Consider the following 144179-nt stretch of genomic DNA (forward strand, 5'->3'; position numbering starts at 1 on the left):
TTAATCATGGCTAAAAAAAGAGCTTTTTCAGCTTTAGTAATAAATTTGAGTAAAATTTCTACAAAATGAAGAGTTTTGAGCTATTTAAAAGAACAATTCACACCGATTTCTCACAAAATATGTAGGTAGGTAATTTATTTAAAACAATCTAAATCAATAAATCGCTAATAGTAATATTCAAAAATATGTATTTCCTGTTGATACGTAGAAATATTTTTCATTGAATAATAAAGTAGGTATATTCCGTTTTAGTTATGCAAGGGATTTTCTCTCTTACCTTATAAAAATATCTACTAATATGATTTTAATTGCAGTTTCTATTGCGGATTTGATGCATAAATTGCATGTTTGCCACAAAATGCGTGTATAAAACACATATGCAGTAGTGTTCAGTTTTGCATGGCAACTGAAGTGGTACTGCAGCCCTTTAAATATCCACGCAATAGTGAAACCCTACTTGTACCTATGTAACCAACACCAAGCGGTGAAAGTAATTTATTGCCACTGCATCGAATCATATTTTAGTAGACCCAATAGATACCAAAACTCACCCTTATTGCATGCTTTATTACAACAGCTTACGGTAGTGCCAAAAATGTTAAATGACACCAGTTATGAAATATCGTGATTTTTTTTGGAAGAATACTTACGACATTTAAAAACATTATTTCACTTTGTAAACTTTTTGTTACGACTTATTTTATTTTATTTATTCCAGCAGACACGTGAATATTCACTCTACGGATATAAAATCAATATATATATATATATATATATATATATATATATATATATATATATATATATATATATATCATAGGTGCCTCAACATACGACGAAGCTTTTATCGTTTTTCATACGAATGAAGGTGGATGTCACAGCATTCCTGGGCTTACGACCTAGCATTTGGCTGGCTTAATAAATCAATTTATACACTTGTGTAAGTTTCACCACTTTGCTCATTTTTGAACATCCATACTGCTTAATTTTTTTAAAGATATTTCCACGTAAAAACACTGCTAATGAATTTTTTTTCTTTTGTAAGTTTTACTATAATAGATATAGAATTTAGAAATGAGAACCACAATTCTACAAATAAAACGAAAGATTGGGACGCCTGTTGTAGTGTTGTAGTCTTGTAGTGTAGTCGGGTAGATGCTCGACCGTGAAACTGGCGTTGTGGGTTCGATTCCCGCCAATCAAAAAATGAATTTAATAAATACTCATTTTCTATTGTTCGGGTTGATAATAATGTATTTTTCATAAATACATCCCTTTTCCTAACTATCCTTTCTGCGGACAGGCCTCCTAAACCCGCAAAGCCTCTAGAAGAGGCATTGCGGTTATTCTTAAAAAAAAAAATATACAAAATATATATTGGATATATAAACATTTTCAAATCGAAAAGCTTTATGATTAAATGAAAATCCTCTTTTGTTTTTTGAAGAAATAAAAACTTTAACGAAATGTGTAAGACCAATTTGCAATGAAAAGGGTTATTTCGACAAGAAAATTAGAAATAATAAAGTCGACATAGAAATCTGTTGCCTCTTCGCGAATGTTTACGCTTAATTTGTGTTATTACCAATTCCGATCACAATTTTGTTCCGTTAAGCCTACGAAATCGGAAAGTTGTAAAAATAACGAGAAAAGTCTGAACTTTGCAAATTCCCCGAGAGCCGATAGGCCTTGCCTACGCACGACCTACACATAAAATCACGCTGTAGAGAAATCGTAGACCGTAGAACGAAGCGTAGACGTTTTGCGAAAGCCATTATAAGGAAAACCAAGCACGTGTGAAATTGAAATTGTTTTCTTCTTGTTGTCCCTTTTTTATAAGTCGAACTCGTCTTTTGTGAATGCAAAATTACCTACATTTAATAAATGCATTTACATTATTTTCTATGGACATTGGAATAACGTGAAATGCATACCTACAATCTCAGGTTTCATAATGCAACACGTATAGCTTTTATTTTGTAATTTAAAGAAAACATTCATATTTTTATTTTATTTTGAAAGAAATAACCTGCAAAGTGTCTATTTTAGATGCTTTTCTGCAGGTAGGATAGTAGGGATAGGGAAAGTAATTGTTAAAAATACATCACAAACACCCAGAACAATTGAAAATAAATCTTTCTTGAATTCATTTTGCAATTGGCGGGAATCGAACCCGCGACGCCAGTTTCGCAGTCGAACGTCTACCCAACTAGCCACGGCGCCTGTCCCCCTCTTGTGTGGAGCATATGAAGTCCACAAACTGCGTCCAGAATCTTCTATCGGCTGCCAGCTCCCTTACATCCTTCCAAGTCAAATCCACATCCTGAAGTTCACACGAAAACTGCTGACAAATTGTCAGCAGTGGACATCCTGGGCGGCGGGAATCTTGTAAAAAGATAACCCTACTTAGGTTGTCGGGAGTCATGGAAAGTACATAGCTTAGTCAATCAAATCGCATTTTCTTGACAAAAAACTCACTCATGATATTATTGGTAAAAGATTTTATTGTTTTGAATTACTAATTTGATTGGAATACAATAAAGTTGACCTCAAGGGAATCGTTTACAATTGTTGTGTTAATAAGCTTAATAAACTAGTACGAGTAAGAGCATACAACCCTGAGGACCTCTTAGCTTTTACTGCATTTATCTACTTGTTATTCACTATTCATTTACTAACCTATATAGCTGTAACATCCTTCACTCTATGCTTTTTCTCTTTTATCTCCTGTATCGCCTCAAATACGAGAATACTTCACTTCTAAATCCGAAAATCGGAAGCCCATGATTGATCACTTTCCATCCATAAAATTAAAGATCAAGTTAATGCAGTGTACATCTTTTGTAGTGCCCTATGCACCATTTGGGTGCAGATAAGGTCAAAAGAAAACATTAGCAATGCCGATTGGATATTTTTTGTAACTTTTTTTTTCGGTTTTCTAATTTTTCGCTTTTAAAATATGTGTATCGTCTAAAATGTTACTTGTGTATTTTTTCATGTTGTAAAAGTGTATTGTTTTTGGATTTTAATTTAACTTGATTTTGATTTGTCAATTATTATTTTTAATTTTTTTATTTTGTCCGGGTATAATATATTGATTAGTGCGTTTAACTATCGTGCTAGAGGTACCAGATTTGATTTCCAGGGGGGCAACATAATTGATTTTTCACCCTTTATTTCATGTTACCATGTACTAGTAACTGAAACGAAAGGCTGGATAACCTCTCTTCAATGTATTTAACAATCAAGAATATATTGCTTAAAAACAATGCCCTATGCACCATCGGGAGGAGATAAGGGTTAGAAGTAGAAGTACATATTTTTTTGTGTTCTTCAAATGAACGATTATGGTGCGTTATGTTGTGTTGATACATCGCTATATTGACAGTAAACTGATTGAAGGCAAATAAAATTCTTTAAAATATTTGCATTGCTAACTGTATGAGAACAAACATTTGTTAGCTGTCCAAATGAGGAATCTAACTTGGGACATCATTAAACATGTCATCAAAGGTTTGATTTAGTTTTTTTATGAAGCTAATTGTAATCAATTTAAACCAGAAATATAAAAAAAATAAACAAGATAAAAAGCGAAAATATAGGGGAAAATTTGAAAACCCAGAAAAAGTGAAATAAGTGTTAGTGTTTTATTGAATTCAGAATATGAATCATTTTTAATTACGAATTGAAATTTCATGAACTAATAAAACTAATTTTTTATTTAAGTTTTACTTGGTAAATACCACTATTCAAAGGCAAGGGTTTCGATCCATTCAGCATTTTCAAACAAAACGATGCAGAATACATCAAAACACGTATCAAAATAATTTTAAAGAAAAAGTATAACTTTGATTAAAAATTATTGATAAACCACAAAGTGGCTGCCGAAACAATAAATGAAATTTAGAAAATAAATTAGAATGTTTATTTCTTGAATGCTTTTCGCAGATACTTTGTAGCACAATTAATATACTTCATAATTTCAAACAACTTTGTTTTAACCACTTCTTTTTTAAATTTTAATTTAAATATATTTTTTAAATTTAAAAAAATTGTTAAGACAAAGTTGTTTTATTTTATAAAGTTGAGAATGATTTTTTTCATTACTTCAAAAGGTCTCTACAATGCATTTATTACAGTACAAAGGTGTAATATATATGATAATATCATAAAATAATACTTACTTTGAGTACGTTTAATTACTTTTAAACTCAATTTAGAAAAGAATATATTTTCTTAAGTAAAATAATAAGGAAAAATACACAAAGCCAGCAAAATTCTTCTTCGCTCCAGGTCTTTTGATAGTATTTTTTAGTGCCTTGACGTTTATAGCTCCCAAGTTGTCCGTTTGAAATAGCAAAGTTAAAAAGCTAATTATCCAGGACACCAAATAGTATTTTGAATGCTCTATTCTGAGGTTTTTGTACGGGAAAGATAAATTTAGCTCACTTTGGAGAAGCTTCCGCGTTCTGCAACGATGCACTGAAAGAAAATTATGAAAAAAGAAAATCCCGAAAAGAAATCCCGTGATTTAAGTGTAAATAATTAAACATATATACTGTTTATATATGTTTAATTATTTATAAATGTTAAAAAACACGTTTAAAATATGGGATTTTTTTAAATGAATGTTCTTTGATTTATTGACAATATAGATAGTTAATTACTATATGAAGGCAAGAATGATATTGTATTTAATAAACATTTGGGTGGAAAAAGTTGTTCCGTGTGAATCTAGCGATTCAAAAACATTCTTTCCCTTATTTTTCTTAATTTTGTACTCACTAAATGGTGCATAAGGCATTGCATTGCATTAGTGCAGTGTTACATTGATTTTAGATAACCTAAAAGCAAGATGATTGATGTCCTGCACTTTGGGTACCACAAGTCCGGGGTGAAATTTTAGAAATTTATCAGTGAAAAATCATTTATATTTATTTTTACTCCCTCTCGGTATTGAACTAGGAACTTTCAGAGTTAAAATCAAACGCGTTAAGCCCTACACTACATAGGCGCATTTTTAAAACATTATTTTGGAGCTTACCACATTTACAGTGAACAAACGCCGTAACTGTATAGTGAGGCAGATACAATAGACAGACGTTTGTAGTAACAGAGATAGCAGTGACGAATAATTATATTCACAACATTTTGAGTGTGTCCAAATCCTTGTTCACAAAATCTGGAATATCTCCAATTATAGGAGTTAAATTCATATTATTTTTTGACATCTCATCAAAGATGAAGAAGAATATGGAAGTCTGGGCATTTACGGGGCTGAAGACCGTCATAGGCTGGTTTAAGTGATCACTTTACACACGTGTAACATTCACCAATTCTACCCATTATTGACAACCACACTACTCAAATTCTTGGAAGTTCTACATATATATATATATATATATATATATATATATATATATATATATATATATATATATATATATATATATATATATATATATATGAACCAATTAAGAAACCTTGTTCTTGAATCACTAGAACTTCACTGGAGACATCTATTGGTGAGACAGCCTATGACAGTCGTCAGCCCCGTAAATGGCCAGACTTCCATATTCTTCTTCATCATTGATAAGATGTCAAAAAATAATTATATTTACAACATATTGAGTGTGTTCAAATCTTTGTTCCCAAATTTAGATTTCTCCACATCAGAGTTATTTTTATATTTTGTGGAGACTAAAGTGGAGATTGGTGAACAAGAATTTGGACACACCCAAATGTTAAGAATAAAATAACTGGTCAAAATACTGAAAATCATGTTTTCAGGCGTCTCCCAGTATAAAAAAGATTCGCTTAGGATCTTGCATATATTTAAAATAAATGGGTGTCTGCTATACAAAAGATTACTCAAATCAACCATAGACTCTACCATGGACTCAAACAAGAAGCGACGTAAAATTTATGACATATGTATGAGTTCCAAAAATTGAGTAGTGTGGTTGTTATCATGGGTAGAATGGTAAATGATTTACCTGCATAAGCTGATCACTTAAACCAGCCAATGACATTTTATAAGCCCTTGTTAATACCCTGACTTCCATAATTCTTCATCTAAGTTGTAATGTCAAAATGATCAATTATGCATAAAAAAGATTTTTATTTATATACTTATGTACAAATATAATATTTTATTTATTGTTTCGGCATTAACTTTCTCGTAAGACATGTTACAATAATTAACACTTAATTTTATATCGCTTAGTTATACCTTTTTTATACCAACTCAAGTGAATAGAAACAAGTGTTTCCTTAATCATTGTTACAAATATAATTATTATGTAATAATTAAGTAATTTGCAAAATAAAATGAATAAAATAGAATAAAATAAAATAAAGTCTTATAAATTGGCTTAAAACTCTTTGTTGGGCCGTCATCCAGAGAGGGAGGCGAAAATTACATTTTCATCTTTAAGTTTAATCTGTTACAAGACTTGGAAATGATCGCTGTACTCGGTAGACATTTTTTCCCGTAATCAAGCTGGCGAAATAAGCCTTCTTGAGTTCTGTACTTAATTTCTTAATTAAAATGCATAGCCCCTCATTTAATTTCTGGAATAAATTTAAGTCAAAGTCCCCTCATTTCGAATTGAAACGAAACTACTTTTAAATGATCATTGCCATCGCGAAACGTGACGGCACATGAATAATATAATTAAATTTTTAAAATTTATATTTTTTTTCTTACTTAAATATTAATAAATTACTTGCCTGTTTTTAAAACTAGTAAAGGAATCAAGTTCAAGTAGATTATTAAATGAATATCAGTAAAAAATAAATTCATACTTTATCTTCGGTCTTTTGTAAATTTAAACTAACTAACTAACTAACCATCACGCCGCTTCCCCGCAGGGGTAGGCAGAGAGAACAGAACGCCACATTACTCTGTCCTTGCAAACATTATTCGCCTCTTCCACGTTCATGCATCTCCTCATACATACCCGCCGATTGTTTCGACTCCTAACCTGAGCACTTTCAATTATTTAGCATACTTGATCGTGTCAAGTTTTTCTTGGTATTCTTCTGCTCCTTTTTCCAATTACATTGGCCTCATAAATTTGTTTTACCGTTCTTACCTCACTCATTTGTTCTACATGTCCAAACCATCTCAACACACCTTTCTTAATTTTATCGATAATGCTTGTCTCAGCTTTGCATTCCTTCCTTATTTCACTACTCGAACATCTATCATACATCGTTTTGTCCCACATCCATCTGAAAGATCGCATTTCGACTACTTTCATCCTTCTTTTGACAACTCCATGTTTCACTTTTTTGTTTTGTAAATTTTTATGAAAGAAATAAAAATTTGTAAAAAATCTTTAATCTCGTGAAGGTGCTCACCGATTGCTTTGAAATTTTGACACAACGTTGTATTTGAATACGCGCTTGTTTAAACTACGAGTATATCTCCCCTTATTTTATCTTTTTAAATAATAAGACAGAATAATTAGTCACAGCAAGTTGTGACTAATTAGTGGTTGGGTACAGCTAATATTATATATACATAAAAAAATAGAACAATAAACATGAGTTTCCTTCGAATAATACATATATCAACACACAAATAAATATATATATTTTTTAACATCCTCAACATAGATGAAGAAGAATATGAAAGTCTGGAAATACGGGGCTTACGACCGTCATCTTCACCTGTTACTTTCTTAACCTGCATCTTATTTTGTATATTAAATTTAGTCTAGCCTCTCGCTAGCTTGAAAATTTGGGTAAAATTAAAAATCGGTCACTAGTTAAATAAAATAAGAGAAACTGCATCTTTCTTTATAATTATTATTTTTATTATTATTCAAGTATATCAGAAGTTAACAGTAGTGCGGTGTATAGTACATACATACATACATAAAAACTCTCTTTATCATTCATCGTTCACTTTCTGTTATATTACTTTAACAAAGTGAACGATGAATGATAAGGAGAGTTTTATATTACCGTACCACAAAATTAACAATCCTTTTAATAAACAAAGTACATACTGTAGTGTACATTGTCCGCCTCCGTAGTGTAATAGTCAGCACGCCTGGCTACCGTTCTGGAGGTCCCGACTTCGATTCCCAGGGGAGGTCGAATATAAATTACTGATTCTCTGTAATATTTATTCAATTATACCCTGGACTGGTACCTGAAGCGGAGGGCTGATCACCTTTCCTTTATGTGTTAACGCTCAAGATAAAACTGCATTTATATGATACAGTGCCCTATGCACCAGTGGAATGCGAATAAGGGTTTGCAGAAGTTGAAGAATATCACAAAGTTAACAATGCTTTTAATATACAAATTACATACATAGTTTAATATTTATATATGAATTATTTTGTTGTTTAATTCAACAAGTTTCAAACAACTTTTGGAAACTTAACACAAGGAAGAGTAAATTATAAAAAAGGAAAGCAAAAAATTATTTACTTGCTATAAAATTTAACGGAAGTTTCGCCATCTGCGCGCAACGTGCTTTCGGGACAACTGGAAATGCCTTTGAGTAAAAGAAAATCGTCATATAAAATCACGTATCCGGTTAGCGTAATAAAATTCAAGTTTTTGGTATTGGCCTCATAAACAGCGGGAGAAGAATAGTATACCTATAAAATTTATTATCACCGAACAAAGAAAACATCTGGTGCCTTGGGGTTGTCTCGAAGGGAGCAGAGATATGGAAGATTACATACCGCGCTGTATTGCCATAACTCCAGCCAGCCAACCCCATTAGAACGTCATACGTTTCTGGCGCTCTCCTTAATATCAGATTTACGTGACGTCATCAGCGAGATAATAAACAAATTAGTATTACACGAACGCTTGCTATTAAAATAATTATTTAAAAAAACGTTTTGGATTAATTTGTTCATTAATTTTAAGATTTTATTATTTATCAGGCATTAGATTACTTGCCCTTAAGAAGATATATTAATTAATATTATAGATTTTTCAACTGACGAAATATCTATAGTTTGAAAACGAAAGAAATTGGAAGTCTGAGGATTCTAGAGCTTGAGATCTGACTATATTTATAAATATATATATATATATATATATATATATATATATATATATATATATATATATATATATATATATATATATATATATATATATATATATATATATATATATATATATATATATATATATATATATATATATATATATATATATATATATATATATATATATATATATATATATATATATATATATATATATATATATATATATATATATATATATATATAGAACCTCCTCAGTAAGATATTTATAAAATATTACCCTGGACTGGTACCTGAAGTGGTGGAATAATCACCTTTCCTTTATGTGTTAACGATCAAGATAACACTGCGTTTATATGATGCAGTGCCCTATGCACCGTCGGGTATTTTCTCATTAAACTTGTATCTAATTTTCACACTAGTATTTAACGTGTATTTTTTGGTTAAGTATTTAAAACAATGTACGAAGGAAAGTTGGCAAAAGTAGGGTTGCTCTGTTATTGTTTTTCTTTCTAATATGAGCGTTGATGTTTCCACCTGCTACCTTATTACTCATATCCCCGGCTTCCCCATTCGGCACGTCTCCCATGTAGAATGTCTCCTCGCAGAACGCGCAGAATATGAAACTTTAAGGATATCCACACAAGAATATAATAAGTTTTATTTCGTTAGAAAATAAAATTATTACAGTAATAACTCGCTCTCAACTCGCGCGTGAAGTTTATGAAAGTTTTATGGGCATAGTGGCGTTCTATTAAAAAGGATAAAAGTGTATTTTTACACAACTCCATTACTGCAATTCTCTCTGCTAACTCAACAGTTCGAAAATATTGCTCAAAACGAAATCTAGCTGCATCCCATATTTTTTTTAGTCCAATTAAGTATTTCTTTTTATAAATATGGAGGATATTCCAAAATTGCGAATGAAATTAATAAAAAACAGATAAGCTGTCATAAAGCTAGATCATACATACACACGTATACATAAATACACTTTTTTTATACGTTGTATTATATTTTAAAATATTAATCGTAAGTAGCTACCATTATGAAGATAAAAGTAAAATAAATGTTATTATAATGATATTATTTGAATTATAGTATTTTTGTTCTCCATATTTATTCTAAGGGAAATATGTACATACTTGTCTGTTCTACCGGAGGTGGAACCTGCCTCTTCTCCGAATTCATCCCACATCCTTTTTTTCCCAAAATATTATTCATTGTGTGTACAAAATTAAAATTAGCATCAGTTTTCATTTTTGTGTTACGGTATTTATCTTTTCATACTGATTTTGTTTGATGTAAAAAACGATGTCTATGTAGAATGGGCTACCTATTTTTAAAAAACTTTTTTTTTTAAATGTATCATACTGTGCTGTGAAATTCTTGTTAAAGTTTTACTCTTTTTTTATAATTTTGTATTTTGTACTTTTTGTTATTCAATTTTATTTGTTTAAAACTGTTTTCTTATTTATATTATAATGTTAATAAGAGAAAAGTTTTTAAAAGAAAAATATTCTATTTTAATTAATATTATGTCCAAATATCAACATGACGTTGGCACAAACATATCGATTCTTCGTAAATAAATATTGGTCTTATATTTGTGATCTTTGATAGTATCGGCAAAGCTTCAGAGAAAGGCCGAGCTCGACTCTCGAGGCGAGAAGTTTTTTCGGGTAGAAAGATTTTCCAACAATCCATCTAGCTCAGAGATTTACTCGTCGCATTAGGGAGGCTGCGTTTATCCCGCGCTTTTAGGAAATGCTCCCACCAACACCTGTGCCAAGGACATTTTCCGCTCAAAGAAGTCAAGATTAGTGACCCGCAATTTTTTAACGCCGAAGGATTATCCGCGGAGGCGAAAGTAATTTGTAACCAATATAAGCCAATTCGTCTGCGGCTATCTGATTCAAAGATTTTTTCGCGTACCTTGGATTATTACTCATTTTATGTGCAACAAAGTCGCATTTTTAGGTAAAAATTATTGAAATATGAAATGATCTATGTTCCATGATCTACGGCCTTCATATATATCCAAAAATAATTTGTTCTTTTGTATAAGCTAGTACAGAAGCATCAAATTTCTTTCATACAGTTTAAAATTGCAGTTTTTCAAAGATCGCGAATAGAATGAAATTGCAAAAGGCATGTGAAACCGATTACAATTTTGGTCTTTTTTATAATAATATAAGAAAAAATCATTTGGAAAAAAAAGATAAAGTTTGTGTAAACCTGACATAAAGCCAATTTATAATAATGTTTTTTTGTTTTACAAACTACACTGAAAGCCATAAGCATTTTCTGCGCGAGATAGAATCCCGAAAAAAGATATTTATGTTTCTATTTCAATGGCAATTCCTTTAAGTTGTTTTACACGTGAAAAGAAAACAAATTCTTACCAAAGTACCGTCATTATTGCAAAATTCGATATCTTTTGTTTTTTCGCGGAAGGGAAGTTTCCTTTGCAACTTGATATTCATGGGACGTCGCGCGGCGCGCGGCGCGCCGTGCGACAAGGTGCGCGCGACTCCTTGTACACAGTATAAAGGATGTAGGTATAATGTAAGCGGCGTCTGAGGTAATTTCCACAAGACTTACTTTTGTTGCGGCCGACGGATGAGCGGAATATAAAACGTATTCGGTTAATGCGAAAATCCGCGGGAAGCCCTTACTCATTATGGGGATGAAGAATCCCGAGGGCACAGTCTATGTGATCTCCAAATAACTTACTATGTAGGTATGGCAAAAGTTGTGTTAAGTGTATTTCTTTTACTAAATTTAATAACGAGGATTTTTTCAATAATTTGACTCATTATCTATACATTTCTACCTTACATCATAAAATATCATAACATTAATTACGCTGTTGTCTCCGAAAAAAATACCAAGTTTATCTATTAATATGTATGTATTTTAATGTCTCCAATATTTTTGTTTGTTTAAGTTTTCTTAAAATTGTTTGGTATTTTTAAGTCATTTTGGTATCTCGAAGATAAACTTTTCTTTTTATTTAAGTATTTTTCACCCTTATAAAGTTGATGATTTTTTTTTGAAAATGGGAAAATGGGAAATACATATAAACGATAATGTTTTAAAATGTTTATTTAATGATTTATTTGACAAATACATACATGATTTAATACGATTCGCTTATTGATACACAAAATTAAATATTTAACGCTACTTTTATATCCAAACGATAGCCTAAATATTCCTTATTAGAATTTCATACACATATTTAAATAGCGTAAAATTTCTCTACAACGAAACAATATAAATTAAATTTATATAAAATATACAAGAAAATTAATAAAGAATTCAATAAATTTATCCCTTATAAAATATTTACAATAGCGGTGATACAGTAATTTTACACATATACATAATTTCACATAACAATTACATATAATATGATTTATACACTTTTTTAAAATGTTGCATGGCAATGATAAATATTTGGATAATTGGCTAAAACAAATATATTACTTCAATCATTATAACATCGCGTTATGTAAGATCAAAGTGTAAGGAACATCTAAGTAACGATACATCGTTACAAAGTGTATGTAAACAATAATAATTGTTGGAAATACTGGGCAAAAACGTTGAGACGTCTCTCCTATGGTGCAAGACAAATTGTTTTTTTTTTTTTTAATTTGTTGAAAAAAAACTTGAAAAGCTTTATAAACCTCCCTAAAGTTTGATATGGGAAACAGATATGTGTTATAATGACTATTATTTTGAAACTGTTGTACAAATACTATATTAAAAATTAATGAAGGTTTTATGATATTGTAGTTTATAGAAATTGAATAAAAACAACACATTTACAAAATTCAGCAGAGTAAAAAGTAGGTACGTAAATATGTAAGCACATTCAAGTACATACATTTGTAGTTACATACGAGTACTTACATTCTAAATATACTTGAAAAATTATAAAATTTGCATTTGACCAAGAAAAAAATAGATTATTTTGATATTTTTTCATGTTTATAGTATGTCTTAAACCATTATTAAATTGTGGCCCATTAATTGATAAAAATAGGTATTTAGAAAAAGTTAGAAGGTAGAAAAGCTACACAATTAAAAAATACTACACTTATTTTACAAGAACAGCTTATTCTTATTTGAATACACTAGTATCAAAAGCAGTCTCCCATTGTAAATTCGGTTAATCGGTAGTTTCTGCAGGCAGGTCTTAAAACTAGTATGCTATTGGGTCGATAGTTTTCTACAATGCTTGATAGATGTTTTTGTGTTTTTGAGTATGTTCTATTCGAGATAATATTGATCATTGAAATATATATCACATTCTGATCTAGTTAACGAATTAAAAAAAAAGCTTTTTAAAATACAATGAAGTTGGTTCTCTCCTCGTCGTCCAAATTCTGAAGCTTAGATTTCATTAAAGAAGATGTTCCATTCACTGGGTTGAATCTTGATATCATTGCTGCTGGCAAAAATACAATATTGTTTTAAATATTGATTTTTCACAATTCAAGTTTGTTAAGAACATTTTGGACACGAGTTTGTTATTTTTGACATCTCAATACACAAGCATAGTTATAAACAGTTATCATGCTGTAATTACCTTTGGAAACTTTTGTTAAAAACACGTACGTATCATTAATATTCCTTACAGTCATGGATAGATAGGGTCATGCATAAAGTGAGATCGAGTAGAGAACTTAGATATCCAATTTAGAAATCACTTATTTCCGCATCAGTTTCAGAATTTTTACAGGTAAAGGGGTTTCTTAGCCACGAACAGAAAGATCGGTCATGCTGATGCTGTTTATACTTAGCGGTTGTATGGGCTCTATTACCTCCATGTCCGTGTGACCGATGAGCTCGACGGATTGAATAGGAATCAATACTGGAACTCTCACTGTCTCTCACAACACTATCGTACCCAGATTCAGCCCTTCGAGATATTGCTGCTGGGCTATGCTTAGAAGTTCTTGGTGTAGAATCGTGCCCACTGTCGTATCCATCTGGCTTGCAAGCTATTTTAGTTGACCCCATCACCGAGTTCACATTGATGAGACGATGATTTGCGCCGTCAGATACCGGTTCAGTAGTGATTGGAAGCATACTCATCGATTTGTGCCTCTCAACATCAATGGGTTCACTCGATAATGGCCGTACTTCTAAGTGAAGCGAAGCCTTTTTTGAATCATCGAAGATCATGTCATTCTCAAAACCAGACTCCCCGTTTCCCATTGATCGCTTTTCTTCTCGCAGGTTAGGATTAGACGCCCCATCGGGATGCCTAAGAGCAGCAATATTCAAATGCTGCTCGTGTGTTAATTTTGATGAATATTTTTGAAACCTCCCGGCAAGAGGTTTTTCAGGAAAAAATGGTTGATTATCCACTGAAAAATTTAGTTCGTTCCAATCTAGAGCTGATCCAGGACGAGATATATTTTGCTTACAATTTTCGCAAAAGTTTTCTTGAGGCTTATATGCTGGTTCACTATAAATAGAACTGTTTCCATGAAATTCTTCGGTTCCATATAACATATCTGATAAAGATAGTGATTGACAATAAGTTTGGGGTAAATGCATATTTTGTTGAATCATTCCTCTGTATGTAGGTGAGTTTTCAACATTAGCCATTGCTAGTCGTGATTGGTACAATTCATGAAGCTTAGCAAGCTCATTAAATTTACTTTGGTGTGAATCTTTGTCGTGTGATTTTTTAATAACGGAATAATCAGTATCATCGTAATCATTGTTGCTGTATAAATTATAAGGTTTTTTCATATACGGATTGGAATGAATATGCCTATCCATGTCACTTAAAACTGACATGGAGTCAGTAAACGTAGACACCACCGTTAAATTTTCTTGACTAAGTATTCTTAATGGATGCTCTTCTATGTTACTTTGGTCTACTTCTGGTAACGGATTTTCTCTTACACCCATACAATATGCTATATCTTCTTCAGTTACTTGCAAGCACGAGTCTTGTGTGGGTACTGGTTCGAAGGGTTCTTCAACTTCAATTATTTCTAGGATTTCGTCATCGTCTTCTGCAGGACCTTTACTCATACCATTAGCATCTATATCACGACTGTGTACTGAAATTATTTCATCGTTCATTCGTAATCTTTCTTTAAGTCTTACGTCTAAGCTTTCCATTGAAACTTCTCTACTACTGAGTGGTTGGATCAAAGGTAAAGCTGGAGGTATTTCAGCCATTTCTTCACTGTCTTCATCGTCTTCAACTTCGGGAACTGGAATTTTAAGGTGAATATCTGATAATCGATCGCAAAAACTATTTTCATTTTTGTCTGCATCAATATCTTCTTCACTTATTGTGTTAGGATTACACATATTTTTTAAACCCGTTCTCACAAACGATTCTTCTATTGAGTTATTTTTTATAATATCTTTACAAATTGGCATAACTTTTTCAAAATGATCCGAATCATCACATGTTTTAAATTGTGTAAGTTCTTTGTACACTGGTTGCTTGTTTTCTACTCTTGGTGCGACGCATTTAGTTTTTTGAATTTGTGTCGTTTGGTTTTCAACCCACTTACGGATCATTATTTTTTTATGGTTGTCCATATAACCGTAACCAATATTTTCTCCACCATGATTTCCTAATAGTTCTGCGTGTAGTGTTGTGACTTTAGGTGCCTGCATAGGACCATCAACCCAAGTTTCCCGTTTCTTTACATGATTCACTTCTTTCATGAAGTGTCTAGCTTCTGCTACTTTAGACTTTAGTATTCGTGGTCCGTCAATCCATTGTTCATCACTACTCGATGCCGGTATTATTGGGGTTCCTTTGTTTGTTATATCTTCCGCCGTCCCGTGTTTTAGAGGATTCTTCTTCAGTGGTGATGATTTTGGTATTAAACCGTGTGATGGAGAAGATTTAAGAGAACCAGAGTTTTGAAGCAATGTTTTGATTGGAGAACCTTTAGGTGTTAAAATTTTATGCGTCGGACTTCTTTCTTCAACGACTCTCTGTAACGTTGGAACTTTGCTAAACTTTTGTTCAGCATTTGAGCCTTTCAATAATTTAACCATTGAGCAGCGATTGTCTCCAGTATTTAGATTCGGAATGTAAACAGGAGGATGTTCGCCATCAGTTGCATCATCTGAATGACCAACATATATTACTGTATCTGCCGAAAGATCGCTACTTGATGGATCAGGTTCACTACTACTGGCAGCTTTCGGAGCTTCCTCTCCTGAACTACCTCCCGAACCCGCATTCGCAGTAGGTGTAAACTTAATTTTACGTCTTCGCATCCTATGAATTCTTGCAGCTAGTTGTACAGTGGTAAGCGTATCTGTATAATGCTGTTCGTTAGGTGATACGTGAACTATCATCGCTGCGTGACACGTTAGAGACCCAAGGCATTCTTTGAGTACATGAGTTACATTGTGATCCCTATACGGTAAATGTTTTTGACCATTGAATATTGCCAACAAAATATTTCCTAAACCAGAAAGAGGAATTCCTCCACTTGATTTTCCCCGTTCCGAATTTCCCAAATCTATAAGGTGAAGACGGCTTCTTCCTCCGGCAACTATAACAAATATATATTATGAGACAAACCAATTAAAATAAAGGTGACCTTTTCTAGTAAGATATTAAATATGATATATTTACCTGCTCCTTTACTGCCAACACTGTATTGATAAACGTGAAGAGTGTAAAGCAAGTGACTATCTCTTCCTTCATCTTTCCCTGGTCCTCTGTTTGCTAATGCAGCATCCAGATAAAATGCTGCTTTCTCGGGGGTTTGCACGCGAAGTTCTGATTGATTTTGGAGTTGTGTACCAAAGAGTGGATCATCTCGGAGGTAAACTCCTGGAGATTGCTCTGAATCTGAAAAAAAATATATTCGGTTATTTCAAAGACTTCTTAGCAAGTCAAGATATTTATTTTAAAAACCCTCTTCAAAGCACTGATAATTTACCTGTAGCGTGAGCAGTTAGGAGATCCCGTAATTGGTTTGTATGACCGCAAAGCTCCACAGCCGAAGCTCGTACTGAAAAGCGCGTACCATGACGCGCACGGCGTTCTGCTATTCCACGAAACAACCAGGAAATAGCACTGGGCATTGCACCTAATCCATCCTTAGTTGCACTTCCGACCATAGTATATGATTTACCTGGAGACAAGATAATAAAAATATGTAATAATATGAATTAAATATGCATATACTAGTACATAAATGATTCATAAGTTTTTTTTAAATAAATTTTTCATATTCAACACTTTGCGAAACCCAGATTTGTGAACAAGATTTTTTTTAATAAAACTTTTTTATAAAGAGCTGAATTATAAAAATAAGCACATATTCCTCATATACTCGTTATGATCGTTATTACGCTTTAGGAACTAGTCCAGGGGAACATTAATTAAATATTTCAGTGTATAATCACTAATATTTGTTTTATAAAATTTTAAAAAATTATTCATTACTAATTTTAAAATTAATGATACTGGCGTATACAAATGACAGAACTGTCATTTTGACGTAAAAAATTCACGTATTTCCACACCTTGATGTTAAGATAAAGCAAGAAAACCCATTTTGTATTACAGGCAGTATAAAACAATATGAAACAGCGAGCACGCAATAGCGTAACCTTTTGTTTCATGACACTTTTACGATAATTTTGATTGCATGTATACTCAAGATGCTTAACATGCATACCTGAATAGCCATTTTGTGGCTCAGTGCTGGCGTACATCTTGCGGGGTGCAGTTCCCTACATCGCTAACGGGCTACTACTTTAACCTGGTTTCAAATTAAACAGGGAACTTCACCCTACAATGAAGGTTCGAGATTGAGTCGTTTGGCTCGCGTACATGCAGCACAGGAGGTTAAATATAAGTAAAAGTTTATTTGAATTTCTGATCATAAAAGCATTGCTTAAAATTAAATAAAAATTCACAAATTTGAAAAATAGAGTTGATTTTAATTTTTTAAGTTCTTTTAACCGCATCTACTAAACACGCTAAATGCTAGATGAAGGTGGCTCAAAAATATTTGCAAAATACAAATTTAAAGAATTTTTTATTTTTACACCCTTCTTCTTTTTTTAACCTTCTTCACTCAAAGTATCTAAAAATTACACATACTCCGAAGGGGGGGGGGGGGTATTTGATAGACCTTGTCGCATTATATAAATATCGTATGTAGTAATTATATGAATTTTACGACAAAAGTTGTGTATATTTATAAATTAACATCATCAATCGTGGCGTGAATGATTTATTCAACTGTATTGAATCCGTCTCGCTTCAATACGGTTGTGACGCGCAGTAGTTAGAGCGAAATATACAAAACCTAACGAGTAAATATAAATAATATACGGTGACATGAACTATTGAATCACGTATCGATCATAAAGCTTTGATCGTAGATGTTGTGAATATTTCAAATCAATAATTTTAAGATTAAAATATATTTTTGATGTATATTTTGAAATAAAAAAATGACGAACATCAATTTGTTAAAATTATCAATAAGTTATCGAGTGAAACATTATTTTAGGGGGATTTTGAGTTCTCCTTTTAGGTCAGAGTAGGTTAAAATAAAAAAATATTTTTTTTTGTATAATTTATTAGAATTTTTATGATAGGTATTCAGGATGCGCTATTTTGAAATAATGCTGAATCTGCACTTAAGTTTAAACCGTGAATTTCCTGGGATAGGATTTATGATTAAACGAATTACGAAGATTGTCACGACACCAATTTATTGAAAAACTTTAGCAATCTGACCCCCGAGCGCACTGTGACGCTGGCCCGAGCATTCGCGATTTACATCGCGTAATCATCAATTTACATGCAAACTCGGTTTGGCGAAACTCAAAATGGTAGACTGGAGAACATCTCGACAGGCGACCAGCGAGACTTCAATATTAGCGGTGACAGAACTGTTCAGCGAGACTCGGATCTACTTTGGTTAACGAACGGAAGTGTAAAGAAAGACTTCGGGGTAGCGGAAGGCCCGCGGACGGAGGGTGAAGTTTGAAAACGCTACGAGACAAATATTTACGGGATTTTAGTAGTTGCCATCCAAGTAATGCACTTTTCTTTAAGAGATAAATTTGTTTAAGAAAATAACTTTGAAAGCAAGTTTTCATCTTTATTTCGACATTTTAAAGGATTCAATATATTAAACACACACAATTTTGTACGTTAATATTATCGACGAAGAAGTATGAAGATGCTTGTGTTACGATTCAAAGTGTCTTTTTTTTAAGGCTTTATGTAAGAACAAAAGAAAAAAAAAGGAAAATAGGTTTTCTTAGATTTGAAAACTAAGATCCATGTGTTTGATTTACTGCGATACAAGCGAATATAAACAAAAAATCGTGTGTGACTCGAACGTGAGAAAAATATGGTATGCTGGGCGAACAAAAGTAAAAAAATCTATCTTCTCTAAAAATATATGTTTTGTTGTATATGTAATATAATTATTACTACTACTAATACCACTATCATGCCATTTGGGGGGTAGGCAGAGAAGATAGAACGCCCCACTCTTCTGTCCTGACATATACTCCTAGCTTCTTTCACGTCCAAACATGTAGTAAATTTTTATATATCTTTTTATGAAAACAATTGGAATTTTTTGAAGTCCTCTGGTTACTGAATCCAAAGGTTTCAAAGATGACTCACCTAATGTTGAGTAAACAATGAGTTTTAACATATGTTGATTTGCATGTGCTGTTTATTTACTTTTAATATATATTTTCCATTTTTTTGTAACTTGGAGTAAATTTGTTGAACTTTGTAGTTTCACCGTGCCAAAAAGTCACTTAAACATCACAATTTATGCTGTAAATAATCAAAGCCTTCACTATCCTAACTATTCTTCTTATTAACACATCTCTAAAACAGAGGCTTTGGATGCTTTTTTTAACGGAAATTGAAATAATTTAGAAAGACAGTCTACACATATATAATTATTACTAAAGATCTCATGTCCAAAAGCATCTTCAAATTTTCAAGTAAAATACTTTAAAATTATGTTACAATTAGCAATATTCACCTGAATGACACTAAAAAGTATGTAAATTTAATTTTAAAATACTTATAATAGTGCGGAATATTTCTAGCTTTTCGGAACTAATAATTGAATAGCCATTTTAATATCTTAATTTAAAAATAGCTTAATGTCTTTACTAAGAGATTTAAACACCTTATTCGGTAATTTGTGTAAAGAATTGTTGCGGAGAGGAATACAAAATGCAAATTCCCATCTTTATTCGTCCAGGGGAAGGAATGAAAAATAAATTAAGTGGCTTAGCAGGTGGCTTAATCCACCCCCAGTTGTGTAAGAGTCGCAGGTTCCAGCTCGCTGTTCTGCGGCCTCCTTCCTTTCTTCAATAATAAAGGGACTTTGGTTAAGGCTCTGCACAACTATTAAAGCTCGTCTGCAGCGCTTCAGATATTCAATGTGGTGGGGAGTAAAGTAATCAAACTGAGATACTGTTTTGTTCCTTACAACGAGTACTAGAGAACTTTTGGTAGAAAAAAGTGTACTGAAATATTATATTCAACTGTTTACTTATAAATGTTAATGATTGCAAATGGAAAAATAGATCTTATAATGCATATAATATTAATAAAATATGTATAAAAAAAGAAAATAATATGTTAGAGAATTTGATGGAAGGTAAATATGTATAATGTTTGAATACGTTCTAAGACAAACAATAAGATGTCGGAAATCCCTGTTTTAATATGGTTGGTTAAAAAAGCAGATACATAAAATATTCAATAATTTTTTACATTGAAAAAATGTGTTTTTGATCATTCTCAAGTTATCATATGTGTTTTCTTATATAAATATAAAAGTTACTTTAATTTTCAATTTTACAATATTTTGAATGTGATAAAATTATTGTACTCAAATGCTGGAATTCACTCCACAAACGTCTTATTATCATAGCATAAAGGAAGAAGTTATACAGACAAGTATTTTCAGGGTTGTCATTGTAAATGTCCAGTTTTCCACATTCCCTTCTCAATCGTTTTAATATAAATACATGTAGAATTATCAATAAAACTATTCATGGAGTAAAGTTTATTTAGTTCGCGTTAATTTCCTATATTTGATAATTGCATTGTACACACACGTGTAATGAGTATTTAATTTACATATCTCTCCTTTTACAAAGTACACAATAATTATTCCTGTTTATAACTACGACTCTGGATGCGTCATCTCCTAGAATACTTGTAGAAGTACTTGCTTGCATCTCGTCCCGCTTTAAGATGAGACGAAAATCCTTAGTTACTCGGGCTTATAAGGGGATTAAAACGGAAAACAATTACATCAATGGGGTTTCTACTCGGTATAAATGCATGTTCCATATACCTACATAGTCTAATTGGCGAAAAAGCTTAGATGTGGAGAGATTTGGGCTTGTACTCTTTGTAATCTCAGTAATTGGAAAATACACGGTTTATTATGATAGCATAATGAAAATTAATATACTTATCAATTCTACTGCTGTGCATTATCTTATGATGCGATTTTTTTTATTATTATTCCCGATCAACTTGATATTTTGATTCGTTTCGATGACACGTCAATTTATTCATATTTTTGTCCTTTTAATTAATTTAATAGATACGAGGTAAAGAATTGTTGATCAAAAACATTAAATGTTCAGTAGAGCTTAGTTTTTTACAAAGCATAAAATTTTGAACATAAAAGTATTATGTTAATGTACTTTTTGTTTACTTTCTTAAAACAAGCAGGCAGTTTATTTTTTTTTTATCGTTTCATGTTTTTTTCGACATTTCTAAATATTTAACGAATTTGAGTGAACGATCATCGGCATAACATCTTTCATTTTGAACAATGAAAATACATGATATTTTTCTTCTTCTTTTAACTTATATTCGCTTCCAATTATGTATAGGAGACTGTATCGTCTTGACGCAGTATTATATTGATCGTTCTATCCATGAAGGCTAGGTTATCAGTACTTTACCTCAGGTAACAGTTCAGGGTGATATTAAATAATTCAGAAGGTAATAAATTTCTTTGATTAATTTAGACCTTTTTGGGAATTAAACCTGGGCCTTCCAGATTGGTAGCCAATTGCGCTCACCACTATACAACAGTGGCAGATTCTTACTTGGCAATCCCGCTATATTGTTTAATAATAATATGGCACAACATTCAACAATATTATTAGTTGAATAAATTTTGCATTATCAACCTCTTACGGCAACTTTTTGTGGATAATTATTTTATTTAATAAGGAAAAGATAAACAATATGATAATACATCACTGAATTTTTTATTTGTATGAATATAAGAATGTTTTAATGTATCTAAGATTGGCACCTTTTTATAAATTTAATCTACATAAATATTTTACAAAAACATATAAAAAAAATTACAAAATATTTTCTTACCAAGTCCAGCATGTCCGAAACAGAATAAACATCCATCAGAACCATTTATTACAGCATGAATAACGTCCGTCAATGCACTTGCTGAAATCTCCGCCTGAAACAATGAAAATTTGAAACAAAATTAAACATTACTTCAAATGTTGCAAGTGCTCTCCAGCTCATTCTCAGGATTATAATTTTAAAACTACTGATTTTATCTGAAAATTCATTAAAATAATAACTACAACGACTACAAAGCTTTTACTATTTCTATTTTCGTGGCTGGGTTTGATCTTTACCAACAAATTCGATAATGATAATAGTGCGTCTGATTACCATGTTCAATATTTTTTTTAAATGTTGGAAAGACTTTCTTTAAACATTAAAAGCTTAATAACTTTACTTTAAAGCTCTAACGGTAGGTATTAGGTTATTTGAAAATTTGAAATTATTATTTTCTTTTAATTTTTTTTATTTTTTGACATCTCATCGAAGATGAAAAATCATCTTTGATGAGATGTCAAAAAATAATATGAAAAATACTCCTACAGTTGAAGATAATCCAGATTTGTGAACAAGTATTTGGACACACTCAAAATGTTGTAAACGTATTTTTTCAGTAAGAATAAAATCTTAAATTTTAAACAAAATACTCATAGTTATATGTTGTTACATACGTGTAGTAGATGTAAGGAAGTTGATCTTATGAATCAGACAAAAAACCAAGTAGAATGGTAACTTCATGATATTATAAACTTAGTTTGTAGGCAAAGTAACCCATAAGTAAAGTACATTAAGATTGCGCTGGCATTTGATTAAGAAAGACCCTTCAACGCAACACACTAGGCACTGCGCGATGGAGCATATCCAGCCCGATATCTGTCGGCAGGTAGACTGCTCCTTACTACACCTTCCTACCAGCTATCAGCCCTAGCGATACCATCCACTGAAGGGCACTGGGGGTTGATTTAAAGGTTGCATTGTAGGGGTGCGAGGGTTGGACGGACACGGTTGATTTGTGATTCAGTGTCGACGAAAATTGTCTAGGGTGCAAATTATGAACTGTCATGGTGTGTGAAGCGTTTCTCGAAGGTTTTATTATTGGAAAACGATTGGGAAAGTTTAAATCACTTAAGTTATGTGATTAAATTTTGTGAAGCAATAACATGCAGTTTAACATACATTATACTTTATAATCTCGTATAAATGTGCATGTAACATTTTATTGAGGGATTTATAGAAGTACGTATTTACAGCCTCGATTTTCTTAGCCATTACTGCTTTTATTCTTTTCTTCTTCTTAAGTAATACTGATTTTATAATATAACTAAACGAAGATCACTTTTTCATACTATTTCCTTTAAAACACTAATGTCTTACAATTCCTGACTGTCCTACCCTGAATGTAACGCCTTTGAAATTGTTATGAAGTAAAAAACATGATAAATATTTTTAAAAAAAACTGATTTTAATAGAAAAAAATACATTGAATACGATTTTTTTTTCTTTCATAATGATAGAATAATATGTTTGGAAAATAGGTAAGGTAAACTTTAATTTTAAAGTAGAAAAAAGGTACCGAAAAATAATAATAAATAATATTTTTACTCCAGTTTAATTAAGGGATTGATGCAATACTTTATCAGCCATCTTTGGATTTTGTCTACATTTTTTTGATAAAAGTGCTGGCGGTATATTTTACAAATTCGGCATGTAATTTACTCGATTTAAATTGGTGACAATCTAGACAATCGCTTATCGTATTCTCCTTCCAGAGAACTGTCGGTTCGCGCAGATTTATGGCCGAGACCGATGCAAGTGTTAACAAGACCGGCTTTGATTAATATACTAGTACTGCAGGGTGCATTTAATCAGAGTTTATCGGTTCAATTTGGCGGAGGTGGTGTTCTGGATGGTACATGGTGTAGTACTTAATATGTTATGCTGAGAATATACACGTATCTCACGACCAAATCATGAATGCCAAATTCAAATTTTAATGCTAGCACTTTTGATTTTAGTATCGAGGATAACTTTGATGAATTTATTGATGAGTGAATTATAAAAATAATCTTTACTTGCGTTTCTCAAGTATGTGAATAAAATTCAGGATTATATTCACATACTTGAGAGACGCTAGAAAAATCATTTAAATATTTTTTAGATTTATTTAAGCTTAGGATTTGGACCTTGCATAAAAATAAAAGAGTTTCTGCTTCATAAAAGCTTTTCTTACCCCACCATAGATGTCCCTAGTTACTCTCGCACACTGTTTTTGAGTTTGATCAATATATCTAGAAGTTTCAAGAATTTGAGTGGTATGGTTGTCAATCATAGGTGGAATTGGTAAAAGTTACACATGTGTACATAAAGTGATTACTTAAACTAGGTTATGACGGTCGTAAACCCTGTAAATGCACAAACATCTATATTCTTCTTTATCTATGTTGAGATGTTATTTTTTTTTGTACTAAATAACTCCTAGTAGGAAATAGTCTAGATTTGTAAAGAAGTATTTGAATACATTCAAAATATCAATATTTTTTTTCTTCTATCTGAACATTTCCTAGTTTTTGTTTAAAAAAGAATTATGAAATTTGAAGTAATATAACTTTCATCTGATAATGTATAATTTGAAGAAATATACGTAGTAGGTGTGAGAGAAAATATGTTAATGAAAAGATTCACTAATTGGTTTAATTAAAATTAAATATTGAGCTCTCCGTTATGTCAGCGATCTTAATCAAGGCGTCTAGAAAGGATCTGTACTTCCGGTCTCAAAATACTAAGCGGTCTGGGCTAAGGGTGGCCAGGTCTTTCAGTTCGGGGAAACCTTTGTAGGGAGGTTTTAATTTAACGGGCAGGACTACGGTGGACGAAATGCCGATTCAACTATCTAGGAAGTGAATAAATTGGAAAGCTCAGCGGACGGACATAGGGCAGGTGAGGGGTGCAGGGGCGGCGGGGGAAAAGGACATTAAAATACTAAAGCTCTAGGATTAATTTGAACTAATCCCAGCGATATTCTAAAATCTAAATGCAAATCCATAGGCGGCTCGTGGACGGTGAACAAAACAACGCTAATCTATGGTCAACCCTTTATATTACCTTTCATACATTTTTAATCGCATCCACCCAAAATAAACATTATTGTAAACATAGAGTTCTAAAAATAATTTTTAGGAATTTGAACTTTAGAAAAAAGTTTTTTTAAGCTTCAGTGACATCTTTATTAAAATACAAGACTTATTTTTTATAATTTCTATGAATTCTTTTATTTCAAATGTATTGTTTTCTTTAAATAAATATTTTTTAAACTAACATACGTACGGAATCCAATAATAGGGCATATATGGTATATGGTGCATATTTCGAAAATTAATTCATTATAGGTTTGCAATAATGGTCAGAATGGTGAACGTTATACAAGTGTATAAAGTGATTACTTAGCTCTGGGATTCTTAAACTTTTAAATATTTTTTTTTGAAAGCGGCAAATGATTCGTTTCAAGAATATAAAATAATAGAACATTAAACGGAAATAATTTAATGAGGGAATTTTTATGAGAGAATAACTTATTACAAATAAATGTTGTTCTGGAATTCTCTGCTGAGCTAAGCTCTGTTGTTTTTTGAATAATTTGTTTGTTGGAATTTATTCGTTCTTCTGTAAACATTTTCAGCTTTATAGCGGTATTATACAGAAATAAATAGGAACAAAGATATTTACGTCAGATTATAGACACTAAAATCTTAAGCTAGGTTGGGATGGCAATCAAACAGAGTAGAACTTCATTGGTTATATGAACCGTTATTTTAACTTGCAGTAAAACTAAACTGGGAGTCGTGAATAAAGTTACAATTTCTTCCCAATTCTCAGGAACCAGAGACTCTAGACTGGCTACCTGTGTGAGAAGAGGAAAATAATTAAGAGGGCTTTCAGTTCACTCCTTGCGGATTAGTATTGTATGGAACGCTGCGTCCCACCTTAAGCCTCCAGATTTAAAGGTTTATGAAGGGTTTACAATTTTCTCTGACAATAATGTATTTTAAAACTTCTTTTAAAGCACGTTCTGAACGATACACAGATACACACATTTTCAATATATACCAATATTTTGATAATACGTATTTTGTTTGGTCTTAAAATTATATTAAAAAATTTGGTTACATTATTTATCATTTTTTATTGTTATAAATTTGAAAAGGTGCTATTCTATGGATAATAAATCTTTATTAAAGGTGTCTCTTGAGATGATGGAAGAAAGATGGAAGTCTAAGCATCACAGGGTTTACCTGGCATTTATATACTTAGTATTTGGATACATATTTGTATTAACAACATTGCAAATACACGTTGAAAAAAATTTAAGCAATATAAAAGTTCAATAATGGGTAGATTGTTGAATATTACACAAGTGTGTATAGGGTGTATAAAGTGGTGAAGTCAGTAAAAATCATAACTTATAAATATGTCAACCAGGTCATCGGTATCGGTTTTAAAACTATATGATCGTCATCTCAAGTTAGACATTAATTATGCCTATTTATATGTTATTTCTTTGTTTTATGTAATAAAATTTATTTATTAGGCTTTTAATTTCAAATTATTTTCAATTAATGTATGATGAATATTGTACGACTATAAAAATAAGGGGTAAAAGGTAGTTAATCAATTTTAATTATAATCAAATAAAACAAGCAAATCCATTCAAAGTACAGTATAGAGAAACTCTAAAACATTTGCATCCTCGTTTTTCCTGTCTACGTTCCTGGCTTTCCCGATTGTTAAGTAAACAAACCTGTCGAACGATTGACTGGCTTAGTGCACCAATACGGGCTCGAAAAAGAATACTGAAATCCCGTTTACGACTCTTTCAGGGGCTGAAAACTTTCACTGATTCCGCGAGGAACTGGCAGAATCACGTGCGTACACAGGAAGTAGTATCCGGATCCTTCCACCCGCCCCATTCTCCTGGCCAGTAAAACCCCGTGGATCAACGGAGATAATTTAATTCTAACACCAGAGGTTGTTTGCAAACTCCTATAGGTAGTGTCCTTTAGGGCTGCCGATAATAATTGTATGGTTTTGTGATAACTTTATGGACTAGCTACGTTAAACTTTGAAGGTAATTTTAAATGAAATCATTGAAACGGAAAAATCGACGCCTAAGAAAATTAAATCTATAAACCGGAATAATAACATATTTTATTGGATTATTTTATTTAAGTAATATGTTGTATTCGAATTTGAATTTCGGAGTTTGAAATCTAATTATTTACCACAGTAAATTCTGATCAAAGTTTGTTAAAAACCTACAATTTTTTTTATAATTGTCCGTTAAAACATTTCTACACCACATTAAATGTTTAAACAATCTCCGTATCATTCATGGTTCAGTTTGTGTAATATAAATACCTGTTGACTTATTAAAAACTTAACTTGACGACTACCGGTATCAGAAGAATCATTTTCTGATAAGATCAAGTATAGACTACGGTTGACATGATGAGGGAATGTTTATTCTAACACTGGTAGTCGTGAAGTTGAGTTTTTAAATGGTATCACACAAAGTGAACGATAAATGATAAGGAGAATGTTAAATTATCATACCACTAAGTTAATAATGCTTTTAAGATGCAAAAAAACTATGTTGTGTATATAAATACGTTCTGTTTTTGCATTTTTTTAGTGATAATAAGAATTGACCCTATTTTAAAATAATCGTAAATCACTAAATGTAATTTCCAGAATATGTTGATGCTTTAAAAGCGTTAAATAATCTAGGAAATCGTTAAAACAGGTATTTAAATTGATTTAACAACAATATTTTGACAATTTAGAAACTCTTAAATAAATTTCCTACGAGTGTTGCACTTTTTCATGGCACATTAAAAAGCTGTAACTTGCCAAAGTAGCTTTAATGCCCCTCCCGTCATCCACTTGATGGGGTCTTTATGATCGCTGAAAGGGTAATAAATTTAAACAGCACTAAAAACAAAGCATAATCAGCAACGAACGTTAAAACTAACAAATTTATACGGCCCTGCCACCTTAAACAAACGTCAGTTGAAACCCTTCGCATTGGAACGTTCCGTGAATTGATTGTCAACAAATCTATGCTTATACGAGCTTGCAGACTAAAGGACATTCAACTCAACAGAGCTCAAAATTTTTTGAATAAATCTATAAATAAAATAATACTTTTTTATTTAATTTTCGATGAGATTTATGCAATTATTTCTTGGGGCAGAATATGCTTCGGAAAACTTTTGTGAAAATGATTCTCACATAAAAATAAAACAACTAAATCTTTTTTACACTTATATTTTATTTGAGCACTGAACGAGTTTTGCCATCAAGAGTTTGACGATGACGTCAAACACCAAATCGCTTCTTCTTCTTCTTCTTTTTGGTGTAGGTCTTGTGGCTTGTTTTTAAGAGAGATTAGCCCTTTGCGATCTCGATTTATGGCCGACAATCGAGTGCTCTAGATATTCTTTCTTTTCTACTAGCTATACTATAATTTTTTTTTTTATGAAAAAAAAGAGATCTTAATGACAAATTATAGGTCTTTAAAAGTCTTCCACCCCAAGCTATTTACTTCGTCACGTGTATCCCAAAAAAAATGTTTCTCGCATCCCAAAATTAAAAGTGTTATTCAGAATACCTTGTTTTTTTTACCTTATACACTATTTAGCTACGGATGGGAGTTTACAAAAAAAATTAAATAAAATTTTTATAGTTTAAAGTTTGCTTTAAGTTATACTTTGATTTTCAAATCACGTAAATGTGAGTTCTTAGTTGTATAACTATAAAAAAAAATAAAAGTACACAAATGTTTTAGATTCCTTTTCTCAATTTTCACCTGTTCACTCCCCACGTCGAGTTAGAATTTCCCATCCGTCGCACGATGTGTTTCGGAAACGGATGTAAAAGCATCTCGTAGTTTTCAGTTTTCAGCACACAGCAACGTGACCACTACCCTTTCGTGAATCTCCCGAAGACTAGACAGAAGTGCTCGCTTCGCAAATTTCTCTATCAAATTTTTACTTTCTAATTTCATTCACTTCGTAAAAGTTTGCTGGTTTCGGAGGATAACGTGCACAGGTATAAAAAAATTATTTGAAGAAACTTAAGCAAATGTAGTTGTAAAATATTCACATATTATCAAAAAAGCAAAGAATTTACATGGGTTCCTACACAATTAATAAATATATTTAAAAAAATAATAATTACAATGATTAAAGAAAACACTTCGTTTTTTACCACTTGAGTTTTATTATAGACTACATGTTTCAGAAGTTAAACTTCCATCATTCAGGTCTGTATAATAACTAAAATATAAAATATAAAATTGTTCTATAAATAAGGAGAGGGGAAAGTAAGGGGAAGGGGTTAGTCAAGGAACGGAGTTTGAAAACAAAAACAAAAAAATGTTTGATAAAAAATATACTGGCCAAACTGCGAGAAATTTAAAGATTAGAATTAAACAACATCATAGCGGTCTTGTTAGTAATTATTTTGTGGAATTTGCAAATCATATAATAGATACTAAACACTCATTTCACTCTCATAAATTAAAATTATTACACCTTGTTCCATATAAAGGCCAAATTATGAATTATCTTGAAAACTTAGAAATACAAAAAAACCTGAATTCTAATAATAATTTATTAAATAATATATTGTTTCAAAATTCTTCGCCATTGCTTTCCATTTTTCCTTTGTTTTCAAACTCCGTTCCTTGACTAACCCCTTCCCCTTACTTTCCCCTCTCCTTATTTATAGAAAAATTTTATATTTTATATTTTAGTTATTATACAGACCTGAATAATGGAAGTTTAACTTCTGAAACATGTAGTCTATAATAAAACTCAAGTGGTAAAAAACGAAGTGTTTTCTTTAATCATTGTAACATGTCTTACCACAAAGTTAATGCCGAAACAATAAATAAAATAATAATTTATTGAAAGTCAGATCAAAATTCTAGAACCATTAATTAATTTAAAGACATTTTATAAATCAAATCTAATAAAAGTTATATAAACTAAGAGTTTTTTTAAACAGTTTATGTCAAGCTGTAAAAATTATACATTTTTTAAATTTTGTTTTAATTACACCTTTTTGTCTCAATTCTTAATCATTGACAGGCGTCGTGGCGTAGTTGAATAGACGCTTTACTGCGAAACTGGCGTCGCAGGTCCGATTAAATAAATCCAAGAAATATTTATTTTCAATTGGCCTGGTTGTTTGTGATGAATTTTTCACATTAACCTTCCCTTCCCTTACTATTCTACCTGCAGATAAGCCTCTACTAAAGTAGAAGCTTTGCTGGCTATTCCTTTTTAAAAAATTGTTACACGTGACATCATTAAACAAGAGTTTTAACTTTTGTTTATTATTGCAATATACTATATTAAGAACAAAATGTTCAAATAAATAATTAAATGTTTTATTAAAATTTAATTAAAAATTTTGATTGACAAATAAATATACCATTTCTCAAATTATTTGATTACATATTGTAGTTTTTTTTCAAATCCAATGCTTGATTACTAATAGATTGGATAACTATTTGTCATTCTCTAAACTTCAACGTAACTTTTCCAATTCGATTCATCAACTGATGAAGTTTGACAAAGTTATTGCGCCTTGTTGATCCAATTGTAATTCAAATCCATACCTCTTAAGGAAACTTATCCAAGTCAATAGAGAAGTTCGATATAGTTTTGTTGCGGATTTAATACCATTGGTTTTAAGTTCTAAAGCTTAATAATTAATTTTTTATACTAAATACTCTTCAGTAATCCATTTTTTTTTACTATTGAAGTAGGTAATTTAATATTTAGTTGGGCGACAATATTATTAAAATATTTGAGCACACTATTTTAAGTGAGCAGTTATTAATTAAAAAAAAAAATCTATATTAATTTATTGTTTCGGCATTAACTTTGTGGTAAGACATGTTACAATGATTAAAAAAAATAATTTAGTTATTATACAGACCTGAATGATGGAAGTTTAACTTCTGAAACATGTAGTCTTTAATAAAACTCAAGTGGTATAAAACAAGTGTTCTTTAATCATTCGACTATATTGAGTTATTTTGTGGCAATATCTATCCATTTTTAATTCAAGTTTTACTTGGTAAATACCTCTATTTCTTAAAATCCATTATGATACGTGTTTTAAAGTATTCCACATCATTTATGTTTTTGAAAATGATACAAAATGCATAGAAACACACGTCACAGTAGAATTTATGAAAAAGTGGTATTTACTAAGCAAAACATAAATTAAAACTAATTGGAGAGCCTGTAAACTATGGTAAAATATGTGAGTTCGGTGTACTCATAATTTAATTACGGATTGATAGATTTAATCTTCGTGGTTTTTAGAGTAATTACAAACCCTTGGCTACGTGTAAAAGTGCATAGCACTACATCATACCAATATTTTGATCGCTAAACCAATGAATATAAGGTGATGTGATTTTAACTATCAAATCTATGTCGTAGATGACCCTCTTTAAACACTTTTGACAGCTTGTTTAAGAACCTGAAGAAATTAATAAAGGCTGTTCTTGTTCCTCTGTATGACATTTCTAAGAAACCATTCTGTCTAGAACCCAACAAAACGAGAATGAAAAAAAGAAAAATCACTCATTTTGTCGAAATTTTAGAACTGTCTTACCTGTGGGTCATCGTGAGAGAAGATCGCATCAAAAGCAAACATTTTGGGAGCGGCGACTCCGACTTTTCTGTCTTCAGGGGCTGTGCTGCCAGCTTCCCCACAAATGGAAGGGTCGTACAAGGTCACCTGCTTCTTTCGCTTGTCGAGGCTGAAGAACTGCGTGGCTCCAGGCTGAGGCTCGGCGATAGGTGAAGCTACCTTCAGCATCACTTTCACCTAGAATAAAATGAAAATCTCTTAAAATGCATATTACAAATATACGAGCATACTCGTATTATATAAACCGACAGTAATAATACTTCGATGTTTTTAAATATGTTTGTTTGTGCAAATGAATGCCTTTTAACATCTCAACATAGATGAAGAAAAATATGGACGGCTGGGTATTGTACCTAATCCATCCTTAGTTGTACTTTCAACCATAGTGTAGGATTATCCTAGAAAAAATATTTAATAAAATGATAAAATAATATTTTTATTTTTTGCATATCCTTGTATATTGATGATTCTTAAGTTTTTAAACATTTTTTCATAGGCAAGATAGCTGGGGACCTCGTTCAAAACCAAGATTTTTTACATGTTTGACATCTCAACATAGATGATGAAGAATATGAAAGCCTGGGTCTTTACGCAGCTTGTGACCTGTCATAGACTGTTTATGTGATCACTTTACACACATGCAACATTCACTATCCGTGATTGACAATCATACTACTCAATTTTTTGAAACTCCTAGATATATGGAATAAAATTACAAATACAAAGTTTTCCAAAAGAATTTTGTTTATGTGGAAAAACTGTATGGTTTTTATTTTATTCTTTAAAATTCAGTTCTTCAAAGAAATTTCGTACAAAACATAAATCTTAGATTTGAGATCAATCTCATTACGTATGACTTCACAACAGGCTATGAAAGGTCATAAGCCCTGTAAATACCTAGACCTGCATTTAAAAAAATAAATCTATATTGACATGTAAAAAAGTAGATAAAAACAACTCTTATTAAGAGAAAACCCAGATTTGTGAATAAGTATTTGGACACACTTAAAATGTTGTGAGATGCCTTTCGACTTATTTAACGTAAATCAAAATTATACACCATATCAATCTTTTACGTTTAATTTTTTTGGACGAAAAACCTAAAAGATTACAAAAAATTTCAATAATGAAATTCTTTAAGAATGATGGCTCTATGAAATTCTCCAATAAAATCAGAATTTTTGGTGGCCGATCGTTGATTCATCCAATAAATTAAACTTCCTCTAAACAGCCGTAAAACCACATCAAATAATTCGCTATGCAAAATTGCATATTTTAATTACAGTGCAATAACACAAAAATAAATGAACATATTTTGTCAACATTAAAAAATGTGTCGATCGGCATGTTAAAATTTTACGTACGCTCTAATTGAAAGTTAAACAAAAATATGCAAATATTTAATTTTACAGTGAGCCATTTAGCAAATGAAGTTGGAATTGAAATAAATTGCTTAATTACGGTGAGTCAGTTATGTCTGATAATTTGCGATTTAATTTGCAGCTCGCATAATTAAGACCAAACTGCTAACTAATATTTCAAATTAGCAAGTAAATCCAATTGCGGGAATATAATTATTATAATCGAACGGAGTTTTCTATTGTTCGTCGGAAAACTCTGTTTCAAAGCTAATTTCATATATGTATTACCAAATAAATTTATGAATATAATCGAAGTACAATATTTTGTGTGTGTCCAAATACTATTAATTTGGATTATCTCCAATTATAGGAGTTAATTTTCATATTATTTTTTGACATCTCATCAATAGATGTCTCTAGTGAAATTCTGGTGATTCAAGAACAATGTTTCTGAATTGGTTCATATATATATATATATATATATATATATGTAGAACTTCAAAGAAATTGAGTAGTGTGGTTGTCAATAATGGGTAGAATTGGTAAATGTTACACGTGTGTAAAGTTATCACTTAAACCAGCCTATGACGGTCGTCTGCCCCGTAAATGCCCAGACTTCCATATTCTTCTTCATCTTTGATGAGATGTAAGAAAATAATATGATAATCGATATAAGACATTACATTGAGATATTTAACAATAAATTGCGTCCTCGATTTTATGATTTCAGCTAACTGGAGGAGGTTGAAAATTGTTTAACTATTTAAAGACAGAAGAATGTATTATTAATAAAATATATTTAAGTTACAAGATATAATATTTGAAATGTTTTCATGTTGTACACTTTCATTTTTTAATGCTTATCCGAAATTTGAGCAATGAATCCCATTGACACGTGATGAGTTATATTGATCGTTATATACATGAATATATGTATCTGTCCTGCGTTTCTTGTACCAGTCTAGGGTGATAGAATGAAATATTTCAAATAAGAGCATTGTTAATATATTTATTCTAACCATCCTATGAAACGGACCCGGGACCTCCAGCACGGTAGGCAAACACATAAGCACTGCACTCCAGAGGTGGACAATGAAATATACAATCGAGTCTTATATTAAAAATGAAATAAAATGAACGTTTACTAAATATCCACATTTTACTATTGAATTGGTATAACTTAGTATAGATATTGAAATTGTAATGGGTAATACACATGTTTACAAATATATACACACATATATATATACATATATATATATATATATATATATATATATATATATATATATATATATATATATATATATATATATATATATATATATATATATATATATATATATATATATATATATATATATATATATATATATATATATATATATATATATATATATATATATATATATATATATATATACATATTTACCTAAATATGTACTCCATGCTCTGATAAAGAGTTGCACAGAAGGAAACATACTACAAGTAAATATTCAATATAGAATAAGAATTTTTAATATTTTAATAAATGGTTCTATTATCTAGCAAGAACGTATAAAAAGAAATATACCAAATGGAAACTATGAAATGTTACAAAGTAGCCCGCGTGATATTTAATTTCAAACCGATACGATATCCCCATTAAGTTTGCGCAGTTTCTCTGTCTGTACGTGTCGGCAGTTGAGGAATGCAAGGTGTGTCGTTCATTAGCTGATTGGCCAATGGTGCTAATTGACCGTAGCACCACGTGGGGTGGCCAGTGACACTCGGGGTAGGCGGCGACCACTGGAGGGTGTATATGTAGAAATACCGACCAGTCACACAGGGATGCATTGAACCAATGCAGAGAGCATCGTTGAAAAGGATAGTTTGTTAGGATTCAATATATGCAACGGTGTGCTGTTTACACAACTGATTTTAAAAGCTTTGAAGTTAAATACCTTTATAAATTGAACGTAAAAAATATTTTGATACGCAAATGAATGCTTTGTAACAGGTAGTTTTAAATATACACATATAATTGATTTTGAAAAATGAAATTGCTTGCAGATAGGATCATTGCAGAAAAATCCAAATTTTTGTATGATAGAAATACGTATATCGTGGAAAGAAATAAATACAAAAAAAAATTGTAGCCAGTTATGGAAAATGGATTTATTTGCAATATTTTGAGAGTAATCTTTATCCTACAATGCTAATATATTTACATTCAAGCATAAATCAACTTTATTACGTTTGAAATGCTTTTTCCTCATTTTTGAAGAAATATGAGTGAAAACGAGATATTTAAAATACAAATGTGGATTAAATACAAATAAAATATTTGAAAAAAGACAAATAAACACAGTTATCCCTGATGAATTCATGAATGAACCCTGACGAATTCTTAAAATAAATCATCAGAGTATCTATGTTTATAAAATGATTTCCAAAAGCTTTAATCAATACCTCAGAATTTGTAAAGAAGACCAACACCATGGTTATAAAGCTTATATAAAATTTAACGTAATTATTCTATAAGAATCATAACTTATCATGACATCTATATGGACCATTGCAAACGTCGCCCTACGAATTTATATACTTTTATTACCTATCAGACAATTTTAAGTGAGGTAAAATAGTATGATCTGAATAATTCATGGCCGTTAAAATCAAAATGTCACCTATCGACTTGGCTTCCTCGGCAATAAAAAGGCTATTGGGGTTTCTTGCGGTTTTCCCAGAAATGCTTACGGCAGCGGCGGACGTTTAAGGTAGATAAAGGATGTGTAATATAGGAAGTGGGGAACGGGATCTGGGAACTCTAACCGCTGTCTGGGATGACCACATTAAGGAACTGCCAACCTAAATACACTCTCATCAGCTGAACCTTGCACCGCGTGATCACAATTTGTGATAGAACTTTGGACGTGTGACCAGGCTATGAAAAATCGCATGTTGCACTAATTTTTTTATTTAAAAATAGTACTGATATATTTATTTATGTGTGTATATAAAATTAATAAAACACTTGTTTATAGCATTTTAGTATTATCTTTTGTAACGACTAGTTTGAGAAGCTGTAAAAGCTTCCATCTGCACGTATAAATATAAACATCTTTAGGCATAAATATACTTTTTATTTATACCTGTAGATGAGAGCATCTGAAGCTTCCAAAACAAGTAGTAACAAAATATAACACTGAGTTGTTAGAAAACAAGTATTCCATTTGTGATTTGATCATATCATACCAGAATGTGAATGTCGAACCAATAAATTACGAACCAATATTTTCTTAATTAAGTAGGTATGGTCAATTTTTAATACGAAAAATATACCGACAGTGAAATGTATTTCTTTAAAGTTCATTAATCGCCTCGGAATCTTACCGAAATTTGAATCTCCGATCTTTCGTCCAGGCAGCATCCGGAATCCCAAGGAAGGGGTCGATAAATACTCTATATAGGAGAGATTCCCTCCGAAATGGGGTTGTCATCCCGACTCCATTCAAACTCGGGAGCATTCTTGCATAAAATTAAATCCCGCCCAATGTTTTATGATATTATCTCCGCGGAATGGAGCCGGCAGCGTGACGCAGAGCAGGTGAACGAAATTATCACGTTTCGTTAGCAGTATAAATATCGGAAAAATCTCACCCGCCCGTCGAATGTCAGGCCCTTAATCGGATATCTAACATTATTCTTTTCGAGCGTATGAATATTCTTCGGGTATAAATTCGTCAAAATTTTTGAGGATGCGGAAATAAATTTTGAAGGTAAAGGATCATTTCAATGAGAGGTATTCTTGCATTAAACATTTTATTACTTTCACTTTTAAAATACTTAATAGTGAAAATAATTGTTAAAATAAATTGAATTAAAATCAATTGAATTTTTTGTAAATTATAAGCATTGTTAACTTTGTGGTATGTTGATATAACGCTCTCCTTAAAATAATAACTTAATTTTAATAATCTGATAATGGAATGATAATTCCAAAACCAGTAGTCACGAATATAAATGTATATAATATGTTTTTATTAAAGTTGTATTACACAAAGTGAATGATGAATGATAAGGAAAGTGTTAAAAATATAATGTTAAAAATATTTTTTATATGAGATATTTTGTAATAATGAAAATAATTGCTATGATGAATTTTTAGTTGAAAATATTAATAAACGTTTTTATATGAGATACACAATATTATTTTTATTTAATTTCTATCTAATAGTATCAAAAGCAGTTGGCATGTTGGTCATACATTCATTTCGCTTTATACAAGCTCATATTTTATTTATGAAGCTTACAAAGCACAGATTTTTTTAAAAACATTTTTTATCGTTAGTAATAAACACTTAAATTTATAGAACTCCAACCCTATTGCGTTGGCCGCCATCTTACAAAATGTACATATATTTTTGACTTGAATCTGTAAATGGTCAAAACTAGTCTTGTGGAAACCTTAAAATGACTGTTACTTTCGTGTTCTTAGACTCCAAAAATATTTAAACCTAAAATAAGCATGATAAACAACATCCAATTCAATTTTATCGTCCTTTTTTCTTCAATAGCTAGTCCATAATGTAATTTTTACCTATGTCATAAAAATGTTTGTGGGGGTTGTCTTACTCAAGCACGTTTAATATACTTGCATTTTATGGGAAAATTATTTGTATACAAAAAATGTGTGTGACGGAAGGTATTAAATTTAGATTAGAATTTTTTATCAAGCTCATATTTTTGACGTTGACAACGTGTCGTAGCATAATGCTGACTTCGGTGGTTGACATGAAATAGAAAAGAAAATCTGGAATACAATATAATTCTTTCTTCACATTCGCTTTAAATGAATTTTAAATATATAAAGAATGTTCTTTTTAAAAAATGTTTTATTAAAATATTTATAAAATTTTGATTCTTGATATCTCAATAAAGATGAAGAAGAAAATGGAAGTCTAGTTATTGACAGGACTTATGACCTTTCATAGACTGGTTAAGTGATCACTTTACACACGTGCGACAAATAATAATTCTACCCATGTTTGACAACCACACTATTAAATTTTTTGAACCTCTACATATATGTTTTGAATATTGAAAGCATTTACTTTGTGGATCATATTTATATATTATTTATTTTTATATTACTAAACCCTCTTCAGGGTTTAATATATGACTAAATAAATAAAAAATAAAAAAATGTGAGTGGATCAAAACACAAAGTCTTTTTATTTCTCGAAATAATATACTCTACATATATCATTAATCTCATGACACTATGTATGTGAGTTTACTATCTAGCCATCAATGATTAGATTTTATTTAGCAGAGATCCTTTTATATGGATGTATGCAAGATCCTAACTGGATTATAATACTTACTGGAAAACATCTGAAATCATTATTTAAAATTCTTGAGATAAATGATATATGGAGGAGTTAAAATTCGAATAATGTGATTGTCAATCATGGGTAGGATGGTGGATATTGCACGTGTGTAAAGTGATGTCTTAACCAGCCTATAACAGGTCATAAGCCATGTTAATACATAGACTTCCATATTTTTTTTCATCTATGTAATGGTGTCAAAAATGTGGAAATAACCCCCAAGTGGAGAAACCCAGGTTTTTGAACAAGTATTTCGAAACACTCAAAATGCTGTGTTTAAAATTTAAGTTTGAAGCTTCTTTGTTGATTCATTGTTTTCAGTTAAGGAAAAAGCTATTTCGGCACTTTTAACAGAGTCTACTAAATATAACATGTTATGTTCGGCATAACGTATTTACGGCCAACCATCAATCACGCGTTAATATTCAAATCAATCATTCTTTTGAGAGTGCGAAGGGCGCGAGTATGAAGAAAAGTCATCTCCTGCAAACAGCGTACTCCTGGAGCATGCCGACATTGCCTGTACTCTACAGACTCTACGCCAGTGGTTCCCAAACTCTTTCGGCTGAGGGATTCTGAGTAGAAAACAACTAACTTTACTGTACCTACTACAAAAAGTCGGTATACAATGCTCACTAACTATGGCTTCAATGAATGTCTCTTAGTGCCGAAAATGGAAAATAGTCATTAATACGTGTTTCGAAAGGCCTTTTTTCAATTTATGCCCATTCGGTGTCTTTTTCAAACTCTTATCCGCACCCGATGGTGCATAGGGCTCTTTATATATAACAATAGTGTTATCTTCATCGTTCACACATGAAGGAAGGGTGACCAGCCCTCCGCTTCAGATACCAGGTCTAGGGTATTATTGAATAAATATTAGAGTTAAATTAATTTATATTTAACCCCTCTGGGAATCGATCATGGGACATCCAGTACGGTAGCCGAGTACGAGGTAGCTACGGAGGCGAACACATAGGTACATGTCTTACTCCAGATTAAAAATAATTTGAAAATTGAGGTGGATGGGATTATAACCGTTCACGAAATTCGTTTTCAAATTAGCAAACAATTTATTATTGTTATTTATTAGAACTTCCATTCAAATAAAAAAAGTCACAATTTATTTTATTTTATATTAAACCTTACGCGGATCCCCTGATAATTTTCAAAAAACCCCAAATCAATTTTAATCTTCCATAGACCCCCAAATGATCTCTGGGGTCCCTGGGATCATTCGGGGGTCCGCATGGACCACTTTAGCAACCACTGCTCTACACAAGCCCGCCAAGTATCATAGATCGCATTAACTTTCTGGAATACAACGCATAAATCATTGGCGCATTTTCACCCTTCTGAGATGGCACGTGGTACGCACACTGTTCTAAATAAAGGCTTCACACAATATTAGAAACTTTGATTTTACGTAAAACGTAATAAATTGTACTAATCATGTTTTTACTACTCATCGTTAAAGAAAAAGCAAGCTTTATCCTCTAGGATATCTACATCTATAATTTTTTTTATAGTTCCAAATCAATTACCAAACAAAATTTTATTTCATATAACTTAAACACAAAATGATCTTAAAAATTATAAGGTAAATATTCAATCATTCTTTAATTTGTTTAAATCAATACACTACTAACGTCATTCATTTAATATGAACCGATATTTGTAAGATTTAATAACTTGTTTTAATTTTTTTATTTTTTTTTATTCATTTAATATATTTACATTTTTATTTATAACATAATACATTTGAATCATTTATACATATGGAGAACTTTTATATTTCAATTCGCTGTGCCTCTCCATAAAAGAGTCTGTACTCTTGTGCTTGGAAAGGGACTTACACTTGTGGTTTAATGTTATATAATAAAATATATAATAGTTTTTTTTTATATATTTTTTTTAAGATTTAAATGTATAGAGCTTTAATTTTTTTCTTAAGGATTTTTATATCATCTATTGTTTTAAATTTCTTTAGGGAGTTTATTGAAATGTTTGATTGCCAAATATTTGAAGTTTATTTGAAATGCTAAGATACAAACGGTTGAAAAATACGTATATGTACTACAATGTACATATTTCAAGAAATATTAACATAGTAACATATAGTTACATAGTAATACAATATCTATTTTCCATCTAACAGTACAAAAATGTCAAATAAAATAATTTTTTGCAAGTGCAAGTATTAAGTGGAAGGGAAATATAAGATATACGAATTTCAAATAGGGATTATTTTCAAATTAAAATACAAATAATGAAAAATAATGGAAATACTCTTATTACAAATTTTAACTAACATATTATTATAATGCTCAGCAGGGTACAACTTTCAATTTGATTTTTAACAATTTTGTTGCTGGCATGCGAGCAATATTTATTAAAACTATTATCTGTGCAATTCACAGTACTGCGTCGTAACAGTGGAAATTGTGTGAAGCTATGAAAATCAACTGGGGAAAACAATGGTGCATAGTATGTAATATATGTAGGCCCTTGTTCTAACATGATATTACTCATCTTCGCAGCAGGTAAATTACAACACGTGGAGTCATATCTCGGCTGTTACTGCACGTGCCGGATTCATGGGTAGTTAAATCTAATAACATGATATTATATCTTTTGTTTTTGTAATCATTTGTTGATGAAAACCTCTGTAGTTTTCGAAACTAGTCGTGTGTAATGAAAAAAAAACCCAATAAGTGGTACTATACAATTGTTTAAATTGTATAATAATCTACATGCCATTTTACAAAGTTAAAATCAAATCAGTTAATAAAACGTTTTTTAAATTTATTTCATTACATATTTAAATAATGTAAGGTTGCGGGCTTTATCATAGGAAAATCCCCAGACTTCCACATTCATTTCATACAAAAATTATCCCATCTTGTGTGACATTAAATTTTAAGAAATAGTGGTATGATTCAAATAGCATTAAACATTTCTTCGTTTGACTAGATTTATCTTGCACGATAAAAAAGCATAATCTCAAACATTCCACCAAAACCTGAACGACCGTGAAAATCCATGAAGTTTAACAGCCCAAACTTTATCAAATTATAAGCAGCGGTATCTTAACGCAATAAACCTTTATATGACAAAGTAATGTCAACCTTATGGAATAATAACAACCATAAATCCGGAGGGGAGAGCGGTGTGAATAAAATAATAATAACCTTAAATCTGGAACGCTTTGCCGGAATTTAGCTCGCAACAATGTTTATTAAGAAGCTCTTAATTTAAATATCAAAACATCCATAAAAACTCCGCCTTTCCTTCGCGCCGTTTCCACGTCGAGGGAGTTCCTTCCAGCACAACCCTAAACCCAGTTTCCACCCCGCGCCACCCCACGAGTCGTATTTTAAAACGAAGGCTATAAAAACAGGATCGTAATAATATTAAGTAGATACCGTCGCATTCTCATACTGCCAGTTGTTCATATTGATGCTTTTGAACAAAAATACGAAAGAAATTAAATACTATCCGCAGGAGCTTCCAAAACTTTTCCACAACTGTTTTAAAGTTCAACAATTAGCAATATGCTCAAATCTTTGCAAATAAAAACTTGACTCAACCCCCGAGAGATCATTTAAAAAATTTAAAAAATATTTTTCAACGGTAAAAAAGAAACATTTAACGAAAATTGAATGATAATGATAGTTAAATTATTGAAAGTAATTCTTTCGCTTCATTAAAAGGTTAAGGCTATTTATTTTAAAAAAGTTTTTTAAATATTTTTTTTCTAGCATACAATGTTGCTGATATAAATGAAACATAGATACATCTCCCAAAAGTAAAAAAAAAAACAGAAAAAATTATGAATATTACATTGAAAGTTAATATATAAAACGCATTCAAACAGATGGGTGTAATTTTAACGTATAGGTTTCAAATTGAGGCGTTACCGTTTTCGTTACCTTACGAGACGTTAAAAAGGTATTCTAGGGGATACTAGAGCTTCTAGTAGTCAAAAAAGGGTGAGAAATTAATGAAAAAAATTGTAAATATAGCCACACCTTCTCTACAATAAGATAGTTTAATAATTTCCTTCTTGTTGAAGAAAATTTTTGCCAGGTGGCGCTAGATCAAAAAAGTTTGGGAATCCTTATTCCAAAGTCATAAGAATATTAATGAATGAGCATGTTCTTTTTTTAATTTACAATGTTGGGGAGACCCATAAGATGTTTGTATCATTTTCCAACGACACTTTACCTGAGGTGACTTTTTTCAGTTGGTATTAAGATTTTGAGAAAGTTTTTATGTTGAATTTTAAAGCCCAATGTGAACAAAAAAAGTGAAATCAAAAGCAGCTTTAACTAGCAAATGAGGTACTTATCACGCCGTTTCCCAGCCGGGGTAGGCAGTGAGACGAGAACGCCACACCAATCTGTCTTACACACATTCTTCGCTTCTTGCACATTGATACATCTTCTCATCCATACACTCCGTTATTCCGAATCCTGACCTGACCACTTTCAAGTACGAAAAAAGGATATAATTCATCTTAATTGTAATTCAGATCAAAAACAATAAATGAATATTTTCTAAGGAACGAGATTGAGTTTGCGACCCCTGAAATATAGCTTAAGGCTGCTGCCAGATATTACGACTCGTGTGTCCCGCGTCATAATGGTGCCGGGCCTCAAGGCGGGGCCCGGGGACCGTATGGGGCCGTGCTGCTGTGCCATCCACCCCAGAGATAAAAACACCTGGGGAGGGGGCGGAGTGGCACGCCCTTGCGACAAACTGTATTAAATTACCAAAACAACCTGAACAATTTTATGACGAAGGAATGCGTTCTTCTAAGCGGCCAAAGTGGTGTATTCATTGGAATACATTTGTTTATACGGTTGTCATTTTGTTACTTATATATAAATATATATATATATATATATATATATATATATATATATATATATATATATATATATATATATATATATAAATATATTTATATATATATATATATATATATAAATATATTTATATATATATACATATATATATATATATATATATATATATATATATATATATATATATATATATATATATATATATATATATATATATATATATATATATATATATATATATATAAATATGTATATATATATATATATATATATATATATATATATATATATATATATATTTATATATATATATATATATATATATATATATATATATATATAAATATATTTATATATATAAATATATTTATATATATATATATATATATATATATATATATATATATATATATATATATATATACATATAAATATATATATATATATATATATATATATATATATATATATATATATATATATATATATATATATATATATATATATATATATATATATATATAATTGGATTGGACTTAAGGAAGTAAGTATTTTGGATTTGCTACACAGGTCATGCCTAATGAACCAAAATACAGATAATTAAGTAGTACATGTTTATTTAGTAAATAACTGAAAAATCTTACAACTCCTAATCTAGTACAATACAGTTTAAATTGACCTAATGAGGGAATTGTTATTTTGTATCTGGTAGTCGTGAGGTGGAGTTCTGAAATAGAATAACACAAAGTAAACGATGAATTATTAGGAGAGTGGTATTACCAAACCACAAAAAATATGAAACTTTGTGAATAAGCACAGTGATAATTTTTTAAATGTTTTAACAGAAAGTTAACAAGTTTACTTATTAATATGTTGCTAAAATTACAAGTTATGGTACATAGGTTATATGGTACTTAGTATTATTCATTAAATGTATTTAAATAAATGCAATTATTTATGCAAACAATCAAACAAAACGAAATCGATTTTGTTCTCAATTTTTTATGCGTGTTTTATCTTGGTTAAAAAATAATACGATGTTACTCGAGAAATGTGAAACGTTTCATTTGGAATGAAGAGTAAGCCTCGCATCTGCGATAAAAAATCCGAAAAGAAATATCATAAACTCACGTTTTATGGAGTCGTAAAGCACGCATATGATTTCTTTGCGCATCGCTCATCTACGGGCAAGAATGTACGGCGTACGTTTATATTATGGGTACTATACATGTACACTTTGCTGAACATCAGATTTCTCTCGTATCCGATAAAAGTCTATTGTATAAATATTTTCAAGAGGAGATTTGCAGAAACGTTCAGAAAACCGAAAGAATTTCGATGTTATGAATCTTTGTGATGTCGACGCTTGAAAGTTTAGAGTTTATTATATTCAGTATGAGGTTTAGAGCTGAGTTATAGTTTAAATAAGCAAAACATGTAGCAAAAATTGTAACAGAAATTTGAATTACATTTTCGATATCTCAACATAAATGGAGAAGAATGTTATTTATTGTTTCGGCATTCACCTTGTGGTAAGACGTGATCAAATTATAAATAAAACACTTATTTTTTCCAACTTATAATATTTGAATTGGTTAATATTTTAACTAAATATTAATAAGATATTAGTTAAAATGCAGGTGGAAAAAAACAAGTTTTATGTTTATAATTTCATGAAGAAGAATATGGAAGTCTAGGAATACTTTATGAACTCTCATAGGCACATGTCATGAGATAAATGACAAATATAGGAGCTTCGAAAATTGAGTAGTGTGGTTGTCAATCGTAGGTAGAATGGTGGATATTGCACGTGTGTAAAATGATCACTTCACCAGCCTATGACAGACCATTAGTCCTGTAAATACCCATATTCTTCATCTTTGTTGAGATTTTTATAAATTTTATGTTTTTTGTTGTTGTATTTATTTATAAAATAATAATTTTGTTTCAGTGATTTAAAACTTCAATATTTATTTAATATTACCCAATAGTGGTCTCTGAAACGCAGGAGTGATCACCTAGCCTTCACGTAAATAACAATCAAGATAACACTGGGTCAATACGATGTAGTACCCTATGCACCATTGGGTGCGGATAAGGGTCATAAGAAGAATAATGTTTTTGTTGTTGTATTTATGTTTTATCCAACTAACTAAGGGTTTAGTCTCGGAAATAGTGTCGCCGTACCAACGCCCCCCGCATAGCAATTTGCTTAGACACTTGGCATTTTATTTCAGCGCTCGGGGCGGCAAATTTCTCCGCCCGGCTCTGGGGATGAATCTGGAATTCATGTTATGCACTACCCTATCGGAATGAACACGATCCTCGGCCGTAAAGTTGGTCACACGCGATCTCCTGTGCTTAGGCGGGAAATGGCCTCCTTGGCCGCCTAACAGCCGTAAAGTGAGACCTTTTTACCGCCCGCTATTGCGACACAATTGGCCAGACATGACAAGATGAATGGACCCGTAGTTGACTCTGGTGCCTATCTCTTTTCGTGGTTTTTACTCCGGAGATGAATCGAGATAGACGACGCACGATACGCAAGGGTAAATAATCATTCATGGCAGAAATTAGACTGCCCCCTTTTTATTGTCATACAAAATATCTTATATTTCAACCCTTCGAATGTCACTTGTGTGATTCGATTAAATAAAAATATTTTTTTGTAATTTCATCAATTTATTTGTCACTGCGAAAATATCTATCCATTTTAATTTTAATTTAACTCGGTGATTACCACTATTTTCTAAAATCGTGTTTCGAAACATTTCGCCTCATTTATGGTACGTTTATGCGGTGTTTAAAAATGATGCGGAATGCATCGTACCACAATAGATTTTGAAGTAAAACAAGTACTGACCAAGTAAAATATTAATTTAAAAAATATATTTTCCTTGATTTTGTATTTATTAATATTTTTTACGAATAAAAAAAAAGTCATACATGTCAATTTATTAAAATATAAAAGAAAATAATATTATTTATGTTATAAATTATTTCATTTAACGAATCCATCTGTAATATAAGTAGACAAAACCACTGCACTATGGAGGCGGATAATATATTAAGTTAATTTAATAAAATGATATTTTTATTTGCTTATTAGTAATATTATGAAGAAGGCATAATATGTGGTTAATATAATCAATACGTTATTAAAAATAATTAAAGTAATACCTGCATTTTTGCAGCAATATTTGTGAAACACGCTGTAGTTTAAAACGTTTCATCAAAACCAGGTGTTGTGTCGGTAGATTAATCCCCTAATATCTATCAAAATTTGTGATTGATTACATAGCTAGATTTGTATCCTGAGGAGATTTGTATCAATAAACATATTGTGCATCAGTAATAATCTCCAAGCATAACATTTAATAACATACAATAAAATACATATAATAAAACAAGAACTGTGTAGTTTTTCTACTTTTATTTTATTTGACTAGTGATCAAACCAGTCTGATGTCACTGGTCAAATAAAATAAAAACGAGAAAAAACTATTAAGTTTTTTTTTACTATACAAAATTCACTATAGTGCATGTCAGACCTAAGTCCTTAGTGCATGTTTGTTCTGCAATCCCTAGTGCATGTTGGTCCTCGGGTTGACAAAATCGCATGTGATCAACATTTGATGTAGTTATAAATGTGTAAACAGTGCTTTGGTAGTGACGTGTAGTATTGTTTGAATGATTAAAGAAAACACTTCGTTTTTTACCACTTGAGTTTTATTAGACTACATGTTTCAGAAGTTAAACTTCCATCATTCAGGTCTGTATAATAACAGAATTATTATACAGACCTGAATGATGGAAGTTTAACTTCTGAAACATGTAGTCTAATAAAACTCAAGTGGTAAAAAACGAAGTGTTTTCTTTAATCATTGTAACATGTCTTACCACAAAGTTAATGCCGAAACAATAAATAAAATACAGTATTGTTTGCATGCTATTGTATGCTACTACATATTGACAATAATATAAAATTCAGTTCTGACAAGAAATATCAAAACAAAATTGAAATCTAAGACGAATAAGCCTAAAAAATATATTCTTTTGATTGATTGTAAATACAAATTTGAGCTTATGATTTGTAAAGCTCAGTATTGGATACAATTTATTTTAGCATAATCAAAATATTTAAAAAAGAAATTTGAGTTATCTTTGATCGTTTGAAATGAATATTGAATAATAATAATTATATTTTATAACACTTTTGTGTAGTATCGTACTACGTGGTTTTAAACAATTCATTTACATACATATTTTATATGTATGGAGAATCCTCTATGTACATATTTTACGTTACGGCCTAGTCATAAATACAAAGGATTACTGCTAGAAGGGAAATGCAATGGAAAAGTGCTCTTCGTAGTTCATGTGGTTGGTTTCGCAGGGCCAGGGGTAAAAGAAAGGGCGGGGAGGGTATGTTAATCGGGGGTGGAGGATATGTGTACACGAACTTAGAACAGTGCGAAAGATGCACTTGAAGCACCGAAATTGCGATTCTTGCATTATTTAGCGATGTGGTAAATAGGACTAGGAATACATTGAAATAAAATATCGAATAATACCTAAATACGTACGAGTACTTAGCGTACGTCATAGCGTAAATAATAGAATGTTTTTTAAAATAAATATAATGCATCACAAAAAAATATGCTATTATTTATTGATTCGGCATTAACTTTGTGGAATGACATGATTAATAATTAATTTGATTTTAATAAAATAAAATAATATGCTATTAAATAATTGCAAGTAATTTTCGATTTACGAGCAAGTTTTATTCGTAAAAGTCGTATGTAATGTGGTTTTAATAAATATGGTTCAGGCTTCTAAAATGACACTTTTTTGTATGTGTGATATAATCCTACGTGCTAGCGGTCAAATTACACCGAATTTACCTACACATATAACATTTGGGTTTATTTTTGTTTTTATAGAGTTCGATTGTTAATATATGTATATATTTTCTAATTAAAAAATATGTATTTAAATAAGATCTTCACAAAAATATTGATTTTATTAATGAAAATTCACATTTGTTAAAGCATAAAGCAAATCGGTATTTTATATGCTACGAATATAAAATACCGATTCTATGTGGCTGAATGTGTTTGTATCTTATTTTCCGCCTCCGCAAAGTAGTGGTCAGCATGTTTAGCTGTGGCGATGGAATCCCGGGTTCTATTACCAGGAGGGCTCAAAATAAATGTTCGTGATTTTTCACCATTATATATATGAAATGTTTCCGTAGACTGGTACTTAAACCGCAAAGCTGATCATTTTTCCTTTGTGTACGAGTATTAAAAAATTCAAATAATATTAATTTCATACGTTTTTAGTGCTACATGCACCATTGGGTCTAGATAAGTGTTAGAAGATTGACTGTTAAATAAATTTTAACACTAATGTTTTTTTGTCCTTAAATTTAACATACAAAATAATGATTGTTATTATTAATGCTTATTTTTTGTGTTTTTTTTTAAAGATACAATCATGGTGTTTTTCGGGGATAAATCTTTCATTGATCCATGTCTTTGATAGAATGGGAGCGGTGATAGCAAAAATGCGTACCGTACACTGTCGGGCAGAAAAGCTGCCCTAATCTCATTTAAGCCCTACTAACAATAAGGAGAACGGTTGAAGGTTCTGTTACGATCGATGGGACGAGAGGAATAGGATGAACGCAAGTGGCAACCTTCACGAACCAGATTACGCACATCGTTTACGATCGACAACGCCTTCGGAATGGAGTAGCCGAGATTTTACGATGTTCCGTTTTAAGTAAACCTTAGGATTTATCGTCCCCAATGCACTTGCAAAAATTAAACGCAAAATCTACTCAGAGGAAAAAAAGCTCTCTTAAAAACTAAATCTTTTGAGAGTCCTGTCAAACCATCGCTCATTTAGAATGCTGAAAAAGTATGAAAAACTTATTTGTTATCTTAAAGACCAAATGGTTGCTGTCAAATTATCGCTGATCAAGAATGCCGTAAAAATATGAAAAACATAATCGCTAAGACCGAATGGTTCCTGTCAAATCGTCGCTCATAAAGTGTGCTGGAGAAATATGTAAAACTTATTTACTAAGACCTAGTAGTTCTTGCTAAATCATTGCTCATAAAAAAATGCTAGAAAAGTGTGGAAAATTTATTTTTTAATACCGAACGGTTCCTGTCAAATCATCGCTCATTAAGAGTAAAATCTCAATTAAAAATCCAAAATAATAGAGCTGAAAAAATACTTTATGGAAAGATATTTGTGTAAGTGATTAGTTATATTTTCTCAGTTGTTTCCTTTAAACATGCTTTATGTTTTTTAAATCTCTATATACTATATCCGTTTATTGATTTATATTTAAAAATTTGCCCTGTGTCAGTTTTCTTTAATTTTTTGTCTTTTTTCAAACTTTTTTACTCGTTTTTCAGTCTTTTTAACCCTAATCCCATGTCCAAAGATGAGAAATGGAAATTACTTATCGGGAATATTATAAACATGACTTATGTATGAAATTCATATTAAAATTTAAAATTAAATTTAAAAGAATGCTTGAAAAGTATGTAAAATTTATTTGCTAAGACCGAATGGTTCCTGTCAAATCATCGCTCATTACGAATGCCGGAAAAGTATGTAAAACTTATTTGTTAAGACAGAATGGTTTTAATTAACAAATCCTTAACCCCGATTTCTTCCAGTGTCTCCGTCGCTGATTTATTCATTTATGCAAAATGGTGTTCTCAGTTCTCGATCCGAGGGGTAAATTTGGGAGTAAGAACTGGATAGAGGCTGCGGGATATACAGGTGATTTGGATCTTAAGTAACGGTGGAATTTAATTGCTAAAATCAGGGTGAAACGGGGGTATTTATTTAAGTTGGCGCGGGAAAGTTCCACTTCCCATCGAATCCTAACGAAGCCTTTCCCGTTTGAAAAGTTTCCGCGATACCTACCCTCGCACATAGCCAGGTAGATTCTAGGAACCACATTAGTCGCAGGCCAGGGTCCTTTCCCCCCCGGAACTGCGTCACCGCACTCTTTGAACTTTCCTTATTTATTATTGTACTTCTATATAAAGCAAATATTTAATAAAGACCTCAAAACACTAAAGGTAATTTGCAGGTGATTTATTAAAAATGTTTCAAACTGTCGTTCAGTTAAACGGAGAAGTTTTAATGTGGAATAATTTGCATTTTTCTTTTAACTTTTTACATCGTAATATTTTGAACTTCGCTCTGCGGACTTCGATGGCTTTTTTAATGAAAATAATTAAAAGTTTCATAAAAAGTCACGGTTAAATTATTTTTTTGATATACTCGTTTATTCAATTTGTAAAAAGAATCATAAACATTTTTATCCAGATCTCCAAAAAATCCTGGTTTTTTGGTCTAAATAACTCATATAGGATATATATTGATTTTGTAGAATTTTGTCATTTGACTGTGAATTCACGGAAGCTTTATTTATATTTATCAATCGGAATTTTACTGTGCAGTAAGTAAAAAAAAATGGATATTTGAGAGGTTCGATTTCAGTATTTTTGGAGAAAATACTATTTTTACTAATAGAAGGAATATCAATTTGAGCATACTCTACATATAAAGGATATTTTAAAACTCATATTATGTTTATAATAGCCCATTAAGAAATGATTTCTCTCGTCATTTTTATTTTGCAAAATCAGCTTTCTCAAAACCGTTTTGTATGACGGCAATAAATTTCATCACAGGAGTGATGCACTTATATCAATATTGTTAATACCACAGATTGAAATATAAAGATGCGTGCCTAAAATATACTTTAAATGTACAAACTTACTCCATCTCCCCTCTACCCTCAATATTAGAAGGCCTTTATTACAACTTTTTTTAATTAACTGCTAATGCAAATGAAATAAACTTACATTACAATCAATATTTTTAAATCAGAAAGAAGAGAGAATTAGATTCCAACAGGAATGATACTAGTAATTTAACCAGCCTACTAGATAAAAAAAATTGTATCCCCCTTTTCTCAATAAATGGTGAACACTGATCTTACGAAACGTAAATATAAAACTTGGTACTAATATTTATCTCGTTAACGACAACAAACATGACGCTTTGTAGTCTTTCGTTACGAAAACTTATTCCGTGTAGCAAACGCTGAACCACATCTCGAAGTAAGTACGAGTACATACTGTATATTAATCCCGGTAAACGTAAGTTTAACCGCAAACCCGTACGAATACCATACAAATTTTCATGCACCAGTTAAAATAAATCCGGCGTTGAACAACAGAATACGAGAGGTGTACTCGTATTAATATTGTACCACTGGAAATGAGGTAAAAGTAGATATGTTTGCATATTGTACGAAGATAGTTCTTCCTTCCGATAATCCTGGATAGGGTAGTTAGATTTGCGGCAAGGAATGTATGTTTGAATGCTGAATTAATGTTTTGCGCTTAGTCACGTAATTGCACTTGTAACTTTTACACCGTATTCGGCACGGAAGCTAACGAAAGGGGTCTTAAACAAGCGACTCTTCAAGTGTTGGATAAACGCTCGTTATGGGACACCTTCTGTAGTGCAATATTTATTAATTTGTTGATAAAGCGTCCCATTTTAATTGATTTGATAAAACGTATACATGTCTCACAAAACTTTTCTTACCAAAATTGTCGGCTTCATGCTTTCAATGAGTAAAAATATGAAAATAAATTAGCGTTTTAAAATAACGCCTTGGCACTAAAAAGTAAAAATTTTAAACAATAATTTAAATTTTCAATAAGAAATTTATTCATTGATTCGGTAGTCATATTGTGGTATATCAATCAATTTTTACTTGGTAAGTATCAATATTTCTTAAAATCTATTGTGACACGTCATTTTCAATCCGTATTTAAAATGATGCAGAATGCATCGAAATACGTGTCACATTAGATATGTGAAAAATACATCACAAACACTCAGACCAATTGAAAATAAAACTTTAAAAAAATATATTTTCACTTAGCGGGAATCGAATCCGCGATGCCAGTTTCGCAGTCAAGCGTCTACCCAACTATGCCACGGCACCTGTTGTGTTAATTTATAAAATTAACAAAATATATCTTAACTTTCATAAATTTTTGTTGTTGTTGAATTTTTCGATAAACACGAATGTATTTTGCGTTTCCAGAACTCGCTGATAAATTGGGATATACCTACATATTTAGCTTTACTACTTAAATGTTAACATTATTGGTGTTGGTGGTTGTTGAATATACGTATATTTCAAGGAATTCGATAGGAACCTACAAGCTGCTATTGGTTAGAGGTATCTATTTATGAATGGGGCGCAAAGCCCGGTGTGCCCTAAGGCGTTTGGTTATGCAGCCTCACTAGAGAAACTTTCAGCAAAGATAGTGGTAAAAGCTAATAGCAGTAACAGGACGTTTTCATATATGAAATAACGAATACATTGGACTTATATTGATATAAAGACATAAAACAAAATAGAGTTTTGGTAGGATGGGCGATTTTCAATTCATTTATCGTAGTCATACAGGAGAAAGTGACCAAGTGCATTTTTTGCATAAACGTGATCATAGACTATTTGACATCTCACTAGCTTAATATTGCCCTAAAAAAATTTCAAATGACTTTAAACTTGAAAGTATAATATATTGAGTCGGTAAAAATGACTGACTACATTGATGTTTATTTTCTTGACAAGCAAAAGTGACTTAAATGAACATTTTACGTTTTGTTAGTTGGTCACTTTCTCCTGTACGACTACGATATACATAATAAACATAGAATATTTGTACTATATATGTATGCTTTCTCTTTTATTTTTTTCTGTTTCACCAATCTGAGCCACAGCAACGGGTGACTAGGTACAGGTAGTGTAATATAAAATAAATTTGTTTCCCGTAAATTATTACAGCATATGTTAAAACTGTCAGAATAAGGATCATCAATCTATTTAATCTTCACATTCGTTTGAAAATGCCATAACAAGGCGAAACAATTGTAACAAAACTTATTTTACGTGTTTTTTAACAATAACAAATAATTCAGTAGACTAAAAAATGAGTGTTTGATTGTAATAATTCATATATCAATAATAAAAAGTTCTACAAATTAAACGTCTAATCTATGAAAAATAAAAAAATGTAATTAAAACTTTCTCTATTTAAAGCACTCTACATTTTCAACTTTTTTAATGTCATAAAATGAACAGAAAATATATCTTTAGTTCAATAAATAGTTGTATGTTGCTATTAGCCCTTTAAAAAAATGGTTTATATGGGAAAACGGGTGTTCATTTTTTTCAAGAAATAATGAATTTTATTTGTGACCTTTTTATTAGTGACCTGAGCTGTATTTCTTTGTTTCATTTAATGGAATGTAATTTTAGTGGTATTATTTTAGCAGGGCGATGGTTTACACAGCCACTGCACGTGAGATGTTTTATTCGCGGTTAAACAGTGGGTAGGAAATTAATTAAACTTCGTTTATGTACCGTGTAACTTGAATTTATTTTACAGCTCCAGAAATTAAAAACACACGAATGATCCTTATTTAATATTTTGGAAAACATGTTTTATTTATTTCATCCGCTTCGTCAGATATTACTTACTGTATTTACAACATTTTGAGTATGTCTAAGTACTTGTTCACAAATCTGGATTAACTCCAATTATAGGAGTTATTATTCATATTATTGTTTGACATCTCATTAAAGATAAAGAAAGATAATCAGTTTACACACGTGTGGGTGTCATTAAAATTTGGACACATATACCCCTTTGCCATTAAACTACCTGTATATATATATATATATATATATATATATATATATATATATATATATATATATATATATATATATATATGTATATATATATTGTATATATATATATATATATATAAATATATTTATATATATATATATATATATATATATATATATATATATATATATATATATATGTATATATATATATATATATATATATATATATATATATATATATATATATATATATATATATATATATATATATATATATATATATATATATATATATTAAAACTAAACTTGTGCTCTCAAGGCATTAAAAAATGTTATATGTAATACCTACTAATGATCGAATACGCCTTTGTTCATTCTACAATTATGCTGACTCGCAACGTGTAGCGTACCTGCCTATATCGGCGTAGCTCGGGTACCGGACATCCTTTACAGTGCAGCTGACTGTGAGCCTTCATATAAAATTCATCATGTTTAGTCTGCCGAACAGGCTTACAAATAAAATAGCTGTGCCAAAAATAAGAGTATTAAAATTAGCTTTGGATGATTTTGTCTGATTCTAAGCTGCAGGTAGATATTTTTTATCATTTGCAAAATATGTTTATAGTACTTACATATTTGAATTGATAATAAGCCCAAGCGTGATTCGTAAACAATACAGAGAGATCAAAATGCTACACCACTACTAATGCAAACATTCTCCACCTCTTCCACATTTATGCATTCCTTCATATGTTTTATACCCGCCTGTTATGTTAACAATAACATATCAAATTGCCAAAGTATTATTTATTTATGTCTCTTTTAAAAATTTACGGATATGTGGATTTCTACAGTTTTTCGTTATACAACATTCAAATGAATAAACATGTTGATAATTTTACTTTTCACTTGTAGATGAAAACATCTGTAGTTTTCAAAAGAAGTCATGCTTAATGAAATAAAACGCATTAAGTGGTATAAAACAAGCATTTTATTTAAAAAAAACTTATGAATGGGCAAGTTATAACTTTTCTTGTGAAATTTATTTTGTGGTTTCATGATTGTCCGGACGAAGAGACGAGTATGTCTCGAAACCGGTAGACTGAAATCTCGATAAGATAATATAGACAAATATTAGTAACATTTTGAAAAAAAAACCAAAAAAAGTCTTTTCGTTTCTCATACTAATATAAAGTAAAAACGACTAATTACGAAGTAAATGCAATAAATATAGAAATTACTAGTATATATTTTTCTTATTGTCTTTAGAATTTTTAATTCGATTGGATTTATGCATTTCACCACAGTAAATGTAACCATAGTCTATCTACTAGGGTATTAAATGCAATAAACATGTTCAAAATCTAGAATTTTCTCTTGAAATATTTGCCTCGCGAAAAAATTCCTTCCTGGATTAAAAGTCGGCATATGAAAAATTAATGTTTGAAAACAGTTGAACCCGTATACATTTCCGTTATTTCAGCACTCGAACATGAAATTCGCAAAGCGAAATTTTATCTTTCCGAGCTACAAACATCTAATGATTTCACAAAAAGTGTACCTCCTAGGTATGACTAATAAAAATGGAACTGAAAATTGAGATTACCAAAATTTTTAATCGTTCTACAAATTGCGAGATTTTTTTGAGGGGGCATAATATGAAAAATTATGCACGCGAATAATAATTTTCCTCAGAGCAACTTAAGTTATTGGTCTTTTTTATTGTGAGCACTTTCTTTCTCGTTCGTTTGTAGGCGGAATTACGTGGAGCCGTTTCCAAGTTACATGAAACAAAACTGTAAAGGCGGCAATTAACTTAGACTTCATTAGAAGGTATAATAAAAAGTTTCCACCGTAACTTAGAGTAAATCCTACGAGAAGACTGCCTTCGAACTTTCCCTTTGGTTAAACAGGGAAACTTGGGGGTGCGTGGCAGAGGATTATTTTTGCAAATAATTACCTAGTTCACAAGAGTAAGCTGTTACTAACATCGTGTTGAAGTTTTAATTTATTTAACTGCAATATATTTAAAAAAATATAATTTAAATAACAGATATTTCATCAAAGATTTATCTTTTTTATTAATGATATATGAAAGTCTAGAAATTTTACAGGGCATACGACCAATTATCGACTGGATTTCGGATCACTTTATAATTTAGTGTGAGATATATTTTGCTCTGCTCTGTATTTCTTGGCATGCTGTTCAGATTTTTGGAAGTTGTATACATATGTAAATAATATTTACAACCGTCACTTCTCATACTACTAAGATCATCATATGTTGAGAGCTTTGTGAAGTATAGAGCTTTTACTTTTTTGAAATAGATATTTTTTTAGTATTTTACTTTACGACAAGTTATTTCTTGTCAATTAAATTTCCAGTGAATCCAGATCCTTGCTCTCAAATATTAAAATTTACCCTCGAGAGTCTGTTTTCAATAAACATATTTCATAAATATCTCAACGTGACGAGATAGTTTGTCTTTATAAGCTTAAACTTATATATTCCCTATCCATTAAAAGTTACTTTGTGTCTGTTAAGATATCTTGAATTTATCAACAATAAAAAAACAGTCCTTCGGGGGTTAGCTCAAGAATTTGTGAACAAAGATCGGGACAGACTTATGTACAATATTGATAATATTTAAAAGATACTATTGATTGGTGTCGAAAGAAGTAAAATTGAAATTCGGGTATTTTTTAAAACAGTTTATGTTAAAGTGCTATGACGTGCAATATGAAGGTGCAACAAACTTCATAAATATTGTTGAATGACAAGTATAATAAACATGCAATATATACATTGAAACCATTCCATGAAGTGTGAGAACATGTTAAGCTCTACCTATAATAAGGCCGCTGTTACAATAGTTCTCCCTTTAAAATGTGAAGTTATTTCTTATATTGAGCACTTCTCTTATCGCTTCATCATGGGCGGACGGGTATTTGCCCGTTTCATAAATATTATCGGGTAATTAAGCATAATAACAGCATTGTTCACAATAAATTTATTGTTATTACGTCTCTATAAAAGTATAACTGTGGGAGTGGCAGCGGAAATCTGGCCTATAACTCTGATAATTTTCAAGTAGTCCATACATTTTCCTATTTACTTAATGGCGTTATGTATTGCTCCCAGCGGGGATAATACATCCCCTATTAAATAATAGGGACTTAAGGGTGGAGGAGTGGTTGGGAATCCACAATGCGTGACAGAAAAATATAACATTTATTCTCTTTCTCATAAAGGAAGTTTATGCTCTTCAAATGGGCGCGTTATAAATAAATTGGGCTGTTTGATTTCATATCGCGCGTTTTGTATTCATTCATTTCTGTTTTTATATTTGTGTAAACGACGCCTCAAAATTACGATCATGCCAAATGAAACGGCACGACGGTTACTGAGACGGGCCATGCCATCATTCCCATGTTAATGCGGTCTTAATAAAATATTTGGTAATTAATTTTTATTTTATACTCCAGGAACGTGCCTATAGATAATATTTTCTACGGTTCATAGTTTGAAGGCTTTCGTGCCTTAAAGGTCGTTAGGAGACCGCAGTATTATGGTTAAAGGAATTTGGTCATTGGGTTAATATAAACGAGACCTATATTTCGAACATTATTATATAAAGCTGAAAGTTGCGGTCTACAACAAACTTCCCGAAGGATACAATTCACTACCAAGAACGAAATCAGAAACCATAAAAAGGGCAGAATTACCTACCGAGAAAATATTGCTATGTTTGACCTCAAAGTGGATGATTTATTAATTGAAGATGTAATAAGCTAAGTAAAAATTTAATAATCTAAAAACAAATCTTACGTTTAAGTTTATTTTTCAAGTAAACAAATTAATTTTAAAATATATATTCTTTTAATCTTTATACATACATAGATCTACATTTAATTCTATCGCCAAGCATGAGTAATCATTTGCTGTATATTTACATTAAAATATCTAATTTTAATCGTTTTCCATAGTTCATTGGTAAGAACATTTGGCGACCATGATGAAGGACCCGGGTTTGATTCCTAGGAGGGTTAAAATATGTAAAAGTGTTTATTTACTACAATATTTATTTTACATTACTCTGGACTGGTACCTAAAGCGCAGGACTGATTGCATTGCGTTCTCATAATTAAGAATCATCTTAATATTGAATCAATATGCTAGTTAGGTGTGGATAATGATAGTTAGTAATATATACATAAAACTTATATAGCGTATAGCCATATCAATTAATTATGAAATAAAATAAGTATAAAAATTCTTGTCAAAGACCACTTTTGGGTTTATTCATGTAAACACGCCAAGTTTCAAGAACTACAGATGTTTTCATCAACAGGTTAAAAAAATGTTTTAAAAAAAACTTCATTTATGATTTTCAACTTGCAATCGGTGAATAACTTTGGGAGATATCAGATTTTTAACAAACCAATATTTAAGTTTTTATTTGTAAAGATAAAAGGTTCAGAATCAGAATGACATGTAAATCTCCTATTCCAATAAGTTAGTCTCTAAACAAGCCGATAAAGTATCTTAATATTAACTCAAGTACTAAATCAGTAGGTTACTGATAACAGCCCCTGTTTCGGGGTGAAGACCCTGAATCACGAATCACTTGTGTCGAATTTCATCATTATTTAAGTTTATCGTGAACTATCTTACTTTAAAGGATATCTATTAATACTATAAATCACGCAGTTTATCTTTGCATTGTATATCCTACCAAGTTATTTAATAAACCCTTTTGTAGTGATAAATTAGAACAGGAGAGTCGTTATTTAAATTTAATTTTATTTGACGTTTTACAAAGTTTCGAATTTAAATGAAAAACAAAAATTTAATGACAATATTCATACGTGTATATTTGGCTACCACACACAAGGTACTATATTTGGTATTCGACTAGATATTTTCATGATAATATTTATTTATTACTACCCTAAATTGGCATCTGAATCGCGTATTTTATCACTTAACCATTGTTTATTATAAAAAATAAGTTGACGTATGCGATATGGTGATCGATATGGCGATTGTTATTAATTAAAAATTAATTTAATGTACACATATGTACAACATTTTGAGTGTGTCCAAATACTTGTTCACAAAATCTGGATTATCTCCAATTACAGGAGTTATTTTCATATTATTTTTTGACATCTCATCAAAGATGAAGAAGAATATGGAAGTCTGGGCATTTACGGGGCTTACGACCCGTAAATGTAATCTGATCTCACATACTAATATAAGAGTTTCTGCTTAATAAAAAGCTTCTTTACATCTCACCAATAGATGTCTCTAGTGAAGTTCTAGTGATTCATGAACAAGGTTTCTAAATTGGTTTATATATATAGAACTTCCAAGAATTTGAGTAGAGTGGTTGTCAATAATGGGTAGAATTGGTGAATGTTACACGTGTGTAAAGCGATCACTTAAACCAGCCTATGACGGTCGTAAGCCCCATAAATGCCCAGACTTCCATATTCTTCTTCATCTTTGATGAGATGTCAAAAAATAATACACATATGTATATATTAGGTTGATTGCATAAGTAATGCCGTATTTTTACGTAGACTGTGGCATATTTTTTTCACCAACCGTGTTAACAAATATTCTTAATGGTGTCTTTGTATCATATAAAGGAGGGTCTCTTTTCAGTTTAATTTTTTTTTCAGTTTACCGTTAGCGGTTGAGCTTTACAGAGATGATAACACAACAAGGAGCTAAATTGGGATGCTTTGAAGCATTCACCTTACTCTTCTGATTTAGCTCCTTCTGATTTTCATATTTGTTATCTTTACAACATGATTTAAATGTAAAAAAAATAATGTAGATCAAATTAATGTAATGTTCTCATTAGACAAACGACTTTATGTTTATATTTGTAATTAACAGTCTACTTAAATACTCTACACACAGCTGGATACAAAACACACACCACTGTCGGAAAAAATATCAATTAATCACTCGTTGATATGCATTTCATTGCATGTTTAAGCTTAATGTTAGTGGTTTAGGAAAGTTCGCCCTCAGGTAAAATTGTTTAATGTAAGAATGTATGAAAATACTGAATTTATTTCAACCCTTGAACGAATAAGGGTTTTATTTGTCCCTACAAATATATATATATTTTTTGTTGATGCAATATTAATATCTCTGATTGATTATTGTTTTAGTACATCGCAATATCCATCAAATTAAAAAAAAAAGTAAAAATCATATTTTTTTAACACGTTTTCATATTATTTTTTGACATCTCATCAAAGATGAAGAAGAATATGGATGTCTGGGCATTTACGGGGCTTACGACCGTCATAGGCTGGTTTAAGTGATCACTTTACACACGTGTAACATTCACCAATTCTACCCATTATTGACAACCACACTACTCAAATTCTTGGAAGTTCTATATATATGAACCAATTTAGAAACCTTGTTCATGAATCACTAGAACTTCACTAGAGACATCTATTGATGAGATGTAAAGAAGCTTTTTATTAAGCACGTTTTCACGTTTTCATATTTAAATTTATCCAATTTAACACTTCCCTTACCTTTCGTCGTTTACTTTGTATAATACTTAATAATTGATATGTGTTTGTATGTGATCAGTTAAAGGCTTGAAAATATACAAACGAACACTTCTTCGATATGAATATTTTGTACTTATTTTCTGGCCGTTCAATATTAAATATCAATAAAAAAAAAATGCGATTGTAAATACGAAACTCCGGCATAATTTATCATCTTAACTTTGATAAGTTTGGAGTTTTTACTGAAACTACACACTGTAGACTATAGACATTATGTACTGTCTTAAAAGTTTAAAGCTTTACAAAATATTGCACTACGGCACCGCACCAATTAGCGATCTCAACTTAGTTTCTTCTCTCGGGAAAATAATTTTTCACTGCATAATATATATATATATATATGTATATATATATATATATATATATATATATATATATATATATATATATATATATATATATATATATATATATATATATATATATATATATATATATATATATATATATATATATATATATATATATATATATATATATATATATATATATATATATATATATATATATTTATATATATTTTTTTTTTGTGAAAAAGACCTTGCCTGTAATTTTTTGACGCTTTTGAATATGAGTTATAGTGATTCAAACATACATAAATAAATTAATTATAATATGGTATGTCCATTTCGTGTTTTTAATTGTACTATGTGGAAGGCTCTCATGGAAAGTCCTGAACTTATGAATCACAAATCACAGCTTGCACAAACTCGTCGGAATACGGATATGCAGCCCCGGAATGTCACAGGCATTGCTAATATCTTTATTTCTCGGCAATGGCAGCGCCACCTGTTTAACATTACAGCAACATACGCAAAATAAAGCATTGTTCGTGGTGGATAGCGTACTTCTTGACAACTGCTGTTACTTAATTTTTTTTATTTCATTGTTGTTTCATAGATATTCTCTATTTTTTTTTAAATTTACAAGCATTGTAAAATTAAACATATTTAAACATGTTTTTAATTTATTTTCATTTTCCATTCTACCAGACTAAGCCACACCAACGCATATTTTGGTATAAGATAGTATGAAATAAAATTTAAAGAAAGTTCAAGGGACTTCTTATTTAATAGATAAATAAAATATAATACTAATAAAATTAATACTTATCATGTTAAAAAAATATACTTGAATGAAGTAACGTGATTCTTGATTATTAAATGTTACGTTATTGTATCAAATAATATAACGTGGTGATGATACTTTAAGAGTATAACAAACGTAATCAGCATTAATCAGCATTTATCAGCATTATTTCACAAATTAGGCGATTAGGAATAAAACGATGTAAATTGGGAGTAATTTAGACACAAAACAACGCTGAAATGGCCTAAAACATTAGCGGGATTGTTTTTTCAGACGTTTCAGTACGGTCGGGTTGTGGATAGGTAGACCCGGTCGATGATTGTCTGGCCTGTAGCCAAGGCTGGCTGTAGCTGTGTCCGTGGTAGCCAATGAGGGGGAGCCTTGTTCCTGTTCGTAGTTCGCGAAACGGCCAATATCAATATGCTTATGGAAGCATCCCCTTGTTATGGAAATATTAGTGACTACTTGTTGAGCGACCTCCTTGTCAGCTTAACATCTACACGGATTTTATACTTGCACAAGTGGTTGAGCTTTTTACTTGCTTTCACTATTATTTTTTATGAAAGATAAACATGATTAAAGAAAACACTTCGTTTTTTACCAATTGAGTTTTATTATAGACTTCATGTTTCAGAAGTTAAACTTCCATCATTCATTATAAAGTTATTATACAGACCTGAATGATGGAAGTTTAACTCCTGAAACATGTAGTCTATAATAAAACTCACGTGGTAAAAAACGAAGTGTTTTCTTTAATCATTGTAACATGTCTTACCACAAAGTTAATGCCGAAACAATAAATAAAATAAAGATAAACATATTTCTTATTATTATTTTTTGACATCTCATCAAAGATGAAGTAGAATATGGAAGTCTGGGCATTTACGGGGCTGACGACCGTCATAGGCTGGTTTAAGTGATCACTTTACACACGTGTAACAATCACCAATTCTACCCATTATTGACAACCAAACTACTCAAATTCTTGGAAGTTCTATATATATATATATATGAACCAATTTTGAAACATTATTCTTGAATCACTAGAGACATCTATTGGTGAGATTAATAGTAGTTTTTTATTGAGCAGAAACTCTTAAATATTAGTATTTGAGGTCGGACCTCACATTTTTTTTATTATTATTATGAATGATAATAATAAAAATGAAAAAGATATTTTCTGGCGTTTCTCACGTATGTGATTATAATCCAGGATTCGGATCTCGCATACTAACAAAAGAGTTTCTGCTCAATAAATAGCTTCTTTTCATCTCACCAATAGATGTCTCTAGTGATTCAAGAAAAATGTTTCGAAATTGGTTCATATATATATATATATAGAACTTCCTAGAGTTTGAGTAGTGTGGTTGTCAATAATGGATATAATTGGTGAATGTTACACGTGTGTAAAGTGATCACTTAAACCAGCCTATGACGGTCGTCAGCCTCGTAAATGCCCAGATTTCCAAAGTCTCCTTCATCTTTGATGAGATACTAAAAAATTATATGAAAGATAACCATAATAATGCTGTTATATCATGCTTATCATTTTCCATGCATTAAGACTTCTGAATGTACTCTAATGGAAATTAAAACACTTTGCAGTGAAAATTTGTCGCAGTCTTTATGTGATTTACCAAACATATACAACAAATTAATTTCTTTATCGCCGTGATTACGAAAATTATCGTTTTATTACTTTAAATATTTATTAATATTATTTTATCACTTATAGTGCAAACAAAAAACATTAAAATGAAATTACATGAAGTGAAACGATTACAACATTTTACAAGATGAAGGAGGATGGTAAGCCCGTAAAAGGAAGTAGGTTTTACGAGTTTTGTAGACAGTTTTTTGACTAAGGTCTCAGCAGGTGATTTTCTGCATCATATTGGTGTTGCAACTCGTGAGATACATAAAAACAACAATCGTTGATTTAATAAAAATATATAGATGTATAATATTACTAGGATTGGTTTCTGGGGACCTTAGCCATATTTGAGTTTAAATGAGGGCAGATGTGTACAAAAGGTACATGTTGCTGCTTAAGAAGTTGTGTACTTTAAAAAAAAATTATTTAATTATAATACAATATCAATACCGTTTTTAAAACAATCATCTTTTTATCAGAAGTAAGCTTTGATTAATTTATAAGTTATTCTTCTTCTTCTGTCCCTGAACTAGACCCAATGGTATATAGGGCACTGCATCTCATCGATGCAGTGCTATCTGGATCAATAATGGATCAGTCATGCGCTTCTAGGTATAAAAAATCGTTTTAATTTTTTAAGTCTTATTAAAAGTACGAGTATGTTTTTAATTTTTCTGAATTTAAATGATTCAAATTAATAATTTTCAAACTATTCAAGTTTAAAATAGTATGCGAGAGTTAAAGTAAAAAAATTTTTGGTATGATTATTATTGAAGTACGCGATAAGCCCTGACGCCGACGTCCAAGAGAATGCAGAATGGTGGATACAAACTACCGTGTATCCCGTTTTTTACTTTGCGATATTTTACGAGAAAAGGATTTCACCTTATTTCGTGTTTCTTTTTCAAGTCGGTGGAGCGTCGCACTTGAAAAGGGTCCAGTAATCAATAAGGAGCTTATCCCAAGGGTCCTCCTAGATTGGTCTTATTGGTCAATACAAATTGACGAAAAGGGATGTGTATATCATAAGGCGTATGGTGTTGGAACATTCACCAAAGGTCTATATAAATTCTGGACGTTCGTAAATTGTGGAGAGATAGAAGGTTGGCAGGAAACAGTTCAATAAAACTATCCCCCAAGGGAGAATACAGCCTGCTCAAAATATAAATAGGCTTAACGTATAGAGAAAGCGTTTGTTTTCCGGGTTAATAGGGAGGAAATGTGTGATAAGAAAATATTCGGAGGGAGCGTTTGGCTGTTAGTTATTGGCTAGCGGGTGGAAGCACGTCCAAATGTTATGTCCAATATGGGTTAACTTTATTTCCTTGCTTCATATATCAATTTGAAATCACGGTATGTACAAAGAACGCCATCTCATTTTTACTTTGAGTTTTACTTAGTAAATACCACTATTTCTTAATATCTTAAGCTTCACGTGCGGTGTTTGAAAATGATGCGGAATGCATCGAAACACGTGTCATAAAAGATTTATTTTAAAAAAGTGGTTTTAACGAAATAAAACTAAAATTAAAAATGGATATATTTAACCACAAGGTGAATGCCGATTCAATTAACGGAAAGTAATATCTAATTTAATATAATATGAATATAGCTTGTCAAATCCACAGTACTTAACTTTGTTTATTTACAGTGTAATAAACCCGTTATAGTACGCGAAAAAACCAGTTTATATCATACTTTTACCAAGTTGAGAGCTCAGTTTTACTGGAATCGTGAAATGAAAGTTTTACCTGAAAATTCACGGCAGATATCCAACCACACCTTTCAATTCAAAATGGCCAATCTGAATTGCAAATAGATCCTCAGAAGTAGAAACTAGGGTCGGTTCTGTCAGTTCAACCGCTCACTTTGTTCAGTTCTGATTCACATTTCAATTTTCCTCAGAAATTCTCATCTGAATATGGAGTTTTTCAATCAACTCCATCGGCCTCTCAGGACAAACTGGGAATAGTTAGACGCATATTTCAAATTTAATTTTTAAAATGTGTCAAGGTTCGTAAGGAATAAATAATTTAAATGTTTTTTTTTCTTTCCACACAGGTAATCAACAAAAAAATAAGTAATATATAACCTTATGAAATTATATTACTGAGTTTATTAATATTTTTTTACATCCTTTTAATTGTTAAAAATACTTTGATAGTAGGTTAATATAAGTTTTTAAATTTATTAAGTAAATATATTTCTATGAAGTTGAATTATCGTTAGAAAGGAGGTTATATATTTTTTATAATTTAATATAATTAACTTATGATCATGTTTATTCATATGATTTATTACATGTTTATTTACTATAACTAATTTCAAAGTTCATTGTTAAATATTTTCACCGTGAATTTTCTCAGCTTGCGAGATATAGCGTATAAAATATTTGGATTTGTTTTGTAAATGATTTATAAAAAAACGTCAAAAATATCAGATCCTTTCACATTGAAATGTGAAAAGGCATTTCGGATTATTAAATTTGCATGTCGACTTCTGAAGGCTTCGCATCCAGAGTTTCTGCCTGTTCGCTCTGTGATTTGTTTATCGGCTACGGGGTCATTCCAACGAGTTTCCATCAAAGGAAAGAAATGAGTTATTGCAACTTCTTTCCGGGGAAAGTTTTCAATTAACGTTGTTTACCGTTCTTAGTTCTTACTGTAGCCAGGAACATCCGAGGACTGTAGAACGCTCGAAGCTTAGAGCCAATGAGGAGATTCCTACGTTTTCTCATTGCAGGCTAAGTAAGCATAAGTAAGCATGTTACATTCCTCGAATTTCAGGGTTAGTTAACTCTGAATAGATTACCCTCCCTAAGAAGATATCTCTTGTGTATTGCGGGTGGTGATTTAGGCTTTCTTTGTTTGGAAGGTTTCCGTGCAAGACATTTAGGAGTAAACTATTGTTACGTAGAAAACGCTTTTTACTCGACACAGAAAGGGCGGAGGGATGCAATTTATTCAAATACAAAATATAAATCATGCTCGTACTAAACAGGGAGAACAAAAAATAATAGTAAGGAAATAATAGTTGGAAATAATAATTTATGTTATAACTAAAAATGAAGATTTTAAGTATTTCTATGATGACCAAAAAGGATTTTGTATTAACAGGATCACAGTTTCTTATGGATCAAAGTTGTTATCCTTTTTTTCATCTTAATCATGCTTCTTTCTAATTAGTGCGGAGGTTTCTAACGCGCAGCGATCTAAACGCAGTCCCGACTTCCTTAACTTATACAAGTACCTTAAGGCCCAATAAACGATAAATCGCTTAATTTTCTATAAACCCAGACAACATTTAACGTATTTGAACATTTTGCTTAAAACACAAAACAAAAATGTATTTCTTTGATCAAATATATGGTTTTGAAAAGAGTAATGGAAAGCTAAGAATGAAAAAAATGTTTAAAAATATTATTTTAATATATTCCTGCCTATTCTAAAAAAATGTGTGAAGAGAGATGTCACGTTCTGCATTTGTACGTTTGAGGTCGAAGCCTCAAATATGTAAAATTATTTGTACAAGTCCCTGGTGATATAAAATTATTTTTGAATAAAAGTTTGAGAATTGTTTTTATTGTCAAAACTCATGTTAGTTTGTTATGAAATAAAATGTATTATATTTGCTTATTATTTTTTTTACAATCTAGGCTTTTACAATAAGGGCTTATTTATACACATTTTTAAAAATAATCATGAAAATTATTCTTAACTCATGCATTTTGTCAAAGACTACAATCTCCTCAAGGCGATCCATCGAATTTCCGATAACCATGTATAATTAAATAATAAGCACACAAATTAAGCCTTTCTACTTACTTTCCCCACCCCTGTGGCCTCCTTAGCGCCGATCCTTCTCAGTAGGGCCGGAGGGGGTGCAGGGGGGGCTCGCTGCAGGGCTGCGCTGAAGCCCCCGATCCCCTCCCGCGGGGCTGCGGCCCCCGCCCCCTCGTCCTCCCTCCGCCGCCTGTGGGGTGATCCATTCAGGTTTAGTTTGGCCGCGGCTCTGGAAGAAAGAAAAATTTATTTATTATTTCGTAAATACAACATCATTTAATTGTTTTTATTTTTATTTTGTACGGGTAAATAATTTTTGAATCTAGATGAACATTTTTTTAAATTTAGATTTTAATAACTAAATCAAAAACATGTGGTTTCCATTCAGGTTTAGTTTGGCCGCGGCTCTGGAAGAAAGAAATGAATTAATTTAATATAAAATAATTTAAATATGGCTCTTTTGTATTTATTTTTATATGTCTAAATAGTTTTAAAATCTTGATTATCATTTTTTTAATTCAGATTTTAATAATAAAATTTAAATCATTTAAAAGAAATAACTAAAGAAGTGCCCACAATGTAGTATTTTACGAAAATGGTGCCAAATAAATTATAAAAATAAATTATCCGAACTTATTATTATTAAAATTGGTAAAATAGTCATGTATTTATGTGAAAGCTAAGGTTAATCAGCTAAGCTCTTCTTTCTGAATCCATAACTCAAACTAATATTATTTTTAATATGATGTTTAAATTATTTTTTAAAATTAAATATACGTTTATTTTCTACAACTAAATAACCTTATAGCATTGATAAAGACCACAAAACAACTGACGACTACTGTTGATTTACTTGAAGTTTCACCTTTAAATTCAATTTTACTAAAAATATATAAACCGACTTTTTTTTTATTTTGTGGTAAAAAAATATTAAACTGTGTAAGATTTTTTTAAGTGTGAAGTACGATTCTCATACGTTTATAAATAAAAAAGTTTTGTTAAATCCGGTTCTGCAAAATTAAAAAAAAAGTTAATTTATTTATAGAAGGTTTCGTTAAAAGTAGATCGAAAACAAAGCAAACACAAAGAAAAACAATGCACTAAAAAAGCGAAAACGTTCTCGTTATTAAAATTTTCTTGGGTATTTTAAGGATTTATTTTAATACTTTTCTCAAAGAAGGAATTGAAAAATTACTCTCTAATACAAGATGACTTGAGATGTTCAGCTGCAACGGACGGCTTAATATAAAAATCTTCAAAGAATGCCTAGTATCTAAGTGTTCCAGCATCCATACAGATAATGGGGGAAATTCTCAGGTCGGCGGAAGGAAAGATTGAAATAAACGGATACATTTTATTTTCCACGGCACTTGAATGATTAATGACAACTGTACGTGGAGCAAATGTAATAAGGGGTAACTTACATACACACTTGAATAATATATTAGGTAATACACACACATTTCATATCTTACACCCATTTTTCAACGTTGCATCGCGAGACTTTTTGTTACGACAATAATAATATTAAATAAATATTTTCATTTTTTCTTGTTTTTTGTATCCTATGCACTATTAGGTGTGGATAGAAAAGGTACGTTTTGATTATTTAGCAATCAATTGAGTTAAGATTGTTTTTTTTTTATTTAAATTTCACTTAATAAATACCACTACTTCTTAAAATCTATTGTGACGCGTGTTTCAATGCATTATTTTAAAATGATTAAAGAAAACACTTGTTTTTTACCACTTTTTACTCAAGTGGTAAAAAACAAGTGTTTTCTTTAATCATTGTAACATGTTTTACCACAAAGTTAATGCCGAAACAATAAATAAAACATTATTTTAAACATAGAGAGAGAATGTGGATATACGTAATTAATTTATGATTAATTGTTAATAAAGCATTTAAAATGATAAAGTTTTAAATTAGTACAATAATGAATAACTGTATTATTTCAAATGCGTTATCTTTTTTAAAATATTTCTATCAATTGATCGGCAGTCATTTAGTAGAAATGCGTACCCATTTAATAAATAATTTAATAAATAATAATAAGTTTTTACCAAGTAAAACTTAAATGCAAAAAATATTTTTTTTTTGTGATAAACTTAAATAAATATTTCGTATATACACGATATGCGGTATTTAAAAATGATACAAAATGTCTCAAAACATGCCTTATAATAGATTTTTAGAAACATTGGTTTTAGGTTAGTTAAATGTAAAATGAAATAAATATAAATATTACTACAAAGTGACTGCAGAATCAATTTATGAATTATTTTTCTTTGCGATTAATGAAGTATTTTTAAAATAATAAAATCATTTTATTTCTTTTTTACGCTGCAGCACCTTAATTCGAGAGTATTTTTATCGCCAAACTACCGAATCCTTTTCCTGAAAGAGGATATTTCATTTTGCAGTTCATGTGGAAATGATTGCCCTTTCTTTTGTGCTTATCAATCGATTCTACCCTCTACAATAAGAAAAGGAGTAGTGCACCTACTTTGCAGCAAGGGAAAATCCTACTAAACCCTCCCTTTTATTTTATGCCCCGTCCTAACGATAAGATTTTTAACCCTATGAGTCAAAGTTGACATTTGCACCTGATGCCCTTTAGGAAAGAACGGAACCATTCTTTCAAGACTCGCGCAAGTTAACCTTCTTTCTTGTACCTATACCGACGGACCGGAGTTGCGACATGATTTATACAAAAGACAGCTTGTCTAGACGTTATGCTGCAACACTAAATCATTTGCTTGGAGTGTTTACAAATATTAAAATTTCTTCTGTCACTTTAGCAGGTTGAAAAAACTCTTAAATTGGAGGCAACTTTGTATTTTGCAACAGATTAAAAAAAAAATCGATGCTTATAAATTGTAAGAGTTACAAAACATATTGTACAAACGTTTATATCAATACATAACGAGAGCTGTATTACAATTATTAAAGATGTTACCACAAATTAAAATCTGTTTTACTACAAAACCTACTAACAGATAATTTTTTTAAAAACATGTATATTATTTGAAATCTATATGTTACTTAAAAAAATGTTCGTTTGTTAAAAATCGCAAAATTCTTCAAGTTTTTCGTCGATTGTTTCAAAATTTTAACGCAATGTCATATGTTCGTATTTTTAATGTAAAATATGAGCACATTATAACACATCATAAACTTGTGACAGGTGTAAAAGATATATATAAATATTTTTTTACCGCACTATATCTTGAACGTTACAGTAACGCATGCAATGCTAAATATTGTTCATGGTGAATAGTATTGTTCTTGACAGCTGGTGTCATTTATAATTTTTAAATATTTTCGATTGCATTGTTGTTTCAGAGATTTAAAAAATTTTCATTGCTTCATTTTGAATATATTTTACACCTGTTAGATTATATAATTAGACTTTTTCATAATAAATAACATAAATTAGAGATATTCTATATATGACTACAAAAAAAGGATTCAGGAATATATATTCTTAATACTGATAACTCCGAATATAAATATACAGTTAATGTTAAACTTTGTAAAAAAAGTTTAAAAATTATTATATATTTTAAAAGTTATTATGAAATATTATTCTTTTGAGACTTTAAGTAAAAGTAACTTCCTAAAAAAGCTATCAAATATTTTAGTATGTCGTAAACTAGAAAACTCAATCTTAAAAATGCTACCTTAACGAAACTTATGTAGTAACTTAACGAAACTTAGTACCTTAACGAAAGTAGTGTTTTAGGGTTTAAAGTCCAACTTTCACTTAAAGTTGCCTTTGTTTCAATACCAAACTGTTTTGTTTTCAATAAATATGTGCTTATAAAATTAAAATTATAAAAATAAATAAATATAGACTCAATTTAAAACCATACATCAATAAAACGAAAGAGAGAAATAACACAGAGGAAAAAACATTGAAAAATTTTAAAGAATTATGATTTAGTTTTTCGCACTATAATGATACTAATACAAACAATTTTAATTTTAGATGGCGGCCATTAAGATATCAATTAAAATATGAAAACTACCCCTTTTGTGAGGTTAATTCCCGCATTTGAGTATAAAAATTTGTATTCACTCCAAATATTGTTTCCAAAGATTTATATTTATGTACCTAAAGTAAGTGAGTAACAACACCAAGATGAAGCTTGTCAGGAGCTTGGTCCACTCCATTTTTCTCTATGCTGCTGAAACATGGACTATAAAAGCAGCAGAAAGGAGAAAAATTGATGCCTTCGAAATGTGGTGTTGGAGGCGCATGCTCCGAATTCCATGGACAGCTAGACGCACCAATGAGTCCATTCGCCAGGAACTACGCTTGGATGGCTTGACTCTGGCCAATATCTGTACCCGACGGATTCTCCAGTTCTTTGGACACGTTGCGCGTGGCAACGAGGATAGCCTGGAACGACTAGTTGTGATCGGTAGCCTGGAGGGAAAGAGAGGGAGAGGAAGATCCTCCACACGATGGACCGATCAAATTAAGGCAGCAGTAGGCACCTCAGTGGTTGGAGCGCTACGTGCAGCGCAGTCAAGGGATAACTGGAGAAGAGTCATTGCTTATGCAAGGGTCATAACCCTCAGCAATGAGGATTAAGACGGAGAAGAAGAAGACCTAAAGTAAATTATGTAATTATTGTCCGCTTCCGTAGTGTAATGGTCAGCACGCTCGGCTACCATTCTGGAGGTACCGGGTTCGATTCCCAGGGGGGTCAAATAAATATAAGTGATTTTTTCACTCTAATATTTATTCATAGATTGGTACCTGAAGCGATGGGCTGATCACCTTTCCTTCGTGAGTTAACGATCAAGATAACACTGCGTTTATATAATGCAGTGCCCCATGCACCATTGGGGTGCGAATAAGGGTTTGAATTTGAATGAATTAAAGATAGTCGTGAATAGTAATAGTTTTAGAATCACGAACATAATATTAATCGTGAAGGTATATTAGTGTGTGTAAACAGGACATGAAATCCCGTAAACAATCGATCAACTCTATGACACTGACATTACACACAACTTGCTAACACGTTTAGGATAAATGACCCATGATACACGCATACCTTAGGTCAGCTAGCTTCTCGCCGACTGGAAGTTCATGTATAATATATTAATGTACATTTGATAATAATTTTGCATTTTAGATATTTTATCGACTATCGACATTCAGAATAGTCTGAGCTCACAATCCCGAGGTATTTTTACGACAAAAAGGTGTAATTAAATTTATTAATTCTGTTATCGTAAAAGCTAAGGAGGCCATGATTTTGAAATAGGTATCAATTTACGATGGATTACGGTTCGAGTCTATAGAGTGAATCCAAATTCTCTAACTAACCACGAGATTGCAATCAGAGTGAAAATTTTATTTTTATTTGAAACGATACATAGTATAAACTAATTACTTATAATTAGAAGGTGTTAAGACATATTGTTTTATATAAACCACAATACGTTACTCGTAAAAAATAAAAATAAATCTAGTTTTTGGTAGAAAAACGAATGATGGAATTAATTTGTAAAATATTCCTTACTTTTAAATAAGTATGTCGTTTTAACACTTACATAAATTTTAATCGTTTCGTATTTAATTAATGAGTTATGAATTATTTAGTATCATAACACATAGTTATGATACCCTCCCTAAAGTTAAGCGGATAACACAAAAATGAATTACACCATTAGAAACACCATAAAGATGAATGACCGCCATATTTTCAGGGAACTAAAATGCCCTTGATATTAATCCAATGCGGACTTCCTAACTTTAGAATTATTTTTTAAGGGTAAGCACCCGGGGTACAAGAGGGTTGTGTGGGATAAATTGGTAGCTGCCATGCAATGTTAAAGCATGAGCATTCAATGTTAATTCCAACATATTTTTAGAAACTATTTAAATAGAATATCAAATTAATACTATTTCTTAGTTCGAGAATTGTTAATTTAGTAATAAAATATAAATCAAGTTAAACAAATATACTCTTACATATGAATTTATATATGTTTGAATATTTTATTCAATTGAATAATAATAAAATATACAATTATTGATATATTCTTCTTAAGTTATTAGCGATTAATTTTTGACACAACGAAAAATAATAATAAATCGTATCAGTGATATGAGATGCTGATGGGTCAGTCTATTGCACTTTACTACTTTATGAAGAGATATAGCGTCTAGTTGACATAGATTCAAGAATTTAAAAAAATTAAGTAAATGGCAATTATTTTCACTTTAAACAAACTAACAAACAAATTGACATTTTTTGAACGAATATAGAAGAAAAATATAATATAATAGTTGTCAAAAATTTCATAAAAAATGTACGAGCTTATACACTTTTGACTGGTGGAAATTTTATTAAAAATTGAAAAATGGATCTTGTTTATAATGATTTTAAGCTTTCTGGGTAAAAAAAACGGAAATTCTATAGAAAAACTATAATAAAAAATACAGATTTTTTGAGACGCTGGGTGTGAAGAGATGAGGGTTCGGTGAGTTTATTTTTTGTTGTTGTTGGATTTTTCATTAAAACATTCAACATTATACACACCAATATTTTGTTTATCAAAACTTTTAACGAATTAAAATATTTTTTACTCTTTACTTTTATCGATCTAAACAAATATTTCGGTAAACGGTATTTTATTTTGGTAGTTTTTTATTACGAATTTTACTATTTATATGAAATGGATAAATAATACCAAAAAATTATCTTAATATTTTTGTGTTTGCATTTACATAGAATGACTCGCATACTTTGGATAGGAGGGACCCCTTGTTTGGGGTTTTTTATAACAGGTTACAATAAATTCGATATACCCATTAAGAAACAATTCTTAATATTTATCTTCAAAATTTAAACAGGATATTTTTGTTTATAAATACTTTTGAAATAAACAATCAAAAAACAGTATTTTATCTTGGAATAAAAAATTAATCCTGTTTTTTACTTGTAAATGAAAAAAAACATAAATTATCACATTATAACAGACAAATGATAACAGATTAGCGCTTGTTATTATCATTATATAAAAACAGATTATATTAACATACGGTACAATTATTTAATGAAATAGTCTGAAAAGTTTAAATATAACCAGTAATAAAAAAATAGGTAAATGAAAAATTTATTTAAATACAAAATCAGGAATTTATGTGAATTCCTTGGGAATCTCTGCTAGACTTTGTTCCGCAGTGCAGTGGATTAATTATTGCTTCAGTATCCACGCGAATTGTTCCCATATTAACGCATGAATAATATAAACATAATCAGGTAAGCCGGTGTAATATGCACTAAATAAGTTATGGTTTCATCAGACGCATATAGCCATTCTTATACACGTATTCAAGTTATATGAGTATACTAAAGCATGATCAAAATGAGAGCATTTAAACGTAATACTACTAGTATTTAAAATATGTATTTGTATTGAAATTTATCAATGGATTTTAAATTTTCTAAATTATAAAAATTATATTGCAAGATATACTAAAAAGAAGTTGAAGCGTATTAAAAAATTGTTAGAATATTTTTTTTACGTTTAGGCCTATCTTAATTTTCTAATTAGGACCGAAGTGGAAGGGTCAAACATATATTATAGGATACTTAAATATTTAGCATTACAAAGAGCAAATAGTCGTAGAAACTCCTGATTTTTTCTTCTAGAAAGCCATACTTGAAATCGGGGCAGTTCCATAATAAATTTAACAATAGTATTTTGAAATCAGATTCAAATATTGTATGATATTTTCTGTATAACTTATTATATCACATGAACTGAGGATAAAGTGTCCAATTTGAATATATTTTTAGGCACGTTTGCATGTAATTGTTTTTTTTTCTTCGCTTTAATAATAATTTTTTTAAATAATGGCAATCGATAAAAATAAAAATTTAAATTTAATTTATTTTCATAATCTAATATTAAATCACCTTCAGGTGATTTAAGATGTTCTTCCTTTATATAGACCTCTATTATGCATAGTTGTGAAGAACTATAATTTGAACTCATGATTTTATTTTTTGTATTCTGATGTATCATATATTGTAACTGTTGTTCTTCCTTCCAATAAAAAATATAAGATTCTGATTAGTCACGTTCTGATCGATTTGAAATTGTGATAATTTATGTATATTTTATTTTTATACCTTGGACAGTTTTTCGAATAAGTTTTTTTTGGAACGAAATGGCAGTTCCATTTGTTGAACGTAACAGCAACATATGCAATTCTAAATATTGTACAGACGGAGTGCTTCTCGAAATCTGCTAAAATATTGTTTCCCCCAAGCATTATGAAAATAAACATTAATAATTACCAAAAATATTAAAAATATGTGCGTAAAATCTTTTTTTTATTTAAAACTAGTATTGCATTTTTTTAAAATTATTTCTTACATTTATTATTGCAAAATAAGGAGTTTAATTGTAAGTAGTACTTCAATTACAGATCAATATTTTCTAAAATAAAGATGAGGTAATTCTAAATTGAATAATAAATAATTTAATATTCCCCAAATTTCTACATTTCATTGCTGGTTAGAAGCACAATAATAATTAAAATACGAAATGATTTATTTAAACCAAAATAATTATTTCTCGTGAGTCGATATATTCACGGTGTGGTCGGAGCCCGGAACTATGGGGATTATTAACCGACTCCTGTGTAGCGGCAATAAACATAGCCCAGTAATTAATATAAACCGCCAGCAGAGCTTATTAAGGTGTTTCACTAACGAACGAACTAATCATTTTATTTAATAGGTTACCCTGTTTTTATTTCAGGTATAAGGAAAGTAAAATATTATTCCGCATTTGAAATTTCTTTCTGATTTTTTAACGAGCGAATATTTTGTGCCGGTTACCGGTGGTCATTTATCATTCGGAACAAAACAACCGAAGGGGGTAATGAATACTGTAAAATCATTCTAGTTAAAAGTTGAAATGATTTACGCACTTATAAGAGTAAGAGCAGTTAAATAAATCATTATATTCTTGTGCAGTAGCAATAAATTACAAATGCAGTGCAAAACTTTCGGGCGTCCGCCGCTAAGCAAACTCCCCTCCCCGTAAAGCGCCCTAGGCCGATAATTCCGACTTAACACAGATCCGCGAAATCTACTAGAAAAAGAGAAAAAGTTCGCGAAAACGCAGCGAAACGAGGTGCTACGGGGAAAGTTTTAAAACCTACCGAGGGGAGGGCGAAAACGAGGAAAGGGTAATAATTTATTCGGCAAATCTTTTTCCTCTCGACTTTCACAAGCTTTGACATGTATAAAATACGTATCTTAATCTGAGTTACTGCTACACACCCTCCAGCTGCAGTCGGGCCGGAGTGTTTTGAAAAATAACCGCGGAGATTGCTTCTGGTGCGCTCCGAGGATGTGAATGGAACCGGCCTACCCGAGGAAGTACCTCGCAAAAAGGCAAAACAAGCGGAAATGAGAGAAACCATATTCTGGGTTCCTTCCTCGGTGCAAATATTCTACTGGGGGAGAATCACACGATATTTTATTTCTCTCGAGAATTTACATAATGCCATTTTTATAGTGGAATACACCACACATTTGAATGCAAAGATTTGGAGAATGTTAGGAGGGTACGCGGTCTTACATTTCCAGCTGCATTGTGCCTCGTATCGAAACCTCAAATTTAAATAAGCACTTCATCATTGTGTGAATTTCTTCACTTAAATAAATTGCGCTACTCGAGATTCATTTCAAACATTAGTTTCGTGTCTAATATCGTGAGATACTCGGGTAATTCGGTGGTGGAATATGATTTAACGTATTCCAACCTCTTCGTAACTGTAATTCGATCATCGTTTTGAAATCACGAACTATGTCAATTATGAGTTAGAGTGAAAGCCAAGCTTGTGGTATTCAGTATGTAAATGAGAGAATATGCGCTTAATGTGACATTAACAATTTAGAGTAAGGTTGGCGATGTACTAAATGTCATCTTCAGGCAAGACAGCGGAGAACATTAATCTTGTGTATTCCATATACGGGAGTACTCACGGAAACGATCGGTGGCATCACGACTATACCTACTTGACATTTGGCAATTTATTGGAATGCAGGTGAATTCTGTATGGCAGTGATTTTCAACCTTTTCGACTCGCGGAACCTTTTCTGAATCATTTTTTAGGAGAGTTCTCTAAGGTCTTTAATATGATTTAAAACTTAAAAGTTTTTTTGAAGTATTGTTAAAAATGTAATAGAAAGCGACACAAAATAAACATTTAACGAAGCATCTGTTCTAGTATTTTATTTTAAATTATCGTCAAAGTACGTAGTTTTAAAACAAAAATATGCACAGAAAAAGCATATAAAATCATTGTATGTTTTTAAAGTATGGACTTATAGAATAAATTATAAAAACCAAATATTTAAAAAAAATACTTCACATAAGAATGAAATTTTCATCGCTGCATTCATTTCCAAGTCAAAAGAAATAGATTCTATTAATTTATTTGTAAAAAAAACGTGTGAGGAACAATTTTGATTAGGATCCGAAAAGAAACATGTTAAATTTAACTTTTAGTAGGTAAATACCGATGCTTTTCAAAAACATTGTTGTGAAACTTGTTTCAATATATTTGAAATAATCATCAAACATATATTAATAATACCATGATCAAACACTGTGTTTAATAATGATGTAGAAAGTACGTGTCGAAATAAATTTTAACAAAGTGTTTAACAAGTAAAACATCAATTTTAAAATAGAAAGAGACTGTCGACAAAGTGACTATCGAGCTTAATTATTAAATCCGAAAAAAACGTTAATTTGGTATTAAATTAATAAAATAATTATTTTGAAACGAAAACGTGTGATTTAGTGCCGAGGCAGTGAGGTCGGTCGAATCTTAGAGATATGAGAGTAAACAGATCAGCCGCCTCATTGATTAAGATGTATCTATCCACATTTCCATATCATGTTCATATTACCATAATCAGAAGCGAAGGCCCGCTAGTGGCGTTCATTAGTTAGCGGTGACAACAATATTGCCGATGAAAGGTTAAGTGGCTCGGGTGGGGGTTACAATGGAGAGCGAAGATTAAGGGCGGCTTGTGTATTGTCTGGCCTCTCCTGCGGTGAGGCGGTTCGCTATTTACCCGGAAACCTCGCTCTTCTACTACCCGGCGAATATTATGTATCCCGCAGATCTCCATTGATCGGAGAGAAACTCGAGAAGATCTTAATAAAATGAAAATCTCAACTAAGTAACATAATTCCTTCAAAATGTTATTATTAGATTATTTATATTTGACATCATACAAAATTAGCAGTAATATTTCCTACAAAATATCTAAAGTTATGGTTAATTTAGTTGATTTGTTTAAAACATTCAGTAAGTCTCAAAATAGAAAAAGAAGTTTTTTTTTTATAACGCAATAGGAATATGAAATTGTGGACAACAAGGCTTACGATATGTACTATATATGCTGAATGACTTCTACATATTATGTATCTTGATAATTATCCCTCGGATGTTATATTCAGTATTTGAGGACAAAAATATAAGGATATGCACAGTCAAAATATTGTATAAAGTTTTTATAAAACATGACTTAAAAAAATCTAAATAAATTTGTATAATTTCCTTTCTTTTTTTTATGTTATGAAATTACTTTTGTTAAAATATTTATACTGACAGTAAAAATAATTATCATTAGCCTTTTTTTAATATTTAAAAACGAGATTTAAATTCTTTATAAATTCAAACAATATCTCGATTTAAAAAAATGTGTAAAAAAGCTTATATTGAAATATTTAATTTTTATTATGTAAAAATGTGATTCAAAAAATATAAATCTTATTAGAAGTTTATTATGTACTAGTTAAAAGAAGAATAATTAATTAAATTACCTACCTCAATGTTCTGTAACTAATTATCTCATTTAAACTTGCGTATTCAAATAGTTAGTAAAATTGTCCATAGTGGGTTTGGAAAATAAAATTACTTACACGAACTTGCAACTCAATAGTTATTTGTAAGTGTTGCAAGTCATTAAAGTTCATAGGAAAACATGTACTATGGTAAAAAGGGGGGCGGATCCCTTTCAGCACTCAATACGAGAAAACCTCCCCAAAAACCTCCATAACTCAAGTTGGCACAACTCTTGAAAGCTCCCGGGGAGACCTCAAGCCTTATTGCTTTAATATTTCTACTTTAAAGTCTAGGCTGTTTGGTTCACGTTCACACCCCTATAGAACCTACCAACCCTATATCAACCCCTGCATAGGAAGGATCGCGAATAGCTTGGATTACTGGGCCACAGCCTGGGTATTTGCGCCTATGTGAAAGTTTTCATCAAATGTTTGACATCTGGATAATTAATTTCAGGATTTTAATCAAGAAAGCTGCTGATGCTCAAATATTCCAGACAAATGTCACTTGGTAAGTACGTTGTTTTAATTTTCTTTGTATTTTGTGAACACTTTTTTTCTCTAAGCAACAAAACTTTTTTATATATTTTTTTATATTATTTAGAAACAAAGTTGTGTATTTCATCTTGAAATTATTTGCCAGCCGAAAAAATCTAACGTTTTAGTGAATAAATAAAGAAAATGACAACCGTTCATGAACTTGTTACTGGGGATTGTGTTTTTCATTAAAATAAACCTTCAAATTATAAAAACATTATTACATTATGATGAATATGCATCAGTTTAATTTAGTGCCATATGCATCATTATATGGATTAGCCCTAAATGCTTGAATTCAAAAGAATGGTTAAAATTCAAATACATAATTTCAACAACAACATAAAAGTTTAGAACTAATAGCAATCGACAAACAAATTATAGTCATTGCCGTTCTGATGTTAATAGATTTTTTTTGGAGGTATTATGCCATGGTAAGCTAAATTAACTGGCGTTATTTACTATTATGACACTAAAATACTATGTAATAAGTAATAACATACCAAAAAGTACTGTTTGAAAACATTTATACAAACATTTATAACGTTAATTATTTCAAAATCTGCTTGGATATTTTTTGACAAAAAAATATTGGAACCACACTGAAGTTTATTTTTAAATACTTTACAATATTATTTCTATTTCATATATTATTTTAAATAAAACTAGTGGAAGTTTTTCTTTGATAAATAGTTGGGTAAAAAAAAATCGGGCAATAGCGTGTTTACTTATATTGTGGTCCAATACGAGATGTAATTCCTTGCAACTTAACTAAGTATATAATATTGTAAGGCTGAAGTTTCATTTGGCGTCAAACTTTGTAAATGAGTTTCAAGTGGGGGTCATTTGGCTTTATATTAAGTCCATATTGTTAAAGTTTGAGCCTTTTAAATTGGTTAAGAAACATAATTGCCATGATATTAGACTTGATAAAGAAAAAATAAGTTTTGTTAAGAAATGAAATCGATAGAGATGAACGTAATGTGTTTGGGCATTAAGTTGTAAATACTTGTATAAAATGAAGAGAGAATCTTTGAAAAAAAAACTATTTTAGTGATTTGGAAAGAATTTGTAAATTGCGAAAATTCGTTTAGTAAAAATATCAAAATTCTAAAATACGAGAAGATGAAACAATTTTTTTCACAGTTAATACAATAAAATTGTATTGTATTTGATACTTTCGATGTTTATACGAAAATTATTCAATAAATATTTTCCATTGGAAGGGAAATAATGCTTATTTTTTATATCTGGTGGTGGCTTTTAGATTTTTAGTTAAATGGGTTGACCTCGGGTTTCTCAAATTACTACTGTAAAACATTAATGTTCCATGGGGCCTGTAAACGGTAGGTGTTTCACAAAATTTGAAATGATTCTATCTTTACTGTAGAATGTAAAGTGTAGATATAATAGAAAGTAGAAATTACTGAAGTAGAGGTGTTCCATTCCAGAAAAGTTTGGAAAAACCCTGGATTAATTTATTCACAGTTATTAAAATAAAAATAAAACACTTTTAAACAATTCAATTAACATTCGTTCTATATTGTAATGTATTCCATTCCAATGTATTATTTACATAATGAAAACAGCTCGAATTATTATGTCCCTTCATAATTTACTAAGGCATTATGAGAATATTAAAATGTTCGCTTCGCTGTAAAGCCTGATTACACAACACCCAGTAAATGCATTTTTATTGCAGAAAGCGAAATTATTATGAGCGCTATCTCTATTATTGGAGTGGTTTGCTGCATGAAAGCTTCCGGCGCATTATTATAAGTTACGAGCTTTCGCAAATTAGCGAATGGCCCCGGAATACACCTACGTACCCTTATGTGACACAGATCGCAGACTGCGATAGCCGCTTCCAGACCTCTGCGCCGTACTATAATACGCTGGAAGGAGATCTATAACCTTTATATGAGACCCGCAAGTGGGGACAAGTGACTCCGTTCAGAGATAGCCATCGGCACGCGTGCGATTAACGAAGCACTTAACGCAGACTGCATTTTTACGATGAGACTCATTCCGCTTTAAAGTTCCAATTAAAACGATAAGCATTTTTTAAACCAACTTAACAGGCACCGTTTTATGAATTTGTATTTTTTTTAAATGGTCGAATTTTTCAATGAAGCCAAACAATTACATTTCAACATAAATGACAATGGTAGATATTATTGCGTTTATTCCTTAATGTTGCACGACAGTCAATAATAAAATATGCGTAATAAAGAAATATCAACTAAATAACTTTAAACATTATAATAATTTGTATTAAATTTTATATAACCTAAATAAAGAAATTTAAAAATATATATCCAAAAAAATACATGTATTCAGATTTTTATGTGGGTACTTATCTTCTAAAATTTTATTTTACCGTTAGTTTTCGACAAAAGCGAATAAAAATGCACTCTTTGGAGAATAAAGATTAAAATTGTATGATTATGTAGATTTCAAAATAACACTAGCATTTTCGGTATCAAATGTAATCCATGCATCCCTTTTCATAGTTTTTTTTTAACATTTTGCAGTAATGGAGGCTTTGTAATTTACTGGGAAACAAAAATAAATGAAAAACTGTGATTTTTGCAATGGATATTTTATACCTAATATTATCATCATCCTCGTTTCTATAGTTTAGTGTAAAGAAATAAAGCACGATAGAAAATAATGTTTAAATGTTGTGGGTTAAAAAAGCCCTTTTTATCTGAGTAAGTTAATATCTTGTTTAATTTTTTGGGGTTCTCGCGTTGAGGTGTAAACACTGTGATTATCAGGAAGCTACCTTTAGCATCAGGAGAATAAGCAAACATCCCTGTTTTAAGGAAGCTAATATTTATCTCCCGTGTCAGTGTGAGCATTGTGCGCGAGGCGTGAAGTTGCAGCGGGGAAGAATCCAAGACGAGGAAAGCGGATGTCATTAGCCCGTTCGGGAAGTTGGAGCCCCATTTAGTTATCGACTCGTTAGTCGGACCCTTATAATAAAATGCCACATCTGAGCGATGTGGCCGGAGATTGCACTCATTTTATATATTGTTTATTATTATACCGCCTTGTATGTGACGCTAATTAACCCTTTTATATCAATTTTGACGATCGTTTATTGGAATTTTTAAAGCGGTAAGGTCACGATTTATTCATCAATTATCAAACACCATATATTTTGTTACCCATTTCCATGAACGTTTTATTGCGATACATAATTTTTGCGACGAATAATACAGTTTTTTTTGGTATTTTTTGTTGTTGTTGTGTATATGAATGATTACAAAATTTCCTGTGTTGTATGTCAACTGTATTTTTTTTATACTCACATGAGTTAAACATCTCTACTAGAGAGAAAATTGCTTATAAGTGATCTTTATTGTTAAAATAAAAAGTTCTCCAAAAATATAAGAAAGGGTTGAATCCATTCAAGAATTTGAAAAAGGAAAATAATCTGCTAAGCCTCCATTTTAAATACTTGTCTTAAAATAGGATTTTTAAGGCAGAGTGAAAAATCTAATGTATTGCAAACTCCCAATCAATTGAAAAAACTATTTTTTTAAAACTTGAATAAAACCAAATACTTACATAAGGAAAAAATAAAATATTTATGTAATAAAAAGATATCAATTTTCAAAAGCCATTTTTTAAAAACTTTTACTGAACATATTTTTGGTATATGAGAAAAAGTTATCATGTGCCATATATGTATGTAGATCGGTCTGATTAGAATGCCCAGTAATTTTTTGTGTATTTTTCATATTACTTCAAAGATGATTCTTTTCATTACGAATTAAACAACAATATTTAATGTATTAAAATCAATGTTATTTACTACGTTACCTCATTTTTGTATTTTTTTTTTTAATATTTGGTACATATAAAAACGTCATTAAATGTTTCATATTGAAATAAAAATGATTGCTATGGTTCAGATCGTGCTATATTTACAGATAGAAATCCTTACCATACAACTAAATTTTAAGCATTGTTTTGCAGTATCCATTGTTCCCTCAATCAACACTCCCCGATCCCTTGAGATAACCTGTCTATCGTTACCTTTAATAGCCTAACACACGCGACAAGCGATAATTATTAACGAGATGCCTTGTGGAGTGCAGACCCTCAACAGAGAAGGAATTTGTCGTCTGGATTGTTCGAGAGGTTAACACACTCGGCTACTAAACTAAACCGTGATTTACAAATGAGCCAAACAAGGATATACACTCGCAGAACATGCATAAGTTATCATTGGTGTCACCCACATACGTAAATACGAGCATGTCTGAGGATACTACTAAATAAAGTAACATTAACCCACAAAACATTCTAAAATACATATTTAATAATAAAACATCGTTAATTCGGTTGTGCTATTTTTTTTTACAAAGAATTTTACGTTTTCTTACATAAAATATATTCGAATATTCTAGTTTTGGTAAACTTTATCAATATTTTTTTCAATTTAATCTAATTCTTCTTTTTGAATTAATGTTTTACTTAATAAATATCACTTTTTTAAAAATCCACTTTGACACGTGTTGCGATTCATTTCGCATCATTTTCAAACACCGAACAATGTTTGAAAATGATGCGGAATGCATCGAATTACGTATCAAAGTAGATTTTAAGAAAAAGTGGTATTTACTAAGTAAAATTTTTATTTAAAATGGATAGGTTTTACTACAAAGTGACTGCCGAATCAATGAAACTAATTCTTCTTCTTATCCTTGTCCGCAATTAATGGTGCATAAGGCATTATATCGTATCAACGTTCTTCCACCATGATAGTTAATAACATGAAAGCAATGTTATCAATTCTGCGTTTCATGTGTATTAAAAAAAAGACAAGAGTAAAAAAATTACATATTTATTTGGACTTCCTTGGGAAAAAAAATAATCGGTAATCTAACGCGCTAACCATTACACTTATAAGAAAATCATATTTTGAAAAATAATTAATTTTCTCATATTTAATCCATATTCCACGTCCGTAACAAATATTCATAGGATACCTATAAACAAAGGGATATCATAAACAAGAAAACTATTTTTTATGCTCCGTGTTAAGATAAATTAGTTAATTTTGAATAATTGGTAAATCATTGATTTGCTGGGTATGTAAGTTATTTTAAAACTCATCAAAAAAATAATGTGATTTGTATCACATTTATGTAGATATTCTTCTTCACTACTTTTGTAAAACCAACGCCAGGGAACATTTAATTTTCATTATTTTTCCCAGAAAAGACGATTGATGAGTAATGAGAATAAATTGCTAAGATTTTAACACTAGAGGCCTATGGGATGAGCAGATCCGTTACACGCAACATTAATCTAATGTCACTCAGTTTCCGTAGGAGTCTATACATAGCTGTCATCAGGCAGACTAGCGTAGTATCTTACAATTAACAAGATTTCTTATATTCTAGGAAAAAGTTTTTTGAAAAAGTTTTCCTCAACACACGAGCAAAAAGTTGATAAATCGACCAAAATCAGCTAAAAATAACAAGGAAGTTCTAGTGACAATTTTTCATTTTGAATACTATGCGTAAAGTACGTATTAATATTTTATAAAATAATATTATAGTACACAACACCAGTATCGAGAACAACAAAAGTTGTTCTCGTCAACATGCGGAAAAAAATTGATTTAGGTGAAAATACAACTGTTTGTATTTTCACCTGTTCATGAGAACATTTAAAGTTCTCGAAACATGTCGCGTTTACATTAATAAACTGAAAATATGGTCTAATACAAGTGTTTTATATTCATTTTTTAATCATCATGTTTTTCCACAAAGCTAATTCGGAATCAATAAATAATATTCATTTTTGCATTATATTCCTAATTACTATCCATAACCTATTGTGCATAAGGTACTGCAGAGCATTGTCATAATGCTAATACATATACAATCACCGTATTAGCTAAGTCTCTCGTTATCTTCATCGAGATATATAGAATATTACATGAGATATGTTTGTCTTCCCGATTTCAAATATTGATCAATTTATATAATCTTTTAATGGTCAATGATTGATTTTATAATGACTTTTAAATTGAATAAAATACAATGAAAAAATATCAATGCGTCATAACGACCTAACAATCTAAAAATATCCTGATAATGCACAAACACATACCATGCCTTTTTATAATTTTTATTGCTCCATTCATATTTTGATGAAAAATAAGTAAATATACCTGAATTAAAAAGTCCTTTATCGAGAATAGCGTTTCGCATTGTTTTTTTTTCTGACATACGTGGATTCTTTGCAAGATATTTTAGTTGCCTATTTATTTTCTTATTATGTTAAGTCGACATGTCACAAAGTTAACGCGCGACGTGAAGCTACTTTGTGACTTGCCTTATGAACAATTCTTGAACGCTCCATTGCGCTCGCTAAGGTTTAGAGTTAACGAGAAACGAAACGACATGTTTGTCTTCAACTAACGCAACAATTGTTCTGTAATTTATATCCGCGCATTTCTCCGTATAGGTGTAGGTGAGGCCACCAAATAAGGGATCGTTGAGTAAATAAGGTGTCGAGTTATTATTTCAACTTGACTTACAGTCACGAGATACAGCTTCCATGGCAAAATTAATTTGGTACTTTTTAAATAAACGACTACGTATTTTTGTGTTTTTTTTTTCATCGTATTTCTCCAATTATGCTCCCTCAATAGTTAAGCGAGCCATAAATCTTTCTTATTCATAATATTTTGAGTGCGTCCAAATACTTTTTCACAAATCTGAGCTTTCTCCACTAAGTTTTTTTATACTTTGTTTGACATCTCAACATAGATTAAGTAAATTAAGAGTAATATATAAATATAATAGATTTATCACTGACACTTCGTGATGGAATTGCATTTTTAATATATTATTAGATTAAAACCAATATTTTTAGCTTTTCCACTTTTTTTTTTATATTTGACCAGCGACCGGGTTTCGTCGTTACCGACATCAGTCTGATGATGTCGGTAACGACGAAACCCGGTCGCTGGTCAGATATAAAAAAGTGGAAAAGCTAAAAATATTGGTTTAATCTAATAATATAATATAAATATAAATATATATATATATATTTATATATATATATATATATATATATATATATATATTTATATATATACATATATATATATATATATATATATATATTTATATATAAATATATATATATATATATATATATATATATATATATATATATATATATATATATATATATATATATATATATATATATATATATATATATAAACATATATATATATATATATTTATATATATATATATATATATATATATATATATATATATATATATATATATATATATATATATATATATATACATATCTATATATATATATATATATATATATATATATATATATATATATATATATATATATATATATATATATATATATATATATATATATATATATATATATATATATATATATATATATATATATATATATATATATATATATATATATATATATATATATATATATATATATATATATATATATATTTATATATATATATATATATATATATATATATATATATATATATATATATATATATATATATATATATATATATATATATATGTATATATATATATATATACAAATATTTAAATATTTATATTATTAGTTCGTATATATATATATATATATATATATACATATCTATATATATATATATATATATATATATATATATATATATATATATATATATATATATATATATGTATATATAAATATATATATATATATATATATATATATATATATATATATATATATATATATATATATATATATATATATATATATATATATATATATATATATATATATATATATATATATATATATATATATATATATATATATATATATATATATATATATATATATATATATATATATATATATATGTATATATATATATATATACAAATATTTAAATATTTATATTATTAGTTCGCAACACAGCATTTCAATGAGATTATTGTATCACACTAAAATTGTCTTATTTATTTATTCGATATTTGCCAGCATTAAATTTATCTTGTGTTGTTTTTACATCAATATCAAGCTATTTTGATTTGAAAATTAACTAGTTTGTCATGTTGATGTACCGAGGAATTTAAAATTAGGTCTGTATATATCAGGTACACAAGAAGTGACATTGTAATAATTAAACTATTAAATAAAATTTGTACTTTTTTTACGTGTTCTTCATTAATATTTTAGCTTTTTAGGATAGGTTTTTCATGTGATACGAATTATCTTTTGAACCGACGGAATGTCTGGAACGAGCCTTAAACCGTTATCTTATTAAAACAAGTAGTGCACTAATAAGTTGTTTGTATACTTGTTCGATATTCACGAACTTTAATGGGAATAATGTAAACATTGTATCCGTGTTCGTATGTAAGTGTATGTAAGAGAAAGAAAATTTCTTCTTTGAGCGCGAAAAATCCCCAATGCAATAATACAGTCATGATATATGGACCAAACGACACGACACGACATGTAGAGTGAGTAGTGAAACGTTGCTAGAAGTATCTCACTGTTCTGACAAGTACATTTTCTGCATTCTATAGTCTCGTCAAGGTACTGATTTAAACGCATCCCTAACCCGTCCAACTAAAAGAGAAAATAAACGACGTATTCTCCACCAACAAGGTGAATAAAAACTGCTGGAACAAAAAGGACGATTTTATTTATTTATATTTTTTACGTAATACAGATAAGGTCACTTTGGCCTGGTCACTTTCACTACATTTATTCAATAATTTTATTTTTTCAACGCTTATATTTCAGCATTAAAATTATAAGTTATTTATTTTAATCGCTATCTGGGCAGATGATTAGTTTTTTGTGTGTGTTTTTTTTTAATAAAAAATACTAAATAAAAAATGCCACTAAATAAAAAATACGGTAGTGTTTTTTAGTTTGTATTTTGTAAATTAAAAGCATTGTTAACTTTGTTGTATGGTAATAAAACACTTTCTTTATCATTCGTCGTTCACTTTTTGCTATACCGCTTTAATTATAGTCGCATTACACAATGTGAACGATGAATGATAAGAAAAGTGTTTTTAAGTTTGATTATCAGTGGCAATATGACACAAACATAATAAATAATTGGAAACTAAAGTACAGATACATACTATACTAATTAAGTATACTTATGAGCATGCTTAAGACAAGCATGCTAGCTTAATGCATTTGCTTAAAAAAAGCCTACTTGTTTACATACATCGATACTAGCATGATCATAAGCAAACCTGTTCAGACGCGCTCAGAGTAAGCTCCTCCTACCCACGCTAACCCATACAACTAAAAGAGCATGCTCAAAAGCTCTACTGTCGATTTTTAAGAAACGTCGAAATGAGAATGATTATGTCTATCAAAGTACGTATACACTTGGTACTAAGTAGCAATTGTTTAATAATAGAACCTGAGCATTTTGTGAAACAGGCGATCGCCATAAGTTTTCCGGGACATCTATAGGAAGTTCAAAAAAATCATGGATGCTACAGAAAGATAGCATGATTCGAAGGCATAACCTAGGTGACGTTGTAGATATATCATAGAAGGACCTACAACCTCAGGACAAGAAGAGCTGACCCAAACACTTCCCAAAGCAATTAGTTGGAATGGAGCTAGGAAGAAGAGTATGTTTTGTGCTATAATGAGCATGTATATCTATATAGACTTTCAAATGCACAAGGAAAGATAAAAGGTATCTTTTACTCGAGCGAAACTAAAGGTAGGTACATATGCAAACAAATGTAGGTATGATCGAATAACGGAGCTCAATATCACGTGACATAGAGTTTAAATCAAGCATTTACAATGGCATGTATTGTAAATTTTATTTATGAGGGGTACATCATGTGATAAATTAGAAATAATGATTCTATAAAGCTTTAGAAATAAATTTACTATTTCTTGAATGTTTTTCGCAGATACTTTGTGGCACATTTTATAAACTTTATAAAATAAAACAACTTTGTTTTAATTACTTTTTTTAAGAAATAAATTATTTTACATTTTATTATAATTATTTCATTTTATTATTATTTTTATTTTTTTTAACCACTTATTGGTTTAAACAAAGTCGTTTTATTTTATAATTTACCATTTTTTCCGAGTATGTGAAGCATGATAGTGTGTGAAGTGAAAGCGTGAGAATGGTATGGGTTTCCTTTTAATAACCGATTTGTACATGTAACGTCGACCTGTGCAGTTGACGAGCAAGCAATATGAAAAAGCGCAAAGCTTTTAAACATTTGCATTTACATTTACACGGGCGCAATACAAAATAATTGCTCCGGGTGGGGTCTCTGCCTCCTGCTTCCTGCACGTCGGTATCGCGGACTGCGAAACTACATCATACCCTACCTTCAACTATATCATACCCTGCCTTCAACATCTACGGGTCGTACACTATGCTACACTTTACTATCCACGGACAAGCTAGCCATTATTTTTCCTCCAAGTCACGAACGTATCGCATACGATCTCTGAGCGCAGAGTAAACATTCTGAGAGTTTGTCAACATGGTGGATTCAAGTCCCCGGGACTCGCACTATAATTACATGACACACGTTCCACGTATGTACATCGTCTCATATGTACGTAATTACATAGCAAATCATTACTTCATGTTCCTCGCACTAGATTGATGACCAACAAAGGAATATTTGACTTTATATTAATAACATAAATGATTTGTCTATTTTTTGACAAAAGTTATTTAAAATAATACAAAAAAAATAACTCAGAGCGCGTTTAATAATAAATATATTTAAGTGATAATAAAAAATAACTTTTTTTTCTCCAGTTCGACTGAGCTGTGGGGTTCAATACTTATTCAGATATACAATATATCGTTAAAGTTACATAGATTGATAAAAAAAGAAGATAAATTGTATAGGACAATGATATGATGTGAGAAAATGTTGGAATTTATTATAAGCCTCATAAAAAATACAGTTATTTTTTTTTGTAAATATACGGAAATTGAAGAAAAATTATCTTTCAAAATAAGCAATTATTATATAAACCTCTGTTTTTCGTCCATCGTTCACTTGTGAACGATGTATGATAAGGAAAGTGTTACATTACCATACCACAAAGTTGACAATGCTTTTATTATACTCGTACAAAAAAAAATATTCCCTGTACCAACCCTTTCCAAAATCATAAGTAAAAAATATGTACTTTAAAAAAATATAATATCTGAATATTGAGTACAAAGTTACAAAGAGAACTGATGACACCACAAATGTTCAACTAAAGAGTTAATGTTCGTAACAGGAAAAAAAATAAAAAGATCAACTTTGTCATGAACTTCGGCGAGAATGGTTTTAATTTATGGACTGGAGTCACAGAAGTCACTCCGTTGTGATGTGTTGTGCTGGTGATGTGTGAATTCATCCATCACCTCCTGTCACGTGGAATCTTAATGGTTAACTAAATGGTCCGCTTGTCGCTGGTGGATTTACACAAGAAACTGTCTGTTTCCTTATTTTTCTAGCGGCGCGACAATGAGATGAGATTTGCCCGGCGAAAATTAATGACGCGTGGTATTTAAGAAAATAAATCCGTATTTTCAGGCTACTTGCATGGCAAAAAAAGAAAAAAGCATACAGTATAGTAAGATTCGCTTGAGATATTTCAGATTTTCAGAGGATAATAATTTAGGCGAAAATAAAATTATTTTAATCGCTTTTTTGACAAATGATATAGCTTATATATGCTTTCTTAACAATTAGGTAATTTTATGTTATTGTTAATGAAAAGAAAATAAAAACGAAATTTTATTTCGTACCACCAATACAACTGACATATGTAAGCTATTTTTATCCTAGGGTAGGTGTCCCATATTACGAATACATAAAAAGGAATTATTTTGTACATTTGAAAAAAAATGTTGTCTTTTATTAATAAGTGCTTAAAAAATTTATTTTTTACACAAAATTTAAATCAACAGTTAAAAATGTAAACTAAGCGCCAAATAAACATTTCACATAATTAATTATCTCATATTAAAACTGTACTAGAAATTAATTTTAGATCCTGATCAATTTATAAAAAGTCTTCAATCATTTAGAAATCAATAAGACTCACTTATACAACTTATTTATTGCTTCTACTAATGCAAAGTGTTGAAGCTTTGGAAGATTGAAATGAGTGATACATGGAAATACATATACCTATGTACAAACCGACTGCAGTACATAAATTTTGTTGCAGATGAAGAAGTGATTGAATTGAATAACCAAATTGCTACTTTAGATGATTTTAGATCTGTACTTTATGATGACAGGGATTTTTTAAACAAGCAAAGATAAAGGCAACTCACCACAAAGGCGTGTAAATCGTTTACACTCGAAACTTTTTTGAATGTCACGCGAGGTGGGTGACTTTCAGGAATCTCATCTGACTTTCTAACAATTCAAGGAAAAATGCTCCATCTTCAGGGCACGATAAGGCTAATGAGACAGTGGCGGTGGCGGTGGCCTGGGGCGAGGGCGCTTGTATGGAGCGCCGAGAGGGAGGGGAGGACTTGCAGTAGTGAGGAACAAAGCGCTTCCAACTTTTTAAAATATCAAGGAGAATGAACATATCCGATTTTTCATGCACTCCTGTGACCGTCAAAATTTTATTTTTTCTTTTTATTAAAAAAAACTAATTAAATTCATATTTTTATATTTAAAAAAAATCTTACTATCAAGGCATTTCACCAAAGGGGTGGGCAGAGAGAAATGATCCCTATACTGATCTGTCGTTGCAGACAATCTTTGACTTGCACATCTCATCACACATACCCACCGATTATTCCGACTCGTGACCTGACCACTTTCAAGTATTTGATTTACTTGTTGATGCCAAATTTTCTTTCGTATTCCTCTGCTTGTTTTTAGAACTACATTCGCTTTGTAAAATTGTTTTAATATTCTGTCCCACTCATTCGTTCCACATGTCAAAACCATCTCAACACACCTACGTTCAATTGGAAAAAAGCTATATACAAATTCTTAACTAAAGAAAACACTTGTTTTATACCACTTGAGTTAACTCAAGTGTTAATCATTGTAATATGTCTTACCACAAAGTTGATGCCGAAACAATAAATAAAATTCTTTACTAATGACAGCACCGTAAGTAAAAATTACCACATCCATCAAATATTTCAATTTACATTTGTATAAAAAAACGATAGATGCTTCGTCTCAATTGAGACACCTATAATAAGATAAATACTTTGTTTTTATTTTATTTTGATATAAGCATGTTTTGGTTTCCAAAGCTTTTACATTATTTATTCGTCAAAATAAGTAAAAAAAAAATTCAAGAGTAAAACTTTGTATTTTGTTATAGTTGTCCGAGAGTACCATTGTGCGAGATATGCTATTCTTTGCTCGATGATGTCCTATCGATAAATCAATAAGAACGTACGTTTGAGAAATGCTGCAATAGTATGCAGCCTCCACCCAACCCACCTTCATACATCTACCTGCAGACAATACCGATTGGAATGACTTTCCTTTTTTCTTATGAATATAAAAGGAGATAAATCCGACAGTAAAGTTGGATAGCTTTTTTATATCTAAGCGTTTCCCTTTTCTCGTTGTGCTTTCGTTATTTTGCATTTATTTCCTACTAGGTTTACATTTTTATGTACGGAAATGCGATGGGGAATTTAAATGAGGCTGGATAATCGAAGATTTTCGATTATAATGGTTCAAGGGTTGGGTAATCTGCTAGATAAGAGGAGAGAAATGTTAGAAGCACAAGGCATTTAAAACGATCTTCCCTGTGTATTTTTTCGTGTTTCGAGACGCATTAAGGGCTTATCGGAAAACACGACATTTCAGCCAAAAAGCCTGCAAAATATTATCAAGCGTCTTAATTATTCAGGTAATTATGAAATATCGAACTTCAAAAGGTTAAAAAAATATAATCTTTCAGTATATTAGGTAAAAAATGATAGATCCTCTTTCGAGAGATTACACCAATTTCAAGCTATTAAATTTTCTTAAGTATTTCATATTGACTGCCGATTATTTAATTTCCTTGACGATACTTAAAACATACTTATACACTTTTATTGTAAGCAGATTAATTTCCGCTTATTAAATGTTTTGATTTTTTAATTTAAGTTTATTTTTATTACACAAATTCAATTAATTTACATTAATAAAATACTGTGATACGCAAAAGATTTCATGAAAAAATAAATTATTATCAATTTTTATATTTTTAATTTAAGTTTTACTTCGTAATTACCATTTTTCATAAAATCTATTGTGACACGTATTTCGATGCATTCCGCAACATTTTCAAATAAGGTGTTTGAAAATTATACGGAATGCATCGAAATACGTGTCACAATAGATTTTAATGTATAGTGGTAATTTTTAAGTAAACTTTTAACTATAAATGGATACATTTTACCACAAATAATTGCTGAATCAATTTTAATATTAATAAATAACCGAAACTTGACTAAAAAAAACTTTTTTAATTTATTCAGCAGTAATATTGTAGTATCTATCCATTTCAAAATTTTACTTGGTTAATACCACTTTTTCTTAAAATATACTGTGAAACATATTCCGATGCATTATTTTCACTGTGATAAAATACCAACAGAAAAAACTGTAGATTATAATATTTATTTAAAAATAATATATTCACTCCATGTTAATTTTTTATTTCATTTTTTAATTATTAAAACATAAACAAATAAAAAAACGTTTAGGTTTACGACCAGCATCTATTAGTAGATATTTGATTGTTATTATATGAAGCGAATGTATCGGATGCAGGAAGATTGCGTGGCTTTTACAAAAACAAAGAACACATCCGCTCATTGTTGTATTTAGTATCTTTCAACATGATGAATGATTAACACGTATACTTTTTATGAATGATTAATACGCCATCAACGTTATATTGTCGTATAATTTACAATAAAACCGTTGGATTGTTCTTTGGATTGGCTACCTGACTTACGTATAAGCATGTATACACGTATGACTCTTGAATTTTAATAGTCGTTGACCCATTTACTTTTACGAATGTAAGTAAGTACGAATTTAATTTAATTTAAATCCAATGAAACCAACAACTAAAATTTTGAATCTTAAAATTTGGTGTTTTGAATCATATTATAAAATATTAATCAATATTTAGAAAGGCATCTTCTTAGAGATTATTTGAACATAATTAAAGATTTATCACCGTGATACACTGGTAATCATCAAACCAATCGCAAATATAAGTAACAACATTTTTGATGTGTCCAAATCCATGTTCACAGAACAGGGTTTTAATTTTTAGATAGGAGTTATCTTAACACAGATGAAGAAGAATATGGATGTCTGCACATTTACAGGGTTTATGGCTTATCGTAACTCATGATTGTGTTCGAAGGGTTATATAATATAAGGAAGAATACAAGACTGAGATAAGCATTCTTGATCAAATTAAGAAAAGTGTGTTAAAATGGTTTGGGTATGTGAATCGCATGAGTAAAGAAAGAACAGAAAAAAATGAGGCGAATGTGGTTGGTAATAGAAGCACAGGAAGACCGAGAAAAACTATCATTATCATGTTTTCCGCATACTTGAAAGTGGTCAGATTAGGAGTCAGAATAATCGGCGTGTATGGATAAGGAGATGCATGCATGAGGAAGAGGTAAATATTGTTTGCAAAGACAGATTGGTATGGCGTTCTATTTTCTCTGCTTACCCCTGCGGGAAGCAGCGGGAAGGAGCGTGATGGTCAGTTCGTTATCTCAGCCTCGCATTCTTTTTTTGTATAAACACGAATCTCATTTTCTCTTGTATTTGCTGTGAAGACAATAGCTACCAGACGCGGCACAAGTATTTTCCTTGTCTCTGAGATGGATTATTACATCAAGAATTGGCACACGAGGGGAGGTGGGCGGGTGAGAAGGGTGCTCCCAGGCGACTCGCCCAGGGCCGAAATATTAACGTGAGACCATTACCAACCTTTTGTCCTGAATAATATATCCTTGAACCCCAATTACGCGCCTGCGAAAATTTAAATAAAAGTCCAGTTATTATGTTTTTTAGATAAAGGCCTTTCGAAAAGGTTCCGGAGTATTTGAAATACGTTACTCAATTACTCTGTAATATTAGAGTAGGAGTCATCAGATCGTATTTTGGGCATTTTGCTAGAAGGGATTATGAACATCTCGAGGATCTGGTAATTACAGGGACACTTGTGTAATAATATGGTTCCTTACGAGATGAAAAAGAAGCTAAAAAGTACTGGAGTTAAAAAGATCCTATTTTTACTCTAATATTAGCACAAACCAATACTAAAAGCAGAGTAGATACTAGGTTTTTGACCAAAATTGCGTACTGAGGTAAACAACATAAAAATTCTCCCGATATTTAAACGGAGTACCCTAGATATTTTGACTATACTCCTTTCGTTTTCTTATACTCCTAATACCGACAAATCCAAGTCCATCTTCTTATGCACAAATTAGTGACACCTGAGCTCCTTCAATTTTGTCATCTGTATCCCATCAAGCATATTCTATACTCAGGATCGTCACAATCAGCCACATTCTCAAATATGTTAAAAATTATACCCGCGTATTAAAGATAACCGAGACTATCGCATATACACAGGTTTCATAATTAATGCAATATGGATGTTAAATAATGGGCAAAATTGTGAACGTTACACAAATGATCGATTAAGCTGTCCAAACGCTAGTTTGTAAGGTAAGCCCTGGGATGATTAGATTTCCATCTTTTTTTCCTATAAAAAGAATGATAGATGTTGAATATCAAGTAGAGATATCTTTAATTATTAGTTTTCAATAGCTTTCCTTGTGTAATTTTTTATTACGAAAACGCTGCAATATCCCAATGCAATTTTCTACCATAGAGCTTTCGTAAAGCAAAAAGTGCAGAAACAAACAAGAAACAGCTGTAAACTGATCATTGAAAGGATAACTACTATTTACCCACAGAAGACCTATTCACAAAAAGTGGAATTGAGTTTTTCCCTCGTTTTATCTTGATGCTGCCCTGGCATCGCCTCGGGGCCAAGTCATTCCTCAACATTCATCTTCCAGCCTCCATACATATTTTGTTTGCCGTCTCTCTGATGTTCTATATCCTACCTATCTGCCTACCCTTACTCACACAATCACCGTGTACCAGCCGGCCGTTACTGTCGAGGCCTGAATACTGAAAGCTGAATAGTGGCAAATCGATAAAAGTTATCAAATTATTTATAGCTTCAAATCTAATCCTCTTCCAAAAATGGTTTCTGAAAATCGTGAGAAAAATAACCAAGTCAAATTATTTTCCATTTAAGCTCAAGTGAAAAATAATAATTTGTAACAAAGCAAAACCTTGGTATCATTTATTGTTTGATAAATTTAAAATTTTGTTTTCAAAATAAGGTTGATTTTTTTACGTTTTTACCATCAGATTTGGTTATTTACTTGCTATTTACAGCATCCTTAAAAGATGATGAAATGTGTATTAATGACTTATTGATTTGTCGTTTAATTTGTAGAATTCCATAATTTGTCTCTCAAAAAATTATATTAATTGTTTTGCGGATATTCTGCTCTAATGCTAACTGATAAAGTTCTTCAGTTTTTCAAACCCTTATCAGCACCTCTAATGGTGCATAGGGCACTGCATCATAGAAACGCAGTGTTATCATGATCGTTAACCCATGAAGGAAAGGTGAAACAGCCCTCCGATTCAGGTAACATTGAATTATCATTAAATTGAAGAAAATCACTTATATTTACAATATTTGACCCCCCATAGGAATCAAACCCTAGACCTCCAGAACGTATGCCGAGCGTGCTGATTATTACTCGACGGGGGCGGACAATTTGATAAAAGCCTTTGGAAATATTTGGAAATACCCAATTTTACCCGGTAAAATCTAAATAGAAATGTAATCAAAAGTAACATAAACATGTTCCCGATCGAGAATATTTTATAGCCGAATCAAATATCTATTTAAAGCAAGTGTATTCTTATAAAATCCAGTAACTTTCATGGCAAGAAGTGATATTATACGATGCAGGAATTATTATTCACAGGGAGCGCTCTCATCACCACAGAGACGGTAAAAGCTTATTCTAATTATCGAGACTCGTGAATGCAAAACCCTGTTCCATTGAATTGTAATTCAGAACTTGTATAACATTACCTTATTTCTCATTCCGATGAAGTTATTAGTAGCAGCGCTTGTTGGACTGACATGCGGGAAACAGAAAAGTACTCTCGTGCCTTATTAGGAAGCTTTATCATAGTATAAGTCGGGCAGGCTTATTATTTGTAAAGGAGTCCGTGTATGACTTATTCATATTTTGTTTCTCTTTGTTACATTTCTACAAGGACCTAATCCTTACTTCTACAACAATCCTAATAGAACGAGAGCGTGTCGCGAATAATTCATAATATGATAAATGATACATATTATATAATACGAGTATTATATAATAAGTGTGGTTTATTTATTCTTAATAGTATCATTTATTTGTCCGCCTCCGTAGTGTAATAGTCAGCACGCTCGGTTGCCGTACTGGAGGTCCCGGGTTCGATTCCCAGGGGGGTCAAATAAATACAAGTGTTTTTTTTCATTCCAATATTTATTCAATATTACCTGAAGCGGAGGGCTGATCACCTTTCTTTCGTGTGTTAACAATCAAGATAACACTGCGTTTATATGATGCAGTGTCTTATGCACCATTGGGTGCGGATAAGGGTTCGAATGAATGAATTTACTACAAATTATCTTTATGATAAAGTTATCAAATGGGAATGTGCAAGTTTGGGGATTTACAAAGCTTGAGACTTGTTATTTGCTGGTTGTAGTGATAATTATGTATTGTGAAACATGTCACATAAATTGCAGGTATCTGTTACAATAACATAACTCAAAATCATTAAGCTTGATGTTGGTATATTTTTAAAGGAATACCCACAAAGCTTCTACTTTTAAAGGCTTGTCTGCAGGTAGGATACTTATAAAAGGGGAGAAAATTATAAAAAAAATATCACAAACATCCAGACCAATTTAAAAAAAAATTGAATTCATTTTGCAATTAGTGAGAAACGAACCATCGACGCCAGTTTCGCAGTCGAGCGTCTACCCAACTACGCCACGGCGTCTGACATATCAAAAAATGTTTTTTTATTGAAATTAAAATAGTACAATTTTTTAAATTTGAAAAATAACTCCTATAATTTGAGATAATCCAAATTTGTGAACACGTATTTAGACACACTCAAAACGTTGTAAAAATGACTTCAAAATATGTTATCGTGTCATATGCCTATTTTATTTTCCTTAATTTCTAACTCAAAAATAATAATAAAATAGCAAGGGCATTTGGTGTCATTTAAAATATGTATTAAATATAAAATGATTGAATTATTATAAAGATAGACATATAAAAAGAGCAAGCAGCAGAGTATTTTAGATGAAGTCAAAGGATATTTTCGTAAAATGTTTCTTTTTCATACACACATCCATCAAAATTATCTTCTGTTTGTATCAAAAGACAGACATCTTTGTCAGCTATCTTATTTGTAACAAAATAGAAGAAAGGAGAGCATGTGAGTGTATCAAAGGGAGAAGACGAAAAGGGGAGACGGATGGAACGGAAAAAAATACACTGAGTGTATTTTTTTCAAATCAAATTACATCAAATAGCTTTATCTTACGAATACGTATTTAAATGCGAATATTTTTATTTGGAATTTCGGCGTATTGACTTGTGAAGATTACAGTAGTGCATTGAAGTAAAGCATGGTGTTGGCAAAAGAAGGATGAAAGTAGATTGAATGCAGTCGAAATACACACACAAACGTGCGGCAAAACGTTGTATGATAGGAATGGTGATGTAAGGAAAGAATGCAATGCATTATAAAATTAAGAATGCTGTGTTGGCTGTGAATCTAATAGGTGAAGAATGAATTGTAAAACAAATTTATTAGGTGAACGTGTTTGGTAATAGAGGAGTAAGACCAATAAAATTTGGCATGATAAAGTATTTTAAATACTTGAAAGTGGTCAGGTCAGGAGTTGGAATAATCTGCCAGTATGTATGAGGAGATGCATGAATGTGGAAGAGGCGAAGATTGGTGTGGCGTTTTAGTCGCTGTGTTTGCTCTACTAAAATTTGCAACTTTTACCCCTATGTACATGGATATTTAATTAAATTTATTTCGTCGATTTTAAATAAAATGAAATACAAATCATTATAAATTGTACGTTTATGTCTGCATTTGTACCATAAATATCTTAATTTAGTCAAACAAGAGGTACAAAACGAAAGAAAAGAACACTTCTTGTTCAATTAAATATTAAGAGGAATAGGATACTGCTTATTCTACCAAACAACCAAGAAAAGAAATATAAAGATCACTATCGCACACAATAATCATATTCTTCCGATACCAATATTGTATTCAGCTTCGAGCGCTTTAATAAATAATTGAAATTACGATTCCAATTTCACTACATCCCCAATCCGCCCACACGGGAAGGGCTGGGGGTAGTAATTTTTCACCAAAGCTCATTTTTATTCAGGGCGTACCATATTCCGGAACGACATTTCGAAGGCACCGCAATACTCGGCATCCGTAAACGTTTTCCATTCGACGGGTGGTAAAAATAATTTTAAGTTTGCCAGGTTCAGGAGGCTCCAAGACAAAAGGGTCAAGAGTTTCTTAAACAGCAGATAGTTCTATGTACAATGTCAATGACATTTTTACTCGGAGTTACCTGCTTTTGAATACCCGCTATTGCAGCATTTCTACTCCAACGTGCAAGGGTCCACCCTTGCTTGGTTCTGAAAGACGGTGACGAAGCTAATGTTTTTCGAAACGAAATTCCAAGATAAACTAAAAGAAAAAGAAGACATAAAAAAAGACAGTATTTGTTGAGTAAAGATGCAGGTTTTTACAATGCAACAATTTTTTATTGATCAAAACCACTAGAAAAAAAGACAATTATGGGTTCATTTTTTAACTAGCTACTAGTTGAAAAGTATGACGAATTTCAAATGCTAGTAGATAAACCATACGATGTCTAACGTCATAAAATAAATATCAAAAATGGTTCTGCATTCAATGCAATTATATGATCATATACGTATATTTGCGAAATTTCAAAATTTAACCTGGTACTTGCATTAGTTGATTTATACTCGTACGTTTATTGTAATGATTGAACAGAACCAAATTATTATATTTACATAAGAAACCATAAGATTGGGGTTTTTTTTATTTATCAAATGATTTACCGTGGAGATTTTTTTTATCGATCCGAATTCATTCACATATATTTTATATTTTTTGACTGCACCCTTATTTAATTTTTAAAGGTTAAAAAAAATCACAATAATATTATAATTTTAAATGTGTTAGTTAATGTACTTGTAATATCAGCGTACAAGTCAGAAGAATGTTTCAGTTAGTAAACGATCCTATTTTTTTCAATGGTTTTGAAAACATGAGAAGCAGTTTAGCCTAAAATACCCATTTAGATCGTTTGATCCTCTTGTGGTATTGTTAAAAATAGAATAAAGGTGGTAAATAAAGAATAAGGGTAGATCAAGTAAACTGCATCATTAAAGAAGGGTCTGAACAAGGAGCTGAAAACATCACTTATTTTATTAAGCTTCTTATAAGATAATAATAAAAGCTTAAACATGCGCTTCGAAAAATATGTTAAGGATTACACATATACTATTTTCATTTATCTTTATATCGAAAGAAAACATTATTATAATGTGAATTTGGGCTCTTTAAACATGTTTTGTATTTAAATGCTATAGAGTTTTTTAATTCAAATTTTTACTTAGAAAATACCACTATTTATTACTTAGTTAATACCAAATAGTGGTATTTACTAAGTTATGTTTTTTATTAAAATGGATAGGTATAATTTATATCTGAAGCACTAACATTGTGATTTTCCATTTTATAATTAAAATGTAACTTTGTTTTAAAATCACTAAAAAAACTTTATAGTGATTTTAAAACAAAGTTACATCTTAATTATAAAATGGATAGGTTTTACCACAAAGAGACTGCCGAATCAATTAATGAAATTAGTTTTGTTTATCGGATTTTAAGTATTATCGTAAATAATATATACGCATTTAGCAGTCAAGTTGTTATTTGAAACATTTTAAGTTTCTTTCTGAAGCAATCTGGAAAGCTTATCATTTTTTAGTATTATTTTTAGCGTTTTATTACGTATTTCTTTTAAATAACACTTTAATGACTTTTTTATTGCTAAACTGACATCTTTATTTTTGAGAATTTATAATAAAATTTATCAAAGAATTCATCAAAATAATAATCTAATTATCTGTAAAAACGTTATCTTATTAATTGTAAAAAACCAAGATTCATTTTACGTATTATTATTATTTTACTTATTTCACCGAATAGCATACATTATTTTCAGCTATGGATCATTTTAAATGATGACGTAATGCGGAAGCGTGCTTAATTTATTTTTGAATATACTTAATTGAGCAACAACAAAAAATGGAAGTGAAAATAAGCGACACAGAGCTGCGATAATAATGTCATTTGCGATGGATAACTTTTAAGAACTTTTTCTACGACGATGCATTTATAAATCTTACCTTATTATGCAAGAAAAAAATATGATTTGAAAGCATTGTTGAAAGATAAGACTTCGATTGCGTAATAAAAACAAATATTTAAAGACATTACAAATATTGTTATATGACATTTTTATAGTTCTCAAATAATGTCAGTAATGTATCAAATTAACATTATTTTAGAAGAATATTTCTTTGAACTTACCTATATTCAATTATTCATACCGTTACGTAAACATTTGCCTTACATTCTGCGAAAAATAACATCATAGTGAATTCGTACAAGCCCCACCTGGGAAATAAGTAGTAAAAGCGAGTATATTAAACGGAACGAAAATGTTCGCGTTTAATATAAGAAAAGAAAAAAAAGGTACCTTTGGGAGTCCTTGGCGGGGTTGCTGGCATCTTGCTGGCTAGTACTAGCCATGCTTCATCTCAACAGTCAGTTTGGTTTATTGCCATTAGTTCTTCACTTTGTTTAAGCACTTGTAATGTTTGGAATATCAATCATCCGTTGCATATTGAATTACTCAAAGTCACTTCTAAAGGAAGCAGTCTGTCGTAAAAATGACAGTTTTATACACTCCAGTTGCGAATTCTATTGTCATATACACAGGACAAATACATATTTTAGGAAAAGAAAAAAATATAAAATAATATATTATAATATGTAGGCCTTTATCAGTAATATTAGGATATGTATTAATGTAAGTGTTTTCACTAATTCAATGCTAATTAAATATTTGATTTATAATTTTTTATTCACAAAAAAGACAGATATTTTGTTGTGAAAACGTTTTATCAAATCGTCGTCTCATTTAAAATGTATTCTTTATGATTGATTATTTTTTAAATTGATATTTCATTCATAACAAATTAGTTTTATACTCTCCGTTTTTATGATTTTCAAAAGTAGAAAAATAAAAATATCGAAAAACTGATTGTACAAATATTTCAAACCTCAATATATTTTACCGTTTTACATTTTTTTACTATGTGGTGAGTTTTGTCTTTATTAAATTTGTGATAATTGTTTTAAATTGTTATACAAAAGGAGAGCTACAAAACGTTATGATAATAGATTTTTAATTCAATTTATGTGTTTTATTAAGAATATCAAATCACCTTAGAAATTTTAAAGGGACCTTCAATATGAAACATGAGAATAGTAGTACCCTTCTTCTAGGGGCATCGTTAATCTTTGAGTAGCTCCTTGGAGTAGTTAAATTACAATTACAATATCTGCCGAACTTGTCTGGTTTTCTAGTATTCTAGAGATATGAAAGGACGATTCCAGAAATAATTTGATCGAGGAAGTTGCTAATCGTACGGGCAGGCTACGCCAAAGCCATTGACTGGGAGTCGTTAATCTTACAATTACTTCCATCGGGTGAATGGTTTTATGAACGTTCTAGCGCCCTTTCGTTAATTACTGCCAGACCTGTCCCTCGCTTCTTACAGAAGTCAGAAAATAAACAGGGGCGAAATACTTTGACAATGTGTTAAAATGTTGTGCTCAATATCTCATGACCCAAGTTTCAATGCATTTTACAAAATCAATACGCATTTTAATTACATCAATTTACTAACTGCATTACCAAATTCATAAAAAAGACTAACGATTATTTCAATTCACATACAATCTACTATTAATTACGTTTCCTTTGAATTTCTACGTAGGTATGTAATATTTACAATTTAATAAGAGATTAATTATTCAATTACAGATCGACCAAAAAAAACTCAATTTTTATTTTTTTACGACCTAAAGGTATAATACTTCCAATTTGTTATAAATGTAAAGAAAACGTGTTTTAATGAAAATTTGTGAAAAGCACTTGCGCCCTTTTAAATTAATGTTAAGAATTGGAACGCCGCAAAATTACAAAATGAATAAATGAATCATATTTTTAGTATTTCCAAATCTTTGTTTTAAAATACTGAACTCCACTAAAGAGTTTTTAGTATATCATAAGGGTATGTGCTTACAAAAAACTAATTGAATTCATTCAAATTTGGTACTTAAGTAGCATGAGCAAGATGTTTTCAAATGCAGCATAAATACAACTTCTGAAATTTAGTAGTGTGGTTGTCAATCATGGAAAAAGTGGGAAATGTAACGTGGGTATAAAATGATCACTTAGACCAGCCTATGATCGATCATTAGCCATGTAAATACCCAGGCTGAATGTTTTTTATCTTTGTTAAGATATTAATTTCAAAAAAATCTGGACAAAAATAAAATTGAATTTATTAAAAAATATATATAATATATGTTGCACGATTTATTGATCATAATCAAAAACGGAAGTATATCATAAATATTTTTGACTGAAAGAGAAAACGTGATAAACTAACAGGATGCATTGACACTGAAAAGCACTTCCAATCAGTAAAATAAATTTTAACGAAGAAATTAAAAGCATTTAGTTTGAAGAACATTTAATAGATTCCTGCCCCTGCACCTGTCAGGGTGATGATGTATGGAAGGAAGAGAAGATGGTGTTGAGACGCAATCAACGTCTACTGTCAACAGGCCATTTCTCTTTAAATCGTTTTTTCAGACGTGCCGATTGCGAGTCGTCACGGATTACATAGATATAAGTAGAATTAATCAGCGGGTACCATATTTTAAAACGTGCTAATTTAGGCAAATTTTGAAATTTATTAAAGAAAACACTTGTTCTTTTACCACTTGAGTTTATTTTATGACTACTAGTTTTGGAAGCTAAACTTTCATCTTCATCATGTCTTACCACAAAGTAAATGCCAAAACAATAAACAAATTTAAGTTATGTTAATAAAAAGTTTAGAACATTTTTATGCTTCTTAAAATAAACATTTTTTTAGTATTTCCTGCACCAAAAAGAATCTAAATTCAATAAGACTTAACATATAAGTATTTCGGCATAACAAAGGTTATGCCTAAAGAACCACAATATAGGTAATTAAAATGTGCACGTTTATTTAATAAATAAATGAAGAAAAGGAAGTATTTTTTCGTGGGGATAAAAAATACCTTAAATATACAAGTATGTAAAATTAAAGTGAACAAAGTAAAGATTTTAAATGTTTTGATGCAACGATTGAAATATTCGCTGTTCGTCTGTTTATCTTTCTGAATATATATTTTTTAAATATGTCATTTTCACCGCAAATCAAAACATTTAGAAATTAATGAATGATGTTACATATAGTTATATGTTGTTACAAATATCAAATAATATAACGAGTGAGGTTATTGCACCCAAACATACTGGCTATGATTTTAGGTATACCTTTCCGAGTGTAACAATTTATGAAATTTCAGTTTTGGTACCGGGTCCTACCGTTTTTCTAAATAAAAAGATGCATTTTAAAATAATAAGATTTTTTATATGATTCAAAACCAATATTAATTAAATCGGTTTTCTACCCTTTAATTCAACATAAATATATATTTAACAATGTTTTAAATCTTTATATTTATACGTTTTTTTAAAGCAATAATTTTTAATTAAACTTTTATTTGGTAAACCTCAAGACTATTTTTAAAATCTATTGTGACATGTGTTTCGATAAATTCAGCATTATTATTGAAAACCGTGATATAACCCTAATATAACGAGATGAATTTTCATCAAATTTTATAGTCAGTAACCAAATTAATTAACCGAGCGTAGTTCCGGCGATAACAGTTTATAATAATGAATCCCAGTTGATAACCTTTAGATATTTACTATATGTTCACCACTATGGATAATTCAAACCAAAATAGCTTTGCTAAACTAAGAAGTTAAATTAACTGAATGAAAATGATATGAGTCATTACAAAGTTAGGCATTTACATACCGGAAAGGAAAAAAAATCTACTATTAAAGTTCAGTTTACTGGCTGCTGTTACGTTAATCCTGCCAGTAAATCAACATGATATGTTTGTGTATGTAAAGAAATATTTAAAATTTAAATTTTGGAATTAAAATTTCTTTTGATAGAAGCAATACTAAATACTGAATTTTGAAACAATATTTTATTCCAAAAAAGAAATTCTACGTTAACCACGTAAATCTAAATATAATATATATATATATATATATATATATATATATATATATATATATATATATATATATATATATATATATATATATATATATATATATATATATATATATATATATATATATATATATATATATATATATATATATATATATATATATATATATATATACATAAGTATCATTTTGTAAGGGAAAATCTATCAAGGACCCATAAAGAAAGGTTTATTAATTATTCTCGTAGATTTGGAACAATATATCCAAGTAATTTTGCATTGTATGATGCCCATGGGGTTTAAGCCTTTGTTTAGAACCGTTAAATAGGTTTTGTGAAGAAAGCCTTGTGTTTGAGGGGCCTATTAATAGTTTATGGCTTGATATAAAATCATTCCTTTGGTGGATTTCACTAATAAATCACTAGGATATATGTAATATGTACCCACATATTATAATCAGACAAGATTTTGAACCAAGATTTTACGAAATAAAACTTACATAATTTAATTTTACACTCAATTTTACTAGATTGAAACAGTATTATTTCTTCAAATCAATTATGACACGAGTTTCGATAGAAGAAGTGAAATTTATAATATAAAGAAAATTAAAAATTAAATTGGAAATGGATGAATGTTGCCAAAAAGTGACTAGAGAATCATTTAAAATCATACCTTTGGTGGATTTAACTAATAAATCACTAGGATATAATATATACCCACATATTACAATGCGTTTGATAAGATTTTGAACCAAGATTAAATGAAATAAAATTTAAATAATTAAATTTTACTTGGTTAACTGTAATATTTCTTCAAATCAATTATGACACGTGTTTCAATAGAAGTATTGAAATTTGTCAAGCAAAATTAAATTAAAAATGGATGAATGTTACCACAAAGTGACTGGAGAATCAATTAAAAGTTGTAATGGAATAATTTAATTTCATTTCCGAAAAACATACAATATTTTTAAACGTTTTTCTATTTATTTCAAAAGTACGAAACTTTTTTTCACGATTTCAATTACAAACAGCAATTAGAGTCGTTCACATTCTGTGATTACGTAGTTTTGAAAATCAGCTTAATTGGAAAATATGATTTGACGATGCGTTTAGTTACATTCCGGTGGAATCAAAAACAGATTATTAAGGGAAACAATATGAGTTGATGAAATGATCCATAAAATGAGCACACAGCAAATTATCAGCAATCAACACACTGTCCACTAAACTAGCAAACGTGTGGTCACTGCGATTCACATTATTTAGCGTACTTAATGAATTTTGACGCATTATTTGGATTAATGCCCACATAATGGCACCATTAACAAACAAACAATGGAGTCACTACTTTATTAATAAATATTAATTTCTGCTAGAAAACCAGTATTTATTTATCGAAATATATAAAAACGGTTTGATTTTATAGTGTTCAGAATAAACTCATGAACAGTATTCTTTATAGATTTTTTTTATCTCAGATGCTGCGGAAAATACGAGATTTTTGAGAAAATAATGTATGACTTGTCATTATTAATTAATTAATTAAATAATAATAAATAAACCCTTATCCGCACCCCAATGGTGCATAGGGCACTGCGTCATATAACGCAGTGTTATCTTGATCGTTTTACACATGAAGGAAAGGTGATCAGCCCTCCGCTTCAGGAACCAGTTCAGGGTAATATTGAATAAATATTACAGTGAAAAAATCACAAATATTTATTTGAACCCCCCTGGGAATCGAACCCGGAACCTCCAGAATGGTAGCCAAGCGTGCTGACCATTACACTACGGAGGCAGACAAGTTATTTAAGTCAATTCATTATAGTCAATTAATTAAATTATTAATTATGTAAATTATCATTATGATATTTTTTATGGAGCAGTATTCAATTGAAATTAATGTGTTTTTGTGTTTACCGGTTAGAAGATGTCTGTTAATTGGTGAAATCGGTTATTGATGAATTTATTAAATGTACGAAGTAGACTTTTTAAATACAAATAAGATATTAATTCATTAATTAGGAATACGTCGATCACGAGATAGTGTTCCTTAAGTTTATTTATATCATTTAATAACCGTTTTTAAAATTTAATGGTATAAAAATAATTTTATTTTAAATATTTATTTTTAAAATAAAATGTATTGGTAAAAAGTACACACGTAACTACCGCCAAACAATACCGGCGAACGAGTCGTACTGTCACGAGGAAGCTAGACGCGCACCCCCTGCACACATGCGACGCCGACGCTGGTCGGGCGGATACTGAGGAATGAGGTATGATAGTAGATAGTGGCGTGAGTTGCACGCCCGCCGCGCGCTCCATGCGAACCTCTTGCAGTTTGCAATTCGGACATGGTACGGGGTAAGAAAATCTGATTGGTTTTTAAAAGAAAAAATCTCATCGATTCGAGTCAAATTTTATTACACAAGTTTCTAAAACAATATTTAAATTATAAATAAAATACCACCTCTTTTTTTCCACATGATTTTACTACATGTGGCAAAAAAGTGTTTTATTTATAATTAAATCATGCCTTACCACAAAGAGAATGCCGAATCAATACAATATTTCACAAGCCACTTTTTTACATAAAGTTAGATAAAACATTTTTTCTTTAAAAAAAGATCATAAAAGACTTACGAAAAAATATTACGATATTAATTATTCCGAATTTTTTTAAATATTTTATTGATAAATAAATCAGGACCACATGAATCCAAATAAATTCTGCACAATCAAAACATTGTATCAATTGATAAGGTAGTGATATTTTATGGAATGTATATATTTTATTTCTAAATACACAGCTTTTATATAAAACGAAATAGTAAAACCGATTAAAATAATATTTTTATAGCTCTTTTGTACACTTTTTAGTGTATATGGCACTGTATCGTTTCAACGCCGCGATATCATGATCGTTAAAAATATGAAAGAGAGATGATCAGTCCTGCGCAGCAAGTACTAGTATACGGTAAAATAAAATTGATATTACTGTGAGAAATAAGTATTTATCCCCCCTCCTTAGAATTTCCAGGAACCTCCAGCACAGTAGCCAGTTTACAACCACTTCGCAATGAAAACGGTCAAAAGTTACCTTGGGTATTTTAAAACAACAGAAAAATAAACTACTGCCAGACTACAGCCTGAATACCGATTTTCTTGTATCGAATTACAGTTTTGTGAGTAATTCGATTATTGCTATCGTTATTCCTGCCAATGGTCGTGCCATCAATTTGAATTTATTTACTTATTATACAACCACTGGTAGTATTATGGTTTCAAATTAAACTAAATTTTCCTCCCCATGTCTGATAGCTGAGTTCGCTACTCGATGTAACTTTAAACTTTTACTTTCGAGTACAGAAATAAAATACGGAAGCTTTTCTCTTTCAGTCACGTATTATCGAAAACCGCGGGGGAGAGAGAGAGACGCGAGTCGGCTTTAAAACATAAAGAGATTATAAGGAGAATGGTGTTATTCGGCAAAAGCTGATGTTCGATGGAAATCGGTTCTCATTTGAAAATTGATTATCTACCTTCAAAAAAATGTTTGATATGGTAATATTTGAAATAAAAATAATGTTTATAGTTTTTGTGGATGTTAGGATAGATAACTGATATATACATAGATAAAAGAATTGAATACATGGCTGAACAAGGGATAATTAAGAACAACAAAAAATTAAGGTGGTATGGACACGTGAAGCGAATGAATAAAGAGAGAATGACGTAGAGAGTATATTTGGCAAATGTGAGGATGGCCAAAAAAATAATTAGCTCTACTAAATCTAGTGGTGTAAAAGTCTACGTAATCGGAGGGTATGTATGACTAGATGTTTGTATGTATGATATTTTATATATGATATTTTCATACAAAACGTGCATAGAGAGTAAATAAAATTTCTTTTTGATAGACGCTAGCAGAAAAATATTATCTTACTAAGATAAACGGAGTCTGCAAAAGCACGTTTCGTCAAACCGTAGTTTTAAGATTATGCTTAGGAGTATCGTTTTATTTTTTTACGAAGAAAAATATATTTCCGAAACCGTTAATATTCTATTTGAAGTCTCAAAAAGCAATCGAATACCTACCTTGTAATCGCGCATGTTCCTTTATCGTAAGGAAAATTGACTTTCTATTCAAATTTGCTTCGCAGTAATCATATTGGCCAGGAAGGTTTTTACGGAATTTAAAACGAAGTAAACAGCCTTTCTTCCGTCGTTTGGCGCTTAGTTTTTCATTTCCCATGGATGTTCGTCTCTGGGGCGCGGGTGTGGGAAATGGGGAGTGACAGTTGAGAAAATTGGGTGACTGTGTTTTTTAATTTTCATGTAAATCTCGGAGCATGCCTCAGAATTGGCCCACTGGCTTGGATTCTATAATCCGGAGCCGCCTCTGGGCGTAGACGAAGAAAAACAATAAAAGCCTCAAATTGCTTTCGGGCGAAGAGCAGCTTTATATATTCACCCATAATTCAATTTGTTTGCGATTTCTATATGATTTCTTCGTCTTTACATCCTCATCCGCAACTAATGGTGTATAGTGGTAATTTGATAATTTATCTAGTTTATGGCATTAAAGATTGTTTGTTTTTCATATATCTTTTTTTTATTTCTTTACCTCATCCCTATTGTATAAAAAGAGCTGCATGTTAATGTACGCATTGTTTACATGATCATTATTTACACAACGAACAATTGTTAGTCTTGAATAATCTTGAGAAAGATTAAATGAATTATACATTCGAAAGAAGAACAATTGTTGTTAAACCTTAGAGAATCGAATCCGAGTCTTCCAACAGGGTACCTAAATGCAATTATTCCAACTGTTTAGAGGTGACTCAAAAAAAGCATTACAACGCAATCTAGTTTAAATAGTAAAAGGGTTTTAATAAATTTGTAATTGAAGAGCACAAGCGAACATTTAGTGAACTGGATGATTTAAAAAACAACACAACCCTGCACTTTTTGGAAAAATTCTTCCATTTTTCTGATTTATACTTATTATAACTAAAAAGCATTGTATACACATATGTTTTTTCTCTTTCATGTTCAATTTGTCTACTTATTTATATAAGAATGTACGTTTATCTTTCGTTAATATTTTTTAACCGGCTAGTATAATATTTATGTATAACTAACCAAAATTTACAATTTTACTTAGTAAATAGTTGAATTTCTTCAACTCGTTTATGAGAAGTAGCGGTACTGAAAGTATGCAACAATTTTACCAAAAAATGACTGCCGAATCAAGATATTAAAATTCATTGGTAGAATTAACTAAGATTTATAAACACATAATGATAACTTTATAAAAATATAACTTTTGCGAAAAAAAAGTTTTCCGTTTTATTAATGTAATGTTTTAAAACCATAAGCTTAGTAGTGGGTATATACCCGTCAAGCTTTGTTAATTACACTTCATGATCAAAACGATACGGTACGGTACTTTGTGAATATTTCTTAGTAAAATTCCGATAAAGACCAATTAAGCTTTTTAACTTTGGATTATAGATTTTATCGTAAAAAATGTGTCAAAAACTTACTTAATTACTCTGGTGATTTATCATCTTAATATCATCTTTGACCAGATGTTTTAGGAGGCAACTAGGTACATCTAAAGGTTTTCACCAGAGAAACAAAAAGGCACTGTGTTAATAAATTGGGCGATATTGGTTATTAAGTGGGTGAAAGCAAACTGAGATAGGATACTTCACTGGTTAATTATTTTTTATCGGGTTCGTGAGTCCTTTCAATCGATCAAGTGTACACGCCAGTAGAATACTGATCCCACCATAATCCCGACTCGTGAAGAATTTTCAGAAAGGAATGTAAAACACAACCTTTTCTGCGAAAGGTCAAGAAAATACAATATAACTCAATATTTATTTGAATGTTAATTGTACCACTTTGATTAAATTATTATTGACGCTGAAATAAGTTTTTAACTATATGTTAAGGTGGGTATCCACTACGTTAGCGAACGTGTATCATGCGCTTTGCATTGTGCATCAGTGTTGTTCGCAGTGTGTTCGCTGTCGGATCCCAAAACGTTGCATTCCATATTTGAAGCGTGTGAACTTATCCACTAATAGCAATCGCGGAGAGCTTTTTGTTCGCAAATCTAATAGATACTGAGCTTTAATTAACAAAATAATGATGCATTTTAATATCGTATTACATTATCGAATTCAACAGCACAATTTTTGTGTACCTAGTTCGTATGATCTTTTGGAGGAGAATTAAAATGTTGAATTAAATGTCACAATATCTCTCTCTTTTTTATGTGATCTAAGTTAAAGAAACTTATATAATCTATACCTATTAATGACTCTACGAAATAATTCTCATCAATTAATAACGTGATCGTGAGAATATGAGATATTGGAGGTAACGACTTAACCTTAGAGCTATAATAGCTCACTGATTATCTACTTTATGTGCATAAAGCATTACTCGGAACCGCCAACAGGAAACTGATATCTACTTACATATGTAATTACAAATTGTGTAGGAGATATTTTAAGCTCTAGGAAGTTATTTGTAGTTCGTCAATTAAATTACAGTTCATTGATATTTAAAGGTAATTACAACCGATGATTTTCTGAATCATTTTTCAAAAATATGTATAATAATAATTCAAACGTAATATTTTCCTGATGATATTTATGTTTAAAACTAATGTATGCAAAACAAGCTCATTTATTTTGGTTTAACAATCAGATTATTTAATTTAAAATTATTTAATTATTTATAATTGTATTTTTTATTTTTTAAAAAATAATCTTCAATTTTCTACTATTTCAGTAAGCCATAGTGGCTCATTGTTAGAAATTGGTATTAAATTGTGGTAGAGTGGGTTCGAACCGAGAAACTCAAGAGACTAGGACACTAACCATGGGACCTTAACCCGACACTTAAGTACTGTAATTTAAAATTGATTTATTAGATTCCAAATACAATTACTTATTTTACCATATTCTAACCGTATATAGTACATAGATATATGTATTCTAATAATGGCTATTCTACAAAAATTCATACTAAAAATAAAAGAAAACGATTTTGTGTAGAGAGAATTTTACCTGTTTTTTTTTTCATGCTAAAGAGCGCTATTCAGTCTTCTTTCTAATTTTTTAAAAATATGTCCCATAAAATACTACTTTATTAATTCTGAAATGAATAAATTATACGAAAAACCAACACTGCAAGTAGAACACGTTTCGTTCCTTTGAGGTGGATTTATTTAGTTTAAATATAGTTCTATAAAACTTCCAGAGATCTACAAGAGAACCTGACTCTCAAAGAACCAGCACGACATCTTTTAAATAAATAATTAAAGTTATTTGCTTCAACAGGAAAAAAAAAGCATTCAAAGTTGTTTTGATAATAAAGACGAAATAGCTTCCTTTTCATACTTTCAATGAAAGGCTTTGCTTTTTTAGGGAGCAGAGTAAGTCAATAAATATTATCTAAGTATTCATTCTTATACATAAAAGCTTTAAAAAAGTTTTATAACTTTATTTAAAATCGTCGTTTATTTTCTTCAAATGTGTATATGTGTGTATGGCGATTATTAAAACACTTTTTTATTTCAGTATACCTTCATAATTACCTGTCAACCTATGAACACTTTTTATTTTTTTAAACCGATATACCGGTAATACTAAATAAGTGCAAAAAACAGTACTCTTAAAATTTATTTAATTTTATATTTAACGGAGTTAAAAAGATACAAAACTCTTTATTCGATGTTTTGTTGAACAAAACGTTTTTTTATATTACCAAGTTCAGGAAAAACATATTTGTTTTATTTTATTATTTCAGTAACTCATTATGCTAAAGTAGACATACTCGAGAGATAAAATTGGGGGAAAATTGAAATAAATTAAGACAATATTTGTAAAAAATAAATGGGTTTTGGTCCCATAGTAAGTATCGCAGACTCTTGAGTCAGAGGTTCTGGGTTTCACCCCACTCTATCATAAGTTGATGTAATAACTGTCCACTTAGGGCAACAAAAATATATGAAATCAAACATTTGTGCATATAATAAGGTCACAAATATTTATCTCTTTTTTACTAAAAAAATCTTAAATTTCATTATAAAAAACAATTTTCTGACAGTTATTTTAATGAATCTTCAAACTTTTTATATTTCGATGGAATATCATTAAAATTACTGATAAACCGCAATTCATGTGATAAATTTAAACGATGTATTTTTGTCGTAACTCTTACACTGAATTGTAAAGAAACGGTTGATATCCATATTGAAACAATAATGGTCTTCTGTGTAAACAAATAAAGTCGATATGAGTCTTTCTTAAGCGAATAGTCGTGGCCAGACATCTCCGGTGTCGGTGGTTTGGGGAGGGAAGTTGTTTCTTGTATCGTCGCTCTTGCTCTGAATCCAATCTGACAGTTCAGAGTCCCTAATTGCTTTCTTGCCACAGCGCGATACTTCACACAGATTATTGCCACAGACTGGGTCTCTTCTGCACTTTTTAAAATCTTTATTGAAGAGGACAGTCAAGATTTATTATGAGGTTATTTTACGTGTTTTATCACATGATATAGGTAAAATATTGTTTTTTTTTTCTTATAAACGAATGTGATATTTACCCAACATATTTATACTTCTATTACTACTACTACCATCACGCCGTTTCCCCGTAGGGATAGGCAGAGAGGATGGAACGCCACACCCTTCTGTCCTGACATACACTCATCGCCTCCTTCACATCCATACATCTAGTCATACATGCCCTCCGATTGAGCAGACTTTTGATACCGCCAGATTTTAGGTTCTGATTGATCTGATTTTTTCCTTCCCTCTTGTTTTCCCTCTCAACTTCGCCACATTTATTTTCTTAGTCATTCTCTCGTTACCCATTTGCTCCACATGTCCATAGCACCTCAAAGAACTCTTCCTAATCTTTTCAATTATTCCTCGTTCAGCCTTACATTCCTTTCTTATATCTTCGTTTTTAATTCTGTCATACAATGATTTTCCACACATTCGTCTGCGCATTTCAACAGCGTATTTATATTTATGTTTTTGTATTACATACGTTATGCTTATGTATTACAACCTCTGCTCATATTTTCAATTACATATGATCTTGACAAACTTATGAACTTTGAGATTTTATTCAGTCATTTTCAAATTTCAAAATCATATCACAATCAATTGCAAAATTAAGAAATGGATAAAAGTTCAAGAGTTTTTGTTGTAAAAATTGTATTATAAGTTTTTATTTTTACTTTTTTTATTATTTCGTGTATGTTTTATACTAAAATTATCTAAGTATGGAGTAAGCAGTTAACTCCAAGGCATTGCAGCCTTGTACGATGATACCACTGCATGCAATAGGTTAAATGTTTAATTTTCATATTGGTTTGGCATCTCTAAAAGTGTTCTCACCGTGGCTGTTTAATATAAACATGGAAATTGGCACGAAAGAATAGAAAGCCATAGAACTCTGTCTTTGCAAATAATCTTCGCCTCTTCCACATTTATGAATCTCCTGTTATAAACCTCCGATTATTCCAACTCAGGAGAATCTGAATACTTTTAAGTATTTGAAATACTTGATCGTAACAAATTATTCTCTGTCTTCCTCTGCTCATATTTTCAATTACATTCACCTCATAAATTTATTTTAATGTTCTTTATTCACTCAACCATATCAACACACCTTTCTTTAACTTTATTGATATTCTTTATCTCAGCCTGAATTCTTTTCTAATTTCACCATTTAAACATTTATTATACGATATGATGTATTGATACGATACTATGCATTATAAAATAAAACCCTTATCCGCACCCCAATGGTCAAAAGGGCACTGCTTTATATAAACGCAGTGTTATTTTGATCGTTTACATATGAAGGAAAGGTAATCAGCCCTCCGCTTCAGATACCAGCCCAGGGTAATATTGAATAAATATTACAGTGAAAAAAACACGTATGTTTATTTGACCCCCCCTGAGAATCGAACCCGGGACCTCCAGAACGGTAGCCGAGCGGGCTGATTCATACTACGGAGGCGGACAAAAAATACGTTTTTTTTCTTTCTTAATTTATCGATAATCTTATCTCAGTCTTGCGTTTTTTCTATATTTACCTTTCGAACATCTGTCATACATCGTTTTACCTGCATTAATATACTTTCATCCTTCTTTTGCCGTCTCCATGCTTCACTTCCATACATCATTCAGTTTAGATTTCCCTGACAGGTTTTTATTTGATATGTGTCGCCTACTTTCAAAATCCGCCAGATCCAATTTTATAAGATTTTAAAATAAATACTGTATCGGAATACCAATTGTGGGTTTTATAATTAAAAATATTTATATACATGAAAACCCTGCTAAAAAACAGCATTACATTTCAAATTCCGCTATATTCATGGAACTTGCATTCTAAACCAAATCGGCCAATTAAAGAGCGGGGATAGGTCAAAAATAAAGATGACGTCATCATCGGTTTGTTTCTCGTGTTTTTTTTTTCATACTGAAAAATTTTAAAAAAATCTTGAAAATCCCTATTTCATAATATTTTATCTAAAGATAGACAAATCTTTGAAACATAATTAAACATAAATTTAAAGCTGATTTGTTCGAAATCTTATAAACCTAAAAAAGTAATTCTATTCCCTGTCCTTTCCTTTTCTTCTTTTCCTATTACTGCCATCTCCTTTTCTCTGTATCCCATCCTTGTCTCATGTCTCTTCCTTTATATAGACCTCTCTTATGTATAGTTGTGAAGAACTATAATTGGTACTCATGATTTTATTTTTTGTATTCTGTATGTATCATATATTGTAACTGTTGTTCTTCCTTCCAATAAAATAAAATAAATAAAAATAAAATAAAATGAATGTTACCCGGAGAATTTTGCTATTTTTGTAAAATTGACTTACATGGATCTGGCGGATTTTGAAAGAAGGCGACACATATAACTGATTTCAGTGCACCATTCACTTCATGCAATGCACGAGTATACTTGCGACCAGAATATTGCGGACAAAAGATACAAACTTCATTTCTTCCATGCATGTAGAGACGCAATCTTATTACGGTGGCCCATGTACTGTATTTATTTATGCTGTTTCCTATGATTTGAATCGAGTTTCGGTACGCCTTTAAAATAGTTTGATTTCAGTTTGTTTGTTAACATGTTTCTCGGGCGAAAAATTGAAAGCACGCGGAACGTTGTACTCGCACAGCAATGTGTTGTATAGGAATGTGTGCATGAAATATAACAACTGGTACGATATGGTATTTTCATCATTGACTTCTGTAATCACAGACAAAGATATTTGTTTTATTTCACTGGTATTTTGTTGCGCGTAAAACACTTTTCAAGTGTTTTACTGAATACAACGTACTTGTACATGCAACAATAAAATACCTAAATACCATGAAATAAAATTACCAACATTTGATTAATGAATCCATCTTATAAACATAATACAGACTGCGATAAGTGTAAGATTTAAAATATTTTATTATAAGTTAATTATAATGTCTAGCGGTTTCAGAGCCAATCACTTGTTTTTCAAGACTGATTAATACTATATTGAATCATTTATAGTGATTTTGAAGCAAAGTTATATTTGAATATTAAAATCGAAAATCACAAAGTTATTGCTTCAAATATAAATTTTAAAAATATTTGTTTTTTTATTCCTTTCCTTTCTTTTGTAAAGGATGTAAGGCTGAACGAGGAATAATCGAAAACATTGGGAAGAGTTCTTTGCGGTAGTATGGACATGTTGAGCGAATGGATAGCGAGATAATGACAAAAAAAATATATGTGGCGAATGTGAGAGAGAAAACAGAACGTGGACGACCGAAAAAAACTTGGCACGATCAGATCAATCAGAACCTAAAATCTGGCGGTGTCAAAAGTCTGCGTAATCGGAGGGCATGTATGACTAGATGTATGGATGTGAAGGAGGCGAGGAGTGTATGTCAGGACAGAAGAGTGTGGCGTTCCATCCTCTCTACCTACCCCTACGGGGAAACAGCGTGATGGTAGTAGTAGTAGTAGTAGTTGTTTTTTTATCCTAGATTGGCAAAGAAGCGTAAACCTAATCACTGTGATTTCATTTAATTTACAATCAAGATAACACTGTATTAACTGATGGAAAAATATAATCGTTCAGGTTAATATCCAAAATAATTTTAACAAAATCGTAAAATCAGAAATGTTTATTGGAATTTATATTATTCGGGGATGTAAAGCGACATAGTCAAAATAAGATATCTTGGCTGTATAACATAAGGCTGAGGATCAGAATTCAACGTATTAAGGATTTTTCGCCTAATCGAGATTTCGTTTAACATATTCTTGTATGTCAGGCAACCTTCATTCATTAGAGACATGAGAATAAAAGTAAATAGTGAAGAGTGAATGATTCAACGTTAATTCCCTGAAACCTCTTCTCGGAAAATCGATGAGACGTGCAATCGAAACGCATAAAAAGGAAGAAAGATAACTTAAATAAATATATAAATAACATCGGAAATTAAAAGACAAAATTTAAAATAATTGATGTATCTAATAATTATATTTATATTCTGCTATTAAATGTAGCCATTATTTATGAAATGTAAGTGCATTCCGTGTTTCATGCGTCAAATAAGACGTCATGCGTCACTGTAATATAATACACATCCTAAATCTGAGTGATGCAACCTCCATCACGTAGTCGTGAATGTCCATTCCCACCCCTAGTGCCATTCAAACTGTCATACGGCGTCCACATTCCACAAGGGTAGGTCCTAACAAGCCCTTTGGGGGGCTGATTTAATGAGTCGCTAATGTCGGACCGTAAGGCCGACACCACGTAAAGATTTCATCGTCCCTCATACCGTCCCTCGTAAGATACGAGTACCTAGCTTCACACTAAACGTATTAAGGGGTACATAAGTAACCACTGTATCTTGTGAGTAATCACTGCTGTACGTATGTGTGGTACATACATGTCACGCTTTATTTTAAATAGTTTTTCACTTATAAAATAACTTTACGAGTATATATTATCTTAACTATAATTTCTACCGATTTTGAAGTCTATTTTGTTAGATACAAAATGGAATATTCCTAAATTTAAGTTAATTTATTTACTAGTTAAAAAAATTATGTTATTTTTATAAATAGACTCGAAAAAAACAATGTTTCTGCAAAAATAATACATATTTTACTGTATTAGTTATAAAATAATGTTATTTTTATAAATAGACTCGAAAAAAACAACGTTTCTGCACAAATATTTTATAGTATTATAAAAGCTTCCTTCGTCCGTGTAAGTATTAATTACTAGTTACAGTGCAAGTTTAAGTTGTTCGAATGTTGGGATGTAAACGTTGAAAATATAATGCTACTCAAACATGTTTGCAGACCTTGTTTTGTTTATTGTTTGATTTTTTTGGGATAAAGACTATCTAATTTCAACTTTTTTAAATAAGGTTTTACAAAAAAATAATGAACGAAAAAAATGTGAAAACGTAATGTGAATCAAAACGCGAAAATTTAAAAAAAATAAAAAAAAACACTTGCCAAATTTATACATTTATTTATTAATTAACACCCATAGGCCTTTAATATAAAACAATGTTTTTAAAATTTCTTCCATGTCCATACAGATATTGCAGTTAAGCGTTGACGAAAGTCGTGCTGAATAAAGATAAGGATTTTTAACCGGTCTAGTGTGTTTTGAAAACACAAAGGATACGGAATAAAGGAGACGTTTAAAGGGTAAGAAGAATTTGATTATGAACAAAGTTATGGGTTTTCGAAAATTCGCTCTGTGTTATTATTTTATACGCATTAAATGTGTCAATATTGTATCGAAACAAATCAGTTTTTTTACTAATGGATCTGTTGATTTAATTTGTTTTTTTTTGTTTTTCTCTTTATTATCTGCTTACTTTCAAATGAAGGCATTGATTATTTCATACAAATACTTTCAAAATATGGAGTTTTTACTAGCCACATGGAATGTAGATTTCGTCATTTACACTTAAATCGTGAGTATGTTAGGTAGCACCCTTCTTGACACCCCCTCCTACATCTTGTGACACTTACCCCCTCCACACTTTATGAGAGGCTTGAGAAAGTTTGGTGGGTTTTCCTAAAATCTTCTCTCCCTTTGTTTTACGCCCCGTGCGATCGTTGCAAAGATTTTCCACATTGACTACTCGTGACAGGGAAAATCATATTTATAATGCTAGCAAAAAATATTCATGAATCTGCTGACTGCATTATTACATTTTGGGAAGGGAAATTTGTAAAGAGCGGCAGAATTTTTAATACCATTTTAGATTTTCAGCTGTTACATAATATTCGAAGTTATTATTTGATGTAATCTGCATTCATTTTTGTTCACCTTCGTATTGTAGCGATTACAGCATTTGGCTATCACATTATAGGCATCAGGATTGATTCCCAGAAGGATCAAAATAAATATGAGCGATTCTTCTTATCCTTCTGAAATGGTACCTAAAGCGCAGGATCGATCACTCTTATTATGCAATTAACCATTAATATCATACTGCATCGCTACTATGCAGCGCTTTAAACACCATTCATGTAGATAAGAACCTTTTTTTTTTTAAATATGCATATTACATAAAAAGTACATGGAGCAAATTTATCTTCATAGTTATAACCATTAATATAAATGACATTTGTGTGAAAATAAATATGTCAACATACAAATAAATTTAAAGGATATTAAATAATTATCGCTTAACTGATACCAATTTTTTTAAATAATAAGTATCAAATAAGGTACATGATATTAATTTTTCCTCTTTCTGTAGCCATGTGGTGTAAAGTGAACGAGACGTTGTTAACTCAATCTTTAATTATACGACTATAATTAATTTTGGGATTTCGATTTTGATAGGATAAAGATCGAATATGTTAGATGGGATAAACGTAACAGAAGTGAAAGAACTCAAGGTTATATTGGGAATGAAATAAAGGAAAATAAGTACTACTTAATAATAAGAAGTGGAGAATAGCAGCAATGCTAAGAGCACTCGTGGTTTCATGCCCGTATTTCTACAATTTTATGCAATCTATCGCAAAGACAAACGATTTCTTGGGGATAGATTAATGAGTCCTTTGAGGATAGAACTACGAGTCCCCCGAGGATGTGTTCAATAATCATAATGATAAATTATATATTAATCTTTATCTGAGTAAGACTGATCGCCACTGTCATCATGTATTACAAAATCAAGATGACACTCCATTGAAAACATATAGTACTCAATTTACTAGGTAATGATTAAGGGTCAATTATATAATGATTGAGAAATATTAGTTTTGATCTCATTAAATAATATCGTATCGACACGATGACCCATTTTCTCTCAAATATAATTTTTATTTTTAGTTTTTAACCCAAAACAATTATCTTATTATTGATTTTATTGTATCTAAGTTCACCAATAAAACGCTTTTTAGATTGTTGGTATTAAATACATATAATGTTAAAAAACATATCTTCAAAATAAATTTTCAAAATCAGCCTAAAATGTGCATCGAAAATGCAAATATCAAGACAAATTTATTGTATTGCCGCCCCTGTTATCTGCACTGAGGGGTGGAGGGTGAGATTACCCCAAATAATGTATGGGCAATGCCGTTAATCGGCACCACACTCTGATTACCACCCTCCCCCCAAACCCCCATCTATATTCCTTATTCCACCCTTGACTACACAGAATGGAGCCCGCTTCACTAAGTTATAGGCCTTAAGACGTCGCAAGATTCCAAAGAATAATGAAGATACTATTAGGATTCGTGAAAAGTTAATCAGTGAAAAATTATGAGAAAATGAAGTTAATTAATTGATATTATAATATAGGTCTTACAAACGAAAATGTGTCTTTTATGTTTTGGCAATTTTAAATGTCAATATATTATATTTCAATGTCACATAGATTAAATTTTAATAAAATACCACTGTTATAGAATTTTACTGAAAGATCAATTATTTCATTATTATGTTTAGATTTTAAAGATATTTATTTTTACAGAAAAGTTATTTTTTTATATTTTATGTGATTTTGTTTATTGAAGAGATGTGGTCAATAAAATAAATTCAAATAAAATTAAATAGTCAGAGATAATCGATCAATGATGTCATTTTACAAAAACCTTTTTTTTATCCTATTTTACATTTAAAGACAAAACAATTTTATATTTTACAAGAATGAGGTGTGTAGTAGTAAATATTTTTATTTGAAATGAAGAAAAAGCTGAAATATTTTCAGTATACATTTTGTTTGTACTTATAAAAAAAAATCTGAAACGAGAGTGGAAAATACAAACGTTATATTTTTAGACATTGTTCCTAATTTTATCGTTTTTCAATATCGTTTAATTTGGTTTATACTTTCTAAAGTTTTTTTCTTCGAAAACAGATAAAACTAAATCGCCGTAAAAGCTCACTTTTTCTGTACTCAAGAGAATAGGATAGCACAGCGTTAAATGAAGATTTTGTGGTATATGCTACGTAACTTTCCCAAACTTTCACAACACTTGTAATAATTATTCTATTAAAACAAAATCAACAGATGTTTTGTTGTATGTTTCGAATTTCTTATTCATTGCTGTTTTAGATTTTTTATGAAACTGTTTTTTTTTCAGCTTGGCTTCTTATAGATCGCAAATATTATCGCTTCACCTTTTTTTTAAATTCTCATTGAAGTCGATTTCAAACAAGTATTAAATTATTGCAATTATATTTGTATATATCCTCGTGTATCTTAATTATAGTTTGACTTGAATTTTTAGGATTCAATATAAAACATGTTTTCAAAATGTAACTTTATCCCATTATTTTTGTACTTAATATTGTATATATATACATTGAATTTTTAAAAAAATAGTTGTTTTTTATACGAGTATGGATACTTTGAAACAAATATTTGATCACATTTGTGACACATTAACATGCCAAAAATGAATATAGTCATGATGAAGAAGAATATGGAAGTCTGGGCTTTTACAGGGACTACGACTGTCTTTGGCTTTGTTAAGTGACCACTTTACACACATGTAACATTCACCAACTCTACCTTTGATTGACAACCACACTACAAATATTCTGGAACTACTAGATGTATGGATCAAACTCGTGACATTGTACGTGTGAGTTCACAACAGCCTATGTTGGAATAGCAAAAAAAAAATAGTAAAGACTTCTTTTTGTATACAAAGGCCGAATCTTTGATAAAATTTAAATATTTTTAATTCCTAAGCGGAGAAAATCTAGATTTGTATTTCAAAATATATTTTAATGAAGTTTTTTTGTTAAAATAAAGAGTTTGAGAAATACTGCCTCCGAGAGTGGAGTATTCTTGTAAAAGGTGGTGTTTAAACTCGAGGAGGGAACGAGCGATCGGAAGGAAGAAATCACTTCTTAGGGAGCTTGGCTTCTTCTCCTACACTTTAAAAGACTTTAAACATAAGGCATCGTAATCGCCTGAGATTTTAATCCTACAAAACTTAGCGATGTGGTATTGGGATAGAGGGATACAAAACGTGGAATATATTTTATGGGTTTAAAAAAATAAAGTTTTGTCTTTAAATTCAGATGATTCAATTACGAAAATTAACTCGTAATCAGCTCCATAATGTAGTAGTTACCGTGTTTGGTTACGTCACAGGTTTGATTCTCAGGAGGGTGAAAATAATTTAATTGTTACACTCTAATAATTATTTAATATCAATTATAAAATAATAAAACCCTCACCCCAATGGTGCATAGAGCACTGTGTAATACAAACGTAGTGTAATCTCGATCGTTTACACATGAAGGAAAGGTGATCAGCCCTCCGCTTCAGGTACCAGTCCAGGGTAATATTGAATAAATAGTACAGTGAAAAAAATCACAAATATTTATTTTACCCCCCCTGGGAATCGAACCCGGGACCTCCAGAACGGTAGCCGAGCGTGCTGACCATTACACTACGGAGATTTAATATTACTCTGGACTAGTATTTCAAGCTCAAGACTGATCACTTTGCCTCTATTAATAAACATTTATTTTAACGTTGCATGAATTTGATGCAGAGCCCTATGCATCATTAATCATTATGTTCGAATAAGGGTAATATGAAATAAACATTATCATTATAAAATACACAAAAGTTTTTAACAATATAAACGTGTAATTCGAGGTATACCTAACACTTTTTTTTTAATTGAAACACTGTGTGACAAAATAATTTGATATTTAATAAATTGTCATGTGTATTTATAATGGTTAATCTTTGGATCGAATAACAGTGATATTTTTCAGAATCATTTTTACAAACTGTATAAGAAAATATTTTTTCAAATTCTTGATATTGCAGTATGATATATTAATTTAAAGGTAAGGGGTTTATCATAAGGTAGGTAAAACCTTTTTTTAAAAAAATATTTGGCAGTCACCCAGTGAAAGGATGTTTCTGCCAATGTCAAATATTATTTTAATTTGCATACAAAATAATTATAGAAAATAATAATAAAAATTTATACAAAATTTCATAGTTTAATGGCGTTTAACTTTATCATTTTATAAATTGTGACAGCAATTCTAGAATTAGGTTCAGAAAGAATGATGAATGCTTGGATGGGGAAAATAGAGACTTGAATTGTATTTAGGTTTTTTATACGGTGCGTTATTTGAAGTCGTATTAAGCATCAGCTTAAAGAAGGCAAAAATATATTTTCAAACTATTATTCGGATTTCATTGCTGTAAACATCCCTCTAGGACGTGACGTGGGGTGGTTGGCGCGTCTTATCCTGTCTCAGGATGCGGCGGTAAACATTTAGGCCCTGTCGTGATAATGTCATCTGAATTATTGCGTCTTCTAGTGCCTGGTATCTGTGATATCAGCCACCCTCACCCGCCTCCTGACAGGGGATGGACCTTGGTCAGATTCTGCGGTCTAAATAGGGGTGAAAATTAGGATCGTTGGCATGCAATTAATGCCGAAATTCATTATGTTGAAGAGGAGATACTAACTGCCTGTTGTAATCGTTGATGAGAAAAGTGAAATAATTTTTTTAGTACTAAGTATATAAAAAGAGACATATCGTAGTCATACAGGAGAAAGTGACCATGTGCATTTTTGTTACAAAAAACGTGATTATTGACTATTTGATATCTTACTACCTTAATATTACCCTGGAAAAATCCCAAAGCGATTTTAAACTTGGAAGTATAATGTATTGACTTGTTGAAAATGACTAACTGCATTGATGTTTATTTTCTTGCCAAGCAAAAGTGACTTGAATGGCTCTCCTGAACATTTTACGTTTTGTTAGTTGGTCACTTTCTCCTCTACAACTACGATATCTGAATTTATTGCATATAATAAAACATTAAGTTTTATTTGGTTACCAAGCTCTCTCTTCGTCAGGACAGTCACTTAATCAGCATGCAAACAATACTACATGTCACTACCATAGCGCTATTCTTCTTCTAATCTTTATCCGCACCCAATGGTGCATAGGGCACTGCATAATATTGACGCAGTGTTATCTTGCTCGTTATTTATATGAATGCAACGTGATCGCTCTTGCACTTCAGGGACCAGTCAAGGGTAATAATTAATAAATATTCAATTAAAAAATCACTTAAATTCATTTTCACCCCATCTGGGAATCGAACCCGGGACCTCCAGCACGGTAGCTTAACACGCTAAACATTACACCACAGAGGCGGACAACTGAATTAACTACACATATTTCGGTTATTAGTATTATTTGGTTACCAAGATTTCTCTTCCCAGGGACCATCATTACACCAAAATGTAAACAATACACGTCACTACCATAGCACTATTACCATTCTTACAATTATACAAAACGTTAATCACATGTGTTTTTGGTCCTCCGATAAACCAGATAAATATGTGAATAGTGCTATAGTAGTGACGTGTAGTATGGTTTGCATGCTGGTATGGTAATTGTCCTGACGAAGAGACAGGTACGTCTCGAAACCTGCAGAAAAAAATCTTGGTGAGTGGTTGTAATCGTATACTAACATTACTAGCATTTTTGTAATTTTTCAAAATTACATTTGATACTTTTTTTGTAGACCTAAGCGGCCCGTTATTACAAATTGTAATTAAATTGTGTTGGAGTGTAGTTGAACCCAGAAACCTTTACAACAACATAATAAGACATTTGCTTATTTAAAGTTAATAATAATAATAATAAAATCCTGTAGGAATAACTTATTCATATATTATTGTTAGTGAGCATAGAATTTACATGTTAATGCATACGGTGATACATACACAATATTGAATTAGATTATTTTATAGAATCATGTTTTTAATTAAAACCTTGTTCCGTTAGTGAAACTGTATGGAGTTTTACCACAAACTTTGCTTATCCAAAGTTCAATGTTTTATTTATCAAGTTAGAAATTGTATTTCAGAAGGAACACATGCGCAATCTTCCAGTTTCATTAAAAGTTATCTCCTTGTGGCTGCATAACCCTCAATATTGTCATTATACTGCCCGATCGTGACTAAGGAAACGATTCGCGAAAATAATACCAAGGAGAAGAAAATTACGAACCAAATTTACACTTTTTTTTTTCTTACATTGTTTTATTTATTTTAAATTATCTGTTTGTGAACGAATATATATTTTATTTTAAATTCATATGTCACTATCAAAAACTAGTGGCTTATCTATATAAATCGGAAGGAAAGGTGATGAAAATTCATTATTTTATGAAATAATACTGGCCTCAATAATATACAGAAATATACAACACAAAAGTATTTTAACTTTATTTTTAAAACAGAAATATAAGTAATTTTTTTAATCTACAACTTTTCAATACGATTCTTTTTTGTATGTCAGAATGGGCCGTTATAATTTTTTTTGATCAAGCTTTGTTATATTTTTAAATCATCTCTCTCTTTAATCATTTAACTACCTCATATTGTAACCAAATACCCATTTTCATATGGAAGAAAATATTTCATCTATATTACCATTAAAAGCCTTATATCTGTCAACCTATCAAAAAAGTGTCAGAAAAAGGATAGAATAAGATGGAAAAATAGTTTTATTTTACATACTTAGATGATATTAAGAAATTTGATATTTAAGAAGCTTTCACGCCACGGAGCGGAAAGATTTCTTCGCAGGCTTTGAGAACTAGCAGTAAGTAGATTGGCATTCGCCGAAGAAGTCTTGAAATTGTCACACAAGTTATCTCCAAGTTGACTGAGCTTAGAGCTTCTGCTCTCGAGCTTTAAGTGCCCCCCTTTAGAAAAGCTTTCTCAGTTATCTCGGCTGCAGGAGACGTTATAAATCTCTTCAATAATGGCCCATCTTTTAGATGCAATTTTTAGAAATGTTTATATATTGAATTGTATGTAAATGTTTATATTTAAGTCTAGGTGTTAAAAAAATCACATAAAAAAAATTGGGATAGCTGGTATTGATTTCACACAAGCCTAACAAAGCCTTAGAAAATAAATATAAGTTCCGATATCCTAAGGCACAATCACTTAATTAAAAAAAAAAGAAATAACAAATATTCTTTAAAAATTGCTATCTATCCTTCCCGCTTGCTCTCTAGGCTGAGAGAATAGAAAACCACACCAGTCTGTCCTTGAAAACATTTTTGCCTCTTCTTCATTCATGCATCTCCTCACACTTACCCGTCCATACATTATTTTAAATCTTGACCTGTCCATTTTTAAGTATAAGATATTACATTTTTAAGTATAATATTTTACAGTATCAAGTTTTCCTTAATTTTCTTTTTCTTCTATTTTTTTAGCTACATTTATTCTAAACATCCAAACCATCTCGTCAGGTGAGTTTTTCTTATCGTCGTACATTTTACGATAGTCCCATTTTTAGGTTCATTGAAACAAGTCTATATCCATATCCATAGTCTAGAGTTAAATGTAACTGCACAAATCCATTATTTTTTAATAAATAAATTTAAAATCATGCATAAAACGCTTGCTTTATTTTAAATGTTATTATTTCAATATAACACTGCTTATATTTGTTCAGAAAAAAATCTATTAATTTATGGTTTTTCACCCCTGTCTCGTGAGTATGATTTTTGACTAGTCTGACCGACATCATCACCGGCACAATGAAGTCGAAACCTAATCACTGGTGAATTTAAATAAATGTGGGGAATAACTAAATGGTTGTTCTTTTATTACATAAAATGCAGTTCCACTTAAAAATGTCAATCCAAAACTTAAATTATATTTACTTTTTTTTTATTTTTTTACAAAAATGTTATTTACATTAGTATATAACCACTCACCGAGATATTTATGTCTACCGGTTTCGAGACGTACCCGTCTCTTCGTCAGGACAATCACTACCACAGCATGCAAACAATACTACCTTTCACTACCATAGCACTATTTACACACTTAAAACTACACAAAATGTTTAACACGTGCGATTTTTGGTCGACCCGAAGACCAACATGCACTAAGGGATGCAGCACAAACACACAAACCTGATGAATAGACGGGTACGTCTCGAAACCGGTAGACATAAAAATCTCGTTGAATGGTTAAATCATGTTACTAACATTTTTGAAAAAAAAATAATAAAAAAGTAAAAATTACTTACTACAAAGTAAATGCTTTAAATATTAATAATATTGAGAATATTACATTATTTATTCACAATAATTTTTTTAATAAATAAGGCGAAATATAAATTACAAAAGAAGGGTTGTTTATTTTTAAATAGCTTTGACTAATGATGGATTAACTGTTTACAATTGACAATATGTGAATTTGTGGAATAATTTCAATCACGATTTTGAGTCACATCCAGGAGCCGTAGAGTTCGCACCATCTTTTAATGAAAACAAATAGTCCCCTCCATGACTGGGAAGTCTCAAAGTAAATTGCCTACAAATGTAAGTTTGTCTTGAATTACTCTCACCCCACTTCCTACGAGTAAGAATGAAAATAAATCTCTCGGCTGTAAATTCAACATAAGAGTTGAAACCCAACTCTGGAATTACCGTAAGCGAGTGCGCTAAGAGTGCACCGAGAAAAAGGGTGCGGAAACAATCAGCAAATTAGAATGTTCAAGTGTAAATGAAAGCTATCGCAGACAATCGCAGTATCTCCTTAAACAGTTATGGTATCGGATAGCGCTTAGATTTACAATCTACAATACAATAGCAATACGGTGCTTCAATTAACAATAGTGTGAGACATTAAATTGTATTGTTTGTAACAAGAATTCACATGTATTTTTTTATACCTACGAAATCGGGTCGTGGTCAAGCGTATGTCGCGAAATATAAAATTGAAATATTACAAAATATTTTTTTAACAAATTTTGTTTTTGGCACATTTCCTCAACCAGTTTTGACAAGTCGCTCACTCCTTTCAAGAACGTCATAAATCAAAAATCGTCAATTTTCAGTTGTTCATGTTTTCGGAATGCCCAAAAAATGTACCATATCCCAGCAAAAGAGGCATATTATTAACTTAATATTTACACGCTACAGGGCAGAAAGTGTTGTTTTTGCATTTTGAAGAAAAGGTATTGTTAACTATTTTTTTAAATAAACTTCATATTTTTCAAAAGGAGAAAAAACCTTCAGGTTTTACCTAAAATGATCTGTTGCACAGTAAAATTTTTAAAAAGTGCTATATATCTATTTTTAAAACATAAGTATTATATTATTACTTTAAAAACGTTCTCCTGAAAAATCAAGTATTTTGATTTATGACGTTCTTGAAAGGAGTGAGCGAAGTGTGTTGTCATTTTCAGGGATGAATATGTACTACGATGTAGTAAGATGAAATATATTATATAAAAATAGCATATCTACTCAAAAAACACTATTGAGATATTATGACAACTTCCGGAGATAAAACATACTCTGGACTAACTTCTGTGGTATTATGTTTTGTATATTGAAAGCATTAACTTTGTGGATCATATTGATGTATTATTTTGAGAAATAAAAAGGTTTTGTTTTTTGATCCACTCACATTTTTATTGACAACCAACTAGTTTCGGCAACAACCTGTTACCCTCTTAGGGTTTAATTTATGACAGGGTTTAATTAAGTCAAAAATTAAACCCTGAAGAGGGCAACAGGTTGTTGCCGAAACTAGTTGGTTGTTAGTAAAAATGTGAGTGGATCAAAAAACAGACTCTTTTTATTTCTCAAAATAATATATCTGTGATATCATTTTAAATGTGTACAAAAAAAACATGTTATGATGAGTATTTGTATCATTGATATTGAAATTCACAGTCAATACAAAATCTTATAGGTACGATGATTTACAGTCTTCTATGCTTTCTCAGATTCAACAGATTCCGTTTTGAGGGAATCGTTAGACGATTTAACGAAAGCACCATAGTAAATAATTATGTAAACAAATGCCAAGAATAAAAATAAAGTATGTCGATTCACGTGTATATCAACAACATTTTTGAAAGCCATAACGTTCAATACTCGTTTGGTACCACATGTATTATATGTATTTTAACTAAGACGAAGCATTTACTATTTTTTATACGAAAGAAGGCAAAAGTCTGATTATTCTAGGGTATACGACCTGGGTTGAGTAATCACCATATGCATTTGTGTAACGTTCACCATTTTGCCTATTATTAAAAATCCGTTTTGCATTAAATTTTGATATTTAGATTACTTTCTTTACACTTTTTACTGTCTTCAATTGACAGTTCACTTTATTAAAAAATTGTTGAAATTATTTGTTTTTTCGTATTTCAATTAATTGTAATTTATATATTATTTCGTTGATACTTATTTACAAGCACTTTCTGCCTTTTTTATTTAGTTAATTTAATAATCACAAACGACTGTATAAGGTCCAAACTTTCACCAGTAGCACAAGTTTTGTTGGAAGATATTGCTTCTCAGCAATAAGCATGGCGACGTAAATTTTATTCTGAAAAATAAGTTAAAATAACTAAACTGATATGCACCATTGTAATATTCTTTACGTATGTTCGCTCTGATTTTGAAAGGTGTGTAATTTTTGCTATCATCAGTTGAGAATTTGTGAAGTATAAACAGGTAGTTTTCTCAATTTTTATGTCATTTTAATGTTAATATTAAGTATTAAGTAAACAAATTAAAATACGCACTTTTCAAGGATTCTTTATATATATTAGTTGTGATTTTGAGAGATGTATAATTTTCGCTGCCATCAGTTGAGAATTTGTGAAGCATATATACAGTTTTCTCAATTTTTTGCCATTTTAAAGTAAATGTTGAGTATTAAGGTGTAACTAAGAATTGTTGCTTCCAGACACATAGATTGTGGCAGATAAATCAGTAGGTGAGACGAAGAATAGGGGGACTTAAGGTTTGCAGCACAAAGATAGGAAACCCCCCTCTACACGATAATCTCCGAATACATTTTGTCCCTCCGCAGTTTTGTGCTCAAATTAACGCACAAAAAATGTTTGCATTAAACTCAACGATCTAAATCGTCTGGCTGTGATTAAACGACAAAGTGGATTTTAAATGGGGTATAACTTAAGCTGTGTGCAGCTCTTTTTTATACTTTTTAAGCTTAAAAATAAAATTTTAATTTTAATTTGTAATGAATATTCTGAATGTATGTGTTAACATAAAAATAAATGAGATTTAATTATTCGATCTCTGATTTTAATGTCCTAATCTCGATTGGAAATATTTTAATCATTTTGCATTTACGTTTCTTTTCGTTCATGTAGTAAATAGATAAAATTGCCCAGATCATTGCAGTTTTGTTAGATTTTTTGGCCATTTTTGAAAAAGATTTATATAGAGATATTAAAAAAACAGATAATTCATTTAATTGACCCAGATAATTTATTTTATTTATTTGTATCCGTTCCTTATGTGGAGCATATGGAGTCCACAAACCGACTCCGGGTTCTTCTGTCAGCTCCCTTACATCATCCTAAGTCAGATCCACGTCCCGATGTTCAGACGAGAACTGCCGACGGATTGTCAGCAGTGGACGTGCTGGACGACGTGAACCTGATGCCTTGTAAATGAGACAAGCTTGATTGAGGCTCTCGGTAGGCATGCGAAGTACATGGTCTAGCTAACAGACATTGCAAATTAAAATATTGACTTTTGATTTAGTTTTTTATTACCATTTTTAGATTTATTGAAATTGTTTTTTTTTCTACATTTGTTTTGTTGTGATTTCTCAACATTTCGATTTTACATTAAATAAAATTCAACAATTAATGTTTTTATATAATTCATAAGTACCTATTTATAAAACAAATGCCAATTTATTTGGCATTTCCTGTACAAATAATTCAAACCGAGAGAACGATTTTATTTCAAACATCTTTTTGCAAAACGCGATGGGTAATCAATTGCTGTGTAAAAGCCAGTTTGATTGGATCGCTTCTATTTGGGGAGAGTATTTTAAATGGGTCAGGTTTTAAAATTTTACTCCAAAACACAAAACACCAGGTTTAAGTCCAAAACACAAAATGAATAATCCCCCTCTTCTGGTCCGAGATTTTTTTCAATACAGATTTCTCTTGAGGAAAATCCAATATGGCTACCAAACTGTTATAGTCGATATTTAAAAAAAATCCAATTGTTCTGTCCACACTGACGCAAGGAATTTCAAAATAAGAATCAATAATCTTGAATTTTCGAATCCTACCTAAAAGTCATAGAGTAAAATATTCTAGGGTCACATTCGAATCGTTAGATAGTACAATAAAATAATATATGGAACACTATTACAATTTGAAAACACGACTTTTTCTATGCTTTTTTTTTTCAAATGACGCCATTTTTTATTAGGCATAGAAAAAATTTTTGAACAAATAATTTCAACACATTATGGTCATTGGGAAATATCTAAGAGAAATAAGTTTTAAATTTGAGGTAGTAAAATCTATAATAAACTATGACACAATTGGTTTTACGAAAATAGCTTTCGATTTTAATCTAATTGATGAATGTGATGGAAAAAATATAATGAAAATCGAATATTTATCATTTATTTATTTAATTTTGATTTTTTTCTAGCTTATATTATTATTTGAAATGAGTCATCACAGTTGTTGAAGTGTGTATATAATATAAAATAAAGATTAATTGTCGATTATTGATTAACTACTGGTATCGGAATAACCATCTTACCATCAGGTCTCATAGATTCGTCTACAGTTGACATGATGATAGTCGTGAAGTAGAGTTTTTAAGTGGTATACCACACTGTAAAAAATGATGAACGATAAGGAGAGTGCTGTATTACCATATCACAAAGAAAACAGTGTTTTTAAAATACAAAATAGGTAAAAAATATTTCAAAAGACGAATATGTAAATTTATGGTTCGCCCATTTTAATTAACTATCCGAGACGGATTTGAGTGGAATCTTCCAAAAATGTTGAAATTATATATATATTGCTTTCAATTACCGAGTAATTTCCATAAAACACCCTTCCCGCATGTGGAAGACATCCCATCAGCTGAAACAAAATACACCGTCATTGTCGCTGCCGAACAATTTACGCGACACTTAGTTGATTTGACTGAAAACCTAACATAGTGCCGAACGAGGAAACAACTTGTAATTTACGTCATCTGATTATAAACAAGCACACTCGTCTTGGAACTGAAGTGACGCCTTAAGACTATTTATCGAGACCGGCACCATCTCACTTTCAATGCGAAACGCACCCCTGGTAGAAAGGTATTTTTAAATCAACCACGCGAAAGGAAATTGATTAAAAAACAATTATTTTCTGATTCGGTGGCCTATATTTTCCTAGCCAATCGAAGCAAAGGTGTGGCATAAAATATATTTCTATTTCGCCAGATTCCCTGTAGGTTTTAGTCGTAAAGTAATTTAATTTTCTTATCTAGAAATAAATCTTAATTGGCTAAAATTATCATGATATGTAATGTTAATTTTACCGGAAATCGTGATTGTAATATAATTTATATTCATACCTACCAAATAATATTATAAATCATATATGTAGGTACCTGTATATTTTTTTTACCGTTTTTTGTTAATTTAATTAACGCTGCGCTGACTGGTCTTACAGAAGTTAACGCATCTACGAAAAAGAAATATAAGAGTGTGTGGTTATTTACAGGGTTTGCAACCCTTCATCGGCTTATTTAAGTGATCACATTATTCGCTTGTGTAACACCATTCTAGTCGTGATATTTAATATCCATACCATTTTTTATGTTATTATTATGCAATTATTAAATTTAATCATAGGTTAGTTAAAATCAATATTTAGAGAGATTATTTCAATTAAAAGTAAACACACATCTTATTAATAGATTTATATTATCCACTGACACTTCGTGATGGAATTGCATTTTTAATATATTATTAGATTAAAACCAATATTTTTAGCTTTTCCACTTTTATTTTAATTTGACCAGCGACCGGGTTTCGTCGTTACCGACATCATCAGACTGGTCTGACCAGTCTGATGATGTCGGTAACGACGAAACCCGGTCGCTGGTCAAATTAAAATAAAAGTGGAAAAGCTAAAAATATTGGTTTTAATCTAATAATATATTAAAAATTACACATCTTATTGCTTGCGAGATTTTTTAAATCATGGGAGTTTATAGTATTTTTTATATTATACTAACAACATTTTGAAAATATCCTAATCTGTGCAAGTAAGTACACACTGAATCTTCATGACAATCTTTTTGAGAGAAACAACCAATATTAATGTATTTACAAGGTTTTAACCAAAATATACTCAAAATCATACGCAAATTATCTTAAATAAACGAAATAATCCACCATCGTGAAGATAAAATATAACACGTCTACGCGTAGTCTCCATATGGATTAAATGAATTTAATAAATAACAAATGTTTAAACACACAAAAATTCAACATTCACAGAATTCTTGATACCTGAATGTTTGTTTCGGTAAATAATTTTTTTTAAATTGTGAAAAAAAAAATGTTTTATCTTAAGTATAATATCTATAATATTAATATTTCATCAGCAGGGTAAATTATCTAGTGTCTGATGTATGAATAAATAATAAAAATATTTTTAATATTATCTACTGGATTAAAATACGTTAACATATTTCATTGACCATTGTTGCAAAATATCAGGCGCCGAATACGGTCTGTTCGCATAATACATTTCGTTTATTTTCACAATTTCTTTTATGGCTTTCGATTTGCGCTTACGGAATACAAAGCGATGAAAAACATAAAAATCCGAGCCATAGTTCAAAATTGTATGTCAGTAAACAATAGGGAAGAAAGCATAAAGGAAACACAGAAATATGTGTCACTACACCGCGGATACGGTCGGTCAAGATAAATAGATGTAGTTAAAAATATACGACGCCATGTTTCTCGGTTTGCCACCGTTTGTTTTTACAGCAGTAAAGATTTTCTTTTCTTCGCGCTGTTTTTGTAAATCCATAAAACTTTTTTGTTTTCCATGTACCGTTCTGTCGAAGTTCACTGTAAACTCTTATCAAAATACGCATAATAATTTTAATTTGATATTATTAACATACGTTATTTGTATGCAATTTAAACTGCAAGCTTTATTTTTTTAAATATTGATAGCTCAATGTAAGTGAAGAAGAATATTGAAGTCTGGGCATTTACATGGCTAACAACCTCTTATGTACTTGTATGTAAAGATTTTATTCATCTATGTTGAGATATCAATATAAAAATGTGGTGAAAACAATATGGTTTTTATTTTTTATTTTTTTGGTAAAATTTAATTTCTGTGAAGACTCATTGACTGAAGACTCACTGGTTTAATAATACCAAAGTCATTCAGAAATATCCATTTGTAATGTTAAAGATATCTCTTAATAAAAAGGTTAATTTCTATATGAAATCGAGGCCCAGGATGTGATGTAGAAAAGTGAGACTAAATTAAAAGAAGGAAAAATTTCATAGACAAACATGTACTTACAAATAAATAAAAAAAACGAGCTGATTTGTGTCTGAGTCTACGACATGAAAGTAATAAATTATTTTTAATAAGTAGAAAAAATATAGTGGCAGTGAAATTTCCAACAACACCCTTCAGGGATTCGAAAGTGTCTGAAAAAATCTAGGCGCACAACATGGCGGGATTCCGAAGCAAATAATACTTTCGCGCGAAGGGCTGTCAAAAGCGGATGCCGCAATAGTGCTATGATATACGGCACTAAGCAGGAGGGAGATACAACTTGTAGATAGAATAAGAGGAAGGGGGAGAGTGCTAAAGCGGCACGTCCAATAAACAATCCCAGTTGTTCCTTAAAATAAACAAATAAGAGAATCGTGCCGCCGTTTGTCTCGGCCGAGGCGAGGAGGGCCCTCTTTATCGTATATTTTCTCGCGGTCTATTTTATGGCGACTGTTCAATCGGTTGTGTTCAATTTCGCCTTATAAATAAATCGGCTTCCCAGTGTAGACACTGCAACCACTACTAGCGTGAGAGCGGAACGTTCCAGGCGAGATACCTCTGCCAAACCTTAGAACACTTTCAGCCAAAATCCCACAAGTCCAATAATTTACAAACTTTAAACAGCCCAGAGCATTTATTCGTTTTATTGAAATCTATTGAGGAAATCACATTAAATTGTGTACTTAAAGTAACAAGTTTTGGCAATTTATTTTCGCAAAACCCATTGTTGTTTCTCAATTTTTATATGGAGTTAATGTTTATTTAATTGAAAAATGGTGATTTGTTTCATGATAGTTACAAAGGATTATATTCTTGTGATATGATAGACGATAAAACAAGCTAGCACGATCATGGATATGCAACCTTACTAAGAGCGTTAAACGCACTGCTATTCTCCTTTTCCAACCTAATAATTCGTTTTCCATTTCCTTTCCAATACAGAAGTAATGTCCTTTACGGTGAACTCTATTACGTTTGTTCCATCAAATATATTCCTTTTCGAAAATATCGACTGCGGAACTAATCATGTTACATTCCATATGATTAATCGTCAACTGAAAACTGCTTTCGTCTTTATGCACTAACAAGGTGTCGAAGAAATGGAAGTATTGAAGTGTTGTACTTCATAATTATTTTCAAAATAAAGTAAGACAAAAATAAATGCGTGTTATCAGAAAATATTGTAAAATTCATTCGTTCAAGCAAAATACATTCTTCAATAGATTTTACAAATTTTAACTGGCTTGTATTGTATGTAAATCTTGTGTAAGTACGGGTATACAACTCCAAATTCCCTAGAAAATGCTCGTAACCATGATTTCTTCTTCTGAATTATAGGTTCTATTAGTTTCTCTATTTCCTCAACATTGTATTCCAGTCCTAGAGCTAATAATCCAGAGTGCAGGATCGATCTTGTCTTCATATAATCAACAATCAAGTGAACACCTCGTCGATTCGACGTTGTTATTAAATTATCTTACAAATATTCATATGTAATAAAACTTCCCCATTGATTCCAATTCATATTTTATTTATAAATTATTTAAATAATTGCAAAGGGTTTAATTACCCTGGCGTTTATTGCAACTCAAGAAGACCCAGCTTACTGGGCTCTTAAGGTGTCAGGGTAAGGTGAGGAACGACAACACTACACAAGATTGTGTAAACAAACAAATTGGTCTATACTTCTATATTGTCAACACAGCCTTTAGCACCTGGTTGTAAGTAATACCATTCAACACGCGAAAGATAAAACTGTGTAGCGCTTCCACACTGAAGTAACCGAGCGTGTTTATAATAATATTATTACACTGTGTAACGAATACTTGGCCCCACTGCAAACGTTTGTTATCTTACAAAGACGTTAAGTAGTTTATTGCAATTGGCTACACTTAGGCTGGTTTGCAATTCAATTTCTGAAAAAGATAAATTACGTGAATTGATAATGAATTATACATATTTACAAATCGTTTTTGACTCTACAGTCTCCCAAAGGGAGTAAGGCACATTCTTCTCTGATTGTTTATAATAACGTAAATGCAAAAGTGTTAGTCATTATAAGTGTATTATTTTTCTTAACATTTATAAGCATAAGATTGTGGGGAGCGTAATTAAAATTATTCAACGAAATCTAAAAATGGGTAAATGATGTCTAAACAATGAATAATTAAAGGACTTACATTCAAAATAATAAAAATGATACAAACGAATCATCTCTTAGTACGGTGTATAATTAAAATATAAACAACTTTCAAAACGTATTTTAGAAAATTTATTGCTTTAGTTTTGTAAAATATATTTGAATCAACAAATCTTTCATTGAAATTTTGGATTTTACTCCGTATATGTAATAAGCATGTATAAATTTTTCGCATAGATTTTTTTTTTGCTCGTAAGTTGGTAAAAAAATGTATTGTTTGAAAATAATATGGAATGATAGTGGTAAGTAAAATATGTTGAATAAATTATTTAAATACCAATTGTACAAGTCAATATTAAAGCACCGAATTACAAGGACTTTAAAAAGCTAACATTGAAATATCTGTAGATAGAAGATAAACAGTCGTTCATTTAAATTGCAAGTGTTTATTTAATGGTTCTAGATTTTAAGAAAGAAAAAATAAATTATTGTGATCAATAATTTTATGTGAATATGGTGGCAAATAATCTAAAATATCACTTATCCATCTCTTAAATACCTTCGAATTACTAGATTTACAAATTTTTACGTCTCACCTTCGTCTACGAAACGATAAATTTTGCTTAAATTGTTTATTTGAGATTTGAGAGTTTAGACATATTTAAGCTCCTTTTTCTATAGTACATGCTTGATAACAATTTACTTTTCAATTTTTTATCTTTTTTTATGTTTTTAAGTTTTTAATTTAATTTAAAAAAAAAAATGTTTTCTGGCAGTCAAATATTTTTTGTATTTTATATAAACACTACGAGTATTATTCGAGTTCTACTTATAATACCTTTATCCTAATACCCTTAACTATGACATAAATTACATTATATCATATACAGGCCATGCCTTTGTGGGATCTTTTTATGTTTTTATATTTATATTTTATTCATATTTTTTTGTATTTCAATTTATGTCATGTAATGCAAAAGAAATTAAAATAAAAAAATAAAAACAATATAAAAAATTCTTATAATTTATTGGGTATGTCTCATTTAACTCCCGAGCAAAGAATAATGTTTCGAGACGAGTTCCATAAAACACAGTAATATTGTCACAAGCATCTCTCCACACTCTACACCTGCCGTATAAACTATAATGCTACCCCCTTTCTGCCCTTGCAGTGAAATATCGCGAGCGCCACGCTAACATCCAGCAGCGGAAAAGAAACATTTTATACTACTTAATCCTAATGTACGAGTACAAATATCGCACGGTAATAAAACAATAAAAACAGGGTGTTGTAGACGCGCTGTAGCCCGTAAAAACAGAGCTTTAATGAATATTTGATTGTGAAATATACTGTGGGTCGTAAACGCCTACTTTACTGCATAATGAACAAAACTTGCGCCACACAATAGTTAATTTCACTACCAAGTGTTAAATTTGATAATCAAAATTATGTATTCTAATTTTAATTACGTGCTGACACATAAAATCTTCATTTGACTAAGTCACTGACCATCACATCGCTTTCCACATGGATAGGCATAGATAATAGAATGCCACACTCAGTCTGTGCAAATATTCTTTGCCTTTTCCACATTAATGCATCTCCACATACATAAACGCCAATTATTCCGACTCCTGGCCTGACCATATTGAAGTATTCGATAAACTTGATCGTGAATATTTATTAAGTATATTTCCTTCCAAAACTTGGCTCCTTTATACATATCTTCAATACCTTCTTGATATATTAAATTTTAAATCAAAAGGAACATTAAATCATTTTGGGTTTTAAGGAGATTTTCATAATATTTGTTTTAAATTAAATGTATTAAAATGAAATAATAACATTTACTTAGCACATACTATAACTATGTTGGATATTTGTTGAACCTATCAATTCAAAAATTTTATATGTTCCTTTTCTACTAGTATTTTTTATGTTTGGTAAAATTGAATCGATAAATCTAAAGCGGCAGATCTTACGAAATAAAAATAGCGCACGTAAATAATGCATTCCTTAACCATAAAACAGCAATAATGTAAATTGAGGTAATACATCACAGAAAGAAATTTTAAAGCGTCTCCTGCAGTTTCAGGAAAATAGCAACGGTATATCATTTGTATGTCTTGTGGAAAAAACTAACTGCACGTACACGAAACAGTATAAACTGCCATCGGAGCAAATTTCGACTCGAAGTACTTGCTAAACAACCATATTATTAAATATTTTCCGTGAAACAACGTTGTTCGTGGAATATGAAATCATTGAAATGCGAATATTTATAAGACGCTTATAAAATTTCATTCCACTTATGCAACTTGATTTTCCCATCGTATAACATTACAACAAAATATTTTACGTATTTGTCCGAAAAATAATAAGATTAAATTAAAATTTGTTGAACTGATATATTGTACAATTATTTTCTCAGTTTGTATTTATTTTTTTACGTTTTTGATGTGAAATTTTCACACACATGTTACTAGAATAAGCTTAAAATATGCACTACGAAAACAAATTTGTGCACTATTTGGTTTTGAATGATCGAGCCCAAAAACCGGGTTCTGTAACGACTTCGTTAAAAGAGTCCTCTATGGAGTTTTTTTTCGCAATTACCATGTATGTTTAATGTTTATTTTTGTGATAATTGTGTACGTTATTGTGATATAACAATTTTTACAAATTTAAGAGATCGACTGTTTTATTGTAAAAAAAAAATAAGTAAAAAATATTTCAAAACAGTTCCTGACATGATATTTTTCGCTCGCGCAATATTTGGCAACGATTATACGTATTCATCACCTCGTGACATCAAAAACGTTGCAAATAATTCAAAATATAACAAGTGTCATTAGCAGTGATAGAAGTAAGAAGTTTCATTTGAGCTTGAAGTAGCTAAACTCAAGTAAGTCGTGAGGAGTGATTTAAGTTAAGAACTGTAACTTTCATACAGACATGCAAGAAGTTTAGACAATGACAATATATGAGAACTGTGAACTGAGTTATTGCTAGCCAACTTGAATTAACAAGTTACATTTGTCACGATTTGTAATTTTTTATTGAAATTCACTACGAAAATGGGCTATGATTTTTTTTCACGTTTGCAAAGTGATCCTTTAACCAAACTATGATAGGTCATATGCCCTGTTTATACCCAGACTTCCATATTCTTCTTTATCTTTGTTGAGATGTAAAAATAAATCTTTAATTTTTTTATGATTCCATTGTAAGAACATATGTCTTAATTTATTTAATAACTTGGCATTTATTTTGCATAATTAAATATTCAAATTAAACTAAACCACTCCAGTAGGTGGTACCATTTTCATACCTAATTTTAGAGGCTGTCCTATGAAATCTTAGAATTTTAAAATAATGATCAACATATATTTTTAATTCGCTTGTTCTTCTATAGTTCAACCAATTATAATTGTTGGCATTTTACAAAATGAAATATTATATATGTAGAACAGGTAATAAATTGTAAACAAGAAGTTTTCAAAATTTTAATATATATATATTCAACAACAAAAAAACACACATTTTAAGAAAAATCTAAATAATGCTTTTCGCAAATTCGAAGTTACCATAACATGTTTATTTACTGATTTTGACATAAATGTATTCTGCTTACCGAATTTGGGTGAATATGGTGTTCATTATCATTTGCGAGTATGACAGAAGTACTCAAAGTAACGAATTTATGTTCAGTTGAATGCGACATAAATATGGAAACAGTGCTTCATTTAGAAATCCAAACCATTAATTTTAAGCACAATTATCAAACACACATTATCAAAAGAAAACATTGAGCAATACAGCGATGTTTTTAGTAACAAAACAATAAATCAATGCTGCAGTAAATGAAATTCTTTGAGATATTATCTTTTTTCGAGAATTTCTTTTTCAAATAAATACATTTAAAATGTATTTTTACACAATCATTAATACTACTTTATATTTGTAAATTAAAATATTTTTTTATTTTTACTACGCGATCACTATTTCCTTAGTATTTTTGAAAATGTTTTTATTTTTATAAAAAGCATAATATTGTTTTTTCTTCAGATTATTAAAACTATTATAAACAAACAAATGTACAAATGATTCCCATTATACACATTTTAAACGAGTTTGTATGGGGGTAGGTATGCAACCCCGAATGCCTTAGTCATTGCTGATATTCTCCTTTTCCTCGTCTCAATCTAAGTGATCGATTATTCATTCGATTTCCCTTCCTACGTGGCAATATTGTACTTCGCCAAAAGCTTCTTCACTTACGTCATAATTATCCTTTTAAATATATTCCATCCTAAATTCTAAGAATCCTAAATTCCAAGAATCAGGATTGATCACCTTCAAATGACAATCTAGTTAACACCGTATTTATATATAATATATATTATATTAAATTTATTACATGCGTATTACATTTATAGCTCCACATGAAATACGAACAACAGTTGTTTTGAGGATCCTTTATTTCTGTAAGTATCAACGAAGAAAGTAGTGATAGAGTGTTTAGAAAACATTCACTTATGAATGTATTAAAGGGCAGTTTAGGGAAACAAATTAGTATAATGGTAGCTAACGACTGAATGGGATTGCTCTAGCACTTCCTTCCATTACCATCACTGGAACAATGGGACACTCCCACAATACAATTCTCCATTTTACAGCATGTTATTTCGAAACGGGAATCATTTGTGACAAGCGCCGGTTGATTTATTTCGCATACATTGTTTACACGCCATACAAAGCGTTTAAACGGAACGTCATGCAAATTCGAGAAAATATACAGGGAAAATAAACTTTTGCATCGAATTTCCCCACCGTAAACAAAAATCATTTCAACGCATTAATAATATATTGAACTCCAATATTTAAAAAAAACAAGTTATGAATTTACAAAATACACATTTCGTTAATTGACTGAAAAAAAGAGCTTACAAACATATTTTTGTTAATCATGAAAATATTTTCGAATTATTATTTTGTTAAATAAAATGGATATAAATCAAAACATAATTCACTGTTTATGCTAAAGCGTACAAAATAATTATTAAAACATTATCTGCTTTAAATAAATATTAATTCATTATAAAATTAAAATAAAACTTTGTTTTAAAATCACTATAAATCAATATAAAACACTTTACAGTAATTTTTAAAAAAAGTTACATTTTAATT

General features: G+C 30.6%; 1 protein-coding gene across 2 annotated transcripts; it reads right to left on the reverse strand.

The window, feature by feature from the left end:
* Nucleotides 1-13252: 13252 nt before the first annotated feature.
* Nucleotides 13253-109135, reverse strand: LOC148303346 (kinesin-like protein CG14535). 2 transcript variants are annotated; one of them, XM_088270135.1, is made up of 9 exons: nt 109031-109135; nt 103200-103423; nt 67715-67901; nt 32131-32346; nt 22456-22549; nt 16979-17173; nt 16669-16887; nt 13862-16585; nt 13253-13485 (listed from the first exon to the last, which is right to left on the reverse strand). In XM_088270135.1, exons 2-9 carry the CDS (start codon nt 103250-103252, stop codon nt 13382-13384), a joined length of 3792 nt encoding a protein of 1263 aa, XP_088126261.1. In that variant the 5' UTR covers nt 103253-103423; nt 109031-109135; the 3' UTR covers nt 13253-13381. The 2 variants fall into 2 exon arrangements, with proteins under 2 accessions (XP_088126261.1, XP_088126260.1); XM_088270134.1 differs by lacking the exon at nt 13253-13485 and having other exon boundaries at nt 13597-16585.
* Nucleotides 109136-144179: the final 35044 nt, after the last annotated feature.

Source organism: Brachycentrus maculatus, unplaced genomic scaffold, assembly GCF_059751285.1.
Source record: "Brachycentrus maculatus isolate JH-2025_06_01 unplaced genomic scaffold, ASM5975128v1 h1tg000372l, whole genome shotgun sequence".
NCBI lineage: Eukaryota > Metazoa > Arthropoda > Insecta > Trichoptera > Brachycentridae > Brachycentrus > Brachycentrus maculatus.

Excerpts from the sequence above, each read along its gene's own strand:
- LOC148303346 (XM_088270134.1), bottom strand. The coding sequence starts at position 103,252 with ATGGCTAGTACTAGCCAGCAAGATGCCAGCAACCCCGCCAAGGACTCC. Across the intron at positions 32,347-67,714 it reads AGGCCACAGGGGTGGGGAAA|GTGAAAGTGATGCTGAAGGT; the intron begins GTAAGTAGAAAG and ends ATTTTATTCTAG. Across the intron at positions 16,888-16,978 it reads CCTAACTGCTCACGCTACAG|ATTCAGAGCAATCTCCAGGA; the intron begins GTAAATTATCAG and ends ATTTTTTTTCAG.